The sequence below is a fragment of the Nymphaea colorata genome, chromosome 1 (assembly GCF_008831285.2).
Source record: "Nymphaea colorata isolate Beijing-Zhang1983 chromosome 1, ASM883128v2, whole genome shotgun sequence".
NCBI lineage: Eukaryota > Viridiplantae > Streptophyta > Magnoliopsida > Nymphaeales > Nymphaeaceae > Nymphaea > Nymphaea colorata.
This window is the reverse complement of record NC_045138.2, coordinates 43763177-43876080: the sequence shown is the minus strand read 5'-3', so window position 1 is coordinate 43876080 and position 112904 is coordinate 43763177. Positions and strand designations below refer to the sequence as shown.

The following is a 112904-nucleotide window of genomic DNA, read 5'->3' as shown; positions in this document are numbered from 1 at the left end:
ACTCATCCTAGAAGATTAGCAGAACACTTGATTGGAATTTTAGTGCTCGCGCAACATCAAGAATGTGTCGATGTTTCCTTTCGACAACACCGTTCTGTTGAGGGGTATAAACACATGAATGATGATGTTCAATCCCTTTTTCAAGTAAGAAAATTTTCAGATTGTCAGAAAAAAATTCAGTGCCATTGTCTGATCTGATTTTCAGTACATTGGCGCTGAACTGATTTTTGCTCAAGTTTATAAAATTTTTCAGATGATAGGAAGTCTCACTTTTGTGTTTCATAAGGAAGACCCACACAGCACGGGAGAAATCATCAACCAAAGTCAGAAAGTATTTTGCACCAGAGTGTGATGCTTCAGTGTATGGACCCCAAATATCGCAGTGGACAAGTTCAAAGATTGCAGTAGAAACAGTTTCACTTGAGTTAAAAGGTAATCTGGTCTGTTTTGCCAGTTTACAAGTGTCACAATGCTTGTTCAACTGCTCAATACCAGAGTCACATTTCAAGAAGGGATGGCCTTTGGATATTGACGGGTGTCCTAGCCTTATGTGCCACGTTTCTGGTGAGATGAACCTACTACTATGGAAGGCCATAGAGTTCAAGGAGTTGTTGAGGAAATTTGCAACATATAGTCCATTCCGCAAGTCACCCAGACCAGTCTTCATCATGGAGTTCTGGTCCTGCAAAAAGCAACACTCACCAGAGAAGGTAATAAGGCAATCAAGCTGTTTGACAAGTTTGTTTACAGAAATTAGATTGAATTTGAAGTGAGGCAAGAAATAAACATTGTCAAGTGTTAAACTGGGCGAAAGGACAGCCTGACCTATATGAGTTGCAAAGATGATTTTATCATTAGGTAATCGAATAGGAAACAGAGTAGTCAAAGGAGTGACGTTGGACATCAGTTCTAACGAAGATGACATGTGGTCGGTTGCACCACTATCAACGATCCAAGAATTGGTTTGATGAAGAGACATACCTGCAAAGTTTACTTGAGGTAGAAAATTGTCTTTCAGGAGTTGCCTAATTTTGATACACTCATCAATAGTCAGGGATTGGGCAGGCTCTTTGGCAGCTTCAATGCCAATTTGAGATGAACCAGCAGCATTGGATGTAGTACCATATCCACCGTTCTTTTCTGAATCAACAACGTTGTTCGCAGTCGCACCCTTGTCAGCCCTCAGCTTTGTTCCTTTTGGGTTTGTGGGATAGCCCACTAATTTGAAGCAACGGTCTCTTGTGTGTCCAGTGATGTGACAGTATGTGCAGAAGTATTGGTTCTTCCTGATCCCTTTGCTTCTCATTGATCTATTGTTTGAATTTGACAGCAAGCTCACATGTTCGACAGGATTGAAGGAGTTTCTCGCTTCACGCTGCTTCTCCTCTTGGAGAACCAGTGAGTAAACTTTAGAGATTGATGGCAGAGGGTCGATTAAAATGATCTGACCACGGATTGTGTTGTAGGAGTCATTCAGACCCATGAGAAACTGAATGACTTTGTCTTCTTGCTGCTTGACAAATATTTTACTCAGAGCACCACATGAACAGTTAGGTAAAATATCATAAGAGTCTAGCTCGTCCCACAATGCTTTCAACTTGGTATAGTAGACAGCAACAGTCATAGATTCCTGATTCAGTCGAGAGATGGCAGATTTGATTTGGTATTTTCTAGGAGCAGTGCTTTGGGTGAATCTTTCTTTGAGGTCGTTCCAGACTTCTACTGCCGTTGAGGCATATATAACACTGTGCATAAGATCAGGAGAAATGAAATTTAAGAGCCAGGAAAGTACCATGTGATTGCAGCGATTCCACAGACAATACTCAGGTGCCATGATTTTCGGTTGAGGAAGGCTGCCATCTACAAACGAGGTCTTGTTCTTGGCTGAGAGAGCCATGAGCATTGCACGGCTCCAAGTTGCATAGTTCTCACCCGTCAGAAGTTGAGAGACCAATACAGTCCCAGGGTTGTCCGAGTGATGCAGGAAAAAGGGGCTTGAGAAGTCGACAGAATTGATTTCTGTTGCAGCTTCAGAAATTGGTTGGACAGGAGGCATTTGTGCGTTTGCCATGGATCAATGCTCTGATACCATGTAAATAAACTGCAATGGGGCAGAACTGAGCAGAACAAAGTAGAGAAAAAGGAAACGCACAGAAAGAGGTGAGATATATTATTCACACAACAGTTGAGGGCTATGAACACTCTTTTATGGAGCATCGATACAAGAATAATGAATTATAATGAAAAACAAAAAAAATCAGAATATAAAACCAATTCTGTTAAAACGTAATCGCATAATGTGAGAACCTTCTAGACTCTTGATCCAAAACAGCCTGCTAATAAATTCAGAATTAGTGGCTAGGCTGAACTTAATTGCTAAGAGCCTCATAACTTAACACATAACTTTGATTATTAGAAGTTTCACAATGATAAAATCCACGATAGGAGCCATCCTGCTGTCACTAATAATGACGAGAGGCAAAAATGCCGTCGCACCAACTTGTCCACAATGTAGAAATAGTTGATGGAAGAAGAACCAAAACTCCATTGCCCTCAATTATATCCCTGCATTCTAAAGAAAAAGGAAACTCCGGCAGTTCCTCGACAAAATCCTCAATTTCCAATCCATTTAATCAATTTAAATTTCTCGATCAGTAGGCGAAAAAACGACCATGTCATCATTACAAGCCACAGCAACTGATCAAGAAACAACCGAAATAATTTGCTTGAATTTCAAACAATTCAAAGCACTATGGGAACTCAGAAACCAGTTGGGACGAACATCTGCCCTGCTCGAAGATAGCTTCACTCCATCACGGCTACCCCGCCCGCGCTCTTGATCTTCTCCAAGATGTCGTTGGCCTCTTCCTTGCTGACGCCCTGCTTCAACACAACGGGTGCCTTCTCTACGAGCTCCTTCGCTTCCTTCAGCCCCAAATTGGTGAACGCCCTAACCTCTTTTATAACCTTGATCTTCGCGGCCGCGTCGAACTTCTCCAGCTTGACGTCGAAAGCCGTCTTCTCCACGGCCGCCTTCTTCTCCTCACCGGCGTCAGATGCGGCCGTTCCCCCAGCGGCAGCGGCAGCTTCGGAGCCGGATACGTGGAGGAGGCAGGGTGCACGAATGCGCTCACTGAGGGAAGGGCCGAACTGCTCGAGCTCCTGGGGGCAGAGAGATGCTATGCGTTCGGCGAGGCGGAGGACCTTGTCGGAGGGAGGGGGCCGCGAGCCGTAGGGGTCGTAAAAGGGCGGCAGCTTGTAGCGTTTGGGCTTGTAGGTCTTGGCGTCGGGGAAGTTGCTGCGGGTAGCAAGCAGGCGAACTCGCCAGGAAGATGCTGCCGCCGACGAGAGCAAGGCCCTCGCAGAGTAGATTCTACTCATCGTGACTCGTGAACCGCCCGCTCTCCACCGCGCAGTTGAAAAAGCAAGACGGGAAAAAGAAAGAAGCGAAGAAGAAACGCAAATGGATCGGTTTGTCTCCGATCTGTAACCCGAACTCTGCTTGTACACGAACCTTACAGTGAGATCGGGAAGTTTACTCTCTTCCTGGCCCATATGGACACCAAGAACACACAGTCGTGTGCTCAACGCTGAAATGAATTGTGCTTGTTTGGTTCAAAAGTAACCATGTTCTTGTGATTAGAAATCCTAGTGTGAAGGGTAAAATAATCATTTAAAGTTCTAAAAATTTTGAGTGTTCACACTTGAGTTTGCAGAAACCAGAAAAAGAGAAATAACAAAAGGTGGAGCCTTCAAAGTAGGACAGCAAACTAGCTAAATCCTTTGCCCTCTAGGGTACCAGCAAAGATCTGAAAACCAAGAGTACCAAGAAATCACACACACTTATATACAAAAATGAATACATGCGTTGTCTTAAACTATCAATGTAGCCTCTTTCATATACTACCCAAGTTGGCTTGGATCGACTATATACCGGGCCGTGAGCCCGTGAACCCAGACTTGACCCATATAGCGCTAGAGTACTTGAAGAATCAGAATTGGATCCTACGAACTGACTGTTTTAAACTAAATTGGTCTATTCCCATTTTAGTCTATCCAATTTCTCATTTAACCATGTATGCTTTATTAAGCACTTAGGTTGATTTATAGTATATTATCCTTTTACTTTAATAATTTGATGTTAATGAATGAAATTTTTGATTCAGTGATTAAATGCAATTTTACAAAGTGAAAATATAGTATGAAAGTTCACTTGGTGATCAGTCCATCTGACCCCAATTCACAAGTTTCCCTACTATGCCCATTTCTCGAGGTGATTTAGCAAGATCCTACGTATGCACGATTCCCAAAATAATTGTATATGTAGAAAAGAAGAAGAAGAGGTGTGGTGGACTTAAGAAAGTATATCTCATAAACACATGAGTCTAGTGCTCAAACACTAAACTCCACCCAAGCTCAAGGATCCAGGGGCACCCATCATCTCATGCATGATAGATAAAATCACTGTAGAGCGCTCCAAGCTTGATTTAACGCAAGTGTGAAAAATTTGCTTGGGTTCTTTTATGATGCAAAAAAAATATGAAGCCAACTTCTTTGCCATGTACGTAGTTGCTAGGCTGGTCTATTAAGTTCCCACTTGGAATTCTTAAAGTCATTTTAGTCGGGGTGGAAGACTTCTATTTCCTTATAGACTTTATCATACTAGACATGAAGGGTGTGGATGACATGATTGACATCCATCAGATGCCTATTATCCTTGGGCATCCATTCTTGGATACAGCTAATGCAAACATGTTAACTATCGCATGGGAGTGATGGAGGTGTTTTGATAATTAAGAACTATAATTGAATATCTTCCACGATGCCATGGCGCCTGGTTACAAAAGAAACATATTCTGAGGCGCAAACTATGGGAGAACGGAGTGTCAACAATTGATCAAGAAGCTATTGGCAGCTTCTAACAGCATTGCAAAGCCAATCTCAATATGTCGAGTATTTTGAAGATTTTGACATTTGCTGAATAGTTTGGAAAACTCTTTGTGAATGGAAACAAAGCGTGGTTACAAGTTGTGTAGACAATGAGATAGTGAAGTCCAAAAAGACCTTGGAAAGAGAAAGCTGAATGGGGAGAACTCGACCGCATTGATTTCACCTCCCTTGATACCTCTGGACGGGGTGGTTATGGGGACTGCATGTTTGAACTCCAGGAATAGCAACATCTAAGCATGAGAAATTTTAATAATGCATTATTTCTAAGCACGATTTTTTATGTATTTTTTTTATTCCTTTTAATGTTGTCAGTTACCCAAAATTACCCAAATATTTGAATTGTTTTTGTAACCTCCAAGTTGAGGTGCTGATGCCGTACTTCCATAGATTTGTCATTAGCAAGCTTTAGCTTGGAATTGCTCATGATAAGTTTACCAGCCCATGCCTGAAGAGGAGAAATTGTTTGCCTCATTTGCAGCAAAAAGTACAAAGTTGCACTTGTGAAAGATGCGCAAGAGTTTGCCATATTTGATCCAAATAATCCAAATCTGGTTAATTTATTCTATTTATGAAACAGATTTTGAGTTTTAGTTGCAAGAACACAATTGTGATATTCCATCCTACTCTCAAGGTGCATTTAGTTGTCCCTGATCTAAAATCCACAAAATTTGAGAATAACAGATTAAAGATTAAATCCTCCCCTTTCCAATTTTAAATCTGATCTTTGCTTAATATAAAAAGCTAAGATAAGGATCTTAAGTGTAGATCTTATAAGATACTTAGTTTAATGAAACCATGAATTTTACTATGGATCTTTTCCACATTACCAAAAACATTCTATGTTAGATATACATCAGATCCATGGATTTCAAATATGAGGTAGTACCCCACCCAAACCGCAACCCCTCCCTCTTTCAAATCAATAAGCTAGACATTATCTTACAACAGTCTCTAAAGGAGTGTTATCTTGCGATCAAGAACACAGGAACGTGCTGACAGTTCATTAAAGCCTCCCACCAGGCTGCTAAAGGCTTTTGATACTTCAGCAAGAACATGAATTTGTCTTTGCTGAGAAAACCATTGGGAGGTTATCCCCTGGCATTGTGATGGTACGACGGACTAGTAAAACGTGCAGGGTTCAAGAACTGATCTGGCAGAGAAGGGAGAAGAGGCACTCCACTTATAGAGAGCAAAGCTTGGCGATAGCAGAGGAGATTGAACAATTCGTGCATAAAAAATAAATACCAGCTGCAGCACGAGAATATAAGATTCACCTCAAAATCTAAGTCTTAATGGCCAACCATTGGTGGTAAACTGGTTAGAGCAATGCAGGCAAACATGCACACGAAAGGACAGTTATGTGGCAATCCTCACTTTACACTGAATTATCTTGCAGGCTGACATTAGGTTGTCTGTGCAAGAGAGACGCTGTGCTGCAGGTAGAGGCGACCGAGATCCATGTTGATGGCAAGCTCATATGCTGCATCTTCAAGATCTAAGATGGATTTGGCTTTAGAGGAAAAAGCATATGGTACATTCTTTTCCATATTTCATTATTTTTTCTGTAATAGGTCAAATAAACTCAATCTGCTTTCATTCATGCAGATAAAAATATTTTCTGGTGTGGAATAGATAGACTTCCTATGAAGGTCAAATATAATATGCATACAAGGCCCATTTTGGAGCTGAAGATTCTGAAGCTGATGAACCAAAACCTTTCACTGGTCAGTCAGGACAGTTTCTGAATTCCAAATAGCTATAAAAGTAGAATCTAATGATGAAGCAACTACAGCACAGGAAGTTCTAAGTACTTGTAGCATGACTTATCAGACAGACCGTGGATGCCAGGTGTGTTAAGGAACCAGACCATGATGATCATAATTTAAGAACAACAGAAAACGAGTAGCTCCAAGAGCAACTTGACCGATAAACCAAGACACTATACTTTCCTAAGCACATATCAGTCAGTGGCGTCTATAACCATACGTTTCTTGTAAATTTTGGCTATGTAACAATTCCACAACAGCAGCTACAACCCCCTTTCCTTCTGCAGTAATGTCTACCTCAGGATCCTCGATTTTCTTCTGAAGAAGCCTATCAAGTTCACCTCTCAACCTCTGCCATAAAGGTAGGAACAAATTGGCCCTTCTAACAAACATAGAGAAGAGAAAGGAGAGGAAAAGGAACTTAAATAGCTCATACTAACCTGTATCAGTTGTAATACGCTCTTGGAAGCAGAAAAATGAAGGTAGCCTCCAAGCATCTCGATGCCTTCTCCACTTCGGCTAGGCATGAGATTGCCTCCAAACATCAGCAGAGTATAATCTGATATATTAGTTGAACCCCTCACGAATACGCTAGTAGTCTTCACCTTGTCACTGAAAACCATATATGGCAGCGGGAAAAGATGAATCCCAGCATTGACGGATGATGGATGGATATCCACTTTACCAACATCTTTAGTGTAGAATGCTGTCCTTTTTCCTCTTCGTTTGCATTGCAGCACATTAGGATATAACCCAGCACAGAGGGTGGCACATATCATCTCTATATCCATGCTATAAAGATTGTATGCCTGAAAGAGGCAAGTGATGTTCTTAGCAATGAGCACAAGACCTTTTCAAACATGACAGACTACAAAACTCTAAATTGCTATCACATTGTCAAACATATATTGAATTACTACTAGGATATGATGGACCTACCCTTTGACCTTATCTTTTTGATATGCTGTTCTCATGCTGTGGAGTTGATTTCAAACTATGGGCCTCTTATTTTTCCTAAATTCCCAACAGTCTCTCACACCACCTATTCCTTTCAAATTAAAATTGGTTGAAGGGTTTTAAGAAAATAGTAACTAGCAATCACAATAGCTTGTAGACACATGTTTATATTATTTTGGTCAGTTTACACAACATGATGTGTGTCACTTCTACTTTTAGCCATGGCACAAGGGTATGTGCACAACGTCCCTGTACGTGTGCTGGTATGCCCGCACAGCAATACAGGTATTGATACACTCTTGGTATGCTTTGGATCAGGTCTGGGTTAGACCTGATAAAAAATGCTTAAGTGACCCTTTTCTTAAAAAAACGTGACACCCCTGACAGTCTTCTTCTCCTCCCCTTGGACCCCTAAGCCTTCCACACATCTTCACTTGCAAGAGGACATGATGGCATGAGGCTGAGACTCTCACTGCCAGCAACGGGCAGAGAATGGGAGAGACCTGCAGCGATGAGGTATGTCAGGTTTTTGGCCCATTTTTCTCTTTTCTGAAGCTAGGTTTTTTTGGGTATCTTTTGTTTTTCCCTAATATTTTCGATTTTGATTATTATTATTATGATCTCTGATTTATTTTTTTGGTTCTGAACTATTTTATTTCTGATTTGCAGCTTGTTTCAATTTTGGGTTTTGATTTTTTGCAGTTTAGTTCTGATTTTCAGTTCAGTACCCTGCTAGACAGTTGAAACAGAACTCTGGTTAGGTTTCACCTTTCAGAAAATCTCTTTTGGCACTGCAGTCATAGTATCGTGCTGAAAAAAACAAATTGTAATGCTGTTGTTACTTCTAAGATTTATGTTAATATATTTCTGGAAATCTGCAAGTATATTTCTGCTATTATATTCTTTTCCTCTTGGTTTTAGTAAGTAACATGCTAAAAAAGATTTTTGATGAATGAAAATCAGGATTGTACCGACTGCAGAGTTTATCATTGTATATAAAATTGCTTTAATTTATATTTTTTTGGGGATTTTGTACATATTAATTTAGATTTTTTTGGGGATTTTATATGTATATAACGTTATAAACACAGCTGCACCTCTGTATGCAGATTTTTTAAAATTGCCATCCTTGTACCTGCATTGCTGTATCCAAACCCATTCCGACGCCCATGTGACTTAACTTTTAGGGAACTTGTCAACGACCTTCCAGACCAGATATTAAATAGGCACTATGTCATGTCAGAACAAAAATATACATGGACTAGGGTACTTATAACACTTCAACAACTATCATTTTCTTTCATTGCATCGATTCTGTACATTGTATTTAGTTACGTTCATTTCTCTTGCACTTTAACAGAAGCCACACCATGTTTCAATTTTAAAGGACTTCGAGAAAGACAATGAGAGATGCCCTAATTGGAGAGTAAGCATAGTATGAAGATACATTCAAATACATGATTAACAACTCATGAAAAACAAAATTTCAATTGGACATGAAAAATGCCCTAATGCTGCAAGACAGTGAAAATTTCACTATCGGGTACCTCAAAAGGTTAAATACACTCTTTAAAGACATGAAATATTTAAGACAAACGATTAGCAGGAAGCATCTGACCTTCATTCCTCGTGCTTTATCAACAAATCCAATATCAGAGAGTAGATCATAGAACTGGTTCCTCATGTCCTCTATCATCTGCATTGTTGTAGGAGATAAAAAGTTTCTCCAACAAAAATCACGTGCTTTGCCATCACGTTTAGCATGTTGCCAACTTTCAAATGCTTTGAGAAGTGCAATGTGATCACTGCATAAAGATCAAAATCACATCACACGGCTCTGGATATAGTTGTAGACATGGGTTCAGAGCAATTTAAAAAACTTGGCGGCTGGGAGTGATATATATATATATATATATATATACGGCTTCTGGATATAGTTGTAGACATGGGTTCAGAGCAATTTAAAAAACTTGGCGGCTGGGAGTGATATATATATATATATGTGTGTGTGTGTAAACATGTGTGTGATATGGCTAGTATATCACACGTGCTGAATTAGAGGGATGACAACTTGTTTCATTACTTATAAACAACTAGTGCCCGAACGTGTGTGTCAGAGCACCAGCAGCAGTGTCGACATGGGTGTGGCAGCCATTTAGAAGCACCCATGTGACATAGCCTTACAGCACTCGAATTGCAATTCACATATAACCCAACCAGTAGTGACATAAAAAATATTTGTCCATTTATTAGCGACAAAGTATTTCTCAATTATGTGTATGTGATAGCACGATCCCTTCAAAAATGATAAAGACAAGGTCTCAAGTACGTTTGTTCAATACACACACAAAAAAAACAAGAGAGAGAGACAGAAGGAGGAATTATTTGTATAGTAAAATGCAACACACTAGCTGGATACCTCACCATACACACATTTTGCAAACTAGACAGAAATATAGCTCAATTTCCAGAAAACTAGAAACAAGTAAAGATAATGTGAGCCCAAAGATTTAAGACCATTAGGCCCTTGTCAAATCACATGAACAGATTAAAAAGCACAACCTCCATGATGATTCCTAAGTTTTTGAATATGAGATTGCATCCATATAGTTCATCTAACAAGAAAGTGTCGTATTCAAGCACAAATGGAAATCTTTGGTGTCACACACATACACACATACATACATACATACACACATACATGAAATTTGTCCTACTTATGGGGTCATCTAATGGTTCTAGACAGGGGTGGAGCCAGGATTTTTCGCAAGGGCGGGCCAAATGGGGACTAGGTTTTGTGGATTGGATTTGGGTAAGGCCAAACTGAACTTATATTCAAAAAATACATTGAGACAAAAAAAAAAATTTCAATTTTTACACTAGATTTTTTTTTTTTAATTTGGTTGGGGTGGGGCGATGGCCTAGGCGCCCCCCCCCCCCCCCCTCCCTCCGCACCTGGTTCTAGAGTTATTTCATAAATCTAAAGCACAGTTGGACGTTGAATGCCAAAAATTATAGAATTCGTAAAAAGAAATTTTGAGTCTGACGACGAAGTCAAATTTTGCAAGTAGAAAAAAACTTATATAGTCAATTTTTGGTAATAAAATTCAATCAAGACATTGACTCTTCATTCTTTGTTGCATTCACCATAGGGTTGCATCATTAACAAATACTTAAAAATTGTTGACAAGGCACAAAACAAAATAGAACATAAATGCTCATATCCCTGTAGCTAATGACATAAAAAGAAGGTAAGGATGGAAAACACAACACAATTCATGCAAGCTTTCCTTCATGTCGAGCACAAAACTTTTATTTGAATGCAAATATGATGTGTCAACAATAGCCTCACAAAACTCAAAAGTGAAACATGCAGCCGATACCTGAAAGAGTCACCAGCAAAGAATCGTTTTGCTTCATCAGCTTCTTCTTTTCTATTTATTGGAAGGACAAATGGATCACGATGTGCTAAAGCTGCAGCAATGGTTAGTGCCGGATCCAAACATTGAAAGATGGACCCAAACAGCAGCATTTTCCCAATATTTGGATCCAAAGGCAAAGTGCAAAGATGACGCCCTGTAAATAAGAGAGAAGAAAAATTTAGACAGGTAACAAGCAAGATGATGAAACTGCAGAGAAAAAATCAGTTTTGATTACTGTGGAGCTAAAATTTCATATACCCAGTGGGGTGAGTTCTTCCATATCATCAAAAGCCCCTATAGTTTTCAGAAGGTCAATCGCATTTTGCAGAGACAAAGGATCAGGTGGCTGAAGGGCTTTGGCTAAGAACGAGCTAATGCATCCAAGCTGTAAGCTTTTAATGGTCAAGCAGAGTTCTTGGAGTGGGGTCCGAAGAATCTCTGGAAGCTGATATTCTGACATTGCTTCATAGATCAATTTTGGGTACAACCGAAAGCAAATACCAGGTTGAACACGCCCTGCACGACCACGCCTCTGCACATTTTGGATTCAAAAGAACAATATCAGAATGAGGTTTTTAGTCATTACATAAAATTGTTCCTGAACATAGCTGCATAACCAAAACTCATTACCTGATGAGCTGATGCTTTTGATACCCATGATGGTAGCAAACATGCTAGCTTGTTAAGAGCATCATAGCTTGTTTCTTTTGCTTTTCCACAGTCTATTACATACACTACATCATCAATTGTGATACTGCTTTCTGCAATATTTGTTGCAAGCACAATTTTTCTGCACCAATACCTCATTAAGAAAACTATACCTTAAAGTACAATATTACAAAAGGTACAAAAATATAAAACTATCCAGATTCAGACCTTTTGTGCATCACAACACACAAAATTTGAACATTTGATCTGTCACATTTCTTAGTCCCTTCTAATTATGCACATTTGATACTGTAGCAAGATCATCAATGTTGTAAAAGGTGGTAGCGTAAAGCGTATCAGTCGGGCCGACCTATATGTCGTATCGTAACGTATCGCAAACATAGCGTAGCGTATCGTAAAATTAATTTTTTAATTTAAAAAATATTAAAAATCAGAGAAAATAGAGAAAAAATAATAAAAAATAAACAAAAAAATCAGAAATCAAGAAAAACGTATTCAAATATAAGAAAGATCATCATACATAATGAGCATTCATGTGTATCAACAACACATTCAAAACTAAGAAATCAGAGATTCAAAATAACATAATAAGCATCCATCACAATTTTAAACTTGAAATTTTATAGAATCTTAGGACTTTGAGTCTTAGGACTTGGAGTCTTAGGACTTAGATTACATCACAATTTCATAAGTTCAAAACATATAGTTATCATCTTTCATGATTCAACGATAGTATCTCCCAAATCGATGAATCCTCAGTTATTTTTTATGAAAATGAGCAAAACATCTCCCTCCCATGTCTCTTGGAGTCTTTAAACACAAGGAGAGAGAGAAGGAGGAGTGTTTAAACTTTAAAAAATAATGAATGATGTGTTTTTCCCCGTATCGTATGATACGGGCGATACGCTTACGATACACGAGCGCATCGTGTGTCGTAAGCGTACCGTATAGGTTTTCTAAACCTATACGATACATATTGTATGATGCGCATGTGTATCGTACGATACGCATAACATTGTTTGGCATAATGCTTATGCCTTTGCAAAGTCTCTATCACTCTACTTAGATGATCATTGTTAGACCCAGGTGGTGCGAGTCGGGTCCTGGTTAGGTTGGGTTAGTTAGTAGATTAGGGCAATAATTTAACCCACCCTATTACATCCCACTTATAAATGTAATAAGGCATTAGCCCTAAGGACATGTTTAATATACTTACGTCGTTCTTACCGCAGAGGCTGGGCTTCTAAGTTTGGAGTGTGTGAGTAACCTGTTGGGTGGGAGCTAACAAGGTATCAGAGCCTCCATCGATGGCAAAGAAGATCATTACCAAGGATGCCATAACAGTGGTGCATGCTCAACGTGAGAGAATGGAGGAGCTGTTGGACATCTGGTGGTCAAATTCAAGGCCTTGATCTCCGATTGAATGGACCGGAAGGAAGGCCAAATGCCTTCCTCATCGAGCAGCAGGAGATGAACACCATACTGACGGAACTTCTGCAGTTAGGCAGCTGCACTCCTCACTCCAAACGCACAGAGACGGACGACAAGGGACGCAGAGGTGCCAGCGGCCCAACGCATGGGCCTAGAGCCATCACCTAGAAGCCTGCGAAGATAGAGTTTCCCTATTTCCCAGGTGAAGATCCGGTAAGTTGGGTTTTCCTGTCACACCCCGACCTTTTTGACACTCAAACATTTTTTTTTTTCTAACATCCAACATCGAGGTGTGACTACACAATAGTTCAAAAAGGAATGAGCCAAGCAATTCAAAACAATGGGGCAAGCTTTCCATTATATAGCATTTCAATTCAATTGTACATTTGACAAAAATGCCTCAAAATCACAACATCGATGCCTCATCAAAACAAGGCATCAGTAAAACCAAAAACCCGACGCGCCGGCACTACAAGAACAAAACAAAACCCAAAACCTCCCCAGTAGGACGTGAGTGTAGCCATCTACTCAGCCTGCTGCCCCGGGTACACCAAAACCTGAAAAAAGGAAACAACTGAAGGCTTAGCCTTCGCAGTATGGCAACAAGCCAGGAAAAGTCCAAGCCCTCTTAGGTCGGGCTCAGTACACAAACAAACATCAGAACAATCTATCATTATGTCGTGTCAAGACACGACATGCAGACGCCACTCAATGGCTACAATAACATAATTTCAATCACATGCAAGGCATCATCAACATGTCACTTGCATTCATAAGCACAACAGTCACATGCACAACAATCCTATATATTTCAATCACATACATTGCAGTTTCATTACTATCAGTGAATTTACAGTTCCTGTGGGTGCAAACACAGGCACGTGCACACCGCGGGCGGCCCACAGCCGAGAGACAACCCCCGTGGTGGCCCAGAACAGTATGGATCCATCTATCCGCTGCAGCGGTAGAGCACTCATCCATGGATGTGTGAATTCCAATGAGAGATACTCAGCCTTCCCTAGGACACCCAAGTTGGGAAGGCGGGAGCCTACGCTCCAAGCACATCACACAACAGTACCCTGGGGCCTTGCACCGCCTGCGCTCCGAACAGGCGAGACCAGTGGCGAAAGTGGGACAACTCCCATATACATAGTCACATCCCACTGGCCTCTCATCTCTTATTCTTTCATTCTTATACTTATACTTGCACAAACACATTTAACTGGCTAGCTCCTGAGGTTGGTTCACTTCACGAGTGAACCCACACCTCCAATTGCCTCCACACGAGGGTTACACATAACCACAACAGTTTTGGCTAGCCGTCATAACAATATGGGTACAACTACCCACTGTGCAAACATTTGCATCATTGCCCACGGCAATGAGTATTCAATAAACATAACATTCACATTCATCATCATAACAATCACATCTTTGAAAACTTAACCAAACCACAGAGAGTAGTCTCAATCTGTGGTGGGCTCGTAGCTGTCCTATGCAGTTATCATTCTAGAATGCTTTCTAATGCACAATTGGGGTCGAGGAGACACTCGACTCGATACCCCGCCTCATCTGTCCTAAACAGTTATCAATTCTAGCATGCACATGCAATGCGTAACATTATCAAAACAATTACTATAAGCCTTTCAAAACAATTCATATAGTAGGAACACGAACCAAAAGGAGAGAGCAGAGAAAGAACACACAATATACGTGGAAAACCTCAGAAAGATGTGAAAAACCACGGGGAAGCTCTGACCTAGGGGCAAACCGCAACCCTAGGAGAGAGAAAATTATATTCACTTAACTCAACAATTACATGTAAGTGAAGAATATATAGGAGGGAGAGAAAGAGTGCCGCCTAGGGTACCGAGCCTGCCTCGGTATCCGTGCCCCATAGGGCCGGGTCCATATATGGACCCGGTTCCCAATACAATATATTCTAACACTCCCCCTCAAGCTTGGCATACATGTCAAACATGCCAAGCTTGCTAACATTTTTCTCAAATTGAGATGTACATAAAGACTTAGTTAAGACATCTGCAACTTGATCTTCAGACTTCATATAGGGCAGAATCAACTCCTTTGAATCTATGCGTTCCCGTATGAAGTGACGATCGATCTCCATATGTTTGGTCCTGTCGTGCATGACCGGATTGTTTGCCAAGTTAATCGCAGACTTGTTGTCACAATACATCCTCATCTTCTCTTCCATTTTAACCCCAATATCTGCTAAAAGAATTTTGAGCCATAACATCTCTGTAACCCCCATAGCAACCGCCCTGTATTCAGCCTCAGCACTGGACCTGGAACAAACTTCTTGACGTTTACTTCTCCATACCACAAGGTTACCTCCAAGAAATATGCAGTATCCTGTGGTAGACCTCCTAGTATCTGTGCACCCTGCCCAGTCGGCGTCAGAGTATCCTTCAATGCTTAGTTGATCTTGCCGAGTGTAGAGTAGTCCTTTCCCTGGGTCATTCTTTAAGTATCCCAATACTCTTTCAGCGCTTTTCCAATGACAATCAGTAGAAGCATGCATAAACTGACTTAACACACCCACAGCATACGTAATATCTGGGCGAGTAAGAGTGAGATAAATAAGTTTACCAACCAGACGCTGATACCTCCCTTTTCCTTCTTCATCCAAGATAGTCCCAGTTTTGATACTTATCCTTGTGCCAGACTCCATTGGGGTAAGAAAGGGCCTGCATCCCAGTTTACCTGTCTCTTTTAGAAGATCCAACGTGTATTTTCTTTGGCTCATAACAAGCCCAGTCTCAGATCGCGCGATCTCAATCCCCAAGAAATACCTTAGTTTACCCAGATCTTTGAGATCGAATTCTGCAGCTAACGTTTCTTTCATCTTCCTTTTCTCCCCCTCGTCGTCACCTGTGACAATCATATCATCAACATATACAAGTAAAAGGCTCACCAGACCATTTCTCTGCTTGATGAAGAGGGTGTGATCACCATTTCCCTGTTTATACCCATTAGTCTTCATTACAACCCTTAGTCTTTCAAACCAAGCTCTAGGGGATTGCTTGAGACCATACAAAGCTTTCTTGAGATAGCAACACTTCCCGTTCCGAGCATACCCAGGCGGCATGCTCATATAGACTTCTTCCTCAAGGTGACCATTCAAGAAGGCGTTCTTTACATCAAGTTGGTCCATGCTCCACTTCTTTTGCACTGCAAGAGCTAAGATGACCCTTACGGTCTTCAGTTTTGCCACGGGAGCAAACGTCTCAAGATAGTCAATCCCATATTTCTGGCTAAACCCTTTAGCAACAAGACGAGCTTTATAGCGTTCTACAGTGCCATCAGGTTTGTACTTCACATTAAACACCCACTTGGAGCCAACTAAGTGAGTTCCCTTGGGGATATCAACAACCTCCCACGTATTGTTCTTTTCCAGGGCGTCCATCTCTTCTGTCATGGCCTGTAGCCATTTAGGATCCTTCCTTGCATCTTCCACTGACCTGGGAATAACAGCCATAGATAAAGAGGTAACAAAGCACTTGTAGTCTTTACTAAGTTTTGCATATGAAACAAATCTCTGAATAGGATGAGAAGTACATGACCTGGTGCCCTTGCGCAGAGCTATGGGAAGTTCTTCATTCATTGGACTTGGATCATCCGGGGAGGTCACAAGATTGGGAAGATTGGGATTGGTAACATCAACATCTTCCATCACATCCTTCTTCTTCCTGCTGTAAACCTGACCAAATAGGTGATCTCGAGACTGTTCTTCCACAGGGCCCCCCTCCATCTGACTGTCTCTGTCCTCACTGACAACGTTTTCCACACTTGGAGAACTCACCGTATAATCCAAGAAATCCATGAACTGAATCAACTGATGCAAAGAATACTCTTCCCTTCTGTCACCTAAACACTCCCCCTGAAGAGGATTCGCAGGAAAGTATGCCTCATGTTCATGAAAGGTCATATCCCTGGAGACATATACTCTGGAAGTGCGAGGGTCAACACACCTGTATCCCTTTTGGGTGGAGGAATATCCCAAGAAGACTGCTTTGATGGACCGAGGATCAAGTTTCTTGAGAGTGGGACTATGATCATGGACAAAACAAACACACCCAAACACTCGAGGGGTTAGAGGCCAGGGATTCTGAGTGGGCCACAACACAGAATAAGGGGAATGACCATCCAACACACGAGTAGGCATACGGTTGATAAGGTGGGCACTAGTGAGAAGTGCGTCCCCCCAGTACCTCTTAGGGACATGACGTTGAAACATAATTGCCCGGGTAACATTCAACAAATGACGGTTTTTTCTTTCAGCCACGCCATTCTGAGGAGGGGTGTAGCTACAGGATGTTTCATGAATAATACCCTTGCTTCGCAAGAAGTCATCAAGGGATTGGGAGACATATTCTCGGGCATTATCAGTGCGGAAGGCTTGAACAGTGGTCTGGAATTGAGTTTCGACAAATGCCACAAAGTTTTTGACAATGTCGAGAACTTCACTACGTTCTTTCAACAGATACACGAACGTACACCGGGAGTAGTCATCAATAAGAGTCATAAAATAGTTAAAGCCACGACAAGTGGGTACTCCCGAAGGACCCCAAACATCAGAGTGAACCAAAGCAAAAGGACGGTTGGCTTTATTGAACGAAATAGGGTACGAGGCCCTAACATGCTTAGACAACTGACACACTTCACAGGCGAAGGTGTCCAAAGAAACAGAATGAAACATCCTAGGAAACAGCTTTCTAAGCAACTGGAAGGGAAGATGACCAAGTCTCTCGTGCCAACGCATAATGACGGATCTGGCCTCCACGCCAGGCAACTGACCACTGGTGGCTGAAATCAAAGCAGAAGCAACTCGAACGGGCAGTCTGTAGAGCCCATCAATAGCCGAACCAATCCCAATCTTCTGCCCCGTCCCCAAGTCCTGCAGGAAACAACAATCAGCAGAGAAAATTAGATTACAGTTTAGCTCTTTGGTAATACTGCTGACAGATAACAAATTTACGGAATATTGGGAACATGCAGGGCATTATGAAGACAATATTTGTTCAGTAGTGATAAGCTCCCTTTTCCAGCCACAGAGATAGAAGAACCATCAGCCATAGACACACGCTGCTGCCCAGAGGTCAACTTGTACTCTTGAAACATCGTAGGGTCCCCTGTCATATGATGAGTAGCCCCACTGTCAACAATCCAATCACCGAGAGAAGAATTACCTTGATCACTAGTAGCAACCAGAGCCTGGGCTAACTTAGCCCCCTCAGAAGTAGAAGCATCATCCTGGGTAGACAACCGACTAATGTAGGCTTGCAACTCTCTGAGTTGATCTGAGGAGAGCTTGGATTTGGCAACATTGGACGACCCCGGGCTAGGCTCTGGCACAGAAGAGGCTCGGCGATGAGGAGGAGGACGACCGCGGACGAGACGCTTCTCAGGATGAAGATCCCAACAAAAATCAACAGAATGACCCACTTTGTTGCAATGGCTGCATCGTCGAGTAGGACGCTGCCCCGTCCCAGAAGTATGGCTCACAAAGGCTGCTGGAGAATTCCCCTGATGGGAGTCAATATGCATAATCTGGCGCCGTTGCTCCTCAGACTCAATACGGGCATACACCTCTTCGATTCCAGGAATCTCATCACAGTTAAGAATCTGGCTTCGAATGGTTTCAAACTCATCACGCAGGCCTCCAAGGAAGATAAAGGTGCGGTCCATCCATTCCTTTTCCCAATACAGGGCATGATCTACACCACATTTCCAGTCATCATTCACATGATAGTCAAGTTCCTCCCATTTGGTCTTCAGGGCGGCATAGAAGGAGGCAACAGATAAATCTCCCTGTTTAAGAGCATATATGCTACGTTTGATTTGATAGGCACGTAAAACACGCTTCTTACGACCATACATACGGGCAAGAACAGTCCACATATCATACGTCGTCGATTTACGCAAGATCAAAGGCTGAATATCTGCGGAAACCGAACTAATAATCCATACTTTTACCTGACTATCCTCCAACGCCCAGGTCGGCCATTGCGAATCAGTTTTAGAAGGTGCAGGCTTCTCCCCAGTGATATAGTGCAGGCGACCACGACTAGTAATCCCGATTTCTAGGGCAGCAGACCACGAGAGATAGTTATCCTTATTCAGCCGAATGGAGGTGACATGAACACGCAAGTTCTCACCCTTGGTATTGCTGCCCGTGTCGAGGGCATCATCAAGCTTGGGCATCACTGCATCAGCCATCTCAACCCCCAAAGAAGGTCACAACCGGCGGCAGAGAGGGCACAACCCACGGCGGTGGAAACAAGACACCCGGCGGCGGCGCAGCTAACCCAGGCGACGATAACCCAGGCGACGGCGGCGCTGGGAGCAGCGACGGCGACGCTGGGAGCAGCGACGGCGACGCTGGGAGCAGCGACGGCGGCCGGGCAGGGCAGCGCTGGGAACCACGGCGGCGGCGTTCCTGGTCGGCGGAAACGCTGGGAACGATGGACGGCGGCGGCGTTCCTGGACGGCGTCAGCACTGCAAACAGCAACAGCAGCGGCGCTGGGAACAGTGTCGGCGGCGGTGCTGGAAACGGCAACGGAGGCGGCACGTGAACGGCGAAAAAACACTACTTGCACACCAACGATCTCACACGCGGTGGCTCTGATACCAAGTAGGAACACGAACCAAAAGGAGAGAGCAGAGAAAGAACACACAATATACGTGGAAAACCTCAGAAAGATGTGAAAAACCACGGGGAAGCTCTGACCTAGGGGCAAACCGCAACCCTAGGAGAGAGAAAATTATATTCACTTAACTCAACAATTACATGTAAGTGAAGAATATATAGGAGGGAGAGAAAGAGTGCCGCCTAGGGTACCGAGCCTGCCTCGGTATCCATGCCCCATAGGGCCGGGTCCATATATGGACCCGGTTCCCAATACAATATATTCTAACACATATCATATATCAATTTATGTACATGCATACACATATTCATTCACGGAACACTCAATCAATTCATATCACAAATCCTAGGATCCCATGATCCTAGGAACACACATTCATTCACTTGCCCAGGCAGGGATTTGCCTGGAATGTCGCCATACCTGTGGCGCGTTCACAAGAATCTTCAAAATGCCTCGAGCTTCGAATCCGGTAGCTCAAGGTCGACGGGACGTACTCGGTGAACCTGCAGACACAAACACAAGATAAGATTCCTACTACAAACCTCAACAATTCAAACAAAAACAAAACAAGGTCATTGAGGCACGCGTCATCGCCTCAAGAGGGTGTCGACGGGTAGTGTCGACCCACAAGTTCTCCAATAGGGTCACTTCCCACTCCTAGCCGTGCCAATAGATGCCAAAACTCAAAGCCATCAATCCGTCTATCACTAACGCCTTTCTCAAAATTCCCTTTTTCTTAAATCAAGGCGTCTACCCCAAAGATACTTCCAACTTATGTACGTTATCCCTATTTAACTCCAAGATGCACCCGTTCACAAAAACGCGTGCTACAGGCTCACTAAAACGGTCCTAAATCTTCCCCACAACCTCACAAACTCTACCATGTCTCCCCTAATGCTTCGAAAATTAATCTATCATGCTTAAATGATCATCCAATATATGAATCTTCGCTTCCCAACATAATTGCAAGCTTTTCCCCAAAAACGAAATCACTAACGTGTGTTCCAAATAATCAATTCAAAGCTCTAGCATGCTCAACCAATAATTATGCGCGTTCCAAAGAGAAATATATCATAAAATAGGTTCAATTTCGCCTTGCTCACCCCGATTGAAGGTCTAAACTGCTGCAACCCTTCTAGCAACCACTTCACACGTCCCAACAAGTGCCAATGCTCGAGATTGCTTGCTGTCGCTGCTCACTACACACCCTACTAGCAGGTAAGAGGGGAAAAACGTCCCCTAAACTGCAAACCAACCCCAAACGCCCAAAAAGTTTAACACAAACTCTGTTGCTAGGAAAGACCCACGGTAGTAGTGGGGGAAAAAAAAACTGAAATAAACAAAGAAAAGGGACGCTGACAGAGAGGAGAGACAGAGAGAGGAAGGGTTCGGTCAAGGGGGAAAAACGGCCGTGGGGTGAGAAGAGAGAGAAAGAGCAGGCGGGGGAGTGCGGGTGAGTGAGAAGAGGGTCGAGCGGTAGAGAACCAGCGGAAAGAGGGGAAAGAAAATGGCGAGAGAGAAGAAGAGGGGACGTGCGACAGAGAGCAAAACAAACAAAAGGGCATGAGTGGCAGAGCAAGAAAAATCGCACGAGAGAGAGAGGGTTTACCCAGCCGCCGCTGCCACCTCCGTCGCCGTCGCCGTTCCAGCCACCACCACCCGACCGTCACTCTCCTCCCTCTGCGCTGCCACAGGAGACCACCGGAGACAACGAAGAAGGAAGGGAAAGGCGAGGGAGAAGGGCCTCGCGTCGGGCCCTTACGCGAGTGGGGGTCGGTTCCGGGTCTGGACCCTAGCTCGACCCGACCCGCCGAACCAACGAGCATTACATTTCCGATCAAAACAGTACTTTCATGGTCAGGTGATCACCGGCCATCAAAAGGTCAATCGACGTGGTGCATTTAGGGGGTCCAGCTGCTGGTACTATTGGCTCGTGGCGCAGCAGGGGCAAACCAAGTTGGGAGGTGTTAGTGGAAGCCATTATAGCTCCCTTCGGACCCTATCTCAACTCCAACGTGGAGTTGTCCAAAATCAGGTATACCGGCACCATGGTGGAGTGTGAAGAGACCTTTGAAAGTCTCAACAACATGGTAAGGCGCTGGCCTGTTGAAGCATAGGTTGAAGCATTTGTCGAGGGACTGCAAAAGGAGATACGCATCGAGGTTCAAGTGCAAAAAACCTCGTAGCCTGGTCGAGTGCTTTGAGATGGGACGAACAGTGGAACAAAAACATAGCCAGTTGAGCTTTACTAGGAGAGGATGAAGCGAGAACTGTGGGGCCTTGAAGGGAGCAAACAAAGGAGAAGGTTCTATGCCCACCAGCATCAACGGTAAGACGCGCACGCCCCCACGGCAGTTTGTGAGACATTTGATGCCCGAGCGAATTAAAGATAAGAATCGCAAGGGGATCTACTTCCATTGTACAGACCCTCGCCGCCGGTTACATATGTATCTTATCAAAGAGGAAGCTGAGGAGGAGATAGCTAAATGCAACGGGAGATATTGGAGAGAATGGTGCAGAACATGCTAAGGGAAGGAGTCATCTGACCCAGCTGCAGCCCGTTCATGTCTCCAGTGGTGTTGGTGAGGAAGAAAGATAGTAGCAGGAGATTTTGTGTGGATTACCATGCTCTCAATGCCTTAACGATAAGGGATCGATACCCAATACCTATAATTGATGATTTATTGGATGAATTGCATGATGCTTCCTTTTTCTCCAAATTGGATCAACGTTTGGGATATCATCAAATTCGAATTGCAGCTGAGGATATTCTGAAGACAGTCTTTCAAACCCATGACTGTCAGTACAAAATTGTAGTGATGCCATTTAGCCTTACAAATGCGCCTGCAACATTTTAGTCACTTATGAATGACCTGTTAAGAGCACTACTGCACCGCTCCATCCTAGTTTTCTTCAACGACATACTTGTACATAGCCGAAGGGAGGAGGAGCACTTGGAACACCTGCAGGAGGTGCTGGAGAAGTTGCAACACCATCAGTTCAAGGTTAAGTTATCAAAGTGTCAGTTCATGACGATGAGCATAGTGTATCCTGGACACCTCATTAGTGGTGGACAAGTCATGGGCAGCGTTGGCATACAACACCCGTTGGCACTCATCCACAGGCATTACACCCTATGAAGCAGTCTATAGGTGACCTCTACCAAACATCCGCTAATATCAGCCTGGCTCAACCAGGGAGGAAGAGGTTGACACCCAATTGAGATGCCATGATGTAGTTCTGGAAGAGTTAAAGCAGCATCTTGCAGCTGTCCGCAACCGAATGGTGTTGCAATATAACTGAAAACACAAAGACACTATGGGAGATTGGATTTTTATCTGAGGAGTCCCAGTCCTGGTGTAGGATTCAAACAACCTAAGGGGCACAATAAGCTGGCCTCTCATTATGTTGGTCCTTATAAGATCAATCGACGCATAGGAACAAGTTGAAACCCTGCCCACAAACATAGCTGAATAGGAAGCCAACTCTGCACCTGTTATTGAAGAACCAGGACCCAAGCAACCTTACCAGCATCTGGGCATCAGGAAGGTCAAGAAAGTAGGATAGTGGGGGCATTAGCCCTAAGGACATCTTTAATATACTTACTTGGTTCTTACCGTAGAGGTTTGGCTTCTAAATTCAGGAATGTGTGAGTCGGCTGAAAGCTAACAATCATTGTGTTCTTCCTTATTATAGAAATACACTAAGATATCATCAATGAATATGATGATGAACCAGTCTAGATAATCTTGAAACACCCAATTCATTTGATCCATAAACACAGACAATATTTCAGATTAACCGAATGGCATTACCATGAATTAGTTTGGAATGCAGTCTTGCCACATCCTCTTCTGTTATGGATAACTAATGGTACCTAAACCTCATGTTCATCTTCGAGAACACCTTTCAATTGGTTGAATAAATTATCATATCTCCTTTTCATGAACAATCCTGGAGCACGGTGAAGCACTACGTCATGTGAAATCTTTGTCCATCAGTTCTTGTAATAGTTTTTTCAGTTCCTCCAACTCGGTTGGAGCCATTTGACATTTGCATCCTTAAAAGGAGTGATTCTTTCAAATAGGAGAAATTCCAGGTACCAAATCTATTCTAAACTCCACTTCTCGAATTGGAGGTAATCTTCTAGGCAACTCAAAAAGAACATTTAGGTTTTATGACAATTTCCACATCTTCAAGTTCCAGCTATTAACATTCAACTGCCACAATGTCGACCAAGAAAGCTACACTACTTCATAAAATTAACATCTTCAAAGCAATATTACCATCTCAAATGTTTGACTGGCCTTTCAACCTAGGTATTCTATAGACTGAGTTGTTTGTGATAACAGTCTTATTTGTTTCCTTTGTTAGTCTATGTTTGTGTCATGTGGGTAAAGCCACTACTTAAATTTATGACTACTAATTGTGCATGTTGGTAATGTTCGTGAAACATTATATCAGTATCTGGCAAATACTGATCCAATATTTCAATGTTAACTAATGCACAAATTCCCTGAACGACCGATTTACCCCTTTGACCCAATTACACTCATTTATATAATTTGTATTTATTTCCAATAATGCTCTCTCTCTCTCTCTCTCTCTCTCTCTCTATCCAATTTAAACCGTTATGATAAGTAAAATTTCATTTTTACATATTTATTCTCTTGTAGTTGCAAGTGTGTTACTTGCATAAGCACCTAGATTTAGGGTTCTATGGGTTCCTAAAAATATAAACATTTTTGAAATAGTACCAGAATTTCTGTCTCTCAGCTGTACAATGACCCGATTGCCTTTATAGCCACATGGAATTCCCTTTTGTCTCCTGGGCATGAATAGTAACAAAAACATCAAATTTTCGTGTGGCAAAAACCATTGGATATTACACCAACATCACCGAAAAAATTTGGTGTGACAGCATAGAAGTGTTTGGCCAAGCAAGGTGGTCATCCAGAAGACTGTAGCATTGCACAATCGGGTGTGAGAGGCAGAGAGGTGAGAGAAGAGGATAAAGGGAGTGTTTGGGAGAGGGGAGAGAGAATGGGTCAGAGAGAGTGGGGAGTGACAGGCAGTAAGGAGTGGGGAGAAAGAGAGAAAGCGGGGACAGCCTGTAGGCGACACAATTTGAGAAAATAAGACAGCCGCTGGGCTGTCCAAGAGATCCTTCAGTTCCCATGGATATATATATATATATATATATATATATATATATATATATATACACACACACACACACACACACAATATCTTTCTCAGGTTTTTTATCAGCGAGATTTTTCTTGTGCTTTTAACAGTTTTCCGGCAAATCTCAGGAAAAACTCAGAAATTTTAAAAAATAAAAAAATTAGGTATAAATGAAATGAATGAGAAACTAATAGGAAAACGAAAATAAAACTATATAACAGTGACAAAAGGAATGTTTTAATGATAATAAAAATCATGAAAATAATTTAGTTTAATTTTATATTTGAATCCATGATAATATCACTGCTAAAAATAGAAAAATGAAAAAATCACGAAAAAATATCAAAAAATCGCAAAAAACACGATAAAATATTTTTCCTTTTTTTAAATATCACTATTTTTTCCAGTTTCGTTCGTTGTTCTTAGTTTTGGCATTAATATCGCGATATTTTCGAAAATATCATGATATCTGTGACACTGATATGTATATATATATATATATAGATCCAGAGAGAGAGAGAAATTGGTAGGTATGTGACCCTTGAGTCACAAAAGAGCAGCATCTCTTCTGGCCATTGGAAACCCTCCAATAGCTAGAGCAGTCCCTACAAATGAGGGACTGCATCCTCCTGGAATTAAGCCTGTTTGAAGCTGTTTGAGTGATTTTACTATTCTTGAGAGTCATAGCCCTGATTCATCTGGGCACTTCTGAGTGTTTACTTTGTGAGGTTCTGGGCTTGTGAAACAAAATTTGCATCTATCATTTTACTCTAGTTACCTATACGCAGTTTCAGCTCATAGGGTGCCTTAGATTTAGTACAACCCGGATCAGTACTATGCCTGTCTGGTATATACCTAAACCAGAGACCAAGAATCTACACCTGATAACCTATAAGCTGGACTGAACATGTAGGCAGAATTACACAGAGCCTTATTTAAGGAAACAAGTAGGCGTAGGATAAAGAAATGGAGAAAAGCTCTATAAATCAAAGCATCAGGTGTCTAAGCATTATCCTAACCATATATGCCAATAAAGGATTCAAACCCACACACAATGTTAAATACTTCTTTTACGATAAATTTCCTTATTCTCCAAGAGGTGAAAAACAAATCCATGCATGAAAACAAATGTTTGTTTGCAATAAATCTCCTCACTTTCCAACATGTAAATTTTTAGTAGTTTCATAGAACCAAGGCAACAATCACCACTCATATCATGTACATTATTTACATATTTAAGTGCACAAGCACAAAATTGTACGTCATAGGATAAGGGTTGACATAACATGGCTCCATTGCCAATTATGAGCAACATATGACGAAAAAACATAAAATGTTGCATAATAGACCAAATGATCCGCTCAACCAGAGGTCAGTGCTCATCAGTGAATGTTTAATCACGTCTTTGGAATTCTCCCCAACTTATAGAGGCACCAAAGAAGCAGGATGATAGGCTACAAGTGATCAGTCATTTGTTCGATCAGCCACGTTTATTGTTAGTCAACTAAGATAAATCCATAAATAAACAAGACATCTAAATGGCTGAACTTATACAACACAGCAACTTCTTTGACATCAACCAATTTAACACAGATTTACCTACTTACAAACTTCAATTGGCCATGAAATGAACAGCTATTATCAACCAAAACCTGTAAAGCAGGGAGCAATAATAACAGAGGAAAATATCATGGACAATCCTGTTGACATAGGAACAAAACTTGCTTTTTGAGGTTATGAGTAGAGAAAACAGCTAGATACCATTTTTTTCATTTAAGATAAAACTCAACTTGCTAATATCTACACTCTCGAACATGATGTTGTAGAATTTTGTATGGCAGAAAAGGGAAATAGTTCCAGACAATATCCTGAACAGCATTGCTGGCAGATATCCATTTAATGGAATAAACCACCAACAAGTGCAACTACGGCATTTTCAAGGGTCACATGGAAAAAAGAAAAGAAAAACATCAAAGACCAGCTACAAAATATCCAACAGCAAATTATAAGGTTGCATGACATTTAATCAAGAAAAGGGAAAGATTATTAATACTGCATCCAAAAACTAAATCAGCAATATATAGTACTTGCCTTGTGCCACTTGGTGGTCTATCAAATATTTCACGCTGATTTATGGTAGGCATAGAACCATGTAAAGGAAGAATTAAAAATCTGCTAGGATTTCCCAAAAATCTGTTTTCTTTAATTTTCTCAAGTAGCTTGGATATCTCATCCCAGCCAGTAAGAAACACAAGAATTGCTCCAGCCCCTTCAGATCGACATATGTACTCTATTGTTGACTCGACCTTCATACACATATAAGCAAAACAAATAAAATCATAAAGATGAAAAACTGTGAACTTCAATCAGTCGACAGCAATAAATCCACAACGATATGATCAATTATTAACCATAAAAGAAATAGTAGATCACAACCAATGATGCCTAGCTGTTCAGGCCAGATTTCAGGGTTGAACTGATTAAGCCTGATCAAAGCCAGCTCAGAATCTTGAAGGGATACCATGTGTATTACTTTAATCACAGGTATCTGATTAAGTGCATAAGCACAATCAAATTTTATCAGGTCTGCTTAGAATTCACAAACAGGTTTTATATGCATATGTCAAACTATCAGCATAATGAGTAAGTTGACTGTGTTTGGTTAACCTTTAGTTCTAGCAGGGAAATGGCTAGGATAGTCAGGCCACTCCTCTCCTTGTGCCAAACTACGCCTTCAATATTACTAGTTTTTGCCATAGTAGAAACTGGTTTATATTTTATCAGTGAACCTCTTCCTTTTTCCCCCAGTCCTACAAAAAGTAGCAGTATGTCATCTTTCAATTACATGATAGTGTTTATGACAGGAGATGTCTTTTTTTTGCCCTCTTAGTTCACAAAGGTCTGGGAAGGTGTCCTCTTGTCAATATATGGACATACAACTTGGTGATTGTGTTCGATTAGGATCTCTCTCTCTGCCGCTCCTAGTATAGCATGGCTATATGTGCTCCTTATGGTCTATAATAAGTTGGAGGTAAGGTCAGAAGAGCGGAAGATCTAGGACTATCTTCACCATAATTTCATGAAGAGGAATAAAAACAGAAAACAGTATGTGAATTAAAAGTAGAAAGCTGTCATGATTAATGGTGGAGACTTGGGAAATCATATACAGTCATATACCGGCATTGAAGAAAAGTATGTTAAATCATGTGAAACATGGATATCAATGGAGGTAAGGGTTTCTGAAAACTAAGTAGAAATCCGTCATGATTAATAGTGGAGGATTTGAGAATTCACATATATAGTCATATACGAGCATTGAAGAAAAGTATGTTAAATCTTGTGAAACAGGATATTAATGGAGGTAAGGGTTTCTGAAAACTAAATATCTCAGTGTATATCCTAAAAAGTCTATACATAGTGGGAGATGGACACGAGATGAATGGCTGAGTAAACAAGTTACTTATAGTTTCTAGTCCTTCCTTGATGAAGTTTATGTTACCCATGCATTCTTTTTTTAAAGTTTAGAAATTAGAATATATTTTATTATTCTTCTTCTTTTTTTTCCCTCTCATTTATTTATTCCCTTTGGCCAGACTAAGACCAATTACTCCAGCCTAGGCACTACCAAAGCCATGACTACACCATGGTGGGGGACTGCGATGGTTAGGTGCGGTAAACTGCTTCTAAAATATGGTTTCTGACATAATAGGCATATGTAGAATGTACATATGAGCAAAGGGTATCAGAAAAAATATGTTTGGTCATGGAAATAAACATCTCGGTAACCTTAGTTGTGTTCACACTGGACATTGTTGTTAATAGAAATTACTTTTCTGCAGGTGTCATAATGGATAATAATAATGTTATTACTTGATGCATTACAAGAAAGAAAGTCTAGATCAAGTTATACATTTACTGTAATTTAGCAGCCTTTTGTTTTGCATGTCTAGTAATTATTTTTATATATAAGAGAGAGAGAGTGTGTGCGTGTCTATTTTTTCTCTACTATGACTTCCATGGGGAGTCCTGGGACATGTTACCTCTACTTTGGTGCTTGGTAGAGCATAAAGTAGCCCCATATTGCTTATTTTCTTAGCCCTCATCCTTGTGGGGATTTTAACAAGATGCATCTGTGAACATTTTTTCTGTTTCTCAAGTGATGAACCTTATATACTTCTTACTTCATCAAGGTCAGGAAATATCTTAAATGTTTTATTTTTTAGTTTTATATCTTGTTCACACAAATGGAAAGGTTCTTGAAAGGTCAGGACTAATGAGAATTCTTGAGGAAAAGTCAGAACTCATTGTCATTATATGCCATTCAGACTGTTCTCCAAATGGTTAGCTGTAGCTGTCACATCTTCAAGTAGCCTTCATTTAACTGAAGGTCCTTTTCATTTAAAAACTTTAAACTCCAAAAGTCAGCCAGCTGTACACCATACTCATAAATAACGTTTTGGAGTTAAAGGTTTTTCTCGGGTATAATACGGCGAGCTTGAAAAAACGAGAAAAATACAGTAGACTTTTAAAAATTTAAAGAAACTAAAAATGAGAAAAGAATAAAATAAGTGAGAAACTAATAACAAAAAAAAACATAAGTCGATTTGAAACAAATAAAAAAAGAAAATGAAAAAAAAAAACAGTTTGGCATTAAAAAATGAAAAAAATAAAAAAAGGAAAAATCTTAAATAACGTCAGCCAGCTGTACACCATACTCATAAATAACGTTTTGGAGTTAAAGGTTTTTAACGTTCTTTTTCAAAAAAATGTGTTTTTTTTTTAGTTTTAAATGGCAATTTATTTTCCACATTTTTTGTGACACTGGCTTGGACTAACACTGCAAGTCTGCAACCCGATCCAAACCATAAAAATCTTTCTTTTTAACTTACGAAACACAAGTCGAGCTCTGAGCAGAGATCGACCTACCTGCATTTTCTTCAACCCTCGTCTAGAACAGGAAAGACTAGCGGCAGGAACAACATTCGGTGACATCCGGCAGTGTACAGCAACAACTAGGTAAGTGTTTTTTTTTTTTTTTTCTTTTTGCTATCACAACTTAGGTTTCATTTTCTTGATTTGGGGGTTTTCGTTTTTTTATTTGGGGATGTTTTTGTTTGAAGAGTGATGTTTTTTTGCTATTAATGTTTTTTTTTTCATTTTATCATTTTTTGAAATTCAAAAAAAATTGTCATACCCGCGTACGCACAGTTTTCAAAATTGTCATGTCTGAACCCGTACCGCCATACCCATACCCGCACCCACATGACATAGTTACCATCAAAACTCTTCTTCCAGTAGCATAAGCAAAACATTGGAACTTGTAGCAACTAAATGTGAAAAATGTTTTCTTAAATGGAGATCAAGAAGAAGAAGCTTATATGTAGCCTCCACCATGTGTTGAAGATTCAGAAGGTAGAATATGCAAACTAAAGAAAGTTCTTATGAACTACAACAAGCTCCAAAAGCATGATTTGAAAATTTTAAACAACTGTCAAAGAAATTGGGTTTAAGGAAACCCTTATGATCCTACATTGTTTGTATCTCTTACAAAAAGAGATAAGTGCTTACTGCTTTTGTATGTTGATGATATAATCATCATTTGAGATGATCATAAAATTCTTCATTAAACAAAGAAAATGTAGCACAAACATTTGAAATGAAAGATCTAGGTTTTTCTTGGGTTTAGAAGTTGCTTACTCAAGAAGGCGGTTGTTTCTATCTCACCACAAACATGCAGCTGATCTTGTAACCAAAGCTAGACTACAAGATGATGATAAAAGAGTGCCAACTCCTATGGAAGCAAATATTAAGCTAAGATCTCTCGAAGGGAAGAAATTAGAAGATGCTATAGACTATAGTTTACAAGATAACTTGTTGGAAGCTTGATTTATCTAACCGTATCTTGACATGACATAACACATGCAGTCCATGTAGTGAGTCAATTCATGAGTGCACCTACATCAGTTCAACTTGCTGTTGTACTAAGAATTATTAAGTATGTGAGAGGTACAATGGTCTTTGGCAAGTTTTTTTCTTCTTCAAATTTTGAAGAACTTGTAGCCTTTTGTGATGCTGATTTTCGTGGATCAATAAGTGATCGGCTATCTACAATAGGATTTTGCATCTTCTTTAGCAAATCTATAATATTTTGGGAGAGCAAGAAACAACAAAGAGTGACTTTATTTACTGCTAAGGCTGAATATAAAGACACGGCCCAAACTACATTTGAAATAATATGGATAAAATGGTTGCTAAAAGAGAATGGAATTCTAATGGTTGATAAGACTAGACTAATTTGTAACAACATGAGTGCAATTCATATTGCCAAAATCCAGAATTTCATGAAAGAACTAAACATATTGAGATCGGCTGCTACTTTACAAGGAGAGCATATGATGATTGATTTCTCTTGAGCATACAAGAACCGAAAACCAGGTTGCTGATATGTTTACAAAGAGTTAGGCACCATTAGGCAGCACATTTTAGCAATCTTAGTATTATGCCACTCAGTCATGCCAAGTTTGAGGGGAAGTGTTAAAATACACGAGCCAAACAGCCTTTTTTGGGTCAAAGTATATTCTTGTCTTCTTCATTGTACTATGTTTTAATCTATTTTAATGTTTTATCACTTTTAAGTGAGGGCAGTTAGGCACTTTATCTCTTTTTGTTGTATCTTAAGTTAGGATTTTAGCCCTTAGTTAGCTCACGGTTCTTGCTTTCTCTATTGTATTAGATGGTTGCTGCTGCTGCCATAGAATAGCTTGAAGATTAATGAAAATTTGACTTTGAGAGCTGTGATTTTTGTTCAAATCTTGGTTTGGGTTTGACATTCGAACATGAGTAACCTAGGATCTACATCCATAAGCCAAGAAGAGGTAATTGCGAGGCTAGAGAGAGGGAGAGAGAGAGACCTGAAGGGATGGCACTTCAGTGGTAGCAGTAGATTCCAGCAGCAGCACACTCGATGGTCACAGCAACAAACCGGCAACTCTTCATAAGCGATGGATGAAAAGGGGGGAAGTTTCACCATGACACAGTGAAAGTGTGAAAAGTGAAAACCAGGCTGTCGGGTAGGTAAAGACCCTCCACCTATTTGCTTTTCACATTTTTTTTTATTTTTTCAATTAAAAGTTGATAAAAAGGCTTCATCCCTCAAGCGTACGCCTCAGGCATGGAGCATACCGTGGGTTGAGGAGTACGCCTTGTTAGCGTATGGGGATCGGGTCTGAACAGACCCGATCCATTCTCCTTATATCCACACGCCTAAAGCTACTAGGCGGTGGCTCTCTTGTAATTTTTTATCTTTTTATGTACAAATCTGTTGTACCCTATTAGGGTTATTCTTTAATTAAAGATTAAGGAACGCAGGGCTAAGTTAAGCCGGCTGCTCCCTTTCCTCCATCGTCTTCTTTCATCCTCTCTTCTCAACATATCTGTTTTGCATACGGAGAGACGAGTACTTTGTGAAGATTCTTACATGGTATCAGAGACAGGTTGCATCGTCCTCCGGTGAGTGATTTCAGTTTGATGTGATTAGCCCTAATCTGCCCTAAATTCTTTCTTTTCTGGCGTGATCATCCCTCTTTTCAGTTTCTGCCCTAAATCTTGCGTGATTTGCCCTAATTGATTTGCCCTAATCGTTGTGCCCTAATCTTCTCATCGTTTTGCCCTAATTTCTGTCGTTGCCCTAAATCAATTATGGATCAGCCGACCCCCTCTCTTCTATCTTCCAGCTTTCTCTCCCAACTTATTTCACAAAAGCTGAATCATAGTAACTATTTGACTTGGAAACGTCAAATAGTCCCTTTTATCAAAAGTCATAGACTCTACGGGCATATCGATGGGACCACTCCAGCACCTCCTATGTATATTGACCGTGAAGTGAAGAAAACCGTAGTGGGAGATCAAGCTGCTGGGGCTGCGGCTATGAGTGAAATCAGATTTGAATATGAAACCATTACTGAAAATAATCCTGAGTATGAAGCTTGGCTGGCTCACGACCAGTCTCTTGTTGCCTATATTACTTCTACTTTGTCAGAGGAAGTATTAGGAGGTATTGATGATGATTTAACAGCCCTAGAGTTGTGGTCTACCCTTGCCACCACGTATTCTCAAGTATCCGAAGCACGTTTTCTGCAGTTAAGAAGGCAATTTCAGGACATCAAGCGTGGGACGCGTACTGTTTTGGAATATTTGAATGAAATTAAAAGTGTAAGTGATCAACTTGCTGCCATTGGACATCCCGTCAGCGACAAGGACAAAGTGCAACAAGCCTTGAGTGGACTGGGAACAGATTTTGATATTTTTTGCACAGCCTTGGAAGTCCTACCTATTCTTCCATCTTTCGAAGATCTCAAGGCTAAGTTATTCCAACACGAAGCTAGTCGTGTTCAGCGACAGAATTTGATTCCTTCCAACAGTCACAATGTACTGATCACAGGGACACATGCATTGCAAGGGAATCGCACTCGTACTTGGATTCCTCAGGCAGGAATGGGAAGAGGGATTCTCCCAACACCACAGGGCATGAATACTACATCTGCCACATCTAGAAGGGTTCCGACTTGTTTCTATTGCAACAAGAGGGGGCATGTAAAGTCAGAATGTTGGCACAACCCACAGAACAAAAATAATCAGATTAGACGTGAGAACAAGGCAGCAGCAGGGTCAGCTTCATCATCATCTGGATCTAATGTTTCAGCAGACGTACAACAACTCCTCATGACAGCCCTGTCTAAGCTTCATTTGAAACAAAACGAGCAAGGAGAATGGTATGTGGACTCTGGAGCAGCAGCCCATGTTACTGGTGACGCAGGTAATCTCTCTAGTGCTCTCCCTTATTTAGATAAAGGCTCAGTTGTCACGGGAGATGGTTCCCATCACACAATATCACACATTGGAAATGTACAAATTTCTATGGGCTCTTCTTCGATTCCATTAAAGAATGTTCTTGTTGTTCCAAGTGTCCAGAAAAATATTATTTCAGTGTCCAAGCTTATTGATGATACTCAATCCTCTGTTGAATTCACACCCTCTTCTGTTTATGTCAAGGATGCTCGAACCAAGAAGACATTCGCTGAGGGCACTCGCAAAGGAGATATGTATGTCCTTGAAGGAGCTCCACAGATGTCAAAATCTCACCCTTCCGATTCATGTTCTCCAAGTCATAGTGAAGTCAATGTCACAGAGTATAATAAACCATCCATTTGGCATGGTCGGTTAGCTCATTGTAGTCAATCTTTTGTTCGAAGTCTTGTTGCAGACGGGCTCTTAGATAAGTCCAGTCTGAGTTCTGTCAGTGAGTCCAGCATGTGCTCGAGTTGTCATATCTGTAAGAGCCATGCCCTTCCTTTTCAATTAATAAATAAAAGAGCTCCAAAGGTTTTTGACACCATATATTCTGATGTTTGGGGGCCTGCTCCAGTTCCTTCTTCTTCTGGGAGTAGATACTATGTCATTTTTGTTGACTCATATTCCCGATATACTTGGATCCATTTCATGAAACACAAATCAGAAGTTTTTCGCCTATTCACTCAATTTCATGCCTTAGTTCAAAATAAATATTCCAGTAATATTGTGCATTTTCAATGTGATGGTGGTGGTGAATTTATTTCTAATGAATTTACTGAGTACTTACTAGATAATGGGATCACTAGACAAATTTCATGTCCGCATACACCTCAGCAAAACGGAATTGCTGAAAGGAAACATAGGCATATTGTTGAAAGTGCACTTAGCATGATGCATGAAACAGACTTACCTATGACATTGTGGACCGAGGCTTTCCATACGGCTGTACATGTTATAAATCGATTGCCATTGGCTTTGCTTGATGGAAAATCACCATTTTTTCTTTTACACCAAGAGCAGCCACGTTATGAGGAGTTGCGCGTTTTTGGATGTGTGTGCTATGTGCATGTTGATGTTTCCTTGCGAAACAAATTTCAAGATCGTGCTGTTTTATGTAGATTTATAGGGTATGCAGAAAATTACAAGGGTTATAGGTGTTACAATCCTAAAACTGAGCGTGTACATATTTCACGGCATGTTGTATTTGATGAGAACAGGTTACAGGATCCCAAGGCTACTTCTGTGACACTCAAGGACAAAAATGAAGTTTATGATACTTGGCTTCATGCTGAAATCTTAAGACAAGGGGCATCAATGTTGACTGAGCACAATGAGCAAGTTGTTAATGAGCCCGAGACATCTGTAAGTAGTTCCTTGAGCAGCACTACTTCCTTGGACAGCATGCCTTCATCTTCTCAGCCCAGTGAGCCACCTATGCATAATCGGTTCTCAGGCCTGGTGTATTCTAGGCGATCAGTTCCTACTGCAGTTCCACGCCAATCACAACGCGTGCGACATCCTATTGATAGATGGGTGAGCTATAACAGTTTTTCTTTGGATTTTCAGCTGTTTATGACAGAAGTCAGCAAAAAGGTGGAACCAACATCTTATCACAATGCGAGTAAGGAAAAATGTTGGGTTGAAGCTATGAATGAGGAAATGGCAGCCTTGCATGAATGTCAGACTTGGCAGATTGTCCCTCGTCCAGCTGATAAGAATGTTGTGGGATCCAAATGGGTTTATAAACTGAAATATAAACCAGATGGTAGCATAGATCGGTATAAAGCACGACTTGTGGCGCGCGGTTTCACTCAGCAATATGGGGAAGATTATGATGAGACATTCAGTCCAGTCATCAAGATGGGAACAATCCGTGTCATTATTTCTCTTGCAGTCTCGTATGGATGGCCTCTCTATCAGTTAGATGTCAAAAATGCTTTTCTTCATGGAATTCTTAAGGAAGAGGTATACATGGAGCAACCTCCCGGCTACACTACTCATGATTCTCAAAAATGGGTTTGCAAATTACACAAGTCTCTATATGGGTTGAAGCAAGCTTCTAGGTCATGGTTTGATCGTTTTTCTCATCACATACAACAAATTGGTTTTCTCCGAAGCTCTCTCGATCACTCTTTGTTTATCTATCGCACTGGAGAAGCTACCACCTGGTTACTTATCTATGTTGATGATATTGTTATAACTGGGAATTCTTCTTCACATATATCTTATGTTAAAGGTATGTTGAAGCAAGAGTTCAAGATGAAGGATCTGGGAGAATTACGATATTTTTTGGGTGTCGAACTTGACAGGACAAATGATAGTTTGACTCTTACACAGCACAAGTATACCCTTGATGTTTTGGATAGGGCAGGTATGACTAATTGCAAACCCATCACTACCCCCAGTGTTCTGAATACTAAATTGACTGCATCTGATGGAACTGCTGCATATTCCACTCCCACATTCTATCGCAGCATTGTTGGTATGTTACAATACCTTACCTTTACTCGCCCAGACATAGTATATGCTGTAAATCAGATTTCTCAGTTCATGCATGCACCCACTGAAGGACATATGGATGCTGCTAAGCGGATCCTACGGTATCTCAAAGCTACTCTTGGAGATGGACTAGTCTACACCAAATGTTCCAATGTTTCTCTTGGACATAGCATATATACATATACTGATGCCGACTGGGCAGGCGATCCCGATGACCGACGATCAGTTTCAGGTTTCTGTCTCTTTCTTGATTCTAATCTCATTTGTTGGAGCAGTAAGAAGCAGCGTGCTGTTGCACGATCTAGCACTGAGGCAGAATATAGAGCAATGGCTGCAGGGACGGCTGAAGCGTCATGGTTACGTCATTTACTTGGAGAGCTCAATCTTCCTATTGTTCGGTCATCATTACTATGTGACAATCAAAGTGCGATAAAAATTGCTTTCAATCCCATTTTGCATAATCGCACCAAACATATAGAGATTGATCAACATTTCATTCGACAGAAGGTTGAAGAAGCCGAGATCTTGCCTACTTATATATCTACCAATGAACAGATAGCTGATCTTTTTACCAAAGGTCTCACAGGGCAGCATTTTTGGGATTTGAAGAACAAGTTGTGCATGATCAAATCTCATGCACAACTTGAGGGGAGCTGTTAGCGTATGGGGATCGGGTCTGAACAGACCCGATCCATTCTCCTTATATCCACACGCCTAAAGCTACTAGGCGGTGGCTCTCTTGTAATTTTTTATCTTTTTATGTACAAATCTGTTGTACCCTATTAGGGTTATTCTTTAATTAAAGATTAAGGAACGCAGGGCTAAGTTAAGCCGGCTGCTCCCTTTCCTCCATCGTCTTCTTTCATCCTCTCTTCTCAACATATCTGTTTTGCATACGGAGAGACGAGTACTTTGTGAAGATTCTTACACGCCTCAACCAGGTGAGGCGCATGCTTCAGGGATATGTGCGCCTCACCCTGCGCTTCAAGGCATTTTTTTCTCAAAAACACCTCGAGGCATATTTTTATGGCATGAGGCATACGCCTCTTATAACTATGGATGTACCTAACCACTTTTGGTGCAGCTGTGTTTGGGCATGGTTGCTTAACCTATGGGATAAAAAGTAAAACCCTTGAGTGAAAGTATGATAAGTTCATGTGATACAAGATGAGTATGTGTATCCAATCTATAGTAATTGAATGATAGTGCGTATGGCTAGATGATTGGCACTGAAGATTAAGGGTGAATGTATGATAAGTTCATGTGATACAAGGCGAATATGTGTTACGCAGTAAAGAGTAATGGGATGATAATGTGTATGGCTAGATGATTGGCACTGAAGGTGCAATATTGAATGGTACACTGATCATATTGAAGGATGTCTGATTAAGCAGGGAATGCCCCCTTGGATTTATTCCCTATATATATGAATCAATAAATTGAATGAACGAATAATAGAGAAAATTGTGACCAAATGAACATACGTATTGGTATTGAAACCCTGTTCCATTATATACTCAACATGATGGCTAATGGTTATGTAAAATTGTGTTCTACTGAAAGGTTTACCTCAAAATTTATAATCATTTGTGTAGTGACATAAGTTTCAGATGTGACACATGTTGCACCCCAAATTTTCAACCAATTTTTTTTAAATGCAAAGCAGCCACAAACTTTTGGAGATGAGACATATACACTACAGACCTATTTATATTTTCTTTGTACAAAACTACAAAAGAAAACAAAAATGAAAACTTTAACAGCAATGGATGCACTGACACAATGAACACTTTTCTCTGGTGGAATATAATTTATACCTATCGATCTGCCTCTCGCCCCAACCGGCTGGATTCTTAAAAAACTATCAATAAAAGGCTGTCTTTGAAGTATGATGGATAACCAGCAAATTCAAAACCCACCAAGGGTGTAATGCTCGTTGGTTCGACGGGTCGGGTCGAGCTAGGGTCCAGACCCGGAACCGACCCCCACTCGCGTAAGGGCCCGACGCGAGGCCCTTCTCCCTCGCCTTTCCCTTCCTTCTTCGTTGTCTCCGGTGGTCTCCTGTGGCAGCGCAGAGGGAGGAGAGTGACGGTCGGGTGGTGGTGGCTGGAACGGCGACGGCGACGGCGACGAAGGTGGCAGCGGCGACGGCGGCGGCGGCTGCTGGGTAAACCCTCTCTCTCTCGTGCGATTTTTCTTGCTCTGCCACTCATGCCCTTTTGTCTGTTTTGCTCTCTGCCGCACGTCCCCTCTTCTTCTCTCTCGCCATTTTCTTTCCCCTCTTTCCGCTGGTTCTCTACCGCTCGACCCTCTTCTCACTCACCCGCACTCCCCCGCCTGCTCTTTCTCTCTCTTCTCACCCCACGGCTGTTTTCCCCCTTGACCGAACCCTTCCTCTCTCTGTCTCTCCTCTCTGCCAGCGTCCCTTTTCTTTGTTTATTTCAGTTTTTTTTTCCCAACTACTACCGTGGGTCTTTCCTAGCAACAGAGTTTGTGTTAAACTTTTTGGGCGTTTGGGGTTGGTTTGCAGTTTAGGGGACGTTTTTCCCCTCTTACCTGCTAGTAGGGTGTGTAGTGAGCAGCGACAGCAAGCAATCTCGAGCATTGGCACTTGATCGGACGTGTGAAGTGGTTGCTAGAAGGGTTGTAGCAGTTTGGACGCTTGTTTGGGGTGAGCAATACCTAATCAAGCTCAAAATGATGAGTATTTATCTTTTAGAGCATGTATAATTATGGTTCGAGCATGCTAGAGCTTAGAATTGATGATTTTGGGACGCATGTTAGTAATTTTGTTTTTGGGAGAAACTTAGGATTTGCGTTGGAAAGTGATGATTCATGTACTTATTGATCGTTTTAGCATGATGGATTAAGTTTCGAAGCTGTAAGGAAACATGGTAGAGATTGTGAGGTTGTGGGGAAGTTTTGGAACCGTCTTAGGGAGTGTAGCGCAGACTTCGGTGAACGGGTGTATCATGAAGTTAATTAGGGATATATGCGTTTTGGGATGTGACTTGAGGTTGATGTCTTACTTAAAGAACGTTATTGAGGAAGGATTTAGTGACGGTTTGATTGATGGTTGAAGGCCTTGATAATTCAAGGCAACGTCAAGACGTAAAGGAGGAGGCCTTGTGGAGAGCTCGTCGGTCGACACTACCTGTCGATGCCCTCTTGAGGCGCTGTCACGTGCCTCAAGGATTTTATTTTTGTATCTGTTCATTTCTGTTTGATTGGTGTAGGAATCTAGTAGAAACCTTATTCTTGTTTATGTTTGCAGGTGCACCGGGCTCATCCCGTCGACCTTGAGTTCGAAGCTTGAGGCATTTTGAAGAATTTGGTGAGCGCGCCACAGGTATGGCAACTTTCCAGGCAAATTCCTGCCTGGGGCAATTGTGGGATTGGGTGCTCCTAGGATCAAGGGATCCTAGGATTGTGATGTTAATTGATTGACGGTTTTGTGATTGAGTATGTGTATGTTGCTTACATGATATGAATGGGTTAGAAAGATTATTAGTCATTCGATTTAAAAATGTTACGCATTGGCATGTGCATGCTAGAATTGATATCTGTTTAGGACAGATGAGGTGGGGTATCGAGTCGAGTGTCTCCTCGACCCCAATTGTGCATTAGAAAGCATCATAGAATGATAACTGCATAGGACAGCTACGAGCCAACCGCAGATCGAGACTACTCTCTGTGGATTGGCTATGTTTTTCAAAGAGGTGATTGACATGACTGATGTAATGATTGATATAAATGTGTATGTTGTTGCATATGCATTGCCATGGGCAATGATGCAAATGGATGTTTGGAGGGTAGTTGTACCCGTATGGTATGACGGCTAGCAATGACTGTTACTGTATGTATAGACCTCATGTGGAGGTAATCGGAGGTGTGGGTGCACTCGGGAAGTGTACTAACCTCGTGTGTTAGCCAGTCTTCTTGTGAATGTGTAACTGTAATGATAAGAATGAATAACTAAGAGATGAGAGGCCAGTGGGATGTGGCTATGTGTTTGGGAGACGTCCCCCTTGATTGCCACTGGTCTCGCCTGTCAGAGCGCAGGCGGTGCAAGGCCCCAGGGTTCTGTTGTGTGTTGTGCTTGGAGCGTTGGGCTCCTGCTTCCCAACCTGGGTGTCCTAGGGAAGGCTGAGTATCTCACCTTGGACGTCACACATCCAGGGATGAGTGCTCTACCGCTGCAGCGGGTGAAATGGATCCATACTGTTATGGGCCACCACGGGGGTTGTCTCTCGGCTGTAGGCCGCCCGCGGTGTGCACGTGCCTGTGTTGCACCCACAGGAACTGTTAATGCACTAAAGTTAATGAAAATGCAAAGTGTTTGACAGAATGCATGTGACTGACGTATATGTGATTGATATGAATGCAAGTGTTATGTTTAAGCATGCTTCGCATGTGACTGATGTTGTGTTAGTGTGGCCATCAAGTGGCTTTTACGTGTCGCACTCAGACGCGACATGACGATAGATGGGTTGATATTTGTCCCTTTATTTGAGCCTTACTTGAGAGGGTTTGGCATTTTTCTGGCTTGTTGCCATACTGCGAAGGCTAAGCCTTCAGTTGTTTCCTTTTTTCAGGTTTTGGTGTACCCGGGGCAGCAGGCTGAGCAGATGGCTACACTCACGTCCTACTGGGGAGGTTTTGGGTTTTGTTTTGTTCTTGTAGTGCCGGCGCGTCGGGTTTTTGGTTTTACTGATGCCTTGTTTTGATGAGGCATCGATGTTGTGATTTTGGGGCATTTTTGTCAAATGTACAATTGAATTGAAATGCTATATAATGGAAAGCTTGCCCCATTGTTTTGAATTGCTTGGCTCATTCCTTTTTGAACTATTGTGTAGTCACACCTCGATGCTTTATGTTTTGAGAAAAAAAAAAATGTTTGAGTGTCAAAAAGGTCGGGGTGTGACAAAGGGTGTGTGTGTGTTATAGGAATGTTCACTTACACTACACCATCCAATAAGCACTAATACAGGTCATACATGTATCACAAGTACAACTTATACAACTGGTCACACAAATCTTTGAAATTTCCGAGATGAACCTATCAGTAGAATGCAATTTCACATAACTTGTAGCGTAGAAATCATGTCAATCATACACTACAATGGGGTAGATGTCCCAATATATTTGTTCATTTATTCATTCAATAACAACTTAATTAATCCTTCATTTGTTCAATTTGTCGATTCATAAAGATAGAATATCTAAAAAGGAGCTTGCCCTGCCAAATCGGATATGTTTCAATGCACCAGGGTACTAATTGAGACACGCATTCATTCCAACCCATTCAATTATACACCGTGCTAATTCATTTACCCTAGACCTCTTATCATTCTGATATCTTCGTGTAGCAGGTGTGGTGGGTCCAAATCAGGTCCAAACCCAACCCGAGACCTTTAGCATATTGAGAGGATTCCAAAGACTAAGGGCTCTCTCTCTCTCTCTCTCTCTCTCTGCAGTTTGGGTATAGCAAAGAGGAAGAAGGAACAGGAGAAGCCTAACCACGAGGGCTTCTCGATCGCTCAGAGCAATAGAAGAAGAAGTTGGGGAAGAAGAAAGGTGGAGGAGGATTGGGAGGAGGCGGATGTTGAGGAAGAGGAAGAACCGGCTGTAGAGGGAAGGTGAGTCCTCTCTCTCCCTCTCGGTCTCTCATTCCATCTCTCGCTTTCAATCTCCTTCTCTTTTATTTCCTCTCCCGTCTGAATCTTCTCCACCCCCACCCCCACCCCTCCCCCAGTTGCACTCTCTCTTGCTCCCTCTTGTTTTCCCTCCCTCTCTCTCGTCTCCTTCGTGCCCAAACTCCCTCTATCAGTCCTGGTCTCTCTCTCTCTCTCTCTCTCTCTCTATCAGTCCTGGTCTCTCCCTCTCAACCAAATGTTCTCTCCCACTCTGCCTTGCTCTCTCTCTCTCTCACACACACACACTCTGCCTTGGTCTCTCTCTCTCTCTCTCTCACACTCCCTCCCACTCTCTCTCTTCTGGTCTCTCACGTGCCCCTTTCTACTAAACTTTGTCTCTCTCTTCCTGCACTCGTGCTCTGCTCTCTCTAGTCTGCCTTATCATTCACGCACTCTCACTCACTCTTTAGTTCCGTCTCCCTCTCGTCCGGCTTCACTCTCTCCCCCTCTCTTCAGGTTCTCTCCCTTGCCCTTTTGATCTCTCTCGCCTGCTCACCGTCTCCATCTCACGCCTTCATTGAACTTGCACTCGCACCCTCATGTCTCTCACTGATGTCCCTTGTTTCGTTTGTATTTCCTTTATTTATTCTATCTCGACCTTGTGTTTGGATGGCGCCAGACATGTGGAAAATTGATTTTTCCATCCCTTGGGATGTTCGTTTAGGTGTTGGAGTGCAGCAGGTTTGGGGCGTTGACAGCAGGTTATCATGACGATTGGTGAATGAAAGGACACTTGGGTGGCGGCCGGGAACGGGAACATGTACATCAGCTAGAGCACCGTTAAGAGGGGTGAGCACGACCAACGAACCTAAATTTTATGGATTTGCCCTAAAGATGTTGATACTTATCTCTTTGGCATGATGGATTAACATTTGAAGCATTGAGGGAGCATGGTAGCGATTCAATTATATTAGGGAAGATTTAGGACTGTATTAGTAGACGTTTGATGCATGCTATCTTTGATATGAATACTACGTTGCTTGTGGAAAAGGAGAACTTACAAGGATTTGCACACTAAATATACAGTTTGATAGAAGATAGAGCATACAAGTCATTAGCTATGTTGTATGGATACGGATACGGGTGTCAGTGTCGGACACAAATACAAGTGTCTGACACAGCAAGCCCCAAAAAATTGGACACTTGGACATGCATATATATATATATATATATATATATATCACATAGTCACAAACAACGTCTCGGAGTTCTAAACGGCGAGGCTTTTCTCGGGTACAATACGACGGACTTGAAAAAAGGGGAAAAAATGGTATTTTAAAAAAAATAAAAAAACTAAAAATTGAGGAAAAATAAAATAAGTGAGATAACACAAACATCAAAAGATAAGTAGATTTGCAACAAATAAAAAATAGAAAATGAAAAGAAAATGGCATTAAAAAAATGAAAAAAAGCAAAAAATGTGTTAAAAACACGTTTGTTTCATTTTCAACCTTTTTTTCAAAAAATGTTTTTTGAAGTTTAAAACGGCATTTCATTTTCTCGCGTTTTTTTTTGTTCGAAAAACGCGTTTTTTGTGACTATGAATTATTATATATATATATATATATATATATATATATATAGAGAGAGAGAGAGAGAGAGAGAGAGAAATAATAATAAATTCTGCAAGCAAAAATTAATTTTTCTAATTTGAAACATATAAAGTGCACATATGATTCTTGATCACTTACAAAATTGCACAAAAATAAAAAAACTAAAAATTGAGGAAAAATAAAATAAGTGAGATAACACAAACATCAAAAGATAAGTAGATTTGCAACAAATAAAAAATAGAAAATGAAAAAAAAAATGGCATTAAAAAAATGAAAAAAAGCAAAAAATGTGTTAAAAACACGTTTGTTTCATTTTCAACCTTTTTTTCAAAAAATGTTTTTTGAAGTTTAAAACGGCATTTCATTTTCTCGCGTTTTTTTTTGTTCAAAAAACGCGTTTTTTGTGACTATGAATTATTATATATATATATATATATATATATATACATATATATATATATATATAGAGAGAGAGAGAGAGAGAAATAATAATAAATTCTGCAAGCAAAAATTAATTTTTCTAATTTGAAACATATAAAGTGCACATATGATTCTTGATCACTTACAAAATTGCACAAAAACATATAAAGTGCATATATATTTAAGTGTTGCGGTGGTCCACAGACCGCAGCCTTGAACTTTACTACTATTTCTTACTTTTAAATTTTTAATACGGTGGATGGAACAATAGAATAATATAAAGAATACAAGTTAAAAAAGCCCATCTGTCAAGTCAATGTCAGTTTTAACTTTTAAGTTTTTAACTTTTAAGACTAGAACCGTAAGGTTCTGTGAGAGATCAAGAGAGGGAAAGGGAGAGAGAGGGGCATTGCATAGAGGGAAAGAAAGAGCCCAAAAGAAAAAAGTGATGATGGAAGACTCGAAGAATGACGGGCAAAGGATGTTAGCGATGTGCCATTGGAAACCGGCTGGTGGCTAATGCTGGAACCTTTGGATGGAGTGTCAAAGGCCAGACGTTGAATGAAGTATCAAAAAATGTTCAATATTTTTTTAGGGTTTTACAAAAAAAGTTGAGGTGTCATGCACATATATTGATCTACAAGAAGTGTCACACTTCTTAGATGATAAGTCTCCAGTTTTAGACACGTGTTTAAAAATGGACACTTGTGTCCAATTTTTCGACATTTTGCATTTTGAAAATGTCATGTCCATGAAGCGTCATGGAGTGTCGATTTCGGACATGGTTGGACACCAACACTTTGCATTTTTTTAAAGTGTACATGCAACATAGGTCCTTAAGGTTCGGACATGCACTAGGGTGCAAAAGGAATGCCCTTTTCTAGTTGATTTGATTGAATGTACGCTCTTGCTAGTGAACCTAACGTTGCATCAGCATTTGAATTTTTAATTGGAAAAACATAATTGCAATACTGATGCCTCAACAGGGTGTTAGCAATCTGATCAAGTGTCACGAACCATGGTTGATAACGTGACGGTGTACTAGCAAAAGACGGATTTGGGGAATATCATGTTTGAATTAAGATTGGAGAAAGCTCATGCAAACGTGTGGCAGATGAGCAAAGAGACCCATGACGCAAAGAATATACATATATACATGTACATACATGCATACATATACATATGTGTGTGTGTGTGTGTGTGTGCCACATAGCAACTCGTAATGGTCGATAACTCTATGTAAATCGTTCAATCAGAATGACACTTGTGATTTCCATTTGAGACTTGACTACGAAGATGAATCAACCAGGATGCAACTAAGAGGCTGAATGGGAGATTTAGGATTTAGATCGGTCAGTGTCGACCTTGTGTGAAAAAGCTTGAAGAGATGTTCTACAAGCAAAGTCAATCTCTTGACACTCTAGAATTGACAACCTTCAACTTGATAGCCCTACTTCCTGCCTAAATTTTAAAGGCATAGTATGTGGAAAACTTATTGTTTTGAATTATTGCGGGTGAACCAGGAAGCGCAAGCAAACCTTAAGGATCTAGTAATCGAAACTATTTTTGGTGTTGTGAAAGCACGCATCAGGTATAATGGCATTCTAGGCAAATCCCTCTCTGGTGCCAAATATACTGTTGTTTGCATTTCCAAGAGTAGACTTAAGGATCATTGGATCATATGAATGTGTTTGTGTATGAATGAGGTATGAATTGACTTGTTTTCTTGACAAATGAATAAATGTGCAAAACTTATTGACCGTCTTTAATTAATTGTGATGACATATGTATACTACAATTATAACCGCTTAGGACAGCTTAGGTAGGGTATTGCGTCAAGTACCTCCTCGACCCCGATTGTGCATTAGTGAGCATCCTATCATGACATTTGCTTAGGAGACCTATGAGAAAACCACAGATCGAAACTATTCTCTATGGTTTGATTAAGTTTTAGCATGGATTGATTGTTATGAGATTTTGTTTACATTACAATTATGAAATGATGTGTTTGAATGAACTAAACGAATTGACGTACTCTATTAGTGTGGTTTGGCTAGCCAAGGGTGTTGACCGATTGTATGGCCTTCTTATAAAGGTCGTATGGGGTCTAGTTATACTCACAAAGTGTGAACCAACCTTGTGTTCTTGCCAATCACAAAGTGATGTGTTCATATTACTAAATTAAGAGAGATTTAATTGAATTGAGGCCAGAAGTTATGGCATTATGTTTGGGATACATTCTGCTCTCGCGCTCGGAGTGCAGGCGGTGCAAGGTCCTAAGTTATCGTTGTCTATTGTGCTTGGTGCGTTTCCCGCCTTCTCAACCTGGGTGTCTTAGGGAAGGCCGAACAGCCCTCTTTGAAATAAACTCTTCCTTGACAGATTGCTCTATCACTACAGAATGTTATCATGTTAGGATGTTCACTAATGCACAATCAGGGTCAAGGAGGTACTTGACTCGATACCCCACCTAAGTTGTCTTAAGCAGTTACGGTTTTAGCATGCACATGACATCGCGTAATAACTAAAGATGGTCAATCAATCTTACACATTCATTCATTTGTCAATGAGTATGTTGATTCACACATTATTCAAACAAGAGGGCGTTCATATGATCCCATGACCCTGATAGCCCACGCTTGGGAATACAAAAGATAATTCATATTTGGCCCCAGGCAGGGATTTACTCGAAATGTCGTGATACCTAATGCGTGCCTCTACAAAAACCAAAAATACTTCAAGCATTGGATCATGTCGCACAGGGTCTACTCGATGCTCCTGGTCCACTTGCAAAAACTTAAAGCCTTAAGTTCCCCACACATACTACGCCCTTAAAAATCTATTTACATAGGAATTACGGGTATGAAGTCGAAGGTTATCAATTCTAGAAAGTGCCAAGAGATTGCATCTGCTTGTAAAACCGTTCTTCAAATTTTTTCCATACTTACGAGGTCGTGACAGACCGATCAAAACCCCAAGTCTCTCATTCAGTCCATTAGTTGCATACTTATCAACTCACGTTTTAGTTAGGGTCAAAAGGAATTCCCAAGTATAGTTCTGACTCGACGGTTAACACTATGTTACTGGCAGGTACGAGTTGCCATGTGACAAAAAAACACATGGGGTTCATTTTGCCTAACAAACGCATTTTCATAAGAGTCTTCGCACACTTAACATCAAACATAATCTTACCATCATTTCATTGACTGCAAGTACACCCTCATATTATAAACCAAAGTTCACACCTCTCACTTGCTAGCTCCAAGCGACTAGGGAACCACACAATTGGGGTCCCTAAGCATGAATCTTCTCAAATACATTACTAAGCACAACATCAATTAATTAGAAACCCAATCTAGATGGCTAACAACTTGTTGAGGCATCACCATTACACTTATGCTTCCCCATTAACAATCCAATATTCCAATGATGACGCAACAATAGTTCACTAGAAAGAGTGTACTACTGATCAAATCAACCAAAAAAGAGCATTTCTTTAGCACCCTAATGCATGTCTGAATCCTAATAACTTGTACGTTCTGTCTTATATCAAACCGTAAATTTAACATGCAAGCCAACTTAAGTACTTCCTCCCCATACAATATCCAACTAAAGATCGCATAGATCAACAACTCGCTAAAGCCTAAAACAGTCCTAAACCTCCATAACGTTATAAAAATCTCTATCATGCACCCTAAACAATTTAAATCTAAGTCCGACATGCTGAAAAGGTAACTATCCAGATTCTTAGGGCAAATATCCAATAAATTAAGCTTGTGCAACCTTGCTCACCCCTCTACGGTGCTCTAACTAAATGTAGGTGTCCAAGGCAGCCAACCAAAGAGCTTCTCTAGTTAACAAATGCCAAGAACGGTCTGTGGCTGATGTCCCCAATCAACTGCATTCCAACACCCAAACCAGCAGCTTCGAGAAGAGAGAAAAATCGATTTTCCCCCAAACTGCCAATCCCAAAACTGCACCCAATGAGAGTGAGAACTGAGAGCAAATTAAGAGAGATAGAGGTAGCTGAGGGCGAGCATGGGCATTCAAGTGAGCATTGAGGGTCTGTGAGAGAGTGAGTGAGCAGTGTGAGTGTGTGCCTGCGAGAGAGTGAGTGAGCAGTGTGAGTGTGTGCCTGCGAGAGAGCATAGGCTAAAGAAAAGGGAGAAAGAAAGAAGATTGAGCAAGGAAGTGTGCAAGAGAGAGTGAGAACGAGGGAGAGCTCAAGGGAGAAGACAAGGGAGAAAGGGATCAGACGAGAGGGGGAGTGAACTAGAGAAGGAACACGGATGAGAGTGAGGGTTAGCAGGAGAGAGTGGGAGAGATTTCTCAGTTGAGAGGGGGATAAAAAAAACGAGGATAGAAAGAGAGAGAGAGAGCCAGGGAGAGTGTAAGTGGGTGTCAGGCAAGAGAGAGATTGAGAGTGAAGAGTTTGGGCGAGGAGAGAGCAAAGAGGAACCAACTGCCTCCTCCCCCCCTCCTGGTTCATTCTCTGTTCATCCTCCACCCTTACTTAATTCCGCCTCCTCTTCACTGCACTTCTTCTTCTCCTCTGCCTCCCTTGAGATGTTGAGAGGAAACCTCAAGCCATTGGGTTCTTCACAACATGGGTAGGCAACTAGGGTTCAGATCTAAACCCTAATTTAGATCTATCAGTTGCTCACCAAAAAAAACATCAAACGTAACAATACCATTACCGAACCCATATATATACATATCACACGTTGTATATGATATGACTTGCATACACGAGTAAATTAAATATCCCAAAAATTCTTTATAATCATAACATGAGATATGAAACCTTAACTCATGTTCAGTCACTTATTTTCTGTATTAACTTCCAAATACACCCTTTTTGCTATGTATATAAATATGTAATTTCAATAAATTCTAACTAACTTTTAAGACCTAGAAGTTTGGTCTTCCTGGCAAAATTATATATATATATATATATATAAGCTGAAATTCTCCAGCCATATGGATGTCTCACATATACAGCCTAATGACAAATGGCCAAAGGATTTCAGCTTCTCTCTCTCTCTCCTGATCTGTGTGTCTGTGTATATATATATATAACCTTTTGTATAGTAAGTATATTCTTTCAAATCTTCTGGTTCACTTTGCCTCAACAATTTGGTCTTTCTTCCCTAATTTTCTGAGTTTATCCAGAATATTTATATATATCAGTTTTACCGCCTTAGCAATAGGCAAAAATTTCATTTTTGCCTTTATACCCTAATATGTACCATCTTGCATTTATAAGCAATGTTCATAGTTAAAATCCCTATTCTAAAGCTCATAAACATGAATTAGGTCCAATTGCCCATGATTGGTAGATAAAATTTCGATTTTACCCCTCTTTCAAAATGTAGTCATACAATCAGATTCCCTTAAAAATCAAGTTTTGACATAAAAAATGTGCAGATATTACAATGCATATGACAGATGTCTAGTATTTTTAGGTAGTATAGTGCCAATGAACTATGTCAAATAGGTGGAGGTGCAGGTGCTAGAGCGGCGCATCCCAAAAAATTTAGGTGCGGGAATGCGGCAAGGGTATTTTTTTTATTATTATTAATTTATTATTATAATATATATATGTATCTATAAAATCCTGCACTATTTGTCATAAATATTCATATCATATATATATATATATATATATATATATGATATGATATGAATATATATATATATACAATCCTGCAGTCTTTGTCATACATGTATATAACAAAACTCTGTGACAATTAAGTAATTACAAATAACCGCATGAACATGTATATATTATTATTACAATTTAGCTATTAATATATATAATATAACATACTTGCACAATTGCATTGCATACGAGCATGTAAGAACATCTATAATATATTATATATAGTAATTTGATAATATAACATACCAACCATCTTGGCATCTTAACATCGAGCAAATAAAAAATGATAGACTTATAGAAGCAGAAAAGTGAAAATTTGAAATCAAAAACTTCAAAAGAACAACACCGAACACGGCTGGTCGGCTGCATAATGCATACATACGAAAGCTTACATTATATATCATAAGTTTATAACTTGACAATATATCACTATATCAGTAGCAAATATATACACATGGCTGCATATCTACACAGCTGACAATATATATTTGTTAGTTGAACTTTGAAACTTTTATAGTATACTCAAGAACGAGCATCTAAAATAAAAAATTAATAAGGCAAATGTATACAGCAATAATAGCAATTGCAATCAGAACTCAGCAGTGTCTACCATGATCCAAAAACTACAAAGTACAGAACATGAGAAGTTGAGAACTGTATTCTGTTTAGGCATATAGGCTGTATACCACGATGGCACGATATGAAAGTATAAAACAGCAGTAAAATTGGCTTAAAAGAGATGCAATGAAAGACAAGCACACTAGGGGCCGCAAGAAAATGAACAGATGGAGCGATTCCTCATGCTGGAATCAGGCAGGCGGTTGGGTTATGGTGGATTCAGAGTCTTCAGCATCAATCCATCTGTTTTCCGACAGGTTTGGGTGGAGACACAGTGCAGCAATGCCTCTCGTGACCTCATCGTTGGATGGTGGCTGAATCAACACCTCATCGCTAAAAAACAGATTGAAGACCGCCGCCGTTGTGGAAGATCGCCAGATGGGGGAGCACGACATGGCATGGGCTATGTAACATAGGTGCAGGTACAAGTGCCAGTACGGGTATGGGTGCGGAGCACTTTCAAAAATTTGGGGACGGGGACATGGCCGTAAGCACTGTATATATATATATATATATATATTATGCATAGACAAAAATAAGATTTTAAGCAAACAAAACTATACAGAAAGCTTTGTCACCTGTAAAGGCAGCGTACTCGTAGCGGTCAGGTACGACACCGGTACTGGTATTGATACTGTCCCGGGTTCCTCTTGGGTACTGGTCAAACAGTACCGGATACGGTCAACGTACCCAAGACCGTATCCATCCGATTTAGGACTCGATCAAAGTTGACCGAGTCCTTTCCTATCCAAAATTTCTAGAATTTCAGTTTTGTTATTTACACCATTTATACTCATAAAACACATACAAAACTGTATTTTCATATTTTGTTCAATAGTTTCTTCTTTAGAAACTATAAATTTTGAATCATGAATGTGTTATTTTGTTTGAATTTTGATTTTAAGTTATATATATATATATATATATAGTCATACCCCCGTACCCAAGTTTTTTGAAAATAGTCTGAACCAGTACCCGTACCTATGTGACATAGATAGAAAGTTCTATTAAAGAAAAGGAAGTTGCCAAAAAATTAATGTTCGCTGTAAAATCTAGCTGAATAGGTGGAGTTAAACCACGAAGAAAATGAACAGCCCTTTAGTGTCTATCAAGGGCTCTTCATTTCCATTGCATAAACATGATAGTTTAAAATAAAACCTAATCAAAGGACAAAAATGGACTTGGTCAACTTTGACCGAGTCCAAAAAAGGATGGATACAGGTGGGAGCATTGACCGCACCCGACACTAGTTTGACCATGTTCGGCCCGTGTCCAAGGGCATACCCATACCCATCTCGTACACTTGTGAAAATGGTTACCTCACTCAAACAAAGTACCTGTGTGACATAGGGCATGCGCAAAGGTAGTAGGGATGAGGGCTTCGACTGAAACGAGTTAGCGCCCTAACACCCTTTTCGTTTATGTTTTAACAAATTAAAAAAGAACCAAAAAAGGGACACATTGGACCCGACGGGAGTTGACTGCACCTAGCTTCCGTTGACTGGGCTCAGGTGCGAGTCGGAGCCACACCTGCATCTCATCGATGTGGGTGTGACAGCAAAATAGAAGAGTCCATGTGACTTAGCCAATGAATATTATTATATATAAACACACTATTGTATTTGCTAGTTATCCATTGCATTTTGAAGGCTCAGCCTTCTATTGGCATTCTTTTCAAGACGTAGCAAGCAGAGGCATCAAGTGGATCAATGGGCATAGCTTGTTAGAATTTAAATATTAGACATTATGTAAGTATACATATGTTTCATATATGATTTGTATATATGAATATCTATGTATGCATAGGTGTTATGTATTTTATTTTATTTGCTTCCTTTTCTTTTTTATGTACTTTTTATTTTCTTTTCTTTTTCTATTTTTACCTTTTCCTTTTTGTAAAAGGGAACTAGCTGTTGGACCAGCTTCCAACGGCTAGATTTCTAGCCGTTGGAGCTGGCCCAACAGCCAACTCCTCCTTCTTCTCTCCCTTTCATTGTACTATATATATGGGACTGTTGTCCCTTGTTTGGTTAAGGCTTTTAGGCCTCTCTTGTGTATTCTTCTATTGAGATTAATAGATTTGGTATCTTCTCCTCAAGTTTGAGGTTTGGTTGTGTATTACCTATTGAAGTTGTTGGGATCTTCAAGAGTGTATCTCTTGAAGCATTTGTATTCTCAAGATCAGGCCTGATTTACATGGTATCAGAGCCTCGTTTTGGCTCTTTGCGTTGCTGTCTTTCAAGCTTAGAGGACAGCTTGAAGATCCAGTTATTACTCTTTCCTTGGAGCTGTGAAGCACTCCAAGTGTTCGATATATTGTTGGCTGAAATTTGACACAAGAAGGTGCTGTTATTTTGCTGGCTTCTTTTGGTGATATTTGTGACGGGATAAAGCTCCCTTGGTGGTGAAGATTGTGGCAGTCTTTGACGCGTCGAAAGCTTCATTTTTGTGTGGCTGTTTTTCATCCTAGCACTACCTCAACGTCTCCTTTACAAGGTACACATTATGGATGAAAGAACTTCCTCTACTCCTCTTCCCAAATTAACTTTATCAAATTATGTTTCTAGGGCAAAAACTATGGAACATTTTATTAGAAGTAAAGGCCTATGGGGACTCGTTGATGGGTCAAAAAGTGAACCTCAATTAGTCCTCACCAAGACCATAGATGGTAAAGCTCAAGAACTAGATGGAGTTGAAAAAGACAAGGCTATGAATGAATATGAGAGAAAATGGGAAGAGTGGAAGATAGGACACCACAAGATTATCACTTGGATTATTGCTTGTGTTGATACTACAACCATGGGCCAAATAGCAAAACATAATTTTGCTCATGAAGCTTGGGAATTTCTCAAGAAAACCCACACTATGAAGGATGTGGCCTACATGTGCAATCTTCAAATGAAGATTGCAAGTCTCCAACAAGGAGACAAGTCCATTAAAGAATACGTTGGAGAAATGGAGCAATTATGGGACGAACTTGCTCTATTTGAACCCGAATGGTATGATCCAAGAGACATTGGAGTTAGAGAAAAACAAATCCAAAGGGAGAAATTTTATAAATTCATTCTTGGTCTTAGATCGGAATATGATGGAGTCAAAACTTCCTTGCTCCATAGGCATAAAGTGCCATCCATGAACGAAGCCATAGCGGAACTTCAAATGGAGGAAAATAGACTCAATTTTTCAAAAGACAAGAGTGAAAGTGTTCTTGCTACCTCAAGACCCGGTGCTCATATGAGAACTTATAGGCCTCCTCACTTTAATCGAAACTATGAGCATAGCAATAATGGCAACAAGAAGATTATATGTTTCCATTGTCAAGAAGAAGGACATACCAAACTTAGATGTCCTAAATTGAGGAGATTTGATAAAAAGACAAGTGTGGCTGGGATAATGTATGAAGAAAGCAATCGATTTGACCTAGACAAACTTGTAAGTGCCCTCCAACCAAAGCTTATTGATGCTCTTCAACCGCTTTTCAAAGGAGGAGGGACTTCTCCAATCTCCGGAGCAACCGTGGCATCTACATCATCAAGTAAGTACTCTTGGATTCTTGATTCCGGAGCTTCATTTCATATAACCCCTTGTAATTCTTTGCTTACCGAATGCACTAAGGAAGAATCGTGCCCATTTGTTAAAACCGCCGATGGAACTCCTCTTGAAATCAAATGTGTTGGGAATATTGATCAAAATTTTAATTCAAAAGTTTTTAAAATACCAAAAGTTAGATTTATTCCCAAACTTAACTTAAATCTCTTGTCGGTTTCTCAAATAACAAATCATGGATGTGATATTGTCTTCTCACAAAATAAATTTTTGATACAGGACCATCTTTCCAAGAAGACGATTGGGGAAGGTTCTAGGAAAAATGATCTCTACTATGTTGACTATTTGGATCTTTCCAACCCTACTTGCAATATAGTCAAGAAGAGTGACATTCAAGTTTGGCATCAAAGACTTGGGCATTCAAGTTTAGGAAAAATGTCTTGTATCCCTTTTTTGGAAGAGAAATGTAAAGAAATGATCTCTTGTGATGATTGTATTAAAGCCAAAATTAAGGCTTTACCTTTTGGAAATAGAAATTTTGTTGCAAAAGCACCTTTTGAATTAGTGCATTCGGATGTATGGGGTCCCGCTCCTATTATGTCTAAAGGTGGTTTAGTTTATTATGTCATTTTTGTGGATGATTACTCTCGATATGCTTGGGTTTACTTTCTTAAACGCAAATCGGAAGTCTTTATGAATTTTAAAAACTTTTACAACATGATCAAAACTCAATTTGATGCAAACCTTAAAATTTTTAGAAGTGATTCCGGGGGAGAATTCATTTCCAATGAATTTGAAGAATTCCTAAAAGAAAAGGGAGTTATACACCAAAAGTCTTGTCCCAAAACCCCCCAACAAAATGGAGTCGCCGAAAGAAAACATAGACATATTCTTGAAACAACAAGAGCTCTTCTTATATCAAAAAATGTTCCAAAAAATTTTTGGGCTGAAGCAATTTTAACATCCATTTACTTGATTAATAGAATGTCCTCTAAAGTTTTAGAAAATATTTCACCTTTTCAAAAACTTTTTAACTTGGAGCCAACTTATAAAAGATTCAAAGTCTTTGGTTGCAAATGTTTCATTTTAAATGACAAAAATGATAAACTTTCATCTAGGGCTATTCAATGTGTCTTTATTGGCTATTCCGAAACTCAAAAAGGGTATAGATGCTATGATATTGAAAAAGATAAGGTGTATGTTTCAAGAAATGTGATATTTTTAGAAGAAGAAAATGGCTTTAATGAAAATAAACCCAAGCATGAAGATGACTATTCTTTTTTATGGATAAATGATGATGATGTTGATAATGATGATGATGTTTTGCCTTCTTCACATAATGATGCTCAAAATGAGGTTGAGAATACTCTTTTTGATAGATCTTCACCAAGAAGTGATGGATCACCAAGAGAAGTTATAGTTTATAAGAGAAGGTCTCAACAAAACATCCAAGAGTCTCAACCTACTCTTAGGAGATCTCAAAGAGATTCTCATCCACCTCAAAAATTTGTTTCCTATGAGTCTTTTTCCCCAAAACATAGAGCTTGCTTATTAGCTATTCACTCTCATGTTGAACCTTCATCCTATCTTGAAGCCAAAACTAACCCACATTGGATTGAAGCAATGAACAATGAACTTAGAGCCCTTGAAGACAATAAAACTTGGGACATTGTGTCTCTTCCTATAGGGAAAAGGACAATAGGATGTAGGTGGGTTTACAAAGTCAAGACTAGAAGTGATGGATCACTTGAAATGTATAAAGCTAGACTTGTTGCCAAAGGATATGCCCAAGAATATGGGATTGATTACGAAGAAACCTTCGCCCCTGTTGCTCGTATGACCTCTGTTAGAGCTCTTATTGCCATTGCCTCCATTAAACAATGGTTTATATATCAATTGGATGTCAAAAATGCTTTTTTGAATGGATACTTAAATGAAGAGGTATACATGGATTCACCCCCTGGGCTTGATTTACTTCAAGGAAAAGTTCTTTATCTTAGAAAGGCATTATATGGCTTGAAACAAGCTCCAAAAGCTTGGTTTGACATGTTTAGCAATGTTATGTTCAAACAAGGTTTTAAATCATGCTATTCTGACACTGCTATGTTTGTTAAAAATACTGCTATAGGTATAATTGTGTTACTTTTATATGTAGATGATATGATTATTACAGGTAATGATGCCAACAGAATTATGCAGGTAAAGGACTTTCTAAAAAATGAATTTGAAATGACTGATTTGGGTAAACTAACCTATTTTCTTGGTATTGAAGTAGCTTATAGTAGAAGAGGATACTTACTCTCACAAATGAAGTTTGTCAATGACATTATAAGCAGATCAGGTATCACCGATGACAAGGTGGTAGACACTCCTGAAGCCTTAGGAGTAAAGATGAAGATTGATGATGGAAAAATTCTAGAAAATCCCACTCCATTTCGTCAATTGGTTGGAGCTCTCACATATTTATCTATCACAAGGCCTGACATATCACATGCGGTACATGTCATAAGTCAATTTCAACAAAGTCTCACTTCTGTACACATGGGAGCCGCATTGAGGATTGTTCGATATGTCAAACACACAATCACTAAAGGACTTTTTCTATCCTCCTCATCAAACTTGAATATGATTGCCTATACTGATGCTGATTGGGGTGGAGATCCTAATAACAGGCATTCCACCACCGGTCTTTGTGTTTTTCTAGGTGACTCTCTTATTTCGTGGAGATGCAAAAAACAAAATAAAGTCTCTCTATCATCAACTGAAGCAGAATATCGTGCCATGGCCACCACCACCATGGAGATTGTGTGGTTAAAAAGCTTATTGAAAGACATTGGAATTGACTTAAATGAAGCAACCAAGCTCTGCTGCGACAATAAAAGTGCCATCTACATTGCTAGCAATCATACTTTTCATGAAAGGACGAAGCATATTGAAATGGATTGTCACTATGTGAGAGAAGAATATCTTAGCCGAACAATCGATATATCCTTTGTCCCTTCCGAATATCAACTTGGAGATTTCTTCACCAAGGCACTTGCTTCAGCACGTTTTCAGTTTCTTCTTGGCAAACTTTCGATGATCACACCGTAAGTTTGAGGGGGGGTGTTAGAATTTAAATATTAGACATTATGTAAGTATACATATGTTTCATATATGATTTGTATATATGAATATCTATGTATGCATAGGTGTTATGTATTTTATTTTATTTGCTTCCTTTTCTTTTTTATGTACTTTTTATTTTCTTTTCTTTTTCTATTTTTACCTTTTCCTTTTTGTAAAAGGGAACTAGCTGTTGGACCAGCTTCCAACGGCTAGATTTCTAGCCGTTGGAGCTGGCCCAACAGCCAACTCCTCCTTCTTCTCTCCCTTTCATTGTACTATATATATGGGACTGTTGTCCCTTGTTTGGTTAAGGCTTTTAGGCCTCTCTTGTGTATTCTTCTATTGAGATTAATAGATTTGGTATCTTCTCCTCAAGTTTGAGGTTTGGTTGTGTATTACCTATTGAAGTTGTTGGGATCTTCAAGAGTGTATCTCTTGAAGCATTTGTATTCTCAAGATCAGGCCTGATTTACATAGCTCACATTCCACTGAACTAGTGTTCATGTCAGCACATCATCGACGGTTGAAGTTTTCCTTTTTCAAGTTTTTGTAATATTGTACAACGAAAAATGTAAATAGGGTCATAGTGTCTATTTTGCATAAAGGAGTCTTTGAATATGTTTTTATTGTTATAATGAAAACGAATGGTCAATCTAGGTTTCATGTGATTTATACCAAGTTATCGAGCCCATCACATTGCTAAAAGTCTGTGTCCACTATGCATTTAAAAGAAAAAAAAAATTGAGTGAAAATTTGGGGTGTGACACCTTGTGTGGGTCCAATGCACATCGACTAGTATATCGCTCCCATCCCATTGACACCAAGGCACAGCACCTACAAGAATAGAATTAATAATGCCACCTTTCAGAGGTGCTAGCTTCACCAGCTACACTATACACCTCATGGCCTAAGTATTTGAGAATCAGTTACTGTTTTAGTCATTCAAATGGAGACATGACTTTTAAAATTATTGAAGGCAATGGATGACCAGGATAAATGGACCCACGGACTGCCTCAACTTCAAACATTTAGGAATATTTCTTGAAATAATTAATGTTTTAATAGTGTGTACAATATCTCTATGTTTTTCAATGAACTCATTTTGGTGAGAAGTGTGAGAATCTTCGCTTATTCACGTCTCTCCGTCTGAAAACAGGTAGAATGAGAAGAAAGAATAGAAGAGAAGACAAATGGAGGAAGAGAGTCACCGGCGCACCCAGCCGTGTGATCCTTAATCTGTATTAAAGAATTAACCTAATCAGGTTATAACAAAATGTACAAAAATTATATAACATTTACAGAAGTGCCACCGCCTAGTATGTTTAGGCGTGTGGATTAGAAAAGAAGTGGATCGGGTCTGAATAGACTCGAGCCTCCATACGCACAAAGCTTAACAACCCCCCTCAAGTTGTGCATGAGATTTGATCATGCATAACTTGTTCTTCAATTCCCAAAAGTGCTGCCCTGTGAGTCCTTTAGTAAAGATATCAGCTATCTGTTCACTGGTGGATATATAAGTAGGCAAGATCTCGGCTTCTTCAACCTTCTGACGGATGAAGTGTTAATCAATCTCTATGTGTTTGGTACGATTATGCAAAATGGGGTTGAAGGCAATTTTTATCGCACTTTGATTGTCACGTAGTAATGATGACTGGGCAATAGGAAGATTAAGCTCTCCAAGCAAATGTCGTAACCATGATGCTTCAGCTGTCCCTGCAGCCATTGCTCTGTACTCTGCCTCAGTACTGGATCGTGCAACAGCACGCTGCTTTTTACTGCTCCAACAAATGAGATTAGAATCAAGAAAAAGTCAAAAACCTGAAACTGATCGTCGATCATCGGGGTTCCTGCCCAGTCTGCATCAATATATGTATATATGCTATGCCCAAGAGAAACATTGGGACATTTTATGTAGACTAGTCCATCTCCAAAAGTAGCTTTGAGATACCGCAATATCCGCTTAGCGGCATCCATATGTCCTTCTGTGGGTGCATGCATGAAATGAGAAATCTGATTTACAGCATATACTATGTCTGGGCGAGTAAAAGTGAGGTATTGTAACATACCAACAATGCTGCGATAGAATGTAGGATCGGAGTATGCTGCAATTCCATCAGATGAAGTCAACTTAGTGTTCAGAACACTAGGAGTAGTTATGGGTTTGCAATTAGTCATGTCTGCCTTGTCCAAAACATCAAGAGTATACTTGTGCTGCGTAAAAGTCAATCTATCATTCGTCCTGTCAAGCTCAACACCCAAAAAATACCGTAATTCGCCGAGATCCTTCATCTTGAATTTTTGCTTCAACATATCTTTAACATAAGATATATGTGATGCAGAGTTCCCAGTGATAATAATATCATCAACATATATAAGCAACCAAGTGGTAGCTTCACCAGAATGATAGATAAACAAAGAGTGATCGAGAGAGCTTCGGAGAAAACCAACTTGTTGTATATGATGAGAAAACCGATCGAACCATGATCTAGAAGCTTGCTTCAAACCATATAGAGATTTTTGTAATTTACAAACCCATTGTTGAGGATCATGAGTAGTATAGCCGGGAGGTTGCTCCATGTAAACCTCTTCCTTAAGAATCCCATGAAGAAATGCATTTTTAACATCTAACTGATAAAGAGGCCATCCATATGAGACTGCAAGAGAAATAATCACACATATTGTTCCCATCTTGATGACTGGACTGAATGTTTCATCATAATCTTCCCCATATTGCTGAGTGAACCCGCGTGCCACAAGACGTGCTTTATGTCGATCAATGCTACCATCTGGCTTATATTTCAACTTGTAAACCCACTTGGAACCCACAACATTCTTATCATTTGGACGGGGAACAATCTGCCAAGTTTGACATTCATGCAAGACTGCCATTTCCTCATTCATAGCTTCAACCCAACATTTTTCCTTACTCGCATGGTGATAAGATTTTGGTTCCACCTTTTTGTTGACTTCTGTCATAAACGACTGAAAATCCAAAGAAAAATTATTATAGCTCACCCATCTATCAATAGGATGTCTCACGCGTTGTGACTGGCGTGGAACTGCAGTTGGATCTGCAGTAGGAACCGATCGCCTAGAATACACCAGGCCTGAGAACCGATTATGTGTAGGTGGATCATTGGGCTGAGAAAATGGAGGCATGCTGTCCAAGGAGCTACTTACAAGTGTTTCTGGTTCATTAACAGCTTGCTCCTTATGTTCATTCAACTTTTCCGCCCCTTGTCTTAAGATTTCAGCATGTAACCAAGTATCATAAAACTCATTTTTGTCCTTGAGTGTCCCAGAAGTTGCCTTCCTGTAACCTGCTTTCATAAAAAACAACATGCCGTGAAATATGTACATGCCCAGTTTTAGGGTTGTAACACCTATAACCCTTGTAATTTTCTGCATACCCTATAAATCTGCACAAAACAACACGATCTTGAAATTTGTTTCGTAAGGAAACATCAACATGCACATAGCACTATCTTCATAACACGGCTGTTCTTGATGTAATAGAAAAAATGGAGATTTTCCATCAAGCAAAGCCAATGGCAATCGGTTTATAACATGAACAGCCGTATGAAAAGCCTCGGTCCACAATGTCATAGGTAAGTCTGTGTCATGCATCATGCTAAGGGCGCTTTCAACAATATGCCTATTTTCCTTTCAGCAATTCCGTTTTGCTGAGGTGTATGCGGGCATGAAATTTGTCTAGTGATCCCATTATCTAGTAGATACTCAGTAAATTCATTAGAAATAAATTCACCACCACCATCACATTGAAAATGCACAATATTGCTGGAGTATTTATTCCGAACCAAAGCATGAAATTGAGTGAACAGGCGGAAGACTTCTGATTTGTGTTTCATGAAATGAATCCAAGTATATCGGGAATATGAATCAATAAAAATGACATAATATCTACTCCCAAAAGAAGAAGGAATTGGAGCAGGCCCCCAAACATCGGAATATATAGTGTCAAAAGCCTTTGAAGCTCTTTTATTTATTAATTGAAAATGAAGGGCATGGCTCTTACAGATATGACAACTCGAGCACATGCTGGACTCACTAACTGAACTCAGACTGGACTTATCTAAGAGTCCGTACAAGACTTCGAACAAAAGACTGACTACAATGAGCTAACCGACCATGCCAAATGGATGGCTTATTATATTCTGCGACATTGATTTCACTATGAATTGAAAAACATGGATCTGAAGGGTGAGATTTTGACAGCTTTGGAGCTTCTTCAAGAACATACATATCTCCTTTGCGAGTGCCCTCAGCAAATGTCCTCTTGGTTCGAGCATCCTTGACATAAACAGAAGACGGTGTGAATTCAACAAAGGAGTGAGTATCATCAATCAGTTTGGACACTAAGATAATATTTTTCTTGACACTTGGAACAACAAGGACATTCTTTAATGGAATGGAAGAAGAACCCATAGATATTTGTGCATTTCCAATGTGCGATATTGTGTGATGGGAACCATCTCCCGTGACAACTGAGCCTTGATCTAAATAAGGGAAAACACTAGATAAATTACCTGTGTCACCAGTAACATGGGCTGCTGCTCCAGAGTCCACATACCATTCTCCTTGCTCATTTTGCTTCAAGTGGAGCTTAGATAAGGCTGTCATAAGAAGTTGTTGCACCTCCGATGAAACATTGGATGTTGGATTTGAGCTAGATGAGGATGAAACTGACCCTGTTGCTGCCTTGTTTCACGCCTGACTTGATTATTTTTATTCTGAGGATTGTGCCAACATTCTGATTTTACATGCCCCCTCTTATTACAATAGAAGCAAGTCAGAACCCTGCTAGATGTGGCAGCAGTAGTATTCATGCCTGGTGGTGTCGGGAGAATCCCTCTTCCCATTTCTACCTGAGGAGTCCAAGGGCGAGTACGATTCCCTTGCAATGCATGAGTCCCTGTGATGAATACATTGTGGCTGTTGGGAGAAATCAAATTCTGTCGTTGAACACGACTAGCTTCGTGTTGAAATAACTTGGCTTTCAGATCTTCAAAGGATGGGAGGACAGGTAAGACCTCCAAGGCTGTGCAAAAAATATCAAACTTTGTTCCCAGGCCACTCAAGGCTTGTTGCACTTTGTCTTTATCGCTGACAGGACGTCCAATGGCAGCAAGTTGATCACTTACATTTTTTATTTCATTCAAATATTCCAAAACTGTACACGTCCCATGCTTGATATCCTGAAATTGCCTTTTTAATTGCAGAAACCGTGCTTCCGATACTTGAGAATACGTTGTGGCAAGGGTAGACCACAATTCTAAGGTTGTTAAATCATCATCAATACCTCCTAATACCTCCTCTGACAAGGTAGAAGTAATATATGCAACAAGTGACTGGTCGTGGGCCAGCCAAACATCATATTCAAGATTACTTTCCGTAAGAGTTTCATATTCAATGCTAGTTTCACTTCCAGCCGAAGTCCCAGTAGCTTGATCTCCCACTACGGTCTTCTTCACTTCACGGTAAATATATTTTGGAGGTGCTGGAGTAGTGCCATCGATATGCCCATAGAGTCTATGACTTTTAATAAATGGGACAATTTGACGTTTCCAAGTCAAATAGTTACTATGATTCAGTTTTTGGGAGATAAGTTGGGAGAGAAAGCTGGAGGATAGAAGAGAGGGAGTCGGCTGATCCATGACTGAATGAAGATGATTAGGGCAAACAACGTGAGGCAGAAAATTGGGGCAAATTGGGGCAGCAACAGAAATTAGGGCAAATTGAACAGAAATTAGGGCAAATTGATTAGGGCAAATCAATTTAGGGCAAATCGATTAGAGTAAATCACACAAGATTCAAAGCAGAAACTGAAATGAGGGATATCCACGCCAGAAAAGAGTACTTAGGGCAGATTAGGGATAATCACGTCAAACTGAAACCACTCACCGGAGGATGAGGTAACCTGGCTCTGATACCATGTGAGAATCTTCGCTTATTCACGTCTCTCCGTTTGAAAACAGGTAGAATGAGAAGAAAGAATAGAAGAGAAGACAAATGGAGGAAGAGAGTCACCGGCGCACCCAGCCGTGTGATCCTTAATCTGTATTAAAGAATTAACCTAATCAGGTTATAACAAAATGTACAAAATTATATAACATTTACAGAAGTGCCACCGCCTAGTATGTTTAGGCGTGTGGATTAGAAAACAAGTGGATCGGGTCTGAATAGACCCGAGCCTCCATACGCACAAAGCTTAACAAGAAGTTTTGAGGTAAGATCTTTTGATGAGTAATTTCATTTGTTTCAATGTATTCCATAGATTCATTTGGAAGATACTTCACTCCGATGTTTTAATTAGAATAAGTGTTGGTCCCTAAAGATCTCAACAACCTCAATTAAAAGGCGTTCAAGTAAAACTAGTTTTTTTTTTTTATTTTAAGGCAAACTTCACATCATTCTGATAATGCAATCATGACAAAAGATTTGTTTAATTTTGCCTTCAATTTGGGTAATGTGCCTTTGATGTAGCACCACAGGGCTTGCGGCTTGACATGAGCACCTAGATTGCCAGCCTATACAAGGTAAATAGAACCATTGAGCATGGAAGGATACAGAATGTGATCTTTCAAACTAGGAAGAAGAATTCTAAAGGGACTCTTAGGAAATGAACATAGAAAACTTTCAACCACCATGTCTTCACAAATAGGCAGCAACAGGATCTTGTATAAATTTTGAAAAGGCTGCTACAAAAACTAGTTCTGATACCATGTAAACAACCACACAAAAATCACTCAACAATCCACAACATAATGCTTGTTCACAATCATAAAAACCTAAGCACAAAGGCTTGGCTATCTCATACGTGCACAACTGCACTCCAAGGCAAAAAAAGCTATGCTTTTAATTTACTGAAAAAGGTTCTGGAAAAATCTTGAAGAAGAAAATGAGGGATTCATCCCTCCATATATACAAAACCTGGCTGCAAGCCATTGGGAAACACCAACAGCTCTATTTACAGTGTGTGCATATATATAAACACGTATGCATGTATGTATCCCAGACACTTATCGCAATATTTTCTAAAAAATCACAATATTAACAAAGAAAATGAAAGAAATTTTTTTTAAAAAGGCAAAATACATTGTATAAAAAACAGTAAAATTAATTTATCCCAATTTTTTTGAGATTTTTATTTATTTTTTTCATTTTGACATTATGTTCAATCTTTTTTCTTTGTTTTATTTATTATTGTATGATTGTATCATTTTCACAAGATATTTTTTAAAATGCAATAGTAATTAGAAACAAAGAAAATATATGATATTTTAAAAAACATTAAAATTTAATTTATCCCAATTTTTCACGTTTTTTAATTTTTTTTTTTCATTTTGACATTTTGTTTGACTTTTTTTCATTGTTTTATTTATTAATTTATCATTTTAACAAGATATTTTTAATGTTTTTTTCTTAATTTCTCATTTATTTTATTTTTGCCTAATATTTTGAATTTTTTATTTGAAAAAAAAAACTGCAGATTTTCATGAGATTTTCCCCCCAAAAAAAAAACATCTTTGCCAAAAAAACATCAAAGAAAAATACCGCCAATTAAAACCCAAGAACTATATTTGTTGCTATGGTCTGTAAGGTATGTATACACCTAAGTACATGTATACACAAGTGTGCATGAGTGTGCACATAAAGATAGATGTAGTATTAGTTATAATTACATGAAATATACCAAATGTACGCACATAGACACAAACATCTGGCCATGAAGATAGAAGAAGGTGGACCAGCTAAATGGAGAGGTTGTGATTGCTTGATTAAAAGAGCCTTAATAGTTTTAAAGAATAATAATAGATTCACACAAACTAATGTCATTCTTCATTAGTCGCAGAATGTGTGTACACTAATTCATGCAAACCACAAAATATATTGGCTTCAGCAGGTCCAGCATAAGCAATAGTAACAAGTACTGCCATTGCAAAATGAAGAAGAGGTGAAGTTGAAGATGAAGAGATGGATGCTGGAGGAGAGGTCATAAATGATATTAAAGATGTAAGACTGAAATGAAGAGTCACCAAACAATGATAAATTCAGTTTTTTTTCTAAACTTAAACTTTAAAGTTCAAACTGCATGAAAAGAATTAGGTGCATGACTTGATGAGCTTTTGATTAAGTATTTGTGAATTAAGAGTGCTTATAGACACAGTTTTAATTCATAATTTTTGTTGTCAACTGCTCAATTTGGTTAGTTTCATTTGCTTTAGAGTTGATGGCACAGCCAGGACTGTTTTTTGGGGGGCCCAGGAAAAAATTTCACAGGAGTCTATTCAATTTTGCAAAAGCTGAACCAAACTAAAATTTCTAAAAATATTGGCCTGTAAAATTTTGTTTTTCCAAAATCTAAGGAGGATATGGTCCCTGCCAGCCCCCTGGCTCTTCCCGTAACCATACTCCATATCCAATATGCACTTAACATGATTAAGATGCTTGATGGTGTTGTATTTTGTAATATTAGTGATGAAGCATTTAGTTTGTTGAGTTTAAGTTTTGTTGTTAATGACGTGTCTTACAATATGCATTCTGCAACATTGGCAAAAACATATGAACCTGAGTAAACAAAATAAGGAATCATGTAATACAAGCAAGATAAGAGAACATATGCATTACAAAAAGCAAGAAAAGGCAAGTAGTTAAACTGATAATGCTACAAACAAAGGTAAAGGAAAAGATCAATAAACAGCAATTATACTTCGAGAAAAAATCACTTACAAGACCTAAATCAAGTTGACTACCAGACCATGCTTCCAGGGAGCGTCGCGTACTTGCACTATAGTTTCTATAATGAGAACTAATATCAACTTCCTGCAACACCAATTTCATATCAGTTGAATGGTTATTCAAAGTTTCCGTAATGATACAGACATGGCCGTAAGAAACATTAAATCCAAGACAAAAAATACTACCCAGTACATGCATATACATCCATGGTGATAGACAGATATAGTCCACCTTTATTTTGGCACCCTGGAATGCAGTCAGGCCATTGTGCTGCTCACTGGACATGTCAAAAGGGTATGGCAAGACATGGTGATGGATGAAACATGCTTTGTTTTGTGCAGATCTAAACTCATTTAAAATGTAATGGCACTTAATAAACATGTGCTGAACTACAATATTATCAATCATCTTATATCCTAGGCACGTTTTTGCCCAAGTAAATTATATACAGATTCCATTAATGAATTAGCGTTATGAAGTCTATCATTGAAATCGCCAACCCCCTCTCTTTGTGCACCTCTTTCTCCCTCTATTCTCTGCAAAAATTTAACTTTTGGTGGCATTATCAAGTTCAATATCCAAATTCTTTCATGGCACCTGAGCCAAGTTGTGAAGTTCTTCCAAACAATATGCCCAAAGAGATCTAAAGCTTCTTTCTTCCAATCAGAAACTTTTCCCTTCCTGATTCTCCAATTCCATTTCTACTTTGCCTCTCCTTGATGTTGTGCATACTTGAATCTCAGAGACTTTTGCACTCAAGGCTACCTTTTGCTTTCTTGTGATGATTTAACTACGAGAGTGTTAAAACATACATCCAGATCTGTAATATTCTTGCTCTGTAATTATATTTTAGCCATTGGTGTAAAGTTGTTAAATTAATAAAATTAGGGCTGGGATGTGTGCTTTGTCGTTGCCACCTGGTGGGAACCTAGACCCGGCTAGCGATTTCTACGCCCGAGAATAGATCCCAAGTCCAGGATCAACTCGCGGGAGCCTAAAGTCCACACTTAAGCAAATTATATTTACAAAACTTTTCCCGCCGGACAGCAACCCCGGCTTAATAGTACCCTGGGTATAAGATACAAGTATGTTTTCCTTATCCCAAGTCTTTAATCCTATTACAACACTGAGGGGATTAAGGCTAGTACAAACGCGAGCGATACAGATTTAACTCTCACAACTCACTCATCATTCGTTCCCAAACCATGCATACAATCCCTAAGAACGGCCAAACCATGCCCTTTCCCGTTGGTGGTCTAGCTACTCGCAGTCGTGTCCTTGGCAAGGTGCCTTGGAGGGACTACCGACAGTAGCAAATGGCTAGAGCCTGGCTTAGAAAGCAAATGCACCCAATATCCCCGTTCTATAGGATGTTTAGAAGTTACCTAGCCGATGAGAGATCGACTTAAACAGCAATAGGATCCGAGAGAAAACCAGTGGCTTAGCCACTCTCGGATATCACAGCAAGGAGGTGGAGTGGAGGCTAGACCCGCCTGGTCTAGGACGCCTGGTCTTCTAGTAAGAGCTGGCAAGAGTGATAGAGGATCACGACAACAGAAATGGATGGTGTACGGCTGCTGCAGGCCTCGGTCGGCCAAGAGAGACAGCAAAGTGATGGAGGAGCGCCTGGATGGAGGCAGGGGCTCGGCCCACCTGGCCGAGGTCACCCTGGCGCCTAGGAAGATGTTCGGGAGATGGTTGGAGCGAGGGAGGCTGCAAGATGACTTACTTGCTGTAGTAGAGATGCTAATTTGATCACGTGCGATCCTTGGAGGTGAACCTAGCTAATGGACTCCAAGGGGTCAAACCGAGCCCGGAACAAGGAGTGAGCTCGGAGTGGGATTAGGTAGGCTCGATTTGGGTTAGGTTGTATAGAGCCGGGAGATGGAGATTAATTGCTAAGGGTTTGGTTATGGCTTAGAGATAGACTAAGGGTCAGGCGTATGATGGTGGAGGGTTAATCCTACGAGAGAGTGAAATTAAGGCTAGGTGAGATGGCTCCTAATGATGAGAGGTGGCTCTTAATGAGTATGGTCGGTTATGAGGATGGGTTACACCAAGGGAGGAAACTAAGGGACTTGGATGGAAAGGAGCTTAATTCACGTGAGGGCTGGATAAGGTCATTGAGTGGAGAGTTAATGTGAGGCTAATGATGAGAGGCAAGGTGGCGTGAGGAGTGGAGCACTTAAGATGGTGCCGGTTTTGGTTTGGGGAGAGCCAAAGGGTCATACAAGAGGGCATAGGTGTTATGCACGAGGGGGAGATGGGGTTATAACTCAAAGTGGGGTAATGATGAGGATTCAAGAGTTAGACAAGTGGCGAGTTAAGAGGGTAAGACTCTTGGGCTGGTGAGGCTTTAGGGACGGTTTCAAGAGGAGGTGAAGAGGCTAAGGAAATTGAATACGTACCTTAACTCCTCCATGATGACTGTTGATGGTGCGGGTGGAGAGGACGGTTGAAGCTGAGAGGTGATAGGGAGAAGTGTAACTCCCAGCGTTAAGGCGAGAAGCCCCAAAGGGAGCTGCTGCGTGTAATGCTCACTGCTGGTTTCCTTTTCTTTAAGGGGCTTAGGAGGTGGAATGACTACAATGCCCTCGCCAATTAAATTCTAACTTAATAACCAATAATACTGACCATGAGCAAGTTGGGAAAACCAGAAGTTATTGAGTGCCTCTCGGTTTTGGACTGAAAAATTGCAGCGTTCAAGATTCCGGCGAGCAGGGACGGAGTTTCTATCTAAAGCTGGTTCTCCGCGATGGTTGGACGGATTTGCATGCAATTTGGTGGGGATGTCGCTAAGGCCAGGGCGATGCTACTGGAATAAGCGAGAGAGTGAAACCCGCCCTGGTTTGCTTCAGAATTTGCCTGCAATGTCCGCCCGATGGCTGTTTGATTCCGCCAAGTCGTGAATACGAATTTGCTCACTTTTGGGGAATTTCTATCTCCTTCTTCGACAGCAATCCCTTGACTGAGTGGGGTTTGGATTGCTGCTGCCGTGGACGAGTTTCCAAGGGAATTAACCGATCAATTTCGCTGAAATTTTATTGGCTGTCTACCAACAGAATTCCGACGAGCTCTCTCGGTTTCTTACCGTGAAAATCAGTCTCCTAAGAGCTAGTGTCGATCGCACTCTTTCTCTCTGTTTTTAGCAGAGATCAAGTGGCCTACTAGGGACGATTTCAACTAGTCCTCTGCTCTGCTCAAGTAGGGAAGGAGCCGGGAGATTATCGGCACCTACCTCTTCTCTTGCAGCCGGAGTCGTGCGCTTGCGTACTAGGCGACTAGAGCCACGAGTCGCTCTCCTCCAAGCCTTCCCGATTATCTTCTCCTGCCTCTAACTCCTTCCGGGGATGAAGAAGTTGCACCGTAAGAAGATGGCGATTCAGTCGGGGAATTATGCGTAGGATGAAGAAACTCCAAGAGGAATTCCGGTAGCCTCGAGGAATGTCTCCAAGCTTGTTTTGCTTCAACCAGAGCCACGGGTTGGAGCCTTTGGATTCCGATCACCGGCGGTAAGACGATGAAGGGAAGAGAGAGACAAGAACCAATTCACACGAAAAACTCAACTTCTAATTCTTGATTGCATAATGAAAAAAGACTTACAAAAGAGTTTAAGTACTTGAAATAAAACCGGTTCTTAACATGAGAACCGAGACACTTGCTGAAATGAAACGACTCAACTATAAAGCAAAAGCATAAAAGGAGACCGAGACGAGACGTCTCGAATGTTTAGTGAGTTTGACCTCTCCCTCACGGGTTCAGCCATATAACTTGCCTAAGTTAGGCCTTAGGCTTGCCACGCGTGGACTGGGTCAGGACTAGACTCAGGGTTCGAACTCGCTATAACCGGATCTAGGTCTAGTTCCCGTGCCTGTTCTGCCTTGAAGTCTTCAGCCCACTGCCCGCGCTCCGCTGATGATGCTCCGCCCACACCGCCCGCTGCATCAACTTCCAGTTCTATGTTAGCCTCCCTTAGCTCATCTATGCTTTTCATCATGTTGGCCGATGGTGCTTGACTCTCTTGGCCTTTGTTAAGATGTGTTTATATTCAGTTTTAGGTTTAAGAGGGTACTTTTGTAATAACTTTTCCTTTAGATGTTTCTCTTGTAACTTCTCTCTCTCCTCTAGTCTATATAAAGAGGAGTTAGGGCAGATTTCGAGGTTAATCAAAGATTATTCTTTCTAATCTTATCATGGTATCAGAGCAGCAGCCGTCTCCTCCTCCTTGGCGCGCCGATTGAGCGGCGCCGCCCGCCGCCTGACCGCGCCCATCGCTGCGCTTCCTCCACCCGCTCGTGTCCACCCATCTCCGCCCGTCGCTGACCTCTCCACCCGACGCCTCTGCCAGTCTTTGTCCTGACCTCTCCGCCCGACGCCTCCGCCCGTTGCTGTCTTCTCCGCCCGACGCCTCCGCCCGTTGCTGTCTTCTCCGCCCGACGCCTCCGCCCGTTGCTGTCTTCTCCGCCCGACGCCTCCGTCCGCTGTTGCAGTCATCTTCGCCGCTGCCCGCCGTGGCTATCACCTCCGCCCGCCGCCGCCGTCTGTCACTGTTGCTTCTCCGCTGCTTCTGCACGCTGCATCGCCCCTGCTGTCTCCACCATTCTCCTCTGCTCCGCCGCTGCCTTGCACGCTGATTTTCTTCTCAGCGTCTTCGCTGCATCGCCTCCTCTACTCCGCCGCTGTTCTGCACGCTGATTTTCCTCTCAGCGTCTTCGCTGTCGCCTCTGGTAATCTGTCTTCGTTCAGTTCTGTTGTTGCCTCTTCCAGCCGATCAGACTTATGGATTGCTGCCCGTGTTAACTGCTTCATGATCAGCATGTTGTCTTTCGATATGTGATTGTCTTCTTTTTTTGCCTGCACTTCCTATTCCGTGGCTCGGTTTCCTCCATTGTGTTGAGCGATATCTGAAATTAGCAGCGGCGCTAATACCTCTTCCTTTGTGTCGTCGGGAGAGATGAAGAGTTCCCCATTTTCCAGCTTTATCACCAAAATGGATGGGGGTAATTACGAGATGTGGGCCATGCAAGTAAAAAGAACCTTGATCGCTCATGAGAAGGAACATCTTATATTGGAGCCCGAGCCCGTACAGAAGGTAGGAAAATATACTACTTGGTTTAAAGATAATTCGTTGGTTATGGTATGGATTGTTGGTACTCTTACTCAAGACATTGCCAATGAAGTCCTGCATAAGGAAAGTGCAAAGGATATGTGGGATTCCCTTGCAGCCACCTATTCACAAGCAAGGAATGAAACCAGAATTATGCAGCTTCATCATGATATTCATCAGATGCGCCAAGATGGTCGCCCTCTACATACTTATTATTCTAGTCTCAAGTCCATGTTTGAGAGACTAAACAGTTACTTTCCTGCATGTAAGTGTGAGCAACAGAAGGCATACAGAGATATGCTTATGGTCGGAGTATTTCTGTCTGGATTAGACTCTGTTTATGAATCAGCAAAGAATCAGATGCTCACTAGTCCCTCGATTCCTCCTATTGATGAAGCTTATAGTAGGCTAAGCAGAATTCCAATCCCTTCATCGACTGTTCTTGATACCACTTCTGCTATGCTTGCTACTCGTGGCAGAGGTGGGTCCCTCTTTGCCAGAGGACGAGGATACCGTGGCCGTGGCAATACCCCTTCGCGCCCAGTATGTCAGTTTTGTCATCGCATTGGTCACACTGTGGATAAGTGTTGGCAGAAACATGGTCGTCCAGCTGTTGCCAATCAGACTGTTTTTACTGATTCTCCAGAGCAGCCTAAGACTCAACATCCTGTTTCCTCCAGTGAGTTACGTGCAGATGATATTATCTCTCAGTTGAGACACTTGATTGGAGATAGACCTCAACAAGCTCCTGATCCGACCACCTCTACTATCACTACTGCTGCCAGTGCATCTTCATCTGGTATGTATTCTGACACTACAGATTGGCTCATTGATTCGGGTGCATCGACACATCTCTGTGGAGACAAGGCACAGTTTACTTCTTATGTCCCTACTCCACCTGGTCGCTCGGTTATTCTAGCAGATGGCAAATATTCTCCCGTTGTTGGACTTGGAGAGGTCCAACTTACTTCATCATTACCATTGCAACATGTTCTTCATGCACCAGAATTCCCACATAGCCTACTATCTATCAGTCAGATTACCAGAGATTTAAACTGTCGTGCGATATTTGACTCCTCTTCTCTTGTGTTTCAGGATATACTGACGGGCAGGGTGATTGGCAGTGGCCGTGAACAGGGAGGTCTTTACAGGCTAGTGCATCCCTTTCCCTTTGCTGGATCTACCTCTGCAGGGTCGTCCTCATCCTCGGCTTATACTTGGCATTTACGTTTTGGACATCTACCGTTTCAGAAACTGCTGCATGTTCTTCCTCAGCTGTCTCCCAAGTCTTCTTTTCAATGCGAGTCTTGTCAGTTGGGCAAACACCATAGGTCATCCTTTCCTCCGCGGCCCAGTCGAAGTAGCCATTCTGTGTTTGAGTTACTTCATTTTGATGTTTGGGGTCCGAGTCGTACACCTGCTCTTCAAGGTCATCGATATTATCTTGTTGCTGTCGATGACTATAGTCGTGTTAGTTGGGTTTTTCTTATGAAGCATAAATCTGAAGTGGGTCATGTAATCAAAAATTTTATCAATGAAATTCTGACTCAGTTTGATACTTGTGTCAAAATTGTGCGCTCTGACAATGCTCTTGAGTTCTGTGCTTCCTCTTTGGAACAATTTTTCAGGGATAAGGGTATCATCCACCAAACTTCTTGTGCCTATACCTCCCAACAAAATGGGGTTGCTGAACGGAAACACCGTCATATTCTTGATGTTGCCAGAACCATTATCATACATAGCCATGTTCCCCATTCTTACTGGGGCGATGCTGTTCTCACAGCATGCTATCTTATTAATCGTATGCCGTCATCTGTGTTGGGAGACCTTATTCCTATCTCTGTCCTCTTTCCTGACAGAGACTTGTTTTCTGTTCCACCTCGTGTTTTTGGATGTGTTGCCTTTGTTCAGTTGCTTGGTCCTGGGCGAGATAAGTTGTCTCCTCGGGCCATCAAAACGATCTTTGTTGGTTATTCCCGCACTCAAAAGGGATATCGATGTTATGATCCTTCTACTCGTCGGTATTATGTGAGTGCTGATGTTACATTTTTTGAATCAACCTCTTTCTTCTCCCCAAATGGAACTCAATTAAGGGCGCCTGCATTAAATGATGAAGTCCAATTTCCTCTACCTCTCATGAGTTGTCCAAACCCAGTTGATCCACGTTTTGGGGCTGTCTACCATCGTCGTACTAAGCCTGCTGCGCCTGTTCAATGTGCACCTGTGCCTTCACCCAGCACGCCCAAGGTAATTCCTGACACAAACTCAACTGACAATGTTTTATGTAATGATGACATAGGAGTATGTCACGAGCATGTTCCTGCTCCTAATGAACTTGATGTGCCCATTGCTCAAAGGAAAGGCAAACGCAGTTGCACTTTGCATCCTATCTCTGGTCATTTATCCATGGATAGACTCACCCCTATGTACCGACAGTTTGTCAAGGGGCTGTCGGCTATTGCTCTTCCACAGAATCCCATGGATGCTCTCTCTGATCCCAAATGGGCAGCGGCTATGCAAGAAGAGATGGATGCTCTTCAGTCTAGAGGCACCTGGACCCTTGTTACTCCTTCAGTTGATGCAGCCATTGTTGGTTGCAGATGGGTCTTTACTATCAAATACCGAGCAGATGGCAGTATTGACAGATATAAGGCTCGTCTGGTTGCAAAAGGCTATACCCAAACTTATGGGGTTGATTATTATGATACCTTCTCTCCTGTGGCACGACATGCTTCCTTACGGATTCTCCTTGCTGTGGCTGTCAGCAAGAATTGGTCCCTCTCACAGCTTGATGTCAAAAATGCCTTTCTCTATGGTGACTTACATGAAGAAGTGTATATGCAGCAACCACCAGGGTTTGTTGCTGAGGGGGAGTGTCAGAAAGTGTGCAGATTGCGAAAGGCGATTTATGGTCTGAAACAGAGTCCTCGAGCTTGGTTTCAGAAATTGTCAGAGAATATTGAGAATGAGGGCTTCAGACGTTCTTCGGCCGACCATTCCCTCTTTGTCAAGAAGACTTCTACAGGTACGGTGATAGTTCTTGTTTATGTTGATGATATCATTGTTACAGGGGATGATGATCAGGGGATTTCCAACATCAAGGATGTCCTTGGACAACACTTTGTCACCAAGGACCTTGGTGAACTACGTTATTTCCTTGGTATTGAGTTTGCCAGAAATCAAAAGGGCCTTATCATGTGCCAGAGGAAATACGTTACTGATGTTTTGCAAGAGACAGGGATGCTGGGGTGTCGGCCTGCATCCACGCCTATGGATATCAATACCCGCTTGTATGATGATGATACTGAAGATGTTGATGCAAGACAGTATAGAGGGATTGTTGGGAAGCTCCTATACATCACTGTTACTCGACCTGACATTGCCTATGCTGTTAGCAGAGTGAGTCAATTTATGGATAAGCCCAAGAAAGTTCATTGGGATGCTGCTATGATGATTCTTAGGTATCTAAAGAATTCACCAGGAACGGGACTCTTCTTTCAGAATGGTACCTCACTCACTATATCTGTGTATGTTGATGCCGACTATGCAGGATGCCCCTCAGACAGAAAATCCACTACTGGATTTTGTGTGTTTATTGGATCCAACTTGGTTACATGGAAGAGTAAGAAGCAAACTGTGGTTGCCAGATCAAGTGCAGAATCTGAGTATAGAGCTATGGCTCAGGGTACTGCTGAAGTTATGTGGGTTAGATCCCTGATGTTGGATCTTACTGTCGAAGTGCCTCTTCCTATGCAACTGTTATGTGATAACAAAGCTGCACTGTTTATTGCTAATAATCCGGCTTTTCATGAAAGAACCAAGCATGTTGAAGTAGATTGCCACTATACTAGAGACATGATTCAAAAGGGGTTTGTAAGTAGCAAACGGCTGATATCTTTACTAAGGCTCTTGCAAGGGGACCATTCCAAAGCTGCTGTTCCAAGTTGAGCCTATTTGACATATACGCTCCAACTTGAGGGGGAGTGTTAAGATGTGTTTATATTCAGTTTTAGGTTTAAGAGGGTACTTTTGTAATAACTTTTCCTTTAGATGTTTCTCTTGTAACTTCTCTCTCTCCTCTAGTCTATATAAAGAGGAGTTAGGGCAGATTTCGAGGTTAATCAAAGATTATTCTTTCTAATCTTATCAGCCTTGCTTGGCCGTGCTGGCCCTAGTTCTCGGCCTCCTGGTGGGAAGGTCTGCATCACCACCCCAAACCATTCAACACTCTTCTTCCTCTTCATTATTTTTTGTGCATTCAGACTACAGTGAATCAATATATCTGATATTTAAAGTTCTTATATGGTATCAGAGACATGTGTCCTATTCTTGAAAAAGGACTCCCAGAATTTGAAGAAAGGTTCAACATCAGACATGGAGTATATGGAGACGTATGAAGGGAATCACCAATCAATTGGTTGTTATTGGCAGTGGTATTTCCAACGAAGACAAAGTACAGTATCTTATTAATGGCTTAGGGTCTGATTTTGACATGCTCACTATGACACTCCAGCATCATCTTCCACAGGTGCCCACCTTTGAAGAACTGCAAGCAAAGCTTATCCAACATGAGAATACTATGACGTAGATAGCAGATTAAAATGATTAACTAATTCTCATTCAATACTTGCTATAGAGACTTCTATAGGTTTTGGACAAGGAAGTGAAGGAAACCAAGGTGGTAAAGGTCAAGAAGGTTTGGACAAGGAGGACATGAGATTCTCCATGCACTCCAGCATGTCTATCCAGTGTTTGTTGAATGTTTAGAAAAAAAATTGGAATGTTATAAAAGTTGTTATATAACAATTTTTTCAAAAAGAAAATCTCATTGACAAGCCACCTACCTTCATGTCATTGATATTCCACCCATTAAAGAAAGGGAAAGGAGAGACATGTCATGTTCAATGTTGTCAATGTCACTGCCACCAAAACCCTACAGAAATCGTCTTCCCAGTTAAGGAAAGATTTTTAGCAAAGCACAAAAAGGAAATCTCTGGTGGGGAGAGACACAGACAGGTTAGAGCCTACTCCCTCCTCCCCCTCCCCAATCGCTGATCTTGCTTCAAGCAGATAGAGAGAGAAAGAGTGAGAGAGAGCCATCACTCTTTATGTTTTGTTCTTTGTTCTAGGGTTTTTCTTAGATTAAAAGAAAAGCTCATTGATTCTGACTAGTGATGGCTACCAGCAGCAAGAGCGAAAATGGTCTGCAACGATGGAGGTGCGATCGGCATCTTGCACAGGGAGCTCTGATTTGGAAGCAGACAAAGAAAAAACAGACACATGCAAGCCCTAACGGGCCGAAAATTCTTCCAAGGATTTTGATCCCACCCCCCATGGATGGATTAAAATCTAGAGACCGTCATCCTGGTTTTAAAATGGAAAACCGGGATTTCAATCCTACATTTGTCTGGAGGTGTTCGAAAAACTGGATTTGAACCTACTTGAACAGCGGATTCCATGCTCGACAAACACGCCCTTAAGGATCAATGAACAAAGGATACATTCACTTATGGGGAGTGATGAGCAAATGCGTATGTCATCAAGAAGATACCATCGGTCTCAGTTCCTTAGCTGAACTCGTCCATGTTGTCTTCTTCAATGTCGTCATCCATGCAGTCCTCTTTTCAGTGCCTTCTTCAGAACACCAACTTCTTTTTCATCAGAGGCTTGTGAGTCATCTTGTTGTAATAAGATAGACATTTGGCATGGTCCTTTGGGTCATCGTAATGGGGTGTCCATTAAAAAACTTATATCTAACAGCCTTATTCCAAAGTCTAGTTTGCCCTTTTCTTAAAATAAAAGTTGTTCAAATTGAGAACTTTACAAAAGTTATGTTCTTCCTTTCCATGTTATTAATGAGCTTTTAAGACATTTGAAATCCTTTGTTTTGATGTTTGAATATCTGCCCTATTCCTTCTCTATCTAGAAGTTGTTACTATGTTGTTTTCATCAATTCTCACTCCCGACATACTTGGATAAACTTCATGAAACATAAGCATGGAGTATTTCAAATATTTCGAACTTTTTACTTTATGGTTGGGACTAAGCTTTCCTATAATCTCATGCACATGCACTGTGATGGTAAGGAACATATTCATCGAATGAATTTACTTCGAGATAACGGGATAAGTCGGCATGTTTTTTGCCTACATACTCTGCAACAAAACGGGATTGTGGAGAGGAAGCATAGACATGTAATTGAAAGTGCGATGTGCATTTGACATGACAGCTAAGTGCCCGTCCATCTATGGACATAAGCTTTTCACACTGCAGTTCATTTTATAAACCATCTTCCCATGTCAACTTTGGAGCAAAAATCAGAATATTATATTTTATCTGAATAGCATTTGTTTTATGATGAGTTACGTGTTTTTGGTTGTATCTACCATCTGCATATTAATTCATCTAAGAAATAAGTTTTAGGATAAGGCTGCTAAGTGCCAATTCATAGGATATGCGGATGACTACAAGAGGTATAGATGCTATGATCCAGCTACAAAGCACATCAGGGCTTCCAGGAACATCGTTTTTGATAAGCAAAACTTTGAGGCATATGGCCCCGAGCAGTTGCCTTTTAGCACAAAAGAAGTATATGACCTGTGGCTAGGTGCAAATCTTTTTGCTAATGCAAGTAAAGGATGGCAGGAGACTCACCACGCTTCTGACACTAACAAGAAAGAAGATGAGCCTCAAATAAACACAGAATCATCTTACACAAAACGGTTTTCAGGATGAGTTTACACTAGAAAACAAAGATACAAGATAAACAAATATAGGGGGAACTTCTAGTGACTTAGTTCGAGAATTAGTTCGGGTTAAACATCCTATGGAGGCCCTTCATGAATGTTGCACTCGGGAAGTGGTTCTAGGGCCGCAAGAAAAGAATGTAGTTGATTCAAAATGGATCTTCCAAAAAAAAAAAGGAATAAAACCCTATGGGAATATTGATAGGTACAAAGGCTCAATTTATGGCTCGAGGCTTCACACAATAGTATGGTGAAGACAATGATGAGACCTTTAGCCCAGTGGTGAAAATGGGCACTATAATCTATTCATGTGGTCATATCCTTAGCAGTCAACTGAAGGTGCAAACTGAGTCAATGGACACCAAAAAGCATTTTTACATGGAGATTTAAAGACGGAAGTTTATATGGAGCAGCTTTTGAATACGTTGAGAAGGATCCTACTATATGGGTGTCTGAAGCTTAAAAAATCTTTGTATGGATTGAATCAGGCATCTTGTTATTGGTTTCAAAGTTTCTCCCTACAAATTAAAAATTATGGTTTGTAAGGTGTTCTCTAGATCCGTCTCTTTTTATTTACTAGGAGAAAGACGTTTTTACTCTTCTTTGCATATAGGTTGATGTAACTAGAAGTTCTAATGATCATGAGCATGAAGTAAGATAGTTCTTAATGAAGGCATTCAACATAAAGGATTTAGGAGAGTTGAGATACTTTCTAGGTGTAAAAGTTGATAGACAAGGAGAGTTATTGGCTCTTATGCACTAGAAGTATACGTTAGATCTTCTAGAAAGAGCGGGAATGTCAAATTGCAAGCTGGTAAATATCTTAAGTACATTAGATCAGAGGTTGGAATGCTAAAGATGGAGAACTTTGTGCCAAACTACCAGATACTAGAATATGGTAGCGATGTGGCAGTATCTTACTTTTACTAGACCTGACATTGTTTATGTTGTCAACCAGGTGTCAGTGCATGCACGCCCCAAGAGAGGGTTGCATGGAGGTTGTGACATACATTTTATATTACTTGAAAGGAACAATGGCAGACAGGCTTGTATATTCTAAAAATAAATGTGTGAATCAAGGACATGAACTTATCACTAATACTAATGTGGATTGAGCTGGACATCCAGATCAAAACAGTTAGTTTCTGGCTACTGTGTATTCGTTGGAAACAATTTAGCATCTTTGAGTAGTAGGAAACAAAGGCAAAGGTGCAGTCAAGCACTAAGGCTAAATATAGACAAACAGTGGCAGGCTGGCAGCCAACACCGAAGTTACATGGATTGGACACTAATTAAGTGATCTAGGAGGTTATTGCACAATATAGAGTCATATGTGACAATCAGAGTATAATCAGCATTGCATTCAATCTCATTCAGCACAACAGGACAAAATATATTGAGATTGATCAACATTTTACACGGCAGAAAGTTGAGATGGAGGAGACAGAACCACACCATGTAAGGACGGAAGAATAAAGTGGCAGATTTATTCACGAAAGGCTTGACACGTCAACAATTTTGGTTATTGAGGAGCAAGTTTATCAATTATCAAAGACCAACTACAACTGAGGGAGGGTAGTAAAACACATGTCTGGATATGGAACCAAATCCACATGCACGTTGACGAACAAGCGCACATCCATTGTGCATGCATCTATTGTTTCTCTTATTTTTTTGGGTGTGTAATCAATGGCATGTTTGTAATATTCATGCTCTATTATTATATTTTAGTCATTGGTGTAAAGTTGTCAAATTAATAAAAATAGGTTTGGGAGGCATGCTTTGTTGTTGTCACTCCAAACCATTCAGCACTCATCTTCTTCCTCCTCTCTACTTTTTGCCCATTTAGACTGCGGCAAATCAGCTGATATCTAAAATTATTATAGAGAGTGCCCTCTGTAACGCTTTATGTTTTCAGGTCGGGCTGGAGCGGGTCCAGACCCAGACCCGAAACCAGTCGCATGAAGAGCCCGTCGTGCGAGGGGCTCTTCTCTCGCATCTTCTCCCTCATCCTTCCCTCTTCTCCCTTGTCTTCCTCTTGGCTCCCCCTTCGTTGCCACTCTTGCCAACGTAGAGAAGAAGACGGAGGTTGGTGAAGGGCGACGAACGTGAACGGCGACGGTGGCGGCGCGCAGGTGAGTCTGTCGGTCCCCCTTGGCCTCTTCCTTCTTCTTTTTCTCCTCCTCCCTCTTGTGTAACCCTCTCCCTCTGACAACGCCCTTCTTCTGCCGCGCGCTCTCTCTCTCTCTGCTTGAGCTCTCTCTCCCCCCGTCTCCTCCTCTCCATCTCCCCCATTTCCCCCACTCGATTCCCCCCCCTTTTTACCGCCAGCCCTCTCAACCGAGCACTCTCACCCCTCTGCCCACGCCCTTTCCCTCTCGCACAGCCCCCTTTTACAACTACCGTGGGCCTCTTCTAACGGCAGACCCCTCTCTTAAACCTCCTTTTCGCCGATTTTGATTCTCTTGTAGTTGTTGGATTGGATTGCAATTTGGGGACGCGTTCTTCCCTCATAACAGTGACTAGAAGGCATTGGTGGTGGCAGCATTGAAGGATTTTAGCCGCTTGAGGATCACTCGAACTCGTGAGGTGGCTGCCGGGAGGACTGCAGCAGCTAAGACTCTAAAATTGGGGTGAGCAAGGCCTAATCGAACCTAGATTGTTGAATATTTTCTGTTGGAACATGTATAATTATTGATTGAGGATGCTAGAATTAAGTATTGATGACTTTAAGATATATGCTAGCGACTTTGCTTTTTGGGGAGAGTCTAGGATTGTTTTGGAGAGGCAATGATCCATGCTTATAATAACCTTTTCAGCATGATAAGTTGATTCTCGAAGCTATTTGGAAACATGGTAGAGATGTGATGTGGTTGAGAAGATTTAGAACTGTTTTACTAAACACGTGGCACATGCTATTGTCAATGGGCATATTGCGTTGTTGCTTGGGAAAGAGCATGTAAGTTGAGTGTAATTATTGGGAAGACACCTCAACTAAGGAAAGAAAGTGAAAAGTGTGTTAGTGATAGAAGCTTTGAGTTTAGATGTTGGTTGCAACCTCAAAGAGTTGGGAAGAGGCCTATTGGAAGGCTTTGTGGGTCGACACTACCCGTCAACACCCTCTTGAGGCGCTGACATACCTCAATGGTTATGTTTCATATTTGTATAGATTGTAAAGCGAAGCAAGTAGAGAACTTATCGTTTGATTGTGATGCAGGTACACCGGGCACATCCAGTAGACCTTGAGCGACCAGATTCGAAGCTCGAGGCGTTTTGAGTGTTTTGTGAACGCACGATAAGTATGGCAGCATTCCAGGCAAATCCCTGCATAGGGCCAACTTTTGAATGTGTGTTTTCATGATCATTGGATCCTGTGATTGTGATGTGATTGAATGATTGTGATGTAATTGAATGAATGTATACATGGGAATTGAATGCTTATGTGATAACTTTTGTTTTGAAAATTACTATGCAACTGCATGTGCATGCTAGAATTAATAACTGTTTAGGACAGATGAGGTGGGGTATCGAGTCGAGGATCTCCTCGACCCCGATTGTGCATTAGAGAGCATCATAGAATAATAATTGCATAAGACAGCTACGAGCCATCACGGATCGAGACTACTCTCTGGGATTTGACTAAGTTTTGAAAGATGTGATTTATGCTTTTGATAAATGTGAATTTTGATGAATGTGAATGTTGTGATTTGTTGCATATGTATTGCAGTGGGCAATAATGCAATTGAATGAGATTGAAGGGTAGTTGTACCCATATTGTATGACGGCTAGCTAAGAATGTAGCTATATGTGTAGCCCTCGTGTGGAGGCATTTGGAGATATGGGTGCACTCGTGGAGTGAACCAACCTCATGAGCTAACCGGTCATTTTGTGAATGTGTTTCTATAATGTTAAGTAAGAATAAGAGATGAGAGGCTAGTGGGTTGTGACAATGTGTTTGGGAGTTGTCTTGCCTTCGCCACTGGTCTCGTCTGTTCGAAGCGCAGGCGATGCAAGGCCCCAGGGTATTGTTGTGTGATGTGCTTGGAGCGTTGGGCTCCCGCCTTCCCAAACTGGGTGTCCTAGGGAAGGTTGAGTATCTCTCCTTGGAATTCACACATCCATGGACGAGTGCTCTTCCGCTGCAGCGTGAATGGATCCATATTGTTTCAGGCCACCACGGGGGTTGTCTCCCGACTGTAGGCCGCCCGCGGTGTGCACGTGCCTGTGTTTTGCACCCACAGGAACTGTAAATTCACTAAAGCTAATGTAAATGAAAGGAATGTGAATAAAGTGTATGTAAATGAAGTGAATGTGATTGTTAAGTGTGTTTTGTGTGGCCATTGAGAGACCTTTACATGTCGTGGTATATGTGAGGGGCTTTCATGATAAGTCTTGTGACTGTACGCCCTATCACGACATGATAGTGATTTGCTTTTGTAATTGTTATATCCCATATTTGAGCTCTTACCTTAGAGGGTTAGGGATTTGTCTGGCTTGTTGCTATACTGCGAATGCTAAGTCTATATTTTTCAGGTTTTGGCGGACCCAGGGCAGCAGGTTGATCAAATGGTTGAACTCGCATCCTACTTAGGAGGTTTTGGGTCTTTTGTAGTGCTAGCGCATCATGTTTTGGTCTCTTTGATGTCTTGTTTTTGTTAGGCATCAAAGGTGTGGTTTGGGGCATTTTTGTCATATGTGTTGACGTGATTTTTGTATGAAAGAAATTGATTATATAATGGAAAGTTACCCCATGGTTTTGAATTGCATGGCTCATTTCCTTTTGAATTGTTGTGTCGTCGCATCTTAATGTTTTATGTTTAGAAAGAAATTTATTTGAGGGTCAAAAGGTTGGGGTGTGACACCCTCTCTCAACCGTGTGTGTGTGTGTGTGATACCAAGGTCATTCTTGTTGTCCTTGCAAAGCATTGCACTGGTTGAAGTTGAGGAATTTCATGTTGCTTGTGGCAAGTTGCCAAATTGCCGATGTCCTCTTGAGGAACTTCTTATGGTACCATGTCCCACCATGTAAATGTATAATTCCTAGTGGACTAAGGAATTTCATTGTTGCTTGTGGCAAGTTCGACATGGCCTCTTAAGCAACTTCTTATGCTATCATCTCCTCCACGTCTCAAGTATGTAAACAAAATTGCTAAATTTAGATAACATAGACCTAGCAATTTCAAGCACTAAAAATGAAGATGAAGAACTAGCACATAGAAAGATGCTGACCCACCATTGCCACGATGTTTATACGTTAAATTGTTTGATCATATTTTTGTAACATTTAGAATTTTAAGTTAAACCATTGTCACATATATTGTGTACGCGTATTATATGGTGAGTTATTTCTAGGGTATAACACGGTAAAGTTATATCTTGAAAAAATCTCAGGAATTTTTTAATAAATTAAAAAAGATCTTAAAAATTAGATAAAAGTAAAATAAATAAATAATTAATAATAAGACATTGTAAAATGATTAGATAAAATCATAAACATGATAGGATGTGGATGAAAAATAGTACCTTAAAAGCTATGTCACACGGATACGGGTACGGGTATCCTATGGGTACGGGTATCCTATGGGTACGGGTACGCGGACACGGCAATTTTCAAAATTTTAGGACAAGTGGACATGGCGAATATTATATTCAAAAAAATTAAACATAATACATTAAACATAATAAAAAGATGGAAAAAACATATAATGAACACAAAATTGATGAAATAAAACAATACAACAAACTGACAAAGTATAAACATGCAGTCGCAGATTTATTTCTGAATAATTTAAAACAGTCCTCAATGATAGCAGCAACCTCCGGCACATTCTAGTGACTGTTGCAACGGCCACCTTACAAGAACGAACGCAAAATCCCCAAATCGGCAAAATCCACAAATCCCAAAATCAAACAAAAAAAAGAAAATATCGCACATAGCATTGAAGAATAGGATCATTAACCGTCCAATCTTCAAACGAAAACATCTCCAAATCGGCAAGAAATACCCAATCTAAAAAATCCCCAAATGAAAGTTGAAACCCTAACTTCTAACATCGAAAAGAAAAAGAAAAAACACTTACCTGTCTGTCGTCGGATGCCACCGCATGTCGCAAGAGGTCGTCGCCGTCACCTGCCATTTTCGAACTGTGTTGTCGCCTCGAGGGTAAAGCGTAAAAAGAAAACGAGGATTAAAAAGAAAATCGGGTTATGAAAGTGGTTTGGATCGGGTCTGACCCAGACCCGATCCAAAACGTATCCTGTCGTGTCCACGTGTCGGGATCCGCGTGTCGACGCTGGTACGTGACCCAGATTGCCGTATCCGTGTCACATAGCTTAAAAGTAAATAATAGCCATATGTAGGATTTATGAAATAATAAATTTGGTTGGTCCCCATGCTAGACCCAATTCACTCAGCTGCATGATATGAAGGCTGAGTAAATGAAGCAGTTAATGCTATATTAACTATGGGCTAGGGTTTCGTAGGAGCAGCTGGGCTCTCTCTCCCTCTCCATCTCTCTCTCCTCTTTATTACATAACTAATCTTCATTACTACATGCACCTTTCAGCACTCTCTCTTCTTTATTATGTTTACTTTTCTGGTTAATCACCACTCTCTTATTTAATACATTTAAAAGACAGAAACTCACAGATTGGCTGAACACCAAAAAAAAAAAATCTAACATCCAGTAAAAAAAACACAAAAAAACGCGAAAAAAACAACGCGAAAAAAACACGTCTTTTCGCATTTTTTGTTTTCTGGTGTCTTTTTAAAAAAGACACGTTTTATTGACGTTTTATACGGCTGAGGGATATTTAACCTATTTATCATGTTTTTTCGAATAAACGCGATATTTGTGACAGTGAGTTAAACTAATGATGCCATCAGGATGAGAGGATGTGAAACCAGTGATTGTTGGTTTGCTACTTGCTCATGCTTATGTATGGTAACTTTCTTCTGTTCCCTTTTTTTCTTTATTGTATTTTTCTATTTCTTGGTACTTTCAAATACAAAAAATTCAATTGACAATTTTTTGTGCTTCGTAACATATCTACCTATTGTTTTGGCCTATATATGTTATATTGTGCAGTTTACAACCTTGGGTGCACATATTTGCACCTATGGGGCATAGGCTCAACCTGAAGATTGGGATGGTAAGACATCTAGCATGTAAAAGTAGCAGCAAATTTAATCATAGGACCCTTTAATTTAGCTGCATTAGCAATAACTTCTCCAAGGAGAAAAAGATAGGAAAACTGAAAAGTAATACCTCAAATAAATCAGTCACTGGATCTCTCTTCCCTTCCATCTGTTTCCTTCTCCTACCAGCTCCTTGAAAGTTGTCAGATTCTGACTCGTTGATGCAGTAACGAGTTTTTTCCAGCAAGTCTTCTAGAAACACTTCCTTTACTGGAAAAGTGAAGCCCTAAGGAAAGGAGAAAGAAACGTTGTTAAGAACAATGGACTTTGGAATAGAAATAATAAAATCTTTGATCTTGCCAAATATTCTAGTAGCCACCGGTATGTGAATTGTAGGAGAATTTCCAAAATATTTGGAGAAATGTTCAGCATTGATTGTGGCACTCATTAAAATAAGCCGTAAATCTGGACGCCGAGGAAGAAGATCACGTAAGATGATTAACAGGAAGTCCTCATTAATTCCTCTTTCATGTATTTCATCCACTAACAAATGGCTGACACCAGATAATTCTGGTTCCTGAACCTGTTGCATTGCATAAAAAATTAAAAATGTTCTATCAAGAATAACAGTGGATGACACAAAATATAGAAAAGAAATACTAACTTGAACAGGAAAATTTTTTGTGTATTCTTCAGTGATATAGACAAATAGTTCACCACTACACAACCCACAGTGGCAATTTATACACATAAAGTTAAGCAAACTAACCAGAATAAAGAATGTATCACAAATTATTTGTGCCATGTACTGATAAAATAGATAAATGATAAGTAAAATGCACCCCAATGTATTTCAATATATCCTAAACATAATGTGCTGTTTTCGAATATAAAGACATAGTGAATAAGATGCCTCACTTGGACCTCAAATGACTCCTGCTCATGTGTTCAATTATATGGGGGGGATTGTCAACTTCAGATAAACAAGCCTACAACAATACCAATAAGACATCTGACCTAACAATTTACGCTCAGCTTTGAGCTGATAAGGCCAATGTGCTAATAGATACCCTTGGCAAACGACAAATGCTATACTATTATATATAGAGATATTCATTTCAGCTAATAACAACATTGCTTTCCTTTGCTTTGCTACCTCTGCTTCATCATGGCAAGGTTATTGTGACAGACATGTAAAATTACACCATCGAAGACCGAATGGCTGCATAGAAAGTGAAGATAATATGTTCCCTTTCCAAAAGCTCTATCAGCTTCTCTACATCAGATAAACATAGACATAAATGTCATTTGAATGAATAAATTATTCATAATCCTTGAAAAAATTATGCATGGCTCTAATATTTAGCGTGTAGCCTAGATAAGGAAACTTTGATATTTATTGTATTCAAGCCTTCAAATGCATAAGCATATAACCTAAAAACTTAGCAATGAAAATGCCACGGAAGATGGAAAGTTTCAGTGTAGCACTTAGATGAAGTAAGCAATGAAAACACTCTTTTCAACAAATTTTCTTTTTCAAAGCCTGTTTTTCTGCATCAAATAAATGTGGATATTGTTGCTCCAAGTGAGTAATTTTTCATAGCCCGTAGAAAGATGTATATTTCTAATACTTCAATGCCCAGATGAAGAATTTTTTTTATGGTTATAACCTTATAAGTTTTAAAATGCTTATGCACATGAGCTAAATATAAAACAAAAGAAAACGCCAAAAAATACAGACAAGGATGCACAATCTCAGATGCATGCCAAGAAGACATGCCAACAATTAACTGTTCTAAATGTCCATGTGACAGGTAAATTATGATGATGTCAAGCCCACTCCATCAAATGTTTCAGTCAACTAATTTGTAGACATGCTATGTATGTTTGGATCCGGGTCTGGACCCTATCCGGCCCGCAGCTTTTATTAATAGTTGTTCCAGTCTTGGACTGTTTTTGTAATTTCTTCTTTTTACCCTAATTCTCATTTAACGTTAGATCGTGCAGTTTTCTCTCTCTCTCTCTCCCTCTCCTCATCTCTTTCTCTCTCTCTCAAGCAACATGGTATCAGAGCGGGCGAAGTGACCACCGGCAACTGTCCAACTTCCGGCGACCTTCTCTTCTCCGGCGATCTCTCTCCCTCCTCTTCTCCTCTCCCTCTCTTCCTTCATTTGTTCTGGTCGGCAACATCAGCAAGGAGCGTGGGAAGGAGTCTGTCCACGCTTAGAAATATGTGTGAATAGACTCCAACCATGGATATCAAAAAAAAAAAAAATGGCACAGCTATGTGGGAGTCTGTGTCTTTTAATATCTTATGGACTGACATAAGATGGTGGAGCAGCCAAATGAAGAACTGCTGGTTGAGGAGTAGAATTTTTTTTTTGGTAGTCGTGGTGTGGCTGTTGTCTGGACAGGAATGTGCTGTGTGGGAAGAAGTGCTGCCCATCTACACGTGAGTGAATTTGTTTTGTAGTCGTGGAGTGGCTGTCAGCCATGGACAGCAATCTGCTGTGTGGTTGTTTATATTTTATTTGGAAGAAGTGCAGCTCGAGTGAATTTGTTTTGTAGTTGTGGAGTGGCTGTCAGCCGTGGACAGCAATCTGTTGTGTGGTTATTTATAGTTTATTTGGAAGAAGTGCTGCTCATCTACACGATATTTTTTTTGTTGTGGCGCTAGTCCCTGTTTTTCTTATCGGCCTTATTCTGCTCTATATATTCTCTTTCGGCTGAACTATTGTGGACAGATTTACAATGGCTGAAAATCTCAAACCTGATTCCTCTCATGAGTTTAAAATTGGAGGCAATCCATTCTCATACGGTTCTACAGTTAAATTAGATGGTCTTAATTATGAAATCTGGTCGAGATCATTCATGATGTCAATCACTGGACATCGAAAAAAATATTTACTTGAGGAAGATGAACCAGTTATCAAGGCTGGAAAATATGCTTCGTGGGAAGAGGATAACAACATGGTTATGTCTTGGATCATGAATAGTGTGGACTCTTCTATTTCTCCTACCATTGCATATTATACTACTGTTAAGGAGATGTGGCATTTTTTAAGTGAGACTTATTCACATGACAAAAAATATGAGCAAGGTATTCCAGGTAGAAGAACTATACAAACTACAACAGGGTGATATGAGTTTGCCCCAATATTTTGCTGCAGTCAAGGCCACTTTTGAGCGACTAAAATCCCTTCGGCCCCCATGTAAGTCGTGCTATAAGACCCATTATGAGCAAAGTATGGTTTCCAAGTTTTTGGCAGGTCTTTCTCCAAAATATTCAGTGGCAAAGGCACAAATGCTCACTGGGAGTGATATCTCTGGTTTGGCAAAGGCATATAACAGGCTAAGTCATCTGGCGATTACTCTACCTCAGTCTGTCAATAACATCTGACTTCTGAGTATGAGCATATATTATCTCAAAGAGCTGCTTCATATTCCACATCAGTCTCTGCCTCGTCTGGAATAGTTGGCTCTGCTCTTTCCACAGTTTCACACGACCCAGGTACAGTTTGGATGATTGATTCAGGTGCCTCGAGGCATTTTTGTAGTCGGCCGCGTTTGTTCTCTTCTTTGACCAAGTTTGATCGGCCACGGTTTGTTAAATTAGCCGATGGCAGGTTCTCTCCCATTATGGGAAGTGGTGATGTTAAAATCTCCCCTTCATTAAGTTTATCAAATGTTTTATATACTCACAAACCTATTGTCAGTACAGCAGCTAACATCTGGTTTGCAATGTAAAGTCATGTTTGACCCTAATTCTTGTGTATTTCAGGACTTACAAACTGAGAAGATGATTGGTGGAGGTCATGAGCAAGGGGGAGTCTACCTTTTGTCGACATCTGTGGATTCTACAGCTATTTCTATGTCCCAAAAACCCACTCCATAACAATGGCACCTGCGGTTGGGTCATCCTTCTCCATCGAAGCTGTGTCATGTTCTTCCCAATATGTCTATGTCTGACACCTTTGAGTGTGAAGCTTGTCAACTTGGCAAACACACTCGAAGTAGTTTTCCTTCAAGTTTGAGTCCGTCCAGTCAGTGTAACGCTCGTTCGTTTTGGCAGGTCGGGTCGGGTTAGGGTCCAGACCCGGACCCGACCCCCACTCGCGTAAGGAGCCCGACGCGAGGCCCTTCTCCCTCGCCTTTCCCTTTTTCCTCCTTCGTCGTCTCCTGGTGGTCTCCCGTGACAGCGCAGAGGCAGGAGAAGTGGCGGTCGGTGTGGTGGTGGCTGGAACGGCGACGGAGGTGGCAGCAGCGACTACGGCGGCAGCGGCTTGGTAAACCCTCTCTCTCTCGTGCGATTTTCCCTTCTCTGCCACTCATGCCCTTTTGTTTTTTTTCTCTGCCGCACGTCCCCTCTTCTTCTCTCTCGCCACTCTCTTTCCCCTTTTCCACTGGTTCTCTACCGCTCGACCCTCTTCTCACTCACCCGCACTCCCCCACCTGCTCTTTCTCTCTTCTCTCACCCCCACTGCCGTTTTCCCCCTTGACTGAACCCCTCCTCTCTCTATCTCTCCTCTCTGTCAGCGTCCTTTTCTCTTGTTCATTTCAGCTTTTCCCACTACTACCGTGGGTCTCTCCTAGCAACAGATTTGGTGTTGAACTTTATTTGGACGTGTGTTGACTCTTTTTATGGCGTTTTGGGGTTGGATTGCAGTTTAGGGACGTTTTTCCCCTCTTACCAGCTAGTAGGGCGTGTAATGAGCAGCGGCGGCAAGCAATCTCGAGCATTGGCACTTGATCGGACGTGTTAAGTGGTTGCTAGAAAGGTTGTAGCAGTTTGGACGCTTGTTTTGGGGTGAGCGATACCTAATCAAGCTCAAAGTAATGAATATTATCTTCTAAAGCATGTATAATTATTGTTCGAGCATGCTAGAGCTTAGAATTGATGACTTGTTAGTGATTTTGTTTTTGGGGGAAACTTAGGATTTGTGTTGGGAAGTAATGATTCGTGTATTTAATGATCGTTTAAGCATGATGGATTAATTTTCGAAGCTTTAGGGAAGCATGGTAGAGATTGTGAGGTTGTGGAGAAGATTTAGAACCGTCTTAGGGAGTGTAGCGCTAACTTCCGTGAACGGGTGTATCATGAAGTTAATTAGGGAAAGTATACGTATTTGGATGTGACTTTGGGGTTGATGTCTTAATTAAAGAACGTTATTGAGGAAGGAATTAGTGATGGATTGATTGATGGTTGAGGGTTTTGATATTTCGAGGCAACGTCAAGGCGTAAAGGAGGAGGCCTATTGGAGAGCTTGTTGGTCGACACTACCTGTCGACACCCTCTTGAGGCGACGACACGTGCCTCAAGGATTTTATTTTGTATTTGTTCGTTTTTGTTTGAATTGTGTAGGTATCTAGTAGAAACCTTATTCTTGTTTATGTTTGCAGGTGCACCGGGCACATCCCGTCGACCTTGAGTTCGAAGCTTGAGGCATTTTGAAGAATTTGGTGAGCACGCCACAAGTATGGCGACATTCCAGGCAAATCCCTGCCTGGGGCAAATGTGTGATTGTGTGCTCCTAGGATCAAGGGATCCTAGGATTGTGATGTTAAATTGATTGACTGCTTTGTGAATGAGTATATGTATGTTGCTTATATGATATGAATGGGTTAGAAAGATTATTAGTCTTTTGTTTTGAAAATGTTACGCATTGGCATGTGCATGCTAGAATTGATATCTGTTTAGGACAGATGAGGCGGGGTATCGAGTCGAGTGTCTCCTCGACCCCAATTGTACATTAGAAAGCATCATAGAATAACTGCATAGGACAGCTACGAGCCAACCGCAGATCGAGACTACTCTCTGTGGATTGACTAAGTTTTTCAAAGAGGTGATTGACGTGATTGATGTGAGGATTGATGTGATGATTGATATGAATGTATACGTTGTTGCATATGCATTGCCATGGGAAACGATGCAAATGGATGAAATAGAGGGTAATTGTACCCATATTGTTTGACGGCTAGCTATGACTGTTAGTGTTATGTGTAAACCTCGTGTGGAGGCAACTGGAGGTGTGAATGCACTCGTGGAGTGTACCAACCTCATGAGCTAGCCAGTCAGTTTGTGAATGCATTATTCTAATGATAATAATGAATGATTAAGAGATGAGAGGCCAGTGGGATGTGGCTGTGTGTTTGGGAGACGTCCCGTTCTCGCCACTGGTCTCGCCTGTCGGAGCGCAGGCGGTGCAAGGCCCCAAGGTTCTGTTGTGTGTTGTGCTTGGAGCGTTGGGCTCCCGCCTTCCCAACCTGGCTGTCCTAGGGAAGGCTGAGTATCTCACCTTGGACTTCACACATCCAGGGAAGAGTGCTCTACCGCTGCAGCGGGTGAAATGGATCCATACTGTTATGGGCCACCACGGGGGTTGTCTCTCGGCTGTAGGCCGCCCGCGGTGTGCACGTGCCTGTGTTGCACCCACAGGAACTGTTAATGCACTAAAGTTAATGAAAATGTAATGTGTTTGATAGAATGCATGTGACTGACACATATGTGAATGATATGAATACAAGTGTTATGTTTAAGTATGCTTCGCATGTGACTGATGTTGTGTTAGCGTGGCCATCAGGTAGCTTTTACGTGTCGTACTCTGACACGACATGACGATAGATGGGTTGATATTTGTTCTTTTATTTGAGCCTTACTTGAGAGGGTTTGGCATTTTCCTGACTTGTTGCCATACTGCGAAGGCTGAGCCTTCAGTTGTTTTCTTTTTCAGGTTTTGGCGGACCCGGGGCAACAGGTTGAGCAGATGGCTTCACTCACGTCCTACTGGGGAGGTTTTGGGATTGTCGTTTGTAGTGTCGGCGCGTCATGTTTTGGTTTTATTGATGTCTTCTTTTTGTTAGGCATCAATGTTATGATTTTGGGGCATTTTGGTCATGCACATAGATGTGAATTTGTATGAAACAAAATGGTTATATAAATGAAAGTTCGCCCCATTGTTTTGAATTGTTTGGCTCATCGTCTTTTTGAATTGTTGGGTAGTCACACCTCGATGATTTATGTTCAGAAAAAAAAAAAATAAAATAAAAAAATAAAAAGAGGGGGTTTGAGGGTTAAAAGGTCGGGGTGTGACAGTCAGAGTGTTTTTGATCTTCTTCATGTTGATGTGTGGGGGCCTAGTCGGGTTGCTAGTAGGTCTAAGTTTCGTTATTACCTGGTCATTTGATGATTATTCTAGAGTTAGTTGGGTGTTTTTGATGAAAGAGAGGTCTGATGTCATATGTATTCTCAAAAATTTCATTCTAGAAATAAAGACTCAATTTTCTTCTACTGTCAAATGCATTCGCACTGATAATGCCTTAGAGTTCAAAGCCTCCAACTTAATGCAATTTTAGCACAATCATGGTACAGTTTACATGTCCTCACACGTCCCAACAAAATGGGGTTGCTGAGAGAAAACATTGTCAACTTCTAGACATGGCTCATACTCTTATGTTGCACTCTCATCTCCCTACGGGTTTTTGGGGAGATGTCATACTTACTGCTTGTTACCTGATCAATCGTTTACCATCCTCAGCTATTCAAAATGAAATTCTCATCCAAAGAATGTTTCCCAATCGACCATTATTTCATCTTCCTCCAAAGGTGTTTGGTTGTACTTGTTTTGTTCATGTTCTGGGCCCACACAGGGATAAACTTGCAGCTCAGTCCATCAAGTATGTTTTCATTGGCTATCCTTCCCATCAAAAAGGCTACAAGTGTTTTGATCCCTTAACTCATAAGAAATTTATCAGTGCGGATGTTACCTTCTTTGAGTCTCAACCTTATTACATGATTACATCCCCTCTTGTCCTCCACAACAGGTGTCACCTTCTGTTCCTCTTCCCATTCCTCCCATCCCATTGGAGTCGGTTCCTTCTTACCTTGAGTTTGTTTCTCCCTCCAATAGTTGCTTTATGGATCCTCCACAAACTTATATCCGTCGACATAAGGCTCCTACTGTCTCTCCACCAATGTCTCCTCAGGAGGTAAGCTCTCATGAAAACCTAGATTATGGCACTCATGGCTCTGATAGGGCTGATGACCTTCCCATAGCTCTTCGCAAAAGCAAACAACAGTGTACTCTTCATCCTATATCTCAGTTTGTTTCTACTGATAATATTGGGGGTAGCCTGCAACAGTTCGTGTCAGCCTTGTCAGTGCACTTTGTTCCCTCTAGTCACCAACAGGCATTACTTGACCCGAAGTGGCGGCAAGCTATGCAGGATGAGATGGAGACTCTACTGCAACGAGGGACATGGGACTTGGTTGATCCTCCATCTGGTTGTGATGTCGTTGGCTCCAAATGGGTTTTCACCATAAAGTATTTATCCAATGGCTCAGTGTAACGCTACAAAGCTCATCTTCTAGCCAAAAGGTATACACAAACATATGGTGTTGATTTCTTTGAGACTTTCTCGCTTGTAGCTAGGATGGGGACCATACGTCTTCTTGTGTCAGTCGCAGTGCATTATGATTGGCTTTTGTATCAGTTGGATGTCAAAAATGTTTTCTTATATGGGGATCTTGATGAGACTGTTTACATGCAGCAACCCCCTGGCTTTGAACGTCAGGGGGAGTGTGGTAAGGTGTGTGGGTTGAAGAAAGCTATCTATGGATTGAAACAAAGTCCTCGTGCTTGGTTTCACAAATTCTCTGAAGTGGTGTTAGAATGTGGCTTTACGAGGTCTCATCTGAACCATTCATTGTTCATCAAGAAATGATCTAGAGGTACAGTTGTGCTAGTGGTGTATGTTGATGATTTTGTTTTGGCAGATGAATGTGGGCAGGAGGTAGCTCTAACAAAGCAGTTTTTGCAAAAACACTTTGTTACCAAAGATCTTGGTCAGCTACGGTATTTTCTTGGCATCAAAGTTGCTCGTAACAAGGAAGGAGTTGTGTTGTCGCAAAGGAAGTATGTTCTTGATCCTTTACAAGACACAGGGATGCTAGGAGCTAAACCAGCAACTCTTCCTATGAATCCACGCATCTATATGAGGATGACTCGAAAGAGGTAGCTTCACAAGCCTACAGGTCGTTGATTGGTAAGCTTCTTTATGTGACAGTGACTCGACCAGATATTAGCTTTGTCGTGGAAAAATCAAACCAATTCCTGGAAAAACCAAAACAATCACATTGGGATGCAGCTATGTTGATTGTCAAATATTTGAAGTCCTCCCCTGGCAAAGGCCTTTTCTTCAAAAAAGGTACATCTCTGGATGTTGAAGCTTATAGTGATGCAGATTATGCAGGCTCAATTGATGACAATAAGTCTACCACAGGGTTTTGTATGTTTGTGGGAGGAAATCTCATTTCCTGGAGGAGTAAGAAACAAAGTGTTGTTTCTAGGTCTAGTGCAGAGTCAGAATATCGTGTGATGGCTCAAACTGCTGCCGAAATGACTTGGTCTAGATCCCTACTTGAGAGTCTCAGTATTCCAACGTCTTTGCCTATGAAAATGTTTTGTGATAACAGAGTTGCCACCTACATTGCCAATAATCCCGTATTTCATGAGAGGACAAAGCACATTGAAGTAGATTGTCATCATATTCGTGATATGGTTCAAAGGGGAATCATCCCCACTATACATGTAGCCTCAGATGATCAAACGGCTGATATCTTTACTAAAGCGTTGCCTATTGCAGAGTTCTCTAGATGTTGTAACAAACTGAGCACGATTAACATCTACGCTCCAGCTTGAGGGGGAGTGTTTAATAACATTTATAATAGGTGGTCTTTTGAATATTTAAAAGTTGTATTAACAGCTTTCATTAATAGTTGTTCCAGTCTTGGACTGTTTTTGTAATTTCTTCTTTTTACCCTAATTCTCATTTAACATGAGAAGTGGGCAGCTTAATGAATTAGATCGTGCAGTTTTCTCTCTCTCTCTCTCTCTCTCTCTCTCTCTCTCTCCCTCTCCTCGTCTCTCTCTCTCTCTCTCTCTCTCTCTCTCTCTCTCTCTCTCTCGCAACAATGAGAATTAAGAGAAAGAGTGACCAGCAGCTGGTGAGCACTGGAATCCTCTCTAATCGTGGTTTTTTTTTCCTCGTGTCGAGGTTTTTCCACGTTACATCTGCATTCTTTGTGCTTGCTTTCTCTATTCAACATAATTCATATCTTACAGAAGGAACACATCCAACCTTTGTGTTTGCTGGCGGTTTTTATATTTCATTTTCATCAAAAGGAAAGAAAAAAAAACCCTCAAGAAGCGGCCCAACTTATAGGAGATAACCAGAACATATATTTACTTTAGTATGAGCCTATGCATTCGAACTATTCAGTGGAAATAGAGAGAGAGAGAGAGAGCTTATTACTAGGCGACGAAGAAGGACGCCAGTTGTACAAAATAGAAGCTGTGTTTGAGCAGAACGCTTTGCTTCCAAGCGGATCTGGTAGCCCACAGTTTCACCGAGGTCTTCACCTCTTTCAGTTGAAATACGTGCAGCAACAGATATAGCAGATATACGGCGTGGCTGTGTACATATTATATTACAGCTCATCCCACGGAAAGAGTCAATTTCTGCTTCTAGGATAAACTGTGGCAACTGTGTAGTTTTGCCACAGCCAGTCTCACCAGAAACTACTAGGACCTGCAGAAAAGCAAATAAGAGCGGTAAGGACAGGAAGAAAAAGATACTCCCTTTACTTGTATGACAGCCCATGGATAATTCATTGCTATTTTGGAAATAGAAAGTCAATGACAGCAACTTTACATATAACTTTGAAAAAGATATAGCCAAAAAAGAAAAGCAAAGAGAGCAGGCTTTTGACATTTACATTAGAGAAAGGGAGCATTCTATGACCTCCTTCAAAAATTTGATATTTAGTGAAAGTTCCTCAATTGAGCAGCAGATGAAATGAAATTTTTTGGTTATTAGATGAACTACAAAATCCTTTCAGAAAATCAATTTCAAACAAATCTACACAAAGGAATATATTTTGTAATGAAAGACATTTCTTTCTAACATAGATTTGTACAATATATTTTGGCACCGTACAAGTTAACATTTGAACCGATAGTAGAAACCAGGACAACCTTATTGATGAGCAGGCCCTTCTGGAGAAGATGAGCATACTGATGCGATCCTTTCAACTAGAAAATTTGTTGCAAGTAATCAAAAGGTCCTACATGAATCTATGGCATATGGTGCAGGTTGAAGCATCAAAAATTGATATATATATATATATATATATATATATATATATATATATATATATATATATATATATATATATATTTATTTATTTATTTATTTATTTATTTATTTATACATATACACATCAAGAACCAGATTTTACGAAAATAAACACATATATTCATTGTTTATATTAATCGATGGTAGTGTGATGAACCACACACATACAGTCAGTATTTGACGCAAATATATGTATCATTTATTTTTGTCAATCAACTTGAACCAACTCAGACTAACTTCTCCTGACTAGTCTTTTGGAGTCATGAAGGATCTGCCTCTGACTGGCGACTTTGGATTTTGACAAGTTGTACCCTATACTTTTCTAGTAACTATTTGGACTCTAATTGCTAAAACAGCATTTATTTGCCCAAACATTGTCAAATCACTAAATATCTTCTAGTTTTTCCAAGGTAAGCTTTCAGAGAATCAAGGTTTCAGATGCTGATGCAAATATGTCAAGAGAAGAAATTAAACTTCTGCACCTACAAATACTTAACCGAATAAGTTATTTTTAGATGGTATGAAATGTTCATATTCCTTGTCTTTTAATATCACTATTACGTTGTTCATGTAAGACTATATATAGGCCCGATAGTGAGAGATGAACAAACAACAGGTCACGCAACTCACACCTTAGGCATGCCCCTTCATTTCTCTCAGGGCATGACAGAGCCCACAAAAAGAGAAGTTACTGACCTGGTTTGCTGCGACTACTTTTAGAAATTCAGTCCTCACATTGTAAGCAGGCAACTTCTCCCGAAAAGACTGCATAGCTCTATAAGCAGGGGCTGCCTGAGTGTAAAAATCAAAATGGAGAAATGTCAAATAAACTCTCATAGTCCACAATGCATTGTTTCTATAAGTCAGAAAAACGCAGCATGAACAAACGAAAAGACAAAAATAACTAATCTTGAGGCATGAAAGCAAATGTGCAGGTGAAGACAAACTAGAATACCATACCTAAAACCCAATGTGACATTTCGAGACAGGTCCCAAAGAGAAAATGAGACAGGTTCCATAGGTCGTAAGTAAAGCACATGCTCACAATGTGCATTTCATTCTGTGTAAGAGAAAGAGATGCAAACCTTCAGGAGTTGTAGCTTTTCTCGTAGATCATTATTAGCCGTCTCCCTTGCAATGTCCCTTGCAGCTGTGCTACTGGATTTCGTTGCAGCAAAAGTGGAAGACTGCATGCTTCTTTGAGTAGAAACATTCTGAGACTCATCATTCTGAGGTGCTTTTGAAGAGCTACCCAAAAGACAATCAACTCTTCTTGCAGTCTCTGTAGACATGTTAATCTGCAAAGAACAAGGAATATTAACATGAAAAATTTCTAGTTCTAATACATCTGCAACCATTATGCTTTACCTCTTTCCTTGTAGATCCATGCCGGTCGTCCAAGTCTACTCGATAGTTTGGCAAAGGCAACTTGCTTACGACAAATGTTCTTCCCTTATTATATGCATGGCTTCCTTCCCATAACAGCAAGGCAAGAAAATACATTTCTTTTCAGATTGAGATGATCATTCCGAAACAAATCTCTTACAAGTAAAACTTTCTAAAAAATTAGTAGGGCAAACTAACATGCAAACATATTGCAATATTATCTATGTAAATAAGGTATCACTTGTAATAACCCCACACAAAAATGTCCCAAGTAACTGATTTGGCATCATCCTACAGCATTGTTTTTCAGCATCCCAAAGCACCCAAAAAGGCACAAGGTAGCAATTAAACTTGGATATATATGAACATCATTTCCTGTAAATTTGTCAGTATGCAGGTTAGACGTGTAGTGTGTGAACAAGCCAACGAGAGAGAGGGAGATAGAGAACAAGGAAGGGGAAGATCCCAGTCGCCTAGGCCGAGTGGTTGCCATAGCCAGGCTGGGAAAGAGCTGGGCTTGGCAGCCGTGAGCCCTGAGTGACAGATGGGTCCCCAGGTTGATGCCTCAAACTAGTCCTTTTTGGGTGCTTTTGCCACTCAACGGGGCTATACGACTACTGGTCGCAGGAGGCTCCGCCGAACAAGGCCGGGGTCAAGTTCGGTGTGAGGGCTGGCTGGCAACTAGGCTACAGCCAGGATAGGCTGCACTCGGCTAGGCCGAGGGAGGCTGCGGTCAAGGTTTGGCTGGCGCAAGGGACGCAGTCCCGCGGCTGGCACCAAGCTGGACAGGTGGCCAGGCTTGAGTAGGGCTGTTGAATGAGTCGAGCTAACTTGATGTCATCTCGAACTCGCTCGACAAACTCAACTCAAGCCCAACTCATTTAATAAACGAATCAAGTTCGAGTTAAGAAATCAACTCGATCATGTAAATGAGTCGAGTTCAAGTTAAGTGGGCTCGGCTCCGTTAAACTCGGTTAAGCTCGACAAAGAAAATACATATAATATGTCTAATAATGTTTACAGAAAAAGTAGATTGTTCACCTCAGTTTGTACCTTGGCTAGCAAACGTGAGGTTTAGTGATAAAGTTCCCATACTGCCTTTTCTTTTACAAATAAAATATTTTAATAAAATGCTTGGCGCAGCTCAAACTCGTCAACTTGAGTTTAATCAAGCTGCTCGAGCCGAGTTTGAGTTTTGTCTAAAACAATGTTATAAAAGGCGTAGCGTATCATGTATCGGTCGGGCCGACCTATACGCCGTATCGCAAACGTAGCGTAGCGTATCGTAAAATTAATTTTTTAATTTTAAAAAATATTTAAAAATCTGAAAAAATAGAGAAAAAACATTAAAAATCTGAAAAAATGAACAAAAAAATAGAAATCAAGAAAAAAGTATTCAAATATAAAAAAGATCATCATCCATAAGAAACATTCATGTATATCAAATTATCAACAACACATTCAAAAATAAGAAATTAGATATACAAAATAACATAATAAGCATCTATCACAATTTTAAACTTGAAAATTTTATAGAATCTTAGGACTTAGAGCCTTAAGACTTGGAGTTTTAGGACTTAGATTACATCACAGTTTAAAACATATAGTTATCATCTTTCATGATTCAACGATAATATCTCTCAAATCAATGAATCCTCGGTTATTTTTTATGAAAATGAGCAAAATCTCTCCCTCCTACTTCTCTTGGAGTCTTTAAATATAAGAAGAGAGAGAGGGAGGAGTGTTTAAACTTTCAAAAATAAAAAAAAATGTGTTTTAACCCGTATCGTACGATACGGGGGTGTATCGCACGTATCATGCGATACGGCCCCCGTATCGCATAATACGGACGATACTCGTACGATACGGATGCGTATCGCTTATCAAACACGTATCGTATAGGTTTCTTCGACCTATACGCGTCTGTATCGTACGATACGGAAAACATTGGTCTAAAATACTAGAGCCGAGTTTGAGCAGACTCAGCTCAGCTCAAACTTGGCTTGTAAACAGCCCTAGGCTTGAGACTAAGGCAGGCAAAAGGAAGGCGGTCTGCACCTAGCTAGCGCGTCATGATAGCAAATAACTGAGATTGTCGAGGGCTGCTGATTACATGCAGTAGGGCGGTTGGCTGAGGAGTGGCCTGACGAGCACGCTGGCCGACAAATGCGGCTGGCTATCCAAGGCTGAGGCTGAGATAGATGGCAAGCCTGCATTCGAGAGCGACTGCTTGCCATCGGGGATGCGAAGGCATACTCGATAGTAATCAGCATGCCCGATCTAAGGTCAGCATGGGGTTCAGCCTAGATCTGATCCTTGATGGCTAGATCTGGGTGCCGAGGCGTGGGATAGATAGAGAGCACGGGCAGCACCGTGAGAATCTTCCTTGTGGCGAGCATAGCATTGAGGGTGATAAGTTGTAATCAGGTATCCATTGGTCGGGATTGTATGTGGATAGGCACGTTGTACATCTTAAGACCAGTGAAAGGCTAGATGCATGCAAGAGATCCTCAGCTAGCGAGGAAGACATGCATCAAGTGGTACTAGAGTTATTTTGCATGCTAACTACCCTATGACCTGGCAGACTTTGCGTATAAAGAGTGTAAAGGTACAGATCTAGTCGTTGATTGCTTCTGTGGAAGAAATGTGCAACACGTTGGCCCAATTGCAACAGTGCTTAGATGGCATCTTTACAGAGATAGCAGGTCCTTACTGCACCCACGTTGAACATCGCCGCATAGGTCCAGCAAGCCGTAGCACCCATTTTGGAGCTTTTGCGGGCATAGCTGGCACTGAAGCCATCACTGATCCGCCGGCTGCCACAGCACAGTCAACACTGGAGGGCAGTAGACCAAACGTGGAAGGCCCAACCTCGGCCAAGCCTAGCACATTTGGCCGGCCGCGGACCCTTCCCACGTTGGCTTCTTCCTTGCCACGGCATCAACCACAGATTGCAGGGCCACAACCGGCGAAACTTTACCCATCTTAGCAGTTTGTGACCGACCAAGCGATGCCAGGCATTCACACGGCGCCCGCAATTACAACACCTCGTCGACAGCCTCCTCCACCAGTCGACCAACATCTTAAGCACCCGGCCTATGAACATGCCGCTTTCTATGAGTAACGCCAGCCATATCTAGCTGCACCTCGGCCTCCATTGGCTACACGCCCACATCTTCCACATGAACACACAGTATGCACACCACGATCATTATCCACCACATCATGGTTTGCATACACCACACAAGCATTCACCAAAGATGCCATACCACGCATGTTGCTTAGAGACGAAGTTCTGCCTAGCATCAGTATACACCATAGCAATCATGGGGCTGACCATTTACAATGACTTCCATGCACATCAGCTCTTCTATAAGTGGAGACAAAGACATTGTAACGCCCGTTATATTTTTGGGCAGGTCGGGTCGGATCGGGACCCGGACCCACAGCTTACCCGCGTAAGAGCCCGACGAGGGCTGTTCTCCCTCGTCCTCCTCTCGCTCTCCCCCTTTCATTGCCTCTCTTGCTGCTAGGGAGCTCCACGCAGAGAAGAAGAAGAAGACAGAGGTGGTGCCGGCAGCGGCGGTGACGACGGCGACTGAGGCGGCGACACTTGGGTAAACTCTTTTTCTCTCTCTCGTGCTTTGTTTTCCTTTCTCTCCGCCACTCTCATGCTCCCTTGCCGTCTCTGCCACACGTTCTCTCTTCCTCTCTCTCGCCACTCTCTTTTCCCTTTCCGCTAGCTCCCTCCCGCACGGTCCCTCTCCTCACTCACCCTCACTCTCCCACCGGCTCTCTCTCTTCTCTCACGTCCTCTCCCCCTCACTGCCCTTCTTCCCCATTTCTGTTTGAACCCTCCTTCCCTCGCTTTCTCTTCTGTCCGCCCCTTTCTATCAGTGCCTCCCCTTGCCTACACACTCCTTACGTGAGCTCTCTCCCCATTTTTTCTATTTGTTTTTCCCCTTTTTCCCCAACCGAGCACTCTTTCTCATGGATTTCATCACTGTTTGTTAGGATTCCAGTTTGGGGAACGCGTTCTTCCCCTCGTATCAGCGTTTAGGTGGTGTTGGTGGTGGCGGCTTGGCACAATTTCTGCCATTTGGGGACCGATTGTACGCTTGAGGTGGTTGTCGGAGGCGTCACAGCAGTTTGGACACTTAGATTGGGGTGAGCAAGGCCTATTTGAGATTAGATTATTGAATATTATCTATGAGAGCATGTATAATTATTGTTTAAGCATGCTATAATTGATGATTTGGGACACATGTTAGCGATTTTGCTTTTTGGGGGAAGAGTAGGATTATGTTGGAGAAGTGTTGATTCATGGCTATAATGATCATTTGCACATGATGGGTTAATTTTTGAAGTAATAGGGAAGCACGGTTAGGATTGTCGTGTTGTGGAGAAGTGTAGGACCGTCTTTGTGAACGCTTGGGAGCGTCTTTTTCGACGTGGGTAGCATGTGTGGGAAGGAAGAGGGGTACCTGTTGGGAAGATACCTTCACTAAGGAAGCAAGAGAGAAATGGATTAGTGATCGATTCAAATCGATGGTGCGAAGCTTAAGCCTTTGGAGGTAGCCTCTAGGGCTGAGGAGAGACCCTTTTGAGGGCTTTGTGGGTCGACACTACCCTTCGATACCCTCTTGAGGCAATAGCGTGCCTCAATGATTTTGTTTTATATTTGTTTTGATTGTGAATCTAAACTAGTGTAGAGTTTAGTCATTTACCACTTGTGTATGTTTGCAGGTACACAAGTGACTAGTTTCGAAGCTCAAGGCATTTTGAAGAGTTTGTGAGCACGCCACAGGTATGGCAGCATTACAGGCAAATCTCTGCCTGGGGCAAATGTATGAATGTGTGTTCCTAGGGTCGTGAGATCCTAGGATTGTGATGCAATTGATTGACTGTTTATTGAATGAATGTGGGTATGCATGTAGATGTTTTGATATATGATATGAATTGTTTTGGAAAGACTATGAGAAGTTTGTTTTGAAAATGTTACGCATTTGCATGTGCATGCTAGAATTGATAACTGTTTAGGACAGATGAGGCGGGGTATCGAGTCGAGTGTCTCCTCGACCCCAATTGTGCATTAGAAAGCATCCTAGAATGGTAATTGCATAGGACAGCTACGAGCCAATCACAGATCGAGACTACTCTCTGTGGTTTGGCTAAGTTTTTTGAAGATGTGATTGATATGATGAATGATGTGAATGTTTTATTCTGTTGCATACACATTGCTGCGGGCAATGATGCAAATAATGGAATTGGAGGGTAGTCATATCCGTATTGTATGATGGCTAGCTATGACTGTTATTGTTATGTGTAGACCTCGTGTGGAGGCAATTGGAGGTGTAGGTGCACTCGTGAAGTGCACCAACCTCATGAGCTAGTCAGTCAGTTTGTGAATGTGTTAATCTAATGATAAGAATGAATGAATAAGAGATGAGAGGCCAGTGGGATGTAGCTATGTGTTTGGGAGACGTCCCGCTTTTGCCATTGGTCTCGCCTGTTCGGAGCGCAGGCGGTGCAAGGCCCCAGAGTTCTGTTGTGTGTTGTGCTTGGAACGTTGGGCTCCCGCCTTTCCAACCTGGGTATCCTAGGGAAGGCTGAGTATCTCTCCTTGGACTTCACACAGTCATGGACGAGTGCTCTACCGCTGTAGCGAATGAAATGAATCCATATTGTTCTGGGCCACCACGGGGGTTGTCTCTCTGCTGTAGGCCGCCCGCGGTGTGCACGTGCCTGTGTTGCACCCACAGGAACTGTTAATACACTGAAGTTAATGAAAATGTATTGTATATGATTGATTGTACGTGATTGAGATGCATGTGATCGTTGTGCTTACAAATGCAAGTGAAATGTTTAAGCATGTCTTGCATGTGATTTGAAAGTTAGTTACTGTGGCCATTGAGTGGCTTTTACGTGTCGTGCCCTGATACGACATGATGATAGATGATCTTAGTGTTTGTTCTTTTATTTGAGCCCTACCTAAAAGGGTTTGGTATTGTCCTGGCTTGTTGCCATACTACGAAGGCTAAGCCTTCAGTTGTTTTCTTTTTCAGGTTTGGTGGACCAGGGGCAGCAGGTTGAGCAGATGGGTTCACTCACGTCCTACTGGGGAGGTTTTGGGATGTGTCTTTTGTAGTGTCGGCGCATCTTATTTTGGTTTTATTGATGTCTTGTTTTTGTTAGGCATCAATTATACAGTTTGGAGCATTTTTGTCATACATAGATGTGATTTTGTATGAATGGAAATGATTACATAAATGAAAGTTCGCCCCATTGTTTTGAATGGCATGGCTCCTTCATTTTTGAATTGTTGAGTAGTCGCACCTCGATGTTTTATGTTTAAAAAAAAAAAAAATGTTTGAGTGTCAAAAGGTCGGGGTGTGACAGACATAGCCTTTACTGCAACCTTAAGAGCATTGAGCATTGAATGTGCTATCATTTTGAGATCATCAACTTCATCCTCCTCTTACATGGCATCCACAACTTTGTTGGAATTGTCCACCTAATTGCTTCCTTTATTAGTAATTCCCACTAAATTCTAGGATCTCAAATTGATTGGTGGCCATGTAGGTCTGAAACCTTTGTTATTTCATCCACCACAGTTGTTTTTTTTTTGTTTGAAACATTGTGTTAGTTGTAGGAAATAGCGAAACTTTAGAGCACCTTTTAGTAAACCACTCTAAGGTGCAATTGTAATAAGACCTTCCCATCGGGTCCACTTGTGGGTCAACCCATATCCTATGCTTCACATATATATGCTGAAATTACGAATTGTTGGGCATCGATCTTTTGATTAATGAAATCATCCCTCGTTGGGCTGGTGAAACTTACCTTAATTTGTGTGTCTGGTCTTTTGTTTTCCTCTGAGTCTCTGTTGGGCAGGGTTTATGGAGGGTGCAGCTAACACATTGTGATGATGCATGAAATACATTATGTTTTCTATCTTTAAAAACATGCATTTATCTATATTTTTAGTGCCAAAAACCCATTATTGATATGTTTTATATGTCAAGGAGTTGGCTTTCAAATTTTAGGTCATTTGGAATTAGATGGAGGAAGAAGCATGTATGTTACACACTCCAAACCAACCGCAGTAGAGCATTATCTTAGATACAATCAAGCCTGGCATTGGCATTTCCATGTTCAGCTACGGACTTTATCAATCACATTGAGCCAAATTTGACATGAAAATTTTAATAGAAGATTGTGCCAAAATATGATCTCAAAGTGTCAAACTTGCACTTGACTAGGTCCATATTTGAACACAATCACATGGTCCTTTGACCCCCCTTGGTGGCAAGCGTGTATATACACCTGCCTTATGCAGGCAATTAGGAACAAATACTAATGGTTTGTGACATGTGGATGTTCCTTCTCTCTCTCTTCACCCTCCATAGTACCCTAAAATCTGGATGCTTCTTCTTCATGTTGGGATTCTTGGGGAGGGTTTGCCAACTAGCCCCACGGAGAAAGAAAGTAGATAGAGAAATAGAGAGAAAGAATAAAGAGCAAAAGAGGAGAAAAAAGGAGGAGGAGGACCATGTCACTTACGGCACAAGAAGCCCAGTTATGCTCTAGACACAAATCACAAGGATAAACCACTATAGCCAAAAAAAAAAAGGTAAAGGAATCAAGATTTTGTAACTAGGAGAGCCAGAAAAGAAACATCATTTAACCAAATTGCAACAACTTCACATGGATTGAAAACAACAAATTTGTTGACAGCTGTTTGCAATTCCAAATATTAGTGCCAGATTAACAGATATTATTACTGTGCAGGTAAACTTATAAAATATTAGTAACGAGCTAAAGGGTCGTTGAGGAACATACTCTTTGAAATGAACGTTCAAATGCATCATTACCTCCTGCACAAGGCAATCATGATGCAAATAACAAAGAAAATGAATAAAACAAATAGTACGACTCGTCCTTCTTACAAGTAAAGACCAAGCTTTTGAGCCATCTGTTCAAGTGTACGCTGTCCTTCACGCCCATAGTTTCGTTTTGCGATTATTTCCTTCTCTCCTCCCAGTTTCAGTTGCTCCATCTTAGTCCACCACTCGTTCTCATTCAGATTTTCGACCTGAAAAATTATAAAAGCATAACATATCGCCTTCCATTCGAAATAAACACTATCTATTCATGCTCTAAGAGTTCAAAAGACTTAGTCGCTGTTAAAAAAACTATGTCAACAGCACGCTTTAATCTTAAATTTCTCCTAAGGCGGAAGCACTCATAGTGATTCATACTATCTTACAAAGAAAATAATACACAGCATGCCCAAATATAGAGTTCCTTAAGATTCCGATTAGAATCCAACGACCAGAAAATATTCCTTTTCCTCATCGTGAACTCAAAAAACAGAAGAACGTCTCGAAAAGTATGAAGAAAATCACTATGCTGTTCACTGTTAACTGATCATCCTGGGGCATCAACCCTAAGGCCAGTTCTTCGGCGGCTCCTCATACTAGTTACACAGCAACAAATGCGAACACATAAACCAGCCTTCCGTTTTCTTCCCTTCATTCAGTAAAAGCAAGCACAGAAGCAAGAAAGGCCACACACATTTATTCCTCCAACATCCGGAAACCCAGTCTTCGGAACGGAAGAGACAAAGATAAAGCTAGAGAAATAAGAAGAAATACCTCCCCGTTCATTTGTTTCAGTCTCTCCGCTCTCCAAACAGGATCCCACCATCTCTGCTCGCCGCTGCCGCGTCCCCCTCGACCACCGCTACCACCGCCCCTTCTTCCGCCCTCGCTGCTTCTTCTGCCGCCCCTGAAGGATCTAGGGTTTGCTGACATGGCTGCCACTCGCCGGACGCTACTCTTTCCGACGGTGATGGATATTAGAGCAGGGAACGGCCTTCGGCAGACGGTCATGCGTTACGCTCCGACAAAAATGTATAGCGGCTATTCGCCCGCTTCGATGCGACGCTTGTTACATGTTTCGCCACGATCAACCGAAATTCAATCGAGAGGGATTCAAGGAGAATCCATCTACGGCCCTCCACGCGCGGGTCCCATTAGGGTGGGCATCGCGTCAGGCCGGGCCGGCCCGGCCCGCTAAGACCCGGCCCGGGCCTGAAGCCCAAGCCCGGGCCCGGCCCCATAATATTGCCGGGCCGGGTACCGGGCCTGGCCACCAAAAGTCAGGCCCGGCCCAGCCCGCCACGGAGAGGGAGACGAGAGACGGGAAGGGGAGCCGAGCGGAGAGGGAGACGGAGCGGGGCTGCGGGGGGACGGAGGCGGAGAGGGAGAGGAGCGAGCTGCGGGGGACGGAGGCCGTGTGGGAGCGGAGCGGGGCTGCGGGGGACGGAGGCGGAGAGGGAGGGGAGCGAGCGGAGCTGCGGAGGACGGAGGCCGAGAGGGAGCAGATAGGGAGGGGAGCGAGCGGGCCAGGCAGAGAGGGAAAAGGGAGAGGGAGAGGGAGACGAAGACGGGAAGAGAGAGGGAGGGGTCAGGGGAGCGAGCGGAGGGCGGAGGCCGCCCGAGGGTGGGAGTCGGGCCGGGCCGCCCTTCCCGCCCGGGCCCGGCCCGGTTTGGTTATCGGGTCGGGTTATCGGGCCCGGGCCCAACCGGGCAGGGCCGGGCCGGCCCGGCCCGACGCCCAGGCCTAGTCCCAAGAATAACATGAAGCAGCAGTATGGTGGACTAGAAGTCATACGATGGTTATGGTTTTGACTTTAGGTTGGAAATATGGAATTGAAAATATATTTTTAAAAATATATTTTAAAAAAAAATAGAATGAGAAAATTTTTGATGAGAAACTTACTTTTTTTAGTTTGATAAAAAAATATATTTTTTCATGTTTAGAGGAAAAAGAAAACAGGGAGGAAAAAGAGAGGCTGAGGAAGAAGGGAAGCAGGGATGACTCCTAGGCTTGATCGAGGGTCTGATCATCATTCATGATATTGAATATCGATGATCAATTGACAAAGAGGTGAATCGAAGGAGGATTGATCGTAGAAGGATTGCCCAGAGCAGAAGAAGATTCTAACCAAGTTTGAGAGCAATATGAAAGTGTCGGAATCAGCTTCGGAAGAAATTCCGGCCATTGCGGCGGCGCAAAAGCTGAACTATGCCACTCTGCTTCAGGAACTACCCCCGCGCATTAGTGATTTTGGATCTCAACGCGATTTTCTTGTGTAGCTCCGTTTGATGTGAAATTTGGAGTGTCCACTCCTCAGTTTGTTGTCGACTTAATGTCAAATGTTCAGGCAAATCGGAGCTGTCTGTGATTTTTAAAAAATCTGTGAGTAAGGATAACTCCTGTCTACTGCCTGAACCCCTGCGACAAGCATTTTTCACTGCGAGACAGTGTTTGATCAGGCTGAGCACGATTCCTGTGTGAAGCTCATTTGAAGCTGATCTTCTGGGCGTCCAATCCCTAACATCTTAGCAAGCTCAAGACCAAATTTCAGCTTAATCAGAGGCCGAACTAATTTTGTAAAAATATGCGAGTCATCCCTGCTCCTGCTGTTGCTCTTGAGCACCTCCCTTCTTCCTCCGCCTTCCTTTTCCATCATTCCCTTTTTCTTCCGCCTCCCTTCTTCCTCCTCCCTCCTGCCCTTCTTCTTCCGCCTCCCTTCCTCCTCCTCCTTCTTTCCCTTCTTCTTCTACATCCCTTATTCCTCCTAACGGTTAAAAAAAAAAATCTGCAAAATGTTTTTCACCTCTTTGGCTGGAAATTTTTTTTCATAAATATATTTTCGTTTCCAGCTTCAACATTCCAAAAAAAATTCTGCGTTAGTTAAGGAGGAAAAATTTTGAAAATTTAAAAAATGGTTTCTGTAGTACAGAAAATTTCCAACCCATCAAACTGACCCTTAATTACATAAGCTTACCAGGAAACCCCAAAAAAAATGTATGATATTGTAGACAAAGGGAGAGGGACAACGATAAGGTAAAACAGTATCTTTCACAAATATTGAAAACGGTAATACCAATTTTATCTTTTTCTTGCACTTAAAAGAGGGTGTAAAATTACATTATTGTCTTTCAACACTTTGGGCCCCTAAATAAAATTCAAATTTTTGAAAATTTTTCTTTTTTTCAGAAAGTTTTTTCTAATTTTTTTTTTCATCTCAAGGGGTGAAAAACTTTAGTTGGATTCTCAAGCAATGCTTAATCCAACTATTTTTCTTTTTTCTTTTTTTTTTATTGTTATGGCACTGAGAAATTTATTTCCTACACATAAACTCAAGCACAACAAACACATTGAGGTTTTGGAATTCTTGATTTTGTTTCCATTTATTCAATTTCTAAAACAAATTTACGAAAACTTCTTTCTAACTCCATATTTTCAATGCATGACACGGCTGTTAAAAAGCATAAAACAGCAAAAGATTGACTTGAAAAATGAAATCATGTAGCTGCGTCAAATGCACGGCGACGTCCATGCAGAGATAAATCGGCTAAGCGAGGATGGACACTACTAACGTGTCTTGTTTCAGTTCCACCTCTGAAATTGAGGGCTTAAACTATGAACTATTTAGTGTACCTTTTTTGCGCATAAAGTTAGGTCTGAAATTGAGGACTTCAACTATGGAACCATGTCATGCTCGAAGTGGAATTGGTTCGAACAAAGTTAGTTTTTAGTCTACTTGAAAATAAATTTAAATAAATAAGCAGACAAATTAATTCTTACCCTACTTATACCATGAACTAATTTCTAGGTAATGGTGGAATTTGTTTGAGATAAGTTTTCTTTTATAACTTATTTGAGATAAGTTGTCACCTGAGAAAGAATGGACCGATTTTCCATGTGTTAAGATAGACAAAACATATCACTATTGATGAATGAGATACATTATCTTAAGTATTTGATGTAAGATGTCGATGAGGCTTAACTATCTGCACATAGTAGTTGTTGCAGATATACTAACTAATATACATGTCAAAAAACATGAAGGAAATAAGTAACATGACAAAAATGCCCTTCTATATGCAAACTGTATTTTTCAAGACAACATTAAGTATTTCGCCTAAAGTAGAGGATCAAAGTGCCAAAATTTGTTAACAAAGAGGCTGTTTGTTAAGAATATGTTCTAGAACCAAATATCAATTATATTTTTTACGGTATAATTGCATGTTAATTCAAAAAACAATAAAAAGGCATTTTTTGTAATTTATAAAAACCAAAGGGCAAAATGGTCATTGAAAGAACCTACATTCAAGATAAACTTTGTCCAAATTCAATTATTTGCCCATGAAATTACACTCACAAAACGGCTTATGTTACATAAATGCAGTTTTTCTTTAATTATTCAAATAACAATAAATACATGCATGTGCGATAAAGATAGAGACAATGATAGAGGCACAGGTTTTGCATTGTTATATCCCCTTGTTTTTGTTCAAACTTTTCCTATGTCAATTCTCACAACAGCAGCCTCAGCCTCATCGAGTATTCAAAAGCAAGTATTTGGGGTATTATAGTCTAAAACTAAGTCACCGGAGTGCGGGGTGCGGGTGCCGGTGCCGGCGCGGCACATCTTAAAAAATTTAGGTGCGGCGGTGCGGGAAGACTATTTATTATTATAATTATTAATATATAATAATAATATATATGACAAAATTATCTCTAAACCATAAAATTATTAAATATCAAAATCAAAATTACAATTTTTCCCATTCCTTTCTTTCTTAATAAGGAGGTTAGGTTTCGGGTCGGAGGAAGGGGGCGAAGCGTTCAGTAAGGAGGGTTATTTTATAACAGTTTTGGTCTTGGGTAAGTTAAATTAGATCAAAATCCAAATCCAGGCCCGAACTATATCACTCGCCAGACCGGTTCCCCTTCCTCGTCTTCCTCTTCCTCGTCTTCCTCTCTAATCTCTATCTCCCTCTTCCTTGCCCTCTCAATCTCACATTCCACAAGTGAGCATCGACACAGAGAAGAAGAGGAAGGAGCAGTGGCGGTGGCGGCGGTGCAGCACGGCGGCGCTAGGTCTTCCTCCCGTCCTCACCTCTCTTCCTCCCTCTCCCATCCGTTTCCCCCTTTCCTCTCGTCCTCACCTCCCTTCCTCCCTCTCCCATCAGTTTCCCCCTTTCCTCCCGTCGTCACCTCCCTTCCTCCCTCTCCCATCAGTTTCCCCCTTTCCTCCCGTCGTCACCTCCCTTCCTCCCTCTCCCATCCGTTTCCCCCTTTCCTCCCATCCTCACCTCTCTTCCTCCTTTGCTCTCCCTCTCCCTTTCCCCCAAATCGTCCCTTTCTCCCCCGGGTGCGGTTTGGGTGCGGGTTCTTCATCGGGTGCTGATTGGGTGCACACCTGGAGCGCACCCGCACCCGAACCCGCACCCGCATTGCGTCGGTGCGGGTGCGAGCTCAAAGAAAACGCACCCAGGTGACACAGGTCTAAAATGCTTTGCTAGATGTATTCAGGCACATTCCAAGCAGTCACATTACATGAACACCTTCTGGTCACTGAGATATCAATATCTTATTGTTTAGTGACTAAGAAGCAACAAAGCACTTACATGTTAATAATCCAAGATTGGCTGCAAGTGACTGAGCAATGAAAACCAAGATGAACAGAAGAAGGATTACCCCATAGCAACTACAAAAGGAAATAAAAATAAGAAAGTACACACGCGCACATATATATATACACACACCTAACAATTAACAATAAGTTTTTTTCTTAAAGCAACTAACTCATGATATTGTTTAAAAACACTAAATTTTTTCATAGTTCATACATATTCATGCATATAATGTTCAAGGTATTGTCACAAATTTTCTTTATCGAAGCTCTCTCTCTGTCACGGGCCGACAACTCCGGACCGTGCGGCGCGGCAAACTCTCGCCAGTAAGCCACAAGCCTTCACCTCATTCAAGTGGCCGCAGATCACTTGAACGCTTTCTCGAAAACAAAGGACACAAATTTGCACAAAGAGTGTGGAAAGAAAACTCGCAATATATTTCACTTCAGAGAGAAGAGTACATCACGAGGGAAAGCAAGTAAGCTATTACACTTTACTTACAAGGATGGCCGAAGCCGCTTACAGAATTCCCGATGTCGACCATCTAAAACAAGGAATCCCAATATCACACTTAGGGAGCCGTTTTGGGAGGGTACTCCGACATATGTGAACAAACTAGCTTACACCAAGACTCAACATAAGCAAAGCAAATACAGCAAAAGCAAAAGACTGTATATACTCTAGACGCAGGGGAACAGGCTCCCCCCTTCAAATCAAGTGTCGGCCTCGGCGCTAACAGCTTCATGGTAGGTCTGGACTTCTTCTGGATGACTTCGCTTGAAGCGGAAGGCATACTCCCACGTTGGCTGATCATCATCTACCCACTTGACCAAGTATCGCTTCGGTTCACCAAGATAGTTCACTTTGTGTCGAAGTATTTGGTCCAACTGACGGTCACTGGCACGCCGGGTAGAGGGAGCGCGCTGCAAAATCGGTTCTCTCCGGGGCTGGCTTCTCTCCGGGTCTTCAGTATCGACATAGAAGGGCTTGAGGTTGCAGACATGAAACACTAAATGCACCTTGAAGTCTGGCGACAAATCTAATTTGTATGCCAGCTTCCCAATTCTTTGTCCACAGTGAATGGCCCTTCATACTTTCTGATCAATGCTCGGTGTCGCCCACGGAAGATGCCCGAACGGTCTGAGTAAAGCTTGACAAGAACTTGGTCTCCCACTCGAAACTCGGTAGGTCTCCGATTCTTGTCAGCCCACTTCTTCATCTTCTTGGCGGCCTTGTGCAAGAACTCCTTAGCAATCTCCGTCTGTTCCTGCCAGTCTTTGACAAACTGGTAGGCGAAGCTGGGTCTTCCCTTCTCTTGGGCTGCAACTGTGTGAGGCATCAACGGCTACTGCCCGGTGGCTACTTCGAAGGGGCTGTGGCCTGAAGACTCACTCTTCTGCAAGTTGTAACAGAATTGAGTCACATCGAGCAGCTTTACCCAGTTCTTCTAGTTGGCGCTGACAAAGTGACGCAGGTACTGTTCCAACAAAGCATTGATGCGTTCGGTCTGGCCATCAGTCTGAGGGTGGAAGCTTGTGGAAAACAGCAAGTCTGAGCCTAGCAACCGAAACACTTCACGCCAAAACTTGCCCGTGAAGCGAGCATCGCGATCACTCACAATACTCTTCGGCACACCCCAGTTCTTAACAATGTTCTTCACAAACATCTCCGCCGTCTTCTCCGCTGGACTCTCCTTTGTAGTTGGGATGAACGTGACATACTTAGAAAACCTGTCGACAACAACAAAGATAGAGCTGTAGCCATCAACTCGGGGTAAACTCACAATGAAGTCCATGGAGATGCTTTCCCACGGACGTTCCGGAATAGGAAGAGGCTCGAGCAGGCCGGCAGGCTTCTGATTAGTCCCTTTGTCCTACTGGCAGATGAGGCAAGTCTTTACATATGCCTCCACATCATCACGCATCTGAGGCCAATAGTAGCCACGTTCAAGAAGGCCCAGAGTCCGCTCCTGGCCTGGATGGCCAGCCCAAAGCGTATCATGGCACTCCTTTGTTAGCTCCCTTCGGAGATTGCCCCACTTCGGCACGAAAACTCATCCGCCCTTGGTGAGG

General features: G+C 41.2%; 3 protein-coding genes across 4 annotated transcripts; 1 reads left to right on the top strand and 2 right to left on the bottom strand.

Annotated features, from left to right (window-relative positions):
* Nucleotides 1-2597: 2597 nt before the first annotated feature.
* Nucleotides 2598-3431, bottom strand: LOC116250301 (uncharacterized). Its single transcript, XM_031623935.2, has one exon. It carries the CDS (start codon nucleotides 3379-3381, stop codon nucleotides 2806-2808), a length of 576 nt encoding a protein of 191 aa, XP_031479795.1. The 5' UTR covers nucleotides 3382-3431; the 3' UTR covers nucleotides 2598-2805.
* A 3030-nt stretch (nucleotides 3432-6461) lies between these two features.
* LOC116263140 (DExH-box ATP-dependent RNA helicase DExH1) lies at nucleotides 6462-106621 on the bottom strand. Of its 2 annotated transcripts, XM_031642752.2 has the most exons (16): nucleotides 105994-106621; nucleotides 105286-105431; nucleotides 97319-97418; nucleotides 97036-97248; nucleotides 96647-96742; nucleotides 95069-95344; nucleotides 85137-85340; nucleotides 84888-85043; nucleotides 65758-65850; nucleotides 27146-27360; nucleotides 11726-11885; nucleotides 11354-11627; nucleotides 11057-11249; nucleotides 9292-9478; nucleotides 7157-7525; nucleotides 6462-7067 (listed from the first exon to the last, which is right to left on the bottom strand). In XM_031642752.2, exons 1-16 carry the CDS (start codon nucleotides 106228-106230, stop codon nucleotides 6915-6917), a joined length of 3072 nt encoding a protein of 1023 aa, XP_031498612.1. In that variant the 5' UTR covers nucleotides 106231-106621; the 3' UTR covers nucleotides 6462-6914. The 2 variants fall into 2 exon arrangements, with proteins under 2 accessions (XP_031498612.1, XP_031498621.1); XM_031642761.2 differs by lacking the exon at nucleotides 105994-106621 and having other exon boundaries at nucleotides 97319-97422; nucleotides 105286-105421.
* LOC126410068 (uncharacterized) lies at nucleotides 51991-56225 on the top strand. The gene is made up of 2 exons (XM_050077891.1): nucleotides 51991-53887; nucleotides 54178-56225. Exons 1-2 carry the CDS (start codon nucleotides 52858-52860, stop codon nucleotides 54213-54215), a joined length of 1068 nt encoding a protein of 355 aa, XP_049933848.1. The 5' UTR covers nucleotides 51991-52857; the 3' UTR covers nucleotides 54216-56225.
* Nucleotides 106622-112904: the final 6283 nt, after the last annotated feature.

Bases quoted from the DNA above. Each gene is read 5' to 3' on its own strand.
- LOC116250301 (XM_031623935.2), bottom strand. From the start codon at position 3,381: ATGAGTAGAATCTACTCTGCGAGGGCCTTGCTCTCGTCGGCGGCAGCA.
- LOC116263140 (XM_031642752.2), bottom strand. From the start codon at position 106,230: ATGACCGTCTGCCGAAGGCCGTTCCCTGCTCTAATATCCATCACCGTC. The intron at 96,743-97,035 runs GTTTGCATCTCT...TTTTACACTCAG, and splicing joins AAAAGCTACAACTCCTGAAG to GCAGCCCCTGCTTATAGAGC. The intron at 85,341-95,068 runs GTAATAAGCTCT...GCAATGCAACAG, and splicing joins GCGTCCTTCTTCGTCGCCTA to GTTCAGGAACCAGAATTATC.
- LOC126410068 (XM_050077891.1), top strand. From the start codon at position 52,858: ATGGATGAAAGAACTTCCTCTACTCCTCTTCCCAAATTAACTTTATCA. The intron at 53,888-54,177 runs GTAAGTACTCTT...TTTTTGATACAG, and splicing joins CGTGGCATCTACATCATCAA to GACCATCTTTCCAAGAAGAC.